Genomic DNA, 144,179 nt, shown 5'->3' with positions numbered 1-144,179 from the left:
GCACAGGCAGCTTTTGCTGATTTAAATGACATGTGGCATGACTATGGTGGTCATTCTGAGTTGATCGCTAGCAGATTTCGGTCGCTCTGCAGCGATGAGGCAAAAATCCAGTACTTCTGCACATGCGTATGCGGCGCACGCGCGTCGTACTATTGCACCGAACGGTGTAGTTTCACACAAGGTCTAGCGAAGCTTTTCAGTTGCACTGCTGACTGTAGAGTGATTGACAGGAAGAGGGCGTTTCTGGGTGTCAACTGACCGTTTTCAGGGAGTGTTCGGAAAAACGCAGGCGTGCCAGGAAAAACGCAGGCGTGGCTGGGTGAACGTAGGGCGTGTTTGTGATGTCAAAACAGGAACTGAACAGTCTGAAGTGATCACAAGCGCTGAGTACGTATTGAGCGCTTCTAAAACTGCACAAAAAAAGTTTGCCGCCGCACTGTGATCCTTTCGTTCGCACTTCTGCTAAGCTAAAATACACTCCCAGTGGGAGGCAGCATAGCATTTGCACGGCTGCTAAAAACTGCTAGCGAGCGAACAACTCGGAATTACCACCTATATTCTGTGTATTATTGCAGCTATATCTGCATATGAAATGCCAGACAAACACTGTAACATTATTTGTGTACACACAGAATATAGCCATGCCACATATTATTTTAATCAGCATTAGCTGCTTGTGCATCCTGGAGGCCTGGGGTTTATATAGGCTGTGGGTTGCTTCCATCATGGGACTTTTGGGTGTCAATGGGTGACTTTCTATCACTATGCAACTGTTCAAATAACAGATGCTTTCTGGTTAGTCGGATAAAATCTGACACTTCCTGGTCTAAAAATCCCATCAGAAGCAGGTCCAGATTTAGGTTTGAGGTCGCCCCTAGGCACAATAGTTACAGCCGTTACTAAAACTCGGGTACCATTACATCCCAGCCTTTGACTCTTAACACATGGGTACATTATTCTTTAAACATGACAACCTACAGTATACAGGGTCCTACCTTCTCCTGTTCTCATGTAAGCTTCCTCAACTCTCTTGGGTTTATTTCATTCTCCTTGTTTTTTCCTTCTCTTACTAATGTAACGTCTGCTAGCTCTTATTTCGGCTACCCTTCGCCTCTGAAATATTATGATATGAATATACTGAAAGAAAGATAAGATATTGTTACTTCTTTATCAAATCTGAAATCTAGATAAATAAAGAATAACTAAAAAACAAGCATAAAAAGTTTGATCTTTTGTATCTGTACAGACATTGCTTTGGGCAAATAGAAGATTCTATACAAAATTTTACCTTTTTACTTCATATTTGAAATCTATGTTTTCTATATAACACTGTATACTTCATGTTTCAATTAGAGATGTGCACTTGAAATTTTTCGGGTTTTGTGTTTTGGTTTTGGGTTCGGTTCCGCGGCCGTGTTTTGGGTTCGACCGCGTTTTGGCAAAACCTCACCGAATTTTTTTTGTCGGATTCGGGTGTGTTTTGGATTCGGGTGTTTTTTTCAAAAAACACTAAAAAACAGCTTAAATCATAGAATTTGGGGGTCATTTTGATCCCAAAGTATTATTAACCTCAAAAACCATAATTTCCACTCATTTTTAGTCTATTCTGAACACCTCACACCTGACAATATTATTTTTAGTCCTAAAATTTGCACCGAGGTCGCTGGATGACTAAGCTAAGCGACCCTAGTGGCCGACACAAACACCTGGCCTATCTAGGAGTGGCACTGCAGTGTCACGCAGGATGGCCCTTCCAAAAAACACTCCCCAAACAGCACATGACACAAAGAAAAAAAGAAAGAGGCGCAATGAGGTAGCTGTGTGAGTAAGCTAAGCGACCCTAGTGGCCGACACAAACACCTGGCCCATCTAGGAGTGGCACTGCAGTGTCACGCAGGATGGCCCTTCCAAAAAACACTCCCCAAACAGCACATGACGCAAAGAAAAAAAGAGGCGCAATGAGGTAGCTGTGTGAGTAAGATAAGCGACCCTAGTGGCCGACACAAACACCTGGCCCATCTAGGAGTGGCACTGCAGTGTCACGCAGGATGGCCCTTCCAAAAAACACTCCCCAAACAGCACATGACGCAAAGAAAAAAAGAGGCGCAATGAGGTAGCTGTGTGAGTAAGATAAGCGACCCTAGTGGCCGACACAAACACCTGGCCCATCTAGGAGTGGCACTGCAGTGTCACGCAGGATGGCCCTTCAAAAAAATACTCCCCAAACAGCACATGACGCAAAGAAAAATGAAAGAAAAAAGAGGTGCAAGATGGAATTGTCCTTGGGCCCTCCCACCCACCCTTATGTTGTATAAACAGGACATGCACACTTTAACCAACCCATCATTTCAGTGACAGGGTCTGCCACACGACTGTGACTGAAATGACGGGTTGGTTTGGACCCCCACCGAAAAAGAAGCAATTAATCTCTCCTTGCACAAACTGGCTCTACAGAGGCAAGATGTCCACCTCATCATCATCCTCCGATATATCACCGTGTACATCCCCCTCCTCACAGATTATCAATTCGTCCCCACTGGAATCCACCATCTCAGCTCCCTGTGTATTTTGTGGAGGCAATTGCTGCTGGTCAATGTCTCCACGGAGGAATTGATTATAATTCATTTTAATGAACATCATCTTCTCCACATTTTCTGGAAGTAACCTCGTACGCCGATTGCTGACAAGGTGAGCGGCGGCACTAAACACTCTTTCGGAGTACACACTTGTGGGAGGGCAACTTAGGTAGAATAAAGCCAGTTTGTGCAAGGGCCTCCAAATTGCCTCTTTTTCCTGCAGTATAAGTACGGACTGTCTGACGTGCCTACTTGGATGCGGTCACTCATATAATCCTCCACCATTCTTTCAATGGGGAGAGAATCATATGCAGTGCCAGTAGACGACATGTCCGTAATCGTTGGCAGGTCCTTCAGTCCGGACCAGATGTCAGTATCAGCAGTCGCTCCAGACTGCCCTGCATCACCGCCAGCGGGTGGGCTCGGAATTCTGAGCCTTTTCCTCGCACCCCCAGTTGCGGGAGAATGTGAAGGAGGAGATGTTGACAGGTCGCGTTCCGCTTGACTTGACAATTTTCTCACCAGCAGGTCTTTGAACCCCAGCAGACTTGTGTCTGCCGGAAAGAGAGATCCAAGGTAGGTTTTAAATCTAGGATCGAGCACGGTGGCCAAAATGTAGTGCTCTGATTTCAACAGATTGACCACCCGTGAATCCTTGTTAAGCGAATTAAGGGCTCCATCCACAAGTCCCACATGCCTAGCGGAATCGCTCTGTGTTAGCTCCTCCTTCAATGTCTCCAGCTTCTTCTGCAAAAGCCTGATGAGGGGAATGACCTGACTCAGGCTGGCAGTGTCTGAACTGACTTCACGTGTGGCAAGTTCAAAGGGCAGCAGAACCTTGCACAACGTTGAAATCATTCTCCACTGCGCTTGAGACAGGTGCATTCCACCTCCTATATCGTGCTCAATTGTATAGGCTTGAATGGCCTTTTGCTGCTCCTCCAACCTCTGAAGCATATATAGGGTTGAATTCCACCTCGTTACCACTTCTTGCTTCAGATGATGGCAGGGCAGGTTCAGGCGTTTTTGGTGGTGCTCCAGTCTTCTGTACGTGGTGCCTGTACGCCGAAAGTGTCCCGCAATTCTTCTGGCCACCGACAGCATCTCTTGCACGCCCCTCTCGTTTTTTAAATAATTCTGCACCACCAAATTCAAGGTATGTGCAAAACATGGGACGTGCTGGAATTTGCCCATATTTAATGCACACACAATATTGCTGGCGTTGTCCGATGCCACAAATCCACAGGAGAGTCCAATTGGGGTAAGCCATTCCGCGATGATCTTCCTCAGTTGCCGTAAGAGGTTTTCAGCTGTGTGCGTATTCTGGAAACCGGTGATACAAAGCGTAGCCTGCCTAGGAAAGAGTTGGCGTTTGCGAGATGCTGCTACTGGTGCCGCCGCTGCTGTTCTTGCGGCGGGAGTCCATACATCTACCCAGTGGGCTGTCACAGTCATATAGTCCTGACCCTGCCCTGCTCCACTTGTCCACATGTCCGTGGTTAAGTGGACATTGGGTACAACTGCATTTTTTAGGACACTGGTGAGTCTTTTTCTGACGTCCGTGTACATTCTCGGTATCGCCTGCCTAGAGAAGTGGAACCTAGATGGTATTTGGTAACGGGGGCACACTACCTCAAGAAATTGTCTAGTTCCCTGTGAACTAACGGCGGATACCGGACGCACGTCTAACACCAACATAGTTGTCAAGGCCTCAGTTATCCGCTTTGCAACAGGATGACTGCTGTGATATTTCATCGTCCTCGCAATGGACTGTTGGACAGTCAATTGCTTGGTGGAAGTAGTAAAAGTGGGCTTACGACTTCCCCTCTGGGATGACCATCGACTCCCAGCAGCAACAACAGCAGCGCCAGCAGCAGTAGGCGTTACACGCAAGGATGCATCAGAGGAATCCCAGGCAGGAGAGGACTCGTCAGAATTGCCAGTGACATGGCCTGCAGGACTATTGGCATTCCTGGGGAAGGAGGAAATTGACACTGAGGGAGTTGGTGGGGTGGTTTGCGTGAGCTTGGTTACAAGAGGAAGGGATTTACTGGTCAGTGGACTGCTTCCGCTGTCGCCCAAAGTTTTTGAACTTGTCAATGACTTATTATGAATGCGCTGCAGGTGACGTATAAGGGAGGATGTTCCGAGGTGGTTAACGTCCTTACCCCTACTTATTACAGCTTGACAAAGGCAACACACGGCTTGACAAATGTTGTCCGCATTTCTGTTGAAATACTTCCACACCGAAGAGCTGATTTTTTTGGTATTTTCACCAGGCATGTCAATGGCCATATTCCTCCCACGGACAACAGGTGTCTCCCCGGGTGCCTGACTTAAACAAACCACCTCACCATCAGAATCCTCCTTGTCAATTTCCTCCCCAGCGCCAGCAACACCCATATCCTCCTCATCCTGGTGTACTTCAACACTGACATCTTCAATCTGACTATCAGGAACTGGACTGCGGGTGCTCCTTCCAGCACTTGCAGGGGGCGTGCAAATGGTGGAAGGCGCATGCTCTTCACGTCCAGTGTTGGGAAGGTCAGGCATCGCAACCGACACAATTGGACTCTCCTTGTGGATTTGGGATTTCGAAGAACGCACAGTTCTTTGCTGTGCTTTTGCCAGCTTGAGTCTTTTCATTTTTCTAGCGAGAGGCTGAGTGCTTCCATCCTCATGTGAAGCTGAACCACTAGCCATGAACATAGGCCAGGGCCTCAGCCGTTCCTTGCCACTCCGTGTGGTAAATGGCATATTGGCAAGTTTACGCTTCTCCTCCGACAATTTTATTTTAGATTTTTGAGTCCTTTTTTTACTGATATTTGGTGTTTTGGATTTTACATGCTCTGTACTATGACATTGGGCATCGGCCTTGGCAGACGACGTTGCTGGCATTTCATCGTCTCGGCCATGACTAGTGGCAGCAGCTTCAGCACGAGGTGGAAGTCGATCTTGATCTTTCCCTATTTTTTTAACCTCCACATTTTTGTTCTCCATATTTTAATAGGCACAACTAAAAGGCACCTCAGGTAAACAATGGAGATGGATGGATACTAGTATACTTATGGATGACGAGCGACTGCCGACACAGAGGTAGCTACAGCCGTGGACTACCGTACTGTGTCTGCTGCTAATATAGACTGGATGATAATGAGATAAAATTAAAATATATATATATATATATCACACTAGTACTGCAGCCGGACAGGTATATATTATGTAATGACGGACCTGCTGGACACTGTCTGTCAGACTCAGCACTGCAGACTCCTAAAGTAAGCTACTAGTATCAAGAAGATAGAAAAAAAAAACCACGGGTAGGTGGTATACAATTATGGATGGACGAGCGACTGCCGACACAGAGGTAGCTACAGCCGTGGACTACCGTACTGTGTCTGCTGCTAATATAGACTGGATGATAATGAGATAAAATTAAAATATATATATATCACACTAGTACTGCAGCCGGACAGGTATATATTATGTAATGACGGACCTGCTGGACACTGTCTGTCAGCACTGCAGACTCCTAAAGTAAGCTACTAGTATCAAGAAGATAGAAAAAAAAAAAACCACGGGTAGGTGGTATACAATTATGGATGGACGAGCGACTGCCGACACAGAGGTAGCTACAGCCGTGGACTACCGTACTGTGTCTGCTGCTAATATAGACTGGATGATAATGAGATAAAATTAAAATATATATATATCACACTAGTACTGCAGCCGGACAGGTATATATTATGTAATGACGGACCTGCTGGACACTGTCTGTCAGCACTGCAGACTCCTAAAGTAAGCTACTAGTATCAAGAAGATAGAAAAAAAAAAAAACACGGGTAGGTGGTATACAATTATGGATGGACGAGCGACTGCCGACACAGAGGTAGCTACAGCTGTGGACTACCGTACTGTGTCTGCTGCTAATATAGACTGGATGATAATGAGATAAAATTAAAATATATATATATCACACTAGTACTGCAGCCGGACAGGTATATATTATGTAATGACGGACCTGCTGGACACTGTCTGTCAGCACTGCAGACTCCTAAAGTAAGCTACTAGTATCAAGAAGATAGAAAAAAAAAAAAACACGGGTAGGTGGTATACAATTATGGATGGACGAGCGACTGCCGACACAGAGGTAGCTACAGCTGTGGACTACCGTACTGTGTCTGCTGCTAATATAGACTGGATGATAATGAGATAAAATTTAAAATATATATATATCACACTAGTACTGCAGCCGGACAGGTATATATTATGTAATGACGGACCTGCTGGACACTGTCTGCAGAATGCGTTTATAAAAACACCACACGACGAGTGTTTAACTTTTTCAGGCAGACAATCACAATATACTGGTGGTCAGCAGACAATCACAATACTGGTGGTCAGTGGTCACTGGTCAGTCACACTGGCAGTGGCACTCTGGCAGCAAAAGTGTGCACTGTACTTAAAATATGTACTCCTGCTATAACTGCTCCCCAGTCTCCCCCACAATTAAGCTGTGTGAGCAGTGAGCACTCAGCACAGTCAGATAATGATATACAGTATTACATATGATGCAGCACACTGGGCTGAGCACAGACATGGTATGTGACTGTGTCACACTGTGTATCGTTTTTTTTCAGGCAGAGAACGGATTAATTAAACTGGTGGTCACTGGTCACACTATCAGCAGCAAGTAGTACTCCTCCTAATAATATGCTCCCCAAAATTTGTGTCTCTCTCTAGTACTCTAGTCTAAACGGAGAGGACGCCAGCCACGTCCTCTCCCTATCAATCTCAATGCACGTGTGAAAATGGCGGCGACGCGCGGCTCCTTATATAGAATCCGAGTCTCGCGATAGAATACGAGCCTCGCGAGAATCCGACAGCGGGATGATGACGTTCGGGCGCGCTCGGGTTAACCGAGCAAGGCGGGAAGATCCGAGTCGCTCGGCCCCGTGTAAAAAAAACCTGAAGTTCGGGCGGGTTCGGATTCCGAGGAACCGAACCCGCTCATCTCTAGTTTCAATTAATCTATTACTTTTGATTCCAATTTTTAATTCTATTTCATTTAGATTCTGCAACCATATGCTTTCTAACAGTTTATGTGACTAGGGGGAGATGTACTAAGCAGTGATTAAAGTGGAGAAGTGAGCCAGTGGAGAAGTTGTCCATGGCAACCAATCAGCATTGGCATAACATTTATAATTTGCATACTATAAAAGTATACAGAGCAGCTGATTGGTTGCCATGGGCAACTTCTCCACTGGCTCACTTCTCAACATTTATCACAGCTTAGTATAGCTCCACCTAAAGCTTTGCCCCTGCAATCAGTGCCTGATTAACCATTAAGCCGATTAGGCAGCAGCCTAGGGTGCTAGGTAGTCCATGGGCCAAAGCCAGATTTTTTACTAATCAGTACCAGTACAGGGGGCAAAACTTTGTTGTATTTCTTTTGTAGAACTATGATAGTAGAGTTGTTTTTTGTATGATAACCTTACCAGAGTCCCAGCCTATAGGTAGTGAAACACAAAAATGTGTGTGTGGGTGTGTGTGTGTGGGGGGGGGAGAATATAAGTCAATGGGGATTTTGCAGATTTCTCTAACGTCCTAGTGGATGCTGGGGACTCCGTAAGGACCATGGGGAATAGACGGGCTCCGCAGGAGACTGGGCACTCTAAGAAAGATTTAGTACTACTGGTGTGCACTGGCTCCTCCCTCTATGCCCCTCCTCCAGACCTCAGTTAGAATCTGTGCCCGGCCAGAGCTGGGTGCTTTTAATGGGCTCTCCTGAGCTTGCTAATAAGAAAGTATTTTAGTTAGGTTTTTTATTTTCAGAGAGCTTCTGCTGGCAACAGACTCTCTGCTACGAGGGACTGAGGGGAGAGAAGCAAACCTACTAACTGCGGCTAGGTTGCGCTTCTTAGGCTACTGGACACCATTAGCTCCAGAGGGTTCGAACACAGGATCTTAACCTTGGTCGTCCGTTCCCGGAGCCGCGCCGCCGTCCCCCTCGCAGAGCCAGAAGACAGAAGCCGGCAGAAGCAAGAAGACATCGAAATCGGCGGCAGAAGACTACTGTCTTCACATGAGGTAGCGCACAGCACTGCAGCTGTGCGCCATTGCTCCCACACTAACCCACACACTCCGGTCACTGTAGGGTGCAGGGCGCAGGGGGGGGGGGGGGCACCCTGGGCAGCAATTAAGTACCTCCTGGCAAAAGCAGCATATATACAGTTGGACACTGTTATATGCATGAGCCCCCGCCATTAATTTTACACAAAATCGCGGGAGAAGCCCGCCGCTGAGGGGGCGGGGCCTTCTTCCTCAGCACTCACCAGCGCCATTTTCTCTCCACAGCTCCGCTGAGAGGAAGCTCCCCAGGCTCTCCCCTGCACGATAGAGAGGGTGAAAAAGAGAGGGGGGGCACATAAATTTGGCGTAAAAACAATATATACAGCAGCTACTGGGTTAACACTAAGTTACTGTGTGATTCCTGGGTCATATAGCGCTGGGGTGTGTGCTGGCATACTCTCTCTCTGTCTCTCCAAAGGGCCTTGTGGGGGAACTGTCTTCAAATAGAGCATCCCCTGTGTGTGTGGTGTGTCGGTACGTGTGTGTCAACATGTCTGAGGTAAAAGGCTCCCCTAAGGAGGAGATAGAGCAAATATGTGTGTGAGAGGGTGTCTCCGTCGACAATGCCGACACCTGTTTGGATATGTGTAAGTGCTGAGGTGAATTTATTGCACAAAAGATTAGAGAACAGACAGGAAATCTACCCATGTCTGTCCCTGTGTCACAGAGACCTTCAGAGTCTCACAATGCTCACTATCCAAAATAATAAACACTGATATCGACACGGAGTTTGACTCCAGTGTCGACTACGATAATGCAAAGTTACAGCCAAGATGGCTGAAAGGTATTCAATATATGATTATTGTAATAAAAGATGATTTGCATATCACTGATGACTCATTTGTCCCTGACACAAGGGTACACATGTTAAGGGGAAGAAAGCTGAGGTAAATTTCCCTCCTCTCATGAGTAAAAAGAGCGGGAATCTCCAGACAAGAGACTGCAGCTTCCCACAAAAAATTCTCAGGCAGTATCCTTTCCCCAGTAGGGCCAGGATGTGTTGGGAATATTCCCCTAGGGTGTCCTGTTTGCACAGAAGGTAGCACTAGCTATTCTCAGGGATCCTGCAGATAGCGTGCACATTCTAGTATACTACTCAGACCGGCGATTGTGTCGGCATGGGTTTATAGCGCTGTGGCAGCGTGGACAGGTACCTTATCAGCAGAGATTGAGACCCTAGTATGCATATAGATATATATATATACATGTATATATAGAGATATATATATATATATATTGAAGATGCTGTCTTAAGTGATAGATATATACAGGTTGAGTATCCCTTATCCAAAATGCTTGGGACCAGAGGAATTTTGGATATCGGATTTTTCCGTATTTTGGAATAATTGCATACCATAATGAGATATCATGGTGATGGGACCTAAATCTAAGCACAGAATGCATTTATGTTACAAATACACCTTAAACACCCAGCCTGATGGTAATTTTAGCCAATATTTTTTATAACTTTGTGCATTAAGCAAAGTGTGTGTATATTCACACAATTCATTTATGTTTCATATACACCTTATGAACACAGCCTGAAGGTCATTTAATACAATATTTTTAATAACTTTGAGTATTAAACAAAGTTTGTGTACATTGAGCCATCAAAAAACAAAGGTTTCACTATATCAGTCTCACTCAAAAAAATCTGTATTTCGGAATATTCCGTATTTCGGAATATTTGGATATGGGATACTCAACCTGTATATATAAAACATGCCCAAAGAGACATGAGTATACTGGGTCCTAGAGTCAAAGCTATGTCGATTTCTGCTTGACGTGTCCTGTAGAATATGCAATGGACAGATGATGCCGACTTAAGAGGCATGTGAAAGGCTGAGGATTGTGTGGAGAAGGGTTCTCGGACCTGGTCTACACAGCTATAGCTGGTAATTCTGATATTTTGCCTTATATTCCTGCACAGCCTAGGAAAGCACGACATTATCAAATGCAGCCTTTCGAATAAAGAAACAAGAAAGTCCGAGGTGCGTCCTTTCTTGCCAGAGGCGGGGGCACAGGAAAGAAACTGCACAACACAGCTAGTTCCCAGGAACAGAAGTCCTCGCTGGCCTCTACAAAAATCCACCGCAAGGCGGAGCTAGGCCCGGTGGGGGCACGCCTTCGTCAGTTCAGCCACAAGTGGGTTCACTCCCTGTTAGATCCCTGGGCAATAGATATTGTGTCTCAGGGATACAAGCTGGACTTTGAGAAGATGCCCCCTCACTGACGGCCCTGCCGGCTTTCCCCCACGAGAGGGAAACAGTGTTAACTGCAATTCATAAATTGTATCTTCAACAGGTGGTGGTCAAGGTTCCCCTCCTTCAACAAGGAGGGGGTTATTATTCGACCATGTTGTAGTCCCGAAACCAGACGGTTCGGTCGGACCAATATTGAATTTAAAATCCCTGAACATATACCTGAAAGGGTTCAAGTTCAAGATGGAATTGCTAAGAGCGGTTATTGTAAGCCTGAAAGGGGGAGATTTTATGGTTACTCGGGACATAAAGGATGCATACCTTCATGTCCCCATTTATCCACCTCATCAGGCGTACCTCAGAATTGCGGTACGGGATGGTCATTACCAATTTCAGACGTTGCCGTTTGGTCTCTCCACGGCCTTGAGAATATTCACCAAGGTAATGGCGGAAATGATGGTGCTCCTGCGGAAGCAAGGTGTCACTATTATCACGTACTTGGACGATCTCCTCATAAAAGCGAGTTCAAGAGAGCAGTTGCTGAACAGCGTATCACTTTCTCTGGAAGTGTAACGGCAACACGGCTGGATTCTATATATTCCAAAGTCGCAGTTGGTTCTTACAGCTCATCTGCCTCTCCTAGGCATGATCTTAGACACAGACCAGAAAAGGGTTTATCTCCCGATAAAGAGAGCTCAGAAGCTCGTGACACTGGTCAGGAATCTATTAAAACCAAAACAGGTGTCAGTGCATCACTGCACTCGAGTCCTGGGAAGGAGGGTGGCATCATTCGAGGCCATTCCCTTCGGCAGGTTCCATAGGAGGACCTTCCAATGGGACTTACTGGACAAGTGGTCCGGATCACATCTTCTGATGCATCGGTTAATCACCCTATCCCCCAGAGCCAGGGTGTCTCTCCTGTGGTGACTGCAGAGTGCTCACCTTCTCGAAGGTCGCAGATTCAGCATTCAGGACTAGGTCCTGGTGACCACGGATGCAAGCCTCCGGGGGTGGGGGGCAGTCACACAGGGAAGAAATTTCCAAGGGCTGTGGTCAAGGCAGGAGACTTGCCTTCACATCAATATCCTGGAACTAAGGGCCATATACAATGCCCTAAGTCAAGCGGAGACCCTGCTTCGCGACCAACCGGTTCTGATCCAGTCAGACCGCAGTGGCTCATGTAAACCGCCAAGGCGGCACAAGGAGCAGGGTGGCGATGGTAGAAGCCACCAGAATTCTTCGCTGGGCGGAGAATCACGTAAGCGCACTGTCAGCAGTGTTCATTCCGGGAGTGGACAACTGGGAAGCAGACTTCCTCAGCAGGCACGACCTCCACCCGGGAGAGTGGGGACTTCATCAGGAAGTCTTAACGCAGATTGCAAATCAATGGGAACTGCCACAGGTGGACATGATGGCGTCCCGCCTCAACAAAAAGCTAAAAAGGTATTGCGCCAGGTCAAGGGACCCTCAGGCGATAGCTGTGGACGCACTAGTAACACCGTGGGTGTTCCAGTCGGTCTATGTGTTTCCTCCTCTTCCTCTCATACCAAAGGTGCTGAGAATTGTATGAAAAAGAGGAGTGAGAACAATACTCATTGTTCCGGATTGGCCAAGAAGGACTTGGTACCCGGAACTGCAAGAAATGCTCACAGAGGACCCATGGCCTCTGCCTCTCAGACAGGACCTGTTGCAACAAGGGCCCTGTCTGTTTCAAGACTTACCGCGGCTGCGTTTGACGGCATGGCGGTTGAACGCCGGATCCTAGCGGAAAAAGGCATTCCGGATGAAGTTATTCCTACGCTGATAAAGGCTAGGAAGGACGTGTCAGCAAAGCATTATCACCGTATATGGCGAAAATATGTTGCTTGGTGTGAGGCCAGGAAGGCCCCTACAGAGGAATTCCAGCTGGGTCGATTCCTGCACTTCCTACAGTCAGGAGTGACTATGGGCCTAAAATTAGGGTCCATAAAGGTCCAGATTTCGGCCCTATCCATTTTCTTTCAAAAAGAACTGGCTTCACTGCCTGAGGTTCAGACGTTTGTTAAGGGAGTGCTGCATATTCAGCCCCCTTTTGTGCCACCGGTGGCACCTTGGGATCTTAACGTGGTGATGGGTTTCCTGAAATCATACTGGTTTGAGCCACTTAAGTCTGTGGAGCTAAAGTATCTCACGTGGAAAGTGGTCATGCTGTTGGCCTTAGCTTCGGCTAGGCGTGTGTCAGAATTGGCTGCTTTGTCATGTAAAAGCCCCTATCTGGTTTTCCATATGGACAGGGCAGAATTGCGGACTCGTCCGCAATTTCTGCCAAAGGTGGTGTCATCTTTTCATTTGAGCCAACCTATTGTGGTGCCTGAGGCTACTTGTGACTTGGAGGATTCCAAGCTGTTTGACGTAGTCCGGGCTTTGAAGATTTAGGTAACCAGAACGGCTGGAGTCAGGAAGACTGACTCGCTGTTTATCCTGTATGCATCCAACAAGCTGGGTGCTCCTGCTTCAAAGCGAACTATTGCTCGCTGGATCTGTAACACGATTCAGCAGGCTCATTCTGCGGCTGGATTGCAAAATTCTACAAGTTTGATACCCTGGCTGAGGAGGACCTTGTGTTTGCCCATTCGGTGCTGCAGAGTCATCCGCACTCTCCCGCCCGTTTGGGAGCTTTGGTATAATCCCCATGGTCCTTACGGAGTCCCCAGCATCCACTAGGACGTTAGAGAAAATAAGATTTTACTCACCGGTAAATCTATTTCTCGTAGTCCGTAGTGGATGCTTGGCGCCCGTCCCAAGTGCGGACTTTCTGCAATACGTGTATATAGTTATTGATTAATAAAGGGTTATGTTATGTTGGCATCCATTGGTTGATGCTCTGTTGTTTGTTCATACTGTTAACTGGGTAAGTTTATCACAAGTTATACGGTGTGATTGGTGTGGCTGGTATGAGTCTTACCCTGGGTTCCAAAATCCTTTCCTTGTAATGTCAGCTCTTCCGGGCACAGTTTCCTGCGGAGCCCGTCTATTCCCCATGGTCCTTACGGAGTCCCCAGCATCCACTACGGACTACGAGAAATAGATTTACCGGTGAGTAAAATCTTATTTTTTGCCCAGTTCTATCTCTGGATCCAGGGGGTCTATAAACTATCGGAGCTATACGTTTTGTAGCCCTGGATCTCTTCTCTGGGCATGCCAATTTGCTTACATGGGTACCCCAAGGAACCGGAGCTACACCGGCTGAAAGCCGGTGCACTAACCGGCAACCACTCCATTATAGTCTATGGGGATTTTGGTGATTTTTGGCCGGTTCTATCTACGGATCCAGGGGTCTATAAAAATTCCGAGATATACATTTTGTTCAGGTGAACATCCTCTTTCAGATGAGCACATTCCCAAAATTTTAGCACCCCTGGGGAGTAAAATATTCTGGGTGACTTTTTTTGAGGGGGGTCAGTTTTGGGGGGCGATTGATCGGTTCAGGGATTTTTCTTAAAAAATCTGAGATATACATTTTGCAGAAAAGACTTTGTTCTACCCTCGATACATAGTGGTAGAGGTCAAAGGTTGTGACCCCTGACCTGTGGAGCTTTCCAAGAACTTTGGTCCATGTTTTGGGGTACCCCAACCCATCCTGGAGCTTAACCCCCAATGTAGCCCAGGTAGCCCCAGTAGATGGATACCGTAAAATCATAACCCCAAGTTTCTGTACCCCAAATTAGGGGCTCTAGGCTCCGGGGGGTAGTGACCCCTACCGTTTCCAGACCATGTACTCCAAAATTTTGAAACTTGGTGGTGTGATAGTGCATAGACTCTTCTATCCACAGGTCAAATATGGGGTCTCTGGCACTCCAGGAACGTAAGATATTGCTCCTGGAATGGACCCCACTTCACTTGAGCGCTTGCGGGAGAGCCCCGGGTAAGTCAATGGGAAAACACAGCTGGCTGGAAGTCATGGATCTCTGGTTCCTGTGGAGCTATTTACATGAAATTTGGCACACTAGTAGGGGCATATCCCCTCTATATTTTGATAGTAGAGGGGTATCCCCTCTATAAGTGGGCCAAATTTGGGGGGATTCGGTCCAGCAGAACCGGAGATACAGACCGGCAAAGTCAGCTACCTCTACCCAGGCACTCCTGGGTAAGTCAATGGCCAAGTACTGCTGGCTGGAAGTCATGGATCTCCGGTTCAGGTGGAGCTATTTACCTGAAATTTGGCACACTAGTAGGGGTGTATCCCCTCTATATTTTGATTCGGTCCAGCAGAACCGAAGATATTGTGCTCCAAAGTGGTCAAATTTTTGGCCCATTCAGGGAAAAAAAGAGTGCCCCTCTAAAGCTCCGACCAGTGCAGGTGATGTTTTTGAATCCTGGGGTATGGATAGGTCCCAGGAGTCCAAACAGACCCCCTGTCCCGGTGGGTGCTATTTTGTTGAATCCCATGCAGGGAACCAGGATATTTGTGCCCACAAGCCGGTGCAAAAAAAGACTTGTACCGAAACAGAACTCTGTGCAATTAATATGGATACAGGCTTCATTGCAAATCATCTCCGATAATGTGGTATTGCAGTTGTTTTGGCATAAGACATTGACACCATTTCAAGCATTTCATCCAAATAGGCTTTGTCATTTTTATGGGTTTCTTCCAACCACGCGAGAAATCCCTTTCATGCAAGCCTCATAATAGCTTCCTACACCAGCTTGTGAAGTCACACCGCACAGTTGTACTTACGACCTTCCATTATATCACAAAGCTGTGGCTATAAGGCGGTTATCATACAGAAATATTATGGCCATATAATTATCTTTAAGAAAAGTGCACTCAAGTTTTACCCCTCTTGGTGGTACCGACATTTGGTCTGGCCCACGGACTAAGGACTTGGTTGAGAAGGCAGTGGCGGATCTAGACTTAACTTTTAGGGGGGGCGGTTTAAGAATTATGACTCCTCCCCCTAATCATAGCCCCTCCCACTTAGTAATGCCCTTCCCGTTCGTTTCTAAAATTTCCTATTGTTGCCATTACTAATAAAATGTTGCCAGTTAGTGGAGAGAACCCTGCGCACTGGTGATACAGACTGGCGAATCAACATTCCTTCCATCAGAGGTGGTAGAGGCTAAGACAGTAGGGCAATTTAAACATGCATGGGATAGACATAAGGATATTCTTACAAAGAAATAAGGATCAGATAAGGTTAGAGATAAAAATAATGTAAAAAAAAAAAAAAAAAAAGGGGCAGACTAGATGGGCCAAGTGGTTCTTATCTGCCGACAAATTCTGTTTCTACAGCACACAGAATGAGCTGAAATTCACATTATAGCACACTGTATGAGCTGAAATTCACAATGTAGCACACAGTATGATCCGAAATTCACATTATAGCACGCAGAATGAGCTGAAATTCACATCATAGCACACTGTATGAGCCGAAATTCACATTATAGCACACTGAATGAGCCGAAATTCACATTATAGCACACTGAATGATCCGAAATGCACATCATAGCACACAGAATGATCCGAAATGCACATCATAGCACACTGAATGATCCGAAATGCACATAGCACGCAGAATGATCCTAAATGCACATCATAGCATGCAGAATGATCCGAAATGCACATCATAGCACGCAGAATGATCCGAAATGCACATTATAGCACGCAGAATGATCCGAAATGCACATCATAGCACGCAGAATGATCCTAAATGCACATCATAGCACGCAGAATGATCCTAAATGCACATTATAGCATGCAGAATGATCCTAAATGCACATTATAGCACGCAGAATGATCCTAAATGCACATTATAGCACACTGAATGATCCTAAATGCACATTATAGCACACTGAATGATCCTAAATGCACATTATAGCACACTGAATGATCCTAAATGCACATTATAGCACGCAGAATGATCCTAAATGCACATTATAGCACGCAGAATGATCCTAAATGCACATTATAGCACACAGAATGATCCTAAATGCACATTATAGCACACTGAATGATCCTAAATGCACATTATAGCACACTGAATGATCCTAAATGCACATTATAGCACGCAGAATGATCTTAAATGCACATTATAGCACACTGAATGATCCTAAATGCACATTATAGCACGCAGAATGATCCTAAATGCACATTATAGCACACTGAATGATCCTAAATGCACATTATAGCACACTGAATGATCCTAAATGCACATTATAGCACACTGAATGATCCTAAATGCACATTATAGCACGCAGAATGATCCTAAATGCACATTATAGCACGCAGAATGATCCTAAATGCACATTATAGCACACTGAATGATCCGAAATGCACATCATAGCACGCAGAATGATCCTAAATGCACATCATAGCACGCAGAATGATCCTAAATGCACATTATAGCACGCAGAATGATCCTACATGCACATTATAGCACGCAGAATGATCCTAAATGCACATTATAGCACACTGAATGATCCTAAATGCACATCATAGCACACTGAATGATCCTAAATGCACATCATAGCACGCAGAATGATCCTAAATGCACATTATAGCACACTGAATGATCCTAAATGCACATTATAGCACACTGAATGATCCTAAATGCACATTATAGCACGCAGAATGATCCTAAATGCACATTATAGCACACTGAATGATCCTAAATGCACATTATAGCACGCAGAATGATCCTAAATGCACATTATAGCACAATGTATGAGGCGAAATTCACACACACACACACCTAACAGACACACACTCACACACACACCTGACAGTGAATGGAGGCCGGGTCCCACCGCGGTATTGGGAACGGGGCGGAGAGCGGTGCAGCGCGGCGGGGGACGAGGAGAGAGAGAGAGCGTCCTGACGCGCGTACAGGGAGGAGGGGGCGTGGTAAAAACAGAGGCCGCTGTACGCGTGTCAGGACGCTCTCTCTCTCTCCCCTTCCCGCGCCGCGCTGCACCGCTATCCACCCCGTTCCCACCACCGCAGCGGGACCCGGCCTCCATCCCGGTGCCGGTACATGTAGGGGGGGCGTTCGCCCTAATCGCCCCCGCTAAATCTGCCACTGTGAGAAGGGCACCAATGCAAGTGGCAGATGCTGGCGGCAGTTGCAAAGCTTAACTAAAGCAGCTTGTCTGTGCATTGTGTTACAGTGCCACGTGTGTCGGTTGGCGGACTGCATAAGTTTATCTTCCTGGCACTCTCCAGAAGCCAAAGACTAGATTCCACAAACATCATTAGATGCCACGAGCAAACATGTCAGTGGACTAACCTTTGTTACTTGCACATGCACAGTATTTTCCTGAGCAGGAATACGCTCTGTGCTCTGTGTTTAGCAGCATTACAGGGGCGCTACATGTGTTTTAGCCTAGGAACCTTATATCAGGTCCTGCCTGCAATGTATTAGAAACGCTCTAATAAATTCTGAATTTCTGGCCAGACAAAAAGCACTTTTTAAGTATGTGTAACAGATTACTTATATTTATAAAATTCAAATATTTATTTTTCATATCAAAATATGTTTTTATTAATGTGTTTCTATGATCTTAGTCTTAGAAAACAAAATAAAAAATAACTTTGGAAAATGATTTTTTTTTCAAGTTACTGTAGTTTGTTCATGATCAGTTGCCAAGGCCTGTCATTTCCAACTCAAGCAGAATTTTTTTTGTCTGTTTAATAATGTTTTGTGTATTCACAAAATGTGATATCACCAGGGAATGTTGTAAAATATCACATAAGTGCAATCATAAAATGAAAACAGGAAATATTTCTGGGTAAACATTGAAATATATCCATGTGATTGATTGTTGACACCTGGGCCAAATAGCGTCAGAAACATAAACTGTATATCCAGTGTTGAACTGGGGCATGAAGGGCCCACCGGGCGAATGCAGTGGTAAGGGCCCATGTTTAGCAGTGTGGCCAGCCACCACAGAGGCTTTTCTATCCTTTAGCACATCGGAATTTGCTGCACTATATAAGAAACTGTTAATAATAAATAATTATAGATTGCATGGCTGTTGGGATCCCGGCGCACAGTGTACCGGCGCCGGAATCCCGACACCTGGCATACCGACACCTTTTCTCCCTCTTGGGGGTCCACGGAGGGAGAAAAGATAGCGTGGTGCGCGTAGCTCACCACCATGCCTGCAAGGGGCTCATTTGCGCTCACCCAGCTGTCGGTATGCTGGCGGTCGGGATATTGGTGCCGGTATGCTGGCCGCCGGGAGCCCGGCCGCCGGCACACCATACTACACCCGATCTGGGCCCCTTGATAAATATAAATAGCAAATACTGCTAATGCATGTTTGATAATATACCAGATTAATAACAGCAATGCACTGTAGAAAATACAATTTAGTCCTGTGCAGTATTATGTAACATTTGCATACTGTATAATTCAAGTGCACAGTCTAGAACCTGAGGGGCAGATGTATTAACCTGGAGAAGGCATAAGGAAGTTATAAACCAGTGATATGTGCAAGGTGATAAAGGCACCAGCCAATCAGCTCCAATATGTAAATTAACAGTTAGGATCTGATTGGCTGGTGCCTTTATCACCTTGCACATATCACTGGTTTATCACTTCCTTATGCCTTCTCCAGTTTAATACATCTGCCCTCTGATTCCTAGAGGAGGTGGAGGGGACCTAGGCAGTGGGGCATACCAGGGGTTTGCCCTATACCCCTGTGGGCCAGTCCAACACTGTGTATATCCAAACAATATAACAGGAAAAAGCCCTATAAATGAGTTTTACTCATAATGGATGTAATTCCTGCTAAAACAAAAAATCCACACATGGCAATAGCATATTTACACCTACTGTATATGTTGAGGCATACTGTATGTGTCACAAGTAGTGATGAGCGGGTTCGGATCCTCGGAATCCGACCCGCGCGAACTTCACCTTTTTTTTACACGGGTCAGAGCGACTCGGATCCTCCCGCCTTGCTCGGTTAACCCGAGCGCGCCCGAACGTCATCATCCCGCTGTCGGATTCTCGCGAGATTCGGATTCTATATAAGGAGCCGCGCGTCGCCGCCATTTTCACACGTGCATTGAGATTGATAGGGAGAGGACGTGGCTGGCGTCCTCTCCGTTATAGTAGAAAAAGACTGAGTATAAAGACTGAGTGACTTACTTATAATTGTGGGGAGGATTGGGGACGGGGAGCAGCTGTTAGGGAGTACAGTGCAGGGTTTTGATTATACCACCAGTGAGTTTAATCCTTTCTTTGTTTCTCTGCCTGAAAAAAAAACGCTCCACCATATCTGTGCTCACTCAGTGTACTGCACTGCTGCATGCAGTAGCGGATCTTGCCACGGGCAAGCAGGACTTTTGCCCGGGGCGCCGCCTTCCGGAGGGCGCCGCACCGTGGCAAGATCCGCCACTGCTGCCCGCTGTGTCCCCCGTCCGCCTCCGCTGCCCGCTGCCCCGCTGCCGTCCCCGTCCGCCTCCTGTGAAGGGAACTAGACGCTATGCGTCTAGTTAGTTTCCCTTCGTGGAGAGTAACTTTGCTGAGCGGTGCGCGATGACATCATCGCGCACCACACAGCAAAGGTCCTCTCCACGAAGGGAACTAGACGCATAGCGTCTAGTTTCCCTTCGTGGAGAGGACCTTTTGCTGTGCGGTGCGCGATGACGTCATCGCGCACCGCTCAGCATTCAAGCGGCGCTAGCAATGTACAGGGGGCGTAACTGACCACGCCCCCTGTATTAGGACACGCCCCTTTTCCTGCCCGGGGCGCAGAGCGCCCTTGAACCGGCCCTGGCTGCATGATATATCTGTGCTGAGTGCACTGCTCTGCTCACACTGCCTAATTGTGGGGACTGGGGAGCAGTTATAGCAGGAGTACAGTGCACAGTTTTGCTGACAGTGACCATCAGTCCAGTATACGTTTGTCTGCCTGAAAAACACTCCTGTGTTTTTTTTTCTTTCTTCATACTAGTTTAGCAGTCTGCTGACAGTGTCCACCAGGTCCGTTATACAGTATATTATATATATAAGCAGCAGTATGGTAGGCCACGGCTGTACCTACCTCTGTGTCGTCAGTGCACTCGTCGTCCATAAGTAATATAATACTATACTATCCATCCATCTACATTGTATACCTGTGGTGTTTTTTTTTCTTCATACTAGTTTAGCAGTCTGCTGACAGTGTCCACCAGGTCCGTTATACAGTATATTATATATATAAGCAGCAGTACGGTAGGCCACGGCTGTACCTACCTCTGTGTCTTCACTCGTCGGCCATAAGTAATATAATACTATACTATCCATCCATCTACATTGTATACCTGTGGTGTTTTTTTTTTTCTTCATCCTAGTTTAGTAGTCTGCTTACAGTGTCCACCAGGTCCGTTATACAGTATATTATATATATATAAGCAGCAGTACGGTAGGCCACGGCTGTACCTACCTCTGTGTCGTCAGTCACTCGTCGTCCATAAGTAATATAATACTATACTATCCATCCATCTACATTGTATACCTGTGGTGTTTTTTTTTTTCTTCATACTAGTTTAGCAGTCTGCTGACAGTGTCCACCAGGTCCGTTATACAGTATATTATATATATAAGCAGCAGTATGGTAGGCCACGGCTGTACCTACCTCTGTGTCGTCAGTGCACTCGTCGTCCATAAGTAATATAATACTATACTATTCATCCATCTACATTGTATACCTGTGGTGTTTTTTTTTCTTCATCCTAGTTTAGCAGTCTGCTGACAGTGTCCACCAGGTCCGTTATACAGTATATTATATATATAAGCAGCAGTACGGAAGGCCAAGGCTGTACCTACCTCTGTGTCATCAGTCACTCGTCGTCCATAAGTAATATAATACTATACTATCCATCCATCTACATTGTATACCTGTGTTGTTGTTTTTTTCTTCATACTAGTTTAGCAGTCTGCTGACAGTGTCCACCAGGTCCGTTATACAGTATATTATATATATAAGCAGCAGTACGGTAGGCCACGGCTGTACCTACCTCTGTGTCGTCACTCGTCGTCCATAAGTAATATAATACTATACTATCCATCCATCTACGAATTCCGAGCCCACCCGCTGGCGGTGATGCAGGGCAGTCTAGAGCGACTGCTGATGCTGACATCTGGTCTGGACTGAAGGACCTGCCAACGATTACTGACAAGTCGTCTACTGTCACTGCATATGATTCTCTCACCATTGAAAGAATGGTGGAGGATTATATGAGTGACCGCATCCAAGTAGGCACCTCAGACAGTCCGTACGTATACTGGCAGGAAAAAGAGGCAATTTGGAGGCCCTTGCAGAAACTGGCTTTATTCTACCTAAGTTGCCCTCCCTCCAGTGTGTACTCCGAAAGAGTGTTTAGTGCCGCCGCTCACCTTGTCAGCAATCGGCGTACGAGGTTACTTCCAGAAAATGTGGAGAAGATGATGTTCATTAAAATGAATTATAATCAATTCCTCCATGGAGACATTCACCAGCAGCAATTGCCTCCAGAAAGTACACGGGGACCTGAGATGGTGGATTCCAGTAGGGACGAATTAATAATCTGTGAGGAGGGGGATGTACACAGTGAAAGGGGTGATGAATCGGACGATGATGATGAGGTGGACATCTTGCCTCCGTAGAGCCAGTTTGTGCAAGGAGAGATTGATTGCTTCTTTTTTGGTGGGGGCCCAAACCAACCAGTCATTTCAGTCACAGTCATGTGGCAGACCCTGTCGCTGAAATGATGGGTTCGTTAAAGTGTGCATGTCCTGTTTTTACAACATAAGGGTGGGTGGGAGGGCCCAAGGACAATTCCATCTTGCACCTCTTTTTTCTTTCATTTTTCTTTGCATCATGTGCTGTTTGTGGAGTTTTTTTTTGAAGGGCCATCCTGCGTGACACTGCAGTGCCACTCCTAGATGGGCCAGGTGTTTGTGTCGGCCACTATGGTCGCTTAGCTTAGTCACACAGCTACCTCATTGCGCCTCTTTTTTTCTTTGCGTCATGTGCTGTTTGGGGAGTATTTTTTTTAAGGGCCATCCTGCGTGACACTGCAGTGCCACTCCTAGATGGGCCAGGTGTTTGTGTCGGCCACTAGGGTCGCTTAGCTTAGCCATCCAGCGCCCTCGGTGCAAATTTTAGGACTAAAAATAATATTGTGAGGTGTGAGGTGTTCAGAATAGACTGAAAATTAGTGGAAATTATGGTTATTGAGGTTAATAATACTATGGGATCAAAATGACCCCCAAATTCTATGATTTAAGCTGTTTTTTAGGGTTTTTTGAAAAAAACACCCGAATCCAAAACACACCTGAATCCGACAAAAAAAATTCGGTGAGGTTTTGCCAAAACGCGTCCGAACCCAAAACACGGCTACGGAACCGAACCCAAAACCAAAACACAAAACCCGAAAAATTTCAGGTGCACATCACTAGTCACAAGTAGTGATGTGCACCGGACATTTTTCGGGTTTTGTGTTTTGGTTTTGGGTTCGGTTCCGCGGCCGTGTTTTGGATTCAGACGCGTTTTGGCAAAACCTCACCGAAAATTTTTTGTCGGATTCGGGTGTGTTTTGGATTCGGGTGTTTTTTTCAAAAAACCCTAAAAAACAGCTTAAATCATAGAATTTGGGGGTCATTTTGATCCCAAAGTATTATTAACCTCAATAACCATAATTTCCACTCACTTTCAGTCTATTCTGAACACCTCACACCTCACAATATTATTTTTAGTCCTAAAATTTGCACCGAGGTAGCTGTGTGACTAAGCTAAGCAACCCAAGTGGCCGACACAAACACCTGGCCCATCTAGGAGTGGCACTGCAGTGTCAGACAGGATGGCACTTGAAAAAAATACTCCCCAAACAGCACATGACGCAAAGAAAAAAAGAGGCGCAATGAGGTAGCTGTGTGACTAAGATAAGCGACCCAAGTGGCCGACACAAACACCTGGCCCATCTAGGAGTGGCACTGCAGTGTCACGCAGGATGGCCCTTCAAAAAAATTATCCCCAAACAGCACATGACACAAAGAAAAAAAGAGGCGCAATGAGGTAGCTGTGTGACTAAGATAAGCGACCCTAGTGGCCGACACAAACACCTGGCCCATCTAGGAGTGGCACTGCAGTGTCACGCAGGATGGCCCTTCAAAAAAATACTCCCCAAACAGCACATGACGCAAAGAAAAATGAAAGAAAAAAGAGGTGCAAGATGGAATTGTCCTTGGGCCCTCCCACCCACCCTTATGTTGTATAAACAGGACATGCACACTTTAACGAACCCATCATTTCAGCGACAGGGTCTGCCACACGACTGTGACTAAAATGACTGGTTGGTTTGGGCCCCCACCAAAAAAGAAGCAATCAATCTCTCCTTGCACAAACTGGCTCTACAGAGGCAAGATGTCCACCTCATCATCATCGTCCGATTCATCACCCCTTTCACTGTGTACATCCCCCTCCTCACAGATTATTAATTCGTCCCCACTGGAATCCACCATCTCAGGTCCCCGTGTACTTTCTGGAGGCAATTGCTGCTGGTGAATGTCTCCACGGAGGAATTGATTATAATTCATTTTAATGAACATCATCTTCTCCACATTTTCTGGAAGTAACCTCGAACGCCGATTGCTGACAAGGTGAGCGGTGGCACTAAACACTCTTTCGGAGTACACACTGGAGGGAGGGCAACTTAGGTAGAATAAAGCCAGTTTCTGCAAGGGCCTCCAAATTGCCTCTTTTTCTTGCCAGTATACGTACGGACTGTCTGACGTGCCTACTTGGATGCGGTCACTCATATAATCCTCCACCATTCTATCAATGGTGAGAGAATCATATGCAGTGACAGTAGACGACATGTCAGTAATCGTTGGCAGGTCCTTCAGTCCGGACCAGATGTCAGCACTCGCTCCAGACTGCCCTGCATCACCGCCAGCGGGTGGGCTCGGAATTCGTAGCCTTTTCCTCGCACCCCCAGTTGCGGGAGAATGTGAAGGAGGAGATGTTGACGGGTCACGTTCCGCTTGACTTGACAATTTTCTCACCAGCAGGTCTTTGAACCTCTGCAGACTTGTGTCTGCCGGAAAGAGAGATACAACGTAGGTTTTAAATCTAGGATCGAGCACGGTGGCCAAAATGTAGTGCTCTGATTTCAACAGATTGACCACCCGTGAATCCTGGTTAAGCGAATGAAGGGCTCCATCCACAAGTCCCACATGCCTAGCGGAATCGCTCTGTTTTAGCTCCTCCTTCAATGTCTCCAGCTTCTTCTGCAAAAGCCTGATGAGGGGAATGACCTGACTCAGGCTGGCAGTGTCTGAACTGACTTCACGTGTGGCAGGTTCAAAAGGTTGCAGAACCTTGCACAACGTTGAAATCATTCTCCACTGCGCTTGAGTCAGGTGCATTCCACCTCCTTTGCCTATATCGTGGCCAGATGTATAGGCTTGAATGGCCTTTTGCTGCTCCTCCATCCTCTGAAGCATATAGAGGGTTGAATTCCACCTCGTTACCACCTCTTGCTTCAGATGATGGCAGGGCAGGTTCAGGTGTTTTTGGTGGTGCTCCAGTCTTCTGTACGCGGTGCCTGTACGCCGAAAGTGGCCCGCAATTCTTCTGGCCACCGACAGCATCTCTTGCACGCCCCTGTCGTTTTTTAAATAATTCTGCACCACCAAATTCAAGGTATGTGCAAAACAAGGGACGTGCTGGAATTTGCCCAGATGTAATGCACGCACAATATTGCTGGCGTTGTCCGATGCCACAAATCCCCAGGAGAGTCCAATTGGGGTAAGCCATTCTGCGATGATCTTCCTCAGTTGCCGTAAGAGGTTTTCAGCTGTGTGCGTATTCTGGAAAGCGGTGATACAAAGCGTAGCCTGCCTAGGAACGAGTTGGCGTTTGCGAGATGCCGCTACTGGTGCCGCCGCTGCTGTTCTTGCAGCGGGAGGCAATACATCTACCCAGTGGTCTGTCACAGTCATGTAGTCCTGAGTCTGCCCTGCTCCACTTGTCCACATGTCCGTGGTTAAGTGGACATTGGGTACAACTGCATTTTTTAGGACACTGGTGACTTTTTCTGAGGTCTGTGTACATTTTAGGTATCGCCTGCCTAGAGAAATGGAACCTAGATGGTATTTGGTACCGGGGACACAGTACCTCAATCAAGTCTATAGTTGGCTCTGAAGTAACGATGGATACCCGAACCACGTTTCTCACTGCCCAGGCTGCCAAGGCCTCAGTTATCCGCTTTGCAGCAGGATCACTGCTGTGATATTTCATTTTCCTCGCAAAGGACTGTTGGACAGTCAGTTGCTTACTGGAAGTAGTACAAGTGGTCTTCCGACTTCCCCTCTGGGATGACGATCGACTCCCAGCAGCAACAACAGCAGCGCCAGCAGCAGTAGGCGTTACACTCAAGGATGCATCGGAGGAATCCCAGGCAGGAGAGGACTCGTCAGACTTGCCAGTGACAAGGCCTGCAGGACTATTGGCATTCCTGGGTAAGGAGGAAATTGACACTGATGGAGTAGGTGGTGTGGTTTGCGGGAGCTTGGTTACAAGAGGAAGGGATTTACTGGTCAGTGGACTGCTTCCACTGTCGCCCAAAGTTTTTGAACTTGTCACTGACTTATGATGAATGCGCTGCAGGTGACTTATAAGGGAGGATGTTCCGAGGTGGTTAACGTCCTTACCCCTACTTATTACAGCTTGACAAAGGCAACACACGGCTTGACACCTGTTGTCCGCATTTGTGTTGAAATAATTCCACACCGAAGAGCTGTTTTTTTTGTATTTTGACCAGGCATGTCAAGGGCCATATTCCTCCCACGGACAACAGGTGTCTCCCTGGGTGCCTGACTTAAACAAACCACCTCACCATCAGAATCCTCCTTGTCAATTTCCTCCCCAGCGCCAGCAACACCTATATCCTCATCCTGGTGTACTTCAACAGTGACATCTTCAATTTGACTATCAGGAACTGGACTGCGGGTGCTCCTTCCAGCACTTGCAGGGGGCGTGCAAATGGTGGAAGGCGCAAGCTCTTCCCGTCCAGTGTTGGGAAGGTCAGGCATCGCAACCGACATAATTGGACTCTCCTTGGGGATTTGTGATTTTGAAGAACGCACAGTTCTTTGCTGTGCTTTTGCCAGCTTAAGTCTTTTCTTTTTTCTAGCGAGAGGATGAGTGCTTCCATCCTCATGTGAAGCTGAACCACTAGCCATGAACATAGGCCAGGGCCTCAGCCGTTCCTTGCCACTCCGTGTCGTAAATGGCATATTGGCAAGTTTACGCTTCTCCTCAGATGCTTTTAATTTTGATTTTTGGGTCATTTTACTGATCTTTTGTGTTTTGGATTTTACATGCTCTGTACTATGACATTGGGCATCGGCCTTGGCAGACGACGTTGATGGCATTTCATCGTCTCGGCCATGACTAGTGGCAGCAGCTTCAGCACGAGGTGGAAGTGGATCTTGATCTTTCCCTATTTTTTTAACCTCCACATTTTTGTTCTCCATATTTTAATGCGCACAACTAAAAGGCACCACAGGTATACAATGTAGATGGATGGATACTATAGTATACTTATGGACGACGAGTGACGACACAGAGGTAGGTACAGCAGTGGCCTACCGTACTGCTATATACAGTATAATGGACCTGGTGGACACTGTCAGCAGACTGCGTTTATAGTATAAAAAAAAGACACCACAGGTATACAATGTAGATGGATGGATACTATAGTATACTTATGGACGACGAGTGACGACACAGAGGTAGGTACAGCAGTGGCCTACCGTACTGCTATATACAGTATAATGGACCTGGTGGACACTGTCAGCAGACTGCGTTTATAGTATAAAAAAAAGACACCAAAGGTATACAATGTAGATGGATGGATACTATAGTATACTTATGGACGACGAGTGACGACACAGAGGTAGGTACAGCAGTGGCCTACCGTACTGCTATATACAGTATAATGGACCTGGTGGACACTGTCAGCAGACTGCGTTTATAGTATAAAAAAAAAAGACACCACAGGTATATAATGTAGATGGATGGATACTATAGTATACTTATGGACGACGAGTGACGACACAGAGATAGGTACAGCAGTGTCCTACCGTACTGCTATATACAGTATAATGGACCTGGTGGACACTGTCAGCAGACTGCGTTTATAGTATAAAAAAAAAGACACCACAGGTATACAATGTAGATGGATGGATACTATAGTATACTTATGGACGACGAGTGACGACACAGAGGTAGGTACAGCAGTGGCCTACCGTACTGCTATATACAGTATAATGGACCTGGTGGACACTGTCAGCAGACTGCGTTTATAGTATAAAAAAAAAAGACACCACAGGTATACAATGTAGATGGATGGATACTATAGTATACTTATGAACGACGAGTGACGACACAGAGGTAGGTACAGCAGTGGCCTATTGTACTGCTATATACAGTATAATGGACCTGGTGGACACTGTCAGCAGACTGCTAAACTAGTATAAAAAAAAGCCACCACAGGAGTGTTTTTAAGGCAGACAAACGTATACTGGTGGTCACTGTCAGCAAAACTGTGCACTGTACTCCTGCTATAACTGCTCCCCAGTCCCCACAATTAGGCAGTGTGAGCACTCAGCACAGATATATATTATGCAGCACACTAAGCACAGCTATGGTATGGAGCGTTTTTTTCAGGCAGAGAACGGATAAAAAACTAGCAAAACTCTGCACTGTACTCCTCCTAGCAGCTGCTCCCCAGTCCCCAATCCTCCCCACAATAAGCTAAGCAATCAGATCAACTGTGTAGTATACTATTAATAATTAACCATATAAACGGAGAGGACGCCAGCTACGTCCTCTCCCTATCAATCTCAATGCACGTGTGAAAATGGCGGCGACGCGCGGCTGCTTATATAGAATCCGAATCTCTCGAGAATCCGACAGCGGGACGATGACGTTCGGGCGCGCTCGGGTTAGCCGAGCAAGGCGGGAGGATCCGAGTCTGCTCGGACCCGTGTAAAAAACTGTAAAGCTCGGGTGGGTTCGGTTTCTCGGAAACCGAACCCGCTCATCACTAGTCACAAGGTCTGCACAAGCAGCAGATGAGTCCAGTGTACATTTCGTATACATCAGATACGTTTACACCCATGTTTTAAACCATTTGCCTTGATAGCAAAATATGAATTTGCTATTATTTCTGAATACAATAGAAAAGTGTTTAACAAAACATCTCCAATTCAGCCAATTAGACGTTATTGCTGCCAACTGTCAGGCACCAACAAATATTATGGCTTTGACGGGCATGTACGTCTCTGTGCAGATCTGCATCCTATATACAGTACAGTAATAAAAGGCTAATGCCTATCTAACAACATCAATCTGCTGACTATAACAGAAACCTGGCTCACACAATCTGACACAGCCTCCCCTGCAGCACTGGCACATGGTGGTCTCCACTTTACACACACCTCCAGACCCGATAACCATAAAGGAGGAGGAGTTGGACTTTTACTTTCACAATCTTTTGCATATACTGTTCTACCACAGGTTCCATCACTCACATTTACATCATTTGAAGTACATTCCATTAGGGTTTACTCTCCTTTCTCTCTGCGTGTTGCAGCTATCTACCGCCCACCTGGGCATCCAAAACAATTTTTGGAAGATTTTTCTGCCTGGCTCCCTCACTTTCTATCCTCTGACATCTCCACCATTATCATGGGTGATTTCAATATTGCTATTGATTGTCCAAAATCTGCTGCGCATGCCTCCAAACTACTCTCTCTAACCTCCTCTCTTGGCCTCTCCCAATGGACTGACTCCTCTACTCATCAGGCGGGCCACTGCCTTGATCTAATATTCACCAGACTATGCTCCATCTCTGAACTCACTAACACTCCTTTCCCCCTATCAGATCACAACCTTATCACCTGCATGCTTTCCTCTGTTAATTCAAACCCTGTGTTGCGGAAGTTCTCCAATCTTCCTCAAACTCGCAGAAATATTAGCACAATTAATCTTCAAGAACTTTCCACTTCACTCCAACAACTGCTTTCACCTATTTCTGCATTCACCTCTCCTGAGATGGCTGTATCACACCTTAATAAGACTCTAGAACTAGCCCTTGATGAAGTGGCTCCAGCTACCCATCACACTCCACGTAGGCCTAGATGTCAACCATGGCACTCCAAATTAACAAGACAACTACAAAAACTCACACGAAAACTTGAACGTCAGTGGCGTAAATCTCGTATTTCAAGTGACTTCCTCACATATAAGACAGTCTACCATTCTTATAAAAATGCCCTGGACATTGCCAAACAAACATATTTCCAAACTCTTATCTCTGCTCAAGCCTCTAACCCCAAACGACTCTTTAATACATTTAAATCACTTCTGAATCCTCCCGCACCTACCCCACCAGCCACTATCAAGGCACAGGATCTTGCTTCCTACTTCAAGGAGAAGATTGATAAGATCCGAGATGAAATGGTATGCTCTTCGGCAGCCAGTGACCTGCTCCGTTCTTTACCTGAACCCTCTGGCACTCTTTCTTCATTTGATCCCACAAATGAAGATGAAGTATCATCACTCTTCTCATCCTGCTTCTCTACTACCTCTCCTCTTGATCCTTTACCCTCACAAATAAGTAAAGCTCTGTCTCTGGTGCTCATCCCTACCTTAACTAACATCTGTAATCTCTCTCTCTCTACTGGTATTTTTCCTTCACTCTTCAAGCATGCAGTTATTACTCCCATTTTAAAAAAACAAAATTCTGACCCTAATGCTCTCTCAAACTACCGCCCTATCTCTCAGCTCCCTTGTCTCTCGAAGCTACTTGAGAGACTTGCCTACACTCGACTCACACACTTTCTTAACTCATACACTCTGTTGGACCCACTTCAGTCAGGCTTCCGTTCCCAACATTCCACAGAGACGGCACTGACTAAAGTGGTTAATGATTTGGTCACTACGAAGTCTAAAGGCCACTACTCACTACTTATTCTTCTAGATCTATCTGCTGCATTTGACACTGTAGACCACTCTCTTCTCATACAGACACTACAATCCCTAGGTCTTAAAGACACAGCCCTTTCTTGGTTCCTCTCGTACCTATCTAATCGCTCCTTCAGTGTTCGCTTCTCTGAATCTACCTCCTCTTCGCTACCTCTTTCAGTTGGAGTACCGCAAGGTTCAGTCTTGGGTCCTCTGCTTTTCTCTATCTATACCTCATCTCTTGGTAAACTAATCAGCTCTTTTGGTTTTCAGTATCATCTGTACGCAGATGATACTCAAATCTACCTATCCTCCCCTGACTTGTCCCTATCTGTACTGGACCGTGTCACTGAATGCCTTTCTGCTATCTCATCCTGGATGACATCTCGCCACCTCAAACTTAATATTTCAAAGACAGAGTTAATTATATTTCCACCGGCCAATAGTAGGCACCAACCTGATATCTCTATCACTGTTGAAAACTCGACTATCTACCCTACCCCACAAGCTCGCTGCCTTGGTGTCATCCTTGACTCTGATCTGTCCTTTGTTCCCCACATTCAATCTGTCTCAAGATCATGTTACATGCATCTAAAAAACATATCCAAAATACGACCATACCTTACACAAGACACTGCTAAAACTCTAATCCACGCTCTCATTATCTCCCGCATTGATTATTGCAATAGTCTCCTAACTGGTCTTCCCAAAACGAGACTCTCACCACTACAATCCATTCTGAATGCAGCGGCGAGGCTTATCTTCCTCGCTAGACGTTCATCGTCTGCAGATCCACTCTGTCAGTCCCTCCATTGGTTACCTGTATTCTACCGCATTCAATATAAAATACTTTTACTCACACACAAGGCCATCAACCAAACTACACCAACGTACATCACTTCGCTTATCACAAAATATCTCCCAACCCGACCTCTGCGCTCTTCACAAGACCTGCGTCTCTCATCCACACTCATTACTCGCTCCCACTCACGACTGCAGGACTTTCATCGGGCTGCACCCACTCTGTGGAATGCCCTACCACACACAATAAGACTCTCCTCTAGTCTCCAAACCTTCAAGCGTTCCCTCAAAACTCACCTCTTTAGGCAAGCGTATCAAATTCCTGAACCGCCCACATAACTTTCATAAACCTTGCTATCAAATTACATCCACTCTGTACAGTCCACACATATCCTCACATGTCTTCTCATTCTATGCAATAGATAGCACCTTTCCTTATGTACATATGCCTATAGATTGTAAGCTTGCGAGCAGGGCCTTCCTACCTCTATGACTGTTATCACCCAGTTTGTAATTGTTATTTCAAATTGTAAAGCGCAACGGAATTTGCTGCGCTATATAAGAAACTGTTAATAAAATAAAAATAAAATAATGCTGCTCCTTACCTCCATGGGGGGAATTCAAGTGCTTTGCACACTATCGGCCACTAGGTGGCGCCCAACAGAACAATTCAAGTATTGCTCCAGTTGGGTACGCACAGCCGCCAGTGCTGACATTACAGTTATGTTGTGCCGTCATTTTGACGGGCAGGTAACTAGTCTGTCCATAAGGCTCCATCTGTACTGCGCATGTGTGCTCATCTGCCTGCATATGCATCATCAGAGTATACCTTTCTGGTAGAATTTGAGAAGACGTGGCTCATCATATCATTCCAAAGCTTAGTAAATCTGGCAGCATAGCAGCCTGCATCATATCCTTTATGGAAGCTGCTTTGTGGTCAGAAATTAAGGGTCCGCGGCAGCAGTGATGTGCGAAGAGCTAAACGGCTGAGGAAGCGCTGGCTAGTATCAGAGCCAGATTTACAAGGGTTCATGTGGGCAGTATACACAGGTGCAGCAGTATATACTGCTGGAAATTTGGTAGTTTTAATCAAAGACAGGGATGTGCGGTGATGAGCGGGTTCGGTTTCTCTGAATCCGAACCCGCCAGAACTTCATGTTTTTTTTCACGGGTCCGAGCGACTCGGATCTTCCCGCCTTGCTCGGTTAACCCGAGCGCGCCCGAACGTCATCATGACGCTGTCGGATTCTCGCGAGGCTCGGATTCTATCGCGAGACTCGGATTCTATATAAGGAGCCGCGCGTCGCCGCCATTTTCACACGTGCATTGAGATTGATAGGGAGAGGACGTGGCTGGCGTCCTCTCCGTTTAGAATTAGAATAGATTAGAGAGACACTTGATTTACTAATTTTGGGGAGCATTAGGAGTACTCAGTAGTGTACAGTGCAGAGTTTTGCTGATAGTGACCAGTGACCACCACTTTTATTTATAATCCGTTCTCTGCCTGAAAAAAGCGATACACAGCACACAGTGACTCAGTCACATACCATATCTGTGTGCACTGCTCAGGCTCAGGCCAGTGTGCTGCATCATCTATATATATTATATATCTGTCTGACTGCTCAGCTCACACAGCTTATAATTGTGGGGGAGACTGGGGAGCACTACTGCAGTGCCAGTTATAGGTTATAGCAGGAGCCAGGAGTACATAATATTATATTAAAATTAAACAGTGCACACTTTTGCTGCAGGAGTGCCACTGCCAGTGTGACTAGTGACCAGTGACCTGACCACCAGTATATAATATTAGTAGTATACTATCTCTTTATCAACCAGTCTATATTAGCAGCAGACACAGTACAGTGCGGTAGTTCACGGCTGTGGCTACCTCTGTGTCGGCACTCGGCAGCCCGTCCATAATTGTATATACCAGTGACCTAACCGTGGTTTTTTTTTCTTTCTTTATACATACATACTAGTTACGAGTATACTATCTCTTTATCAACCAGTCTTTATATTAGCAGCAGACACAGTACAGTGCGGTAGTTCACGGCTGTGGCTACCTCTGTGTCGGCACTCGGCAGCCCGTCCATAATTGTATATACCACCTAACCGTGGTTTTTTTTTTCTTTCTTTATACATACATACTAGTTACGAGTATACTATCTCTTTATCAACCAGTCTATATATTAGCAGCAGACACAGTACAGTGCGGTAGTTCACGGCTGTGGCTACCTCTGTGTCGGCACTCGGCAGCCCGTCCATAATTGTATATACCACCTAACCGTGGTTTTTTTTTCTTTCTTTATACATACATACTAGTTACGAGTATACTATCTCTTTATCAACCAGTCTATATATTAGCAGCAGACACAGTACAGTGCGGTAGTTCACGGCTGTGGCTACCTCTGTGTCGGCACTCGGCAGCCCGTCCATAATTGTATATACCACCTAACCGTGGTTTTTTTTTCTTTCTTTATACATACATACTAGTTATGAGTATACTATCTCTTTATCAACCAGTCTATATATTAGCAGCAGACACAGTACAGTGCGGTAGTTCACGGCTGTGGCTACCTCTGTGTCGGCACTCGGCAGCCCGTCCATAATTGTATATACCACCTAACCGTGGTTTTTTTTTCTTTCTTTATACATACATACTAGTTACGAGTATACTATCTCTTTATCAACCAGTCTATATATTAGCAGCAGACACAGTACAGTGCGGTAGTTCACGGCTGTGGCTACCTCTGTGTCGGCACTCGGCAGCCCGTCCATAATTGTATATACCACCTAACCGTGTTTTTTTTTTCTTTCTTTATACATACATACTAGTTACGAGTATACTATCTCTTTATCAACCAGTCTATATATTAGCAGCAGACACAGTACAGTGCGGTAGTTCACGGCTGTGGCTACCTCTGTGTCGGCACTCGGCAGCCCGTCCATAATTGTATATACCACCTAACCGTGGTTTTTTTTTCTTTCTTTATACATACGTTCTAGTTACGAGTATACTATCTCTTTATCAACCAGTCTATATATTAGCAGCAGACACAGTACAGTGCGGTAGTTCACGGCTGTGGCTACCTCTGTGTCGGCACTCGGCAGCCCGTCCATAATTGTATATACCACCTAACCGTGGTTTTTCTTTCTTTCTTTATACATACATACTAGTTACGAGTATACTATCTCTTTATCAACCAGTCTATATATTAGCAGCAGACACAGTACAGTGCGGTAGTTCACGGCTGTGGCTACCTCTGTGTCGGCACTCGGCAGCCCGTCCATAATTGTATATACCACCTAACCGTGGTTTTTTTTTCTTTCTTTATACATACATACTAGTTACGAGTATACTATCTCTTTATCAACCAGTCTATATATTAGCAGCAGACACAGTACAGTGCGGTAGTTCACGGCTGTGGCTACCTCTGTGTCGGCACTCGGCAGCCCGTCCATAATTGTATATACCACCTAACCGTGGTTTTTTTTTCTTTCTTTATACATACATACTAGTTACGAGTATACTATCTCTTTATCAACCAGTCTATATATTAGCAGCAGACACAGTACAGTGCGGTAGTTCACGGCTGTGGCTACCTCTGTGTCGGCACTCGGCAGCCCGTCCATAATTGTATATACCACCTAACCGTGGTTTTTTTTTTCTTTCTTTATACATACATACTAGTTACGAGTATACTATCTCTTTATCAACCAGTCTATATATTAGCAGCAGACACAGCACAGTGCGGTAGTTCACGGCTGTGGCTACCTCTGTGTCGGCACTCGGCAGCCCGTCCATATTTGTATATACCACCTAACCGTGGTTTTTTTTTCTTTCTTTATACATACATACTAGTTACGAGTATACTATCTCTTTATCAACCAGTCTATATATTAGCAGCAGACACAGTACAGTGCGGTAGTTCACGGCTGTGGCTACCTCTGTGTCGGCACTCGGCAGCCCGTCCATAATTGTATATACCACCTAACCGTGGTTTTTTTTTCTTTCTTTATACATACATACTAGTTACGAGTATACTATCTCTTTATCAACCAGTCTATATATTAGCAGCAGACACAGTACAGTGCGGTAGTTCACGGCTGTGGCTACCTCTGTGTCGGCACTCGGCAGCCCGTCCATAATTGTATACTAGTATCCAATCCATCCATCTCCATTGTTTACCTGAGGTGCCTTTTAGTTGTGCCTATTAAAATATGGAGAACAAAAATGTTGAGGTTCCAAAATTAGGGAAAGATCAAGATCCACTTCCACCTCGTGCTGAAGCTGCTGCCACTAGTCATGGCCGAGACGATGAAATGCCAGCAACGTCGTCTGCCAAGGCCGATGCCCAATGGCATAGTACAGAGCATGTCAAAACCAAAACACCAAATATCAGTAAAAAAAGGACTCCAAAACCTAAAATAAAATTGTCGGAGGAGAAGCGTAAACTTGCCAATATGCCATTTACCACACGGAGTGGCAAGGAACGGCTGAGGCCCTGGCCTATGTTCATGGCTAGTGGTTCAGCTTCACATGAGGATGGAAGCACTCAGCCTCTCGCTAGAAAACTGAAAAGACTCAAGCTGGCAAAAGCACCGCAAAGAACTGTGCGTTCTTTGAAATCCCAAATCCACAAGGAGAGTCCAATTGTGTCGGTTGCGATGCCTGACCTTCCCAACACTGGACGTGAAGAGCATGCGCCTTCCACCATTTGCACGCCCCCTGCAAGTGCTGGAAGGAGCACCCGCAGTCCAGTTCCTGATAGTCAGATTGAAGATGTCAGTGTTGAAGTACACCAGGATGAGGAGGATATGGGTGTTGCTGGCGCTGGGGAGGAAATTGACCAGGAGGATTCTGATGGTGAGGTGGTTTGTTTAAGTCAGGCACCCGGGGAGACACCTGTTGTCCGTGGGAGGAATATGGCCGTTGACATGCCAGGTGAAAATACCAAAAAAATCAGCTCTTCGGTGTGGAGGTATTTCACCAGAAATGCGGACAACAGGTGTCAAGCCGTGTGTTCCCTTTGTCAAGCTGTAATAAGTAGGGGTAAGGACGTTAACCACCTCGGAACATCCTCCCTTATACGTCACCTGCAGCGCATTCATAATAAGTCAGTGACAAGTTCAAAAACTTTGGGTGACAGCGGAAGCAGTCCACTGACCAGTAAATCCCTTCCTCTTGTAACCAAGCTCACGCAAACCACCCCACCAACTCCCTCAGTGTCAATTTCCTCCTTCCCCAGGAATGCCAATAGTCCTGCAGGCCATGTCACTGGCAAGTCTGACGAGTCCTCTCCTGCCTGGGATTCCTCGGATGCATCCTTGCGTGTAACGCCTACTGCTGCTGGCGCTGCTGTTGTTGCCGCTGGGAGTCGATGGTCATCCCAGAGGGGAAGTCGTAAGCCCACTTGTACTACTTCCAGTAAGCAATTGACTGTTCAACAGTCCTTTGCGAGGAAGATGAAATATCACAGCAGTCATCCTACTGCAAAGCGGATAACTGAGTCCTTGACAACTATGTTGGTGTTAGACGTGCGTCCGGTATCCGCCGTTAGTTCACAGGGAACTAGACAATTTATTGAGGCAGTGTGCCCCCGTTACCAAATACCATCTAGGTTCCACTTCTCTAGGCAGGCGATACCGAGAATGTACACGGACGTCAGAAAAAGACTCACCAGTCTCCTAAAAAATGCAGTTGTACCCAATGTCCACTTAACCACGGACATGTGGACAAGTGGAGCAGGGCAGGGTCAGGACTATATGACTGTGACAGCCCACTGGGTAGATGTATGGACTCCCGCCGCAAGAACAGCAGCGGCGGCACCAGTAGCAGCATCTCGCAAACGCCAACTCTTTCCTAGGCAGGCTACGCTTTGTATCACCGCTTTCCAGAATACGCACACAGCTGAAAACCTCTTACGGCAACTGAGGAAGATCATCGCGGAATGGCTTACCCCAATTGGACTCTCCTGTGGATTTGTGGCATCGGACAACGCCAGCAATATTGTGTGTGCATTAAATATGGGCAAATTCCAGCACGTCCCATGTTTTGCACATACCTTGAATTTGGTGGTGCAGAATTTTTTTAAAAACGACAGGGGTGTGCAAGAGATGCTGTTGGTGGCCAGAAAAATTGCGGGACACTTTCGGCGTACAGGCACCACGTACAGAAGACTGGAGCACCACCAAAAACTACTGAACCTGCCCTGCCATCATCTGAAGCAAGAAGTGGTAACGAGGTGGAATTCAACCCTCTATATGCTTCAGAGGTTGGAGGAGCAGCAAAAGGCCATTCAAGCCTATACAATTGAGCACGATATAGGAGATGGAATGCACCTGTCTCAAGTGCAGTGGAGAATGATTTCAACGTTGTGCAAGGTTCTGATGCCCTTTAAACTTGCCACACGTGAAGTCAGTTCAGACACTGCCAGCCTGAGTCAGGTCATTCCCCTCATCAGGCTTTTGCAGAAGAAGCTGGAGGCATTGAAGAAGGAGCTAAAAGGGAGCGATTCCGCTAGGCATGTGGGACTTGTGGATGCAGCCCTTAATTCGCTTAACAAGGATTCACGGGTGGTCAATCTGTTGAAATCAGAGCACTACATTTTGGCCACCGTGCTCGATCCTAGATTTAAAGCCTACCTTGGATCTCTCTTTCCGGCAGACACAGGTCTGCTGGGGTTGAAAGACCTGCTGGTGACAAAATTGTCAAGTCAAGCGGAACGCGACCTGTCAACATCTCCTCCTTCACATTCTCCCGCAACTGGGGGTGCGAGGAAAAGGCTCAGAATTCCGAGCCCACCCGCTGGCGGTGATGCAGGGCAGTCTGGAGCGACTGCTGATGCTGACATCTGGTCCGGACTGAAGGACCTGACAACGATTACGGACATGTCGTCTACTGTCACTGCATATGATTCTCTCAACATTGATAGAATGGTGGAGGATTATATGAGTGACCGCATCCAAGTAGGCACGTCACACAGTCCGTACTTATACTGGCAGGAAAAAGAGGCAATTTGGAGGCCCTTGCACAAACTGGCTTTATTCTACCTAAGTTGCCCTCCCACAAGTGTGTACTCCGAAAGAGTGTTTAGTGCCGCCGCTCACCTTGTCAGCAATCGGCGTACGAGGTTACATCCAGAAAATGTGGAGAAGATGATGTTCATTAAAATGAATTATAATCAATTCCTCCGCGGAGACATTGACCAGCAGCAATTGCCTCCACAAAGTACACAGGGAGCTGAGATGGTGGATTCCAGTGGGGACGAATTGATAATCTGTGAGGAGGGGGATGTACACGGTGATATATCGGAGGGTGAAGATGAGGTGGACATCTTGCCTCTGTAGAGCCAGTTTGTGCAAGGAGAGATTAATTGCTTCTTTTTTGGGGGGGGTCCAAACCAACCCGTCATATCAGTCACAGTCGTGTGGCAGACCCTGTCACTGAAATGATGGGTTGGTTAAAGTGTGCATGTCCTGTTTTGTTTATACAACATAAGGGTGGGTGGGAGGGCCCAAGGACAATTCCATCTTGCACCTCTTTTTTCTTTTCTTTTTCTTTGCATCATGTGCTGTTTGGGGAGGGTTTTTTGGAAGGGCCATCCTGCGTGACACTGCAGTGCCACTCCTAGATGGGCCCGGTGTTTGTGTCGGCCACTAGGGTCGCTAATCTTACTCACACAGCTACCTCATTGCGCCTCTTTTTTTCTTTGCGTCATGTGCTGTTTGGGGAGGGTTTTTTGGAAGGGACATCCTGCGTGACACTGCAGTGCCACTCCTAGATGGGCCCGGTGTTTGTGTCGGCCACTAGGGTCGCTTATCTTACTCACACAGCGACCTCGGTGCAAATTTTAGGACTAAAAATAATATTGTGAGGTGTGAGGTATTCAGAATAGACTGAAAATGAGTGTAAATTATGGTTTTTGAGGTTAATAATACTTTGGGATCAAAATGACCCCCAAATTCTATGATTTAAGCTGTTTTTTAGTGTTTTTGGAAAAAAACACCCGAATCCAAAACACACCCGAATCCGACAAAAAAAATTCGGTGAGGTTTTGCCAAAACGCGTTCGAACCCAAAACACGGCCGCGGAACCGAACCCAAAACCAAAACACAAAACCCGAAAAATTTCAGGCGCTCATCTCTAGTGCGGTGAGGTATATGGCTCAGGAAGCATTGGGTAGTACCAGAGCCAGATTTACACACAATACATGAGCATAGGCACACCCTAATGTCCGTCAGTCCTCACTCACACATGGGGGAAAAGAGGGGGCTAGATAGAATATAAGAGATCTAATAATAAATTATGAATAATTCAGTGAAGGGAGGCTGAAATACACAAAGTGAATGAGGAGTGGGGGGTGGGCAGGCTGAGAGACAGTGATGTGAGGGGAGGCTGAGAGGCACAAAGTGAAGGGGGGGCAGGCTGAGAGGCACAGCGTGAAGGGAGGGCAGTCTGAGACTCACAGCATGAAGTGGGGGCAGGCTGAGATGCACAAAGTGAAGGATGGGTGGCTGAGTGGCAAAGAGTGAAGGGGGGAGGCTGAGAGACAAAGTGAGGGGAACTGCGAGAGATGTAGATGGGAGATGATGGCATGGCTGAGAGATGATGCAGGGAGGAGATGATGGCACGGCTGAGAGACGACGCAATGAAGAGATGATGGTGTGGCTGAGAGACAACACACAGGGCTGGCCTGACTCATACGCGAGGAACAATGCTGCGTAGATCGTCAGAATTGTTAGGGCGCTGCATCCGTGTGGCAAGAGTCGGTATTGGAGCTGTCAGACAGAAAGCACCATACTTAGAGCGGACAGAACTGGGAAAGAGGAGGGGGGAAGAGTGCTGCCTGCTGTGTACTTTGCTAAGTGTGTATCTACAGCTGCACTGAGAAACGCAGACCATGGGTACTGCACCACAAACAGAGAGGGGAACAGGCCATAGGTAACTTCAAAAAGGGACTGGCGTCCACTGTCACCCCTGCCTTAGTCACCCACTATCTCCCTGTCACCCAAACCTCAGTCACCCACTATCTCAGTGTCACCCCTGCCTTAGTCACCCACTATCTCACTGTCACCCCTGCCTCATTAGTCACCCACTGTCTACCTGTCACCCCTGCCTCATCAGTCACCCACTATCTACATGCCACCTCTGGCTCCTCTGTCACCCACTATCTCCCTGTCACCCCTGCCTCAAGCGGTGGGCAAGCCCATATCATTGGTCAATTATATGCTAACAACCTGTTATTATACTGTATATTATATATTGTAATTTACATTAATGATTGTATAGTGCATCTGCACTCATTCCTTCTCCTGTAGTACCATAAAATCTCAGCAGATAGCACCTCTCATTACAACCAGAGCTGGCCCTAACCAATATGATGCCCTAGGCAAGATTTTGGCTGGTGCCCCCTAGCACCACCGCTGGTTTCGCCTCTGACCCTGCATTCCTTTCCCAGCACCATCACCCCCCACCCATAGCAGTCCTTTTTTTTTTCCCCTACCACCTGTAATTTAAATAGAACAGTGGGGTATATTTACTAAAATTCGTATTTTTCAGAATGAGGTAAAAGTTCAAACACGAATGACATCGCAAGTGTAAATTTGCAACTTTTTGAATTTATTACGACTAATTTACTAAGCTGTCGTATTCTGCATTTTCGTGTTTTCCGATGTCGATGTCATTCGTATTTTTTTGGCAGTGTTTTACGGGAGAGAATAGTAAAACACTGCCAACATTAACACAATGAATCTCGGCCGGATCTGTGAGATCCGTGCAGGGCTTCATTGTGCACCTTTCGTATAAAAAGTAACATTGTTACAAATCATTAAAAAAAATGCATGGGGTCCCCCCCCCTAAGCTAAACCAGCCTCGGGCTCTTTGAGCCGGTCCTGGTTGACAAAATATGGGGAAAAAAATGTCAGGGGTTCCCCCATATTTAATCAACCAGCACCGGGCTCTGCGCCTGGTCCTGGTTCCAAAAATACGGGGGACAAAAAGCGTAGGGGGGAGGCTTGCTGGGACTTGTAGTACTGCTACTAAAAACAATATTCACATTTTTTTCAAAAGGCTATCAGCCCCCCATCCGCCGCCCTTGGATGGGGGGGGACAGCCTCGGGCTTCACCCCTGGCCCTTGGGTGGCTGAAGGGGGGGACCCCTTGATTTAAGGGGTTCCCACTCCTCCAGGGTACCCCGGCCAGGGGTGACTAGTTGGGTATGTAATGCCAGGGCCGCAGGGACCTAGATAAAAGTGTCCCCCGGCTGTGGCATTATGTACCTGGCTAGTGGAGCCCGGTGCTGGTTTCAAAAATACGGGGGACCCCTACGCTTTTTGTCCCCCGTATTTTTGGAACCAGGACCAGGCGCAGAGCCCGGTGCTGGTTGATTAAATATGGGGGAACCCCTGACATTTTTTTCCCCATATTTTGTCAACCAACTTCTTTGAAGTCAAAGAAAAAAAATACGAATGCCCTCATCACTGCCGAGATTTGAGTTTAGTAAATTCCCGAGATGACACTTTGAAGAAAAAACACCATCTCGGTCAAAATCGGGACCTTAGTAAATATACCCCAGTGTGCACATTCGGCGCACAGCCCAAAAAGGTATGTGTTTTTGCTGGCAAGGGGCATGGCCACACAATAGTACCCCCAATTCAACTTATGCCTCACAGTAGTGCAACTTTATTCACAATTTATAATGCGATAGTGTCCCTTATTCACATTACATCACACAGTAGTACCACTTTACCTTATATACGTTACTCCTCACAGTAGTGCCCCTTTTTCACATTACATCACACTGAATTGCTCCTTATTCACATTACACCACACCATATTGCTCTTTATTCACATTAGACCACACAGTAGTTCCCTTTCTATACGTTACGCCACACAGTAGAGCACGTTATACACATAATGCCACACATTGGTAATGCATTTATACACATAATACCACACAGTAATGCCCCTTACATATATGACACACATTATTAATGTCCTTATAAACATAATGCGTTACACATTATGCCAACCCTTATTAATGCCTTTATACACATAATTTCCCTTACACATATGCCGCACATTGTTATCGCCCTTATACACATAATTACACACATAATGTCCCTTACACATATGCCGCACATTATTAGTGCCCTTATACACATAATGACACACATAGTGCCCCTTACACATATGTAACATATTATTAATGCCCTTATACACATAATGACACATACAGTTCCTAGCGTGAGTCAACTGGCAGCTCTGCTAATGTCGGATGCCTATTTTTTATGAAAATGCATCTTATTTGCATTGCTATGTGGCTAGGATGCACAAGCAGCTTCTGTTGATTAAAATGATACGCGGCATGCCTATATACTGTGCGCGACTGTGGCTGTATCTGCATATGAAATGCTACACACACAGAATATAGGCATGCCGCATATCATTTTAATCAGCAGAAGCTGCTTGTGCCCCTAGGCATACCAGATGCCCTAGGCAATTGCCTACTTTGCCTATGCCTAGGGCCGGTTCTAATTACAACCACTGTGGTGTGCAGTCTAGACCCATTTCCTCTGTATAGTCTATACTATGTGTATAAATACACACCTGAAGTCTGAGATTACTTCATTCTGACTAGCACACCTCCCCCACCTTCCCAACTTGTTTTAAGCAGGGACCTACATCTGACTGCACATCAATGATTCAAGCATAACACATCAATGATTCAAGCATAACACATAGTAACACATTATTTTCATATAGTGTCAGTTTATTTGGGGGTAAGCATTGGGGCGTGGGGTCCCCTGAACTATTCTGTCTGGGCCACTCCGGGGCATCACACCCTACACTTATATTCACTAGTTTTTCATTAACTCCTATGTGTGTTATTTTATCCTTGTATATTTTATTTACCTACTTTAAATCTAATTATAAAACACTTTCTACACTCAGTAACTATCTCTGCTTATCCTATACTTTATTACACCTCACTATTTTCTACTAGTGTGATGCCTTGGGGGGGTTAGTGGCTGGGCTGACTTGGGGGTGCCCTGTGCCTCGATGTGAACCCAAAAGTGTTAGGGACTTGCTCAATAGAGGTGAATTCGACGTGGTGGGCAAGCCCATATCATTGGTCAATTATATGCTAACAACCTCTTATTATGTATTATATATTGTAATTTACAGTAATGATTGCATAGTGCATCTGCACCCATTCCTTCTCCTGTAGCACCATAAAGCCTCAGCAGATAGCACCTCTCATTACAACCACTGGGGTGTGCAGTCAATACCCATTACCCCTGCCTCATCAGTCACTCACTATCCACATGTCACCCCTGCCTCCCCTGTCACCCACCATCTGTCATCCCTGCCTCCCCAATTACGTACTCTCCCTGTACCATTGGGGGTATAATTGTGTGGCCACACCCCTTTCTTGTGAGAGCACACAAGTGGTGGTGCGTGCCTTCAGTATACGCTGTCTCTTTAAGAGGTTTATCCGATCAAGGGACTACAAAATTTTGATTTGCTTACCAAAAAAATTAAATAAATAACCTCCGGCATAGCTGAGAGACTGTGCAGGGAGAATATTATGGTGTGGCTGAGAGACATTGCAGAGAGGAGATGATAGTGTGGCTGAGAGCCGATCCAGGGGGAGATGATGGTGTGGCTGAGAGACATAGGCCGGAGATGATGGTGTGGCTGAGAGATGCAGGGGATAAGAGAGCAGATGGAAGGAGGTGAAATGGGTCTTGTTGAACCTTGGTTGTATGATGATGACATTGGTTTCATTTCTACACAAACAGGCATCATCCGGACCATGTGATATCCTTCATGAATAGTGAATACTGACTGAAGACGCTGTCTGCCCAGTGAGAATACATTTCTTCAGAGGTTCCCCATTGTGAGAAACCATCATATAGGTAAGGTGCATATGGAATGGGAAGGAATGTCAGTAGGTGATGCTAGACATGCCTGATAGGCGGTGCTAGAGACCCCCAATAGGTGGTGCTAGACATGCCCCAATAGGCGGTGCTAAACACGCCCAGCAGGTGGTGTTAGACATGCCGCTCCGACAGTGCAGCCCCTAATAAAATGTGCTGCGCACACCTATGTATATTAGCTACAGGGTACATATTGGCATTATACAGAAGTGCAGCAGTACACATTGCTGTAATTTGATGAGTTTTGATCAGAAATGTGCAGAAAAGATAGGCATAGGAGGCACCACTTCACCTGCCATGGATTTCTTACTCCAGAGCTTTGACTATAAAAAATGATTAAAATAAAACAATGTACATATTTATAATATATTCTTTGTATTTTTCATATACTTTGCATAGTCACAACTCTGGCATATACTGGCGTATGTTAAAGTTAAATCGTGGATTTAACCATTTTGCCTTAACAATTTTGTCAATTTTCCAGTGTTTTGGAGCAAATGGTTGATTGCCAGTTGCTCCCATCAATTACCAGATTTTCATTTCAACCATCCAGATGATCTGCCAGATAATTGTACAGCCTACTGTATGTCCAGCTTTAGATTTGAGTTTGGACATACCCTTCTCACATCTCTCTGCAAATTTTAAATCTCCACCTATACTGCAACATGGTTTTGCCAAAGGACACAGTTACTTGCTCTATTTTTGCTTTATTCCCTACTCAGAACCAGACCTTTTTTCGATACTAAAGAAATAAAATAGCAGTGCTACTACTAATACATAATAGCCGTGGTCAAAGTGGAAATTTTGAAGTGGGTGTATGAAAATATTAGGGGGCTTTTCTTAGGCAGGCCCAAATCCTAAGCCCCCCGACACCCTTACTTCAAAATAATGACACAATGACCTGGGACTAATGCCCAGGGTCACTTACAGTACCAGGGTCACAGGCTCTCTGCTTACCTAACATGCACCATAGGCCTTAGGCCTGACTGTGCCCACGGGCATAGTGATTGACAACCCTGGTGGTCTAGGGAGGGTTTAATAATTAAAGGTGGCCAAAGCTGCCTAGCATGGTGCTGGGAGAGGCTACGGTGAGGAGCTTCACTTAGCCCATTTCCTTTCAGTAGTTTTCACCTTCTTGCTTTGGCTGCTAGCTGTCCTGGCCAGCAGCACCTCCTCTTTTTTCTTCCGCTGTGGCTTGTTTCGTGGCCAGTGTTTCTTTGGGATGTCTTCTGTCCTCCCTCTCTGTTCCTCTCCCAGCATAGCACCCCACTCAGCAAAGCACCCTTCTCCCCTCACAGCAGCCCTCACCTATCACAGCACCTCCTCCTATCACAGCACACCTCCTATCAAAGCACACTGCTCCTCACCAATTGGCAGTGGTGCAAGCAGAAAACATTTATTAGCGGTACAGTGAGCGCATGCCAAAAATTGGGTGTGGCCAATGAAAATGGGGGCGTGATACACATATGTGGGCAGGGCGGCATGATACACATATGACCCCAATAGTGAAGTGCCAGATACACACATGCCCCTACAGTGCCAGATATGACCCCACAGTGCCAGATACAAATATACCCCCACAGTGCCAGATACACATATGCTCCCATGGTGCCAAACATGCCCCCACAGTGCCAGATACACATATACCCCTACAGTGGCAGATATGCCGCCACTGTGCCAGATACACATTTTCCCCCACAGAGCCAGATCCACTTATGCCCAAGTAGTGTAGTGCCAGATACACATATGGCCCCCAATAGTGCCAGATACACATATGGCCCCCAATAGTGCCAGATACACATATGCCCACACAGTGCCAGATACACATATGCCCCCTATAGTGCCAGATACACATATGCCCCCCAATAGTGCCAGATACACATATGCCCCCAGCAGTGCAACTCACCATTGCTGCTGCCTGGGGCCGGCTCTGTAGTGTCACTGTGTCAGGGAGAGGAGACAACAGCACGTGCCTTTCCTCTCCTGCCCTCATTCCGGTCTCCTGCAGCGATGGCGTCATGTATCTCAAATCAGGTCCTGGTTCATGAGTCAATCAGAGCTCGTGGGCAACCATGTCTGGACTCTGGTCTGCAAACTGTGATTAGCCACTGGTCCAAGAGCCGTGAGTGACTTGCAGCCAGTGCCAAATTTCAACACACATCCTCAGCCACTTTAAGACCAGTGCTTGGACATAGAAAGTCCCAGTGCTGGCCGCAAAAGTGAAGTGCAGGTACAGTATAACATATTATTTCATGCCGGCATAGTTATAATAATAATAATAATAATAATAATAATACAGCTACCTTCAAAAAGAGTATTCCATATTTCTGTTTTATTTCTCTGCAGACGACTGTCACCTTAGTTTGTCTTACTGCATTATGTTTTATGCATTATGTATAATAATTACTACATTAATTATCAGGTAATTCACTTTCCCTATTTTAACAGATGTTGAAAACACTTGGCAAGTTCTAATGATTTTAAACATCCTTTCAATGGTAACATATACTTTGGTGTTTGCTGATTGTGTCTCTGGATGCAGACAGTACACAGCTTCATCATCAGCATTTGCCTTGTTATGTGTGTTTCTGTATTACTTCTGATATGTATGTGTCCATTACTGAGATTTATTAATACATTTGTAAATGTCTACACCATGGAAGCACCCATTTTGCCAAAGTGTATAAATGCGATGAATATTTATGAACAGTAATGTATGTAGCACACACTTATTGCCATACTTACCAACATTCTGAAGTTTGAATCTGTGAAATGGGATGTGTCCTTGCATGATAAGGAGCATGACTTCATGGCAACCTCCCCCTTTTTCCTCTCTGTGGTCGTGCCCAGCACTTCTGGAATTGCTGGGCTGCCCCCAGGCTCTCGCTGCACTGTGAACAGATACCCTACGCACAGCATCTATTCACACAGTGCTCTGCTCCTATACATAACAGCGGTGAGACTATGAGTGCTCACCTCAAGCCAGCCTCCTTCTCACCGAAGAACACTGTGGCCCATGGGTGGGATGGCAAGACAGTCCCCGACAAGCAGGACTGTCCCTCCGAAAGCAGGACAGTTGGGAGGTATGTATTATAGAGCCCTTTGCAGAAAATAGTTTGTCCAATCTGTCCCTTTTCCTGCGGAATTTATTGTCTGCATTCCCTGCTTCATGTACACACATGCACACCATTACCCCACGAATATATATACCATTTCTTCTACATCATTCTCTTTTCATTAAATATTCCAGTAGTGGGAAAATCTGTTGCAAAAGACCTCCAAAGTGGTCCCTCAAACCATGTCTCATCAGCCCCCAAGAAAATCACGGATTTAGCTCTTATACCCAGTACCACCTTATATGTTACGTATTTGGAGAGAATAATAATAATAATAACAACAACAACAACAACAACAACAACAACAACAACAACAACAACATTTATATAGTACTTTTCTCCCAGTAGGACTCAAAGTGCTTTACATTTGTATTTACAGCACAAAGGGGGTTATTCAGAGTTGACAAACCAGAAAAGGTAGCAATTGGGCAAACCATGTTGCACTGCAGGTGGGGCAGATGTAACATGTGCAGAGATAGTTGGGTGGGTTATTTTGTTTCTGTGCAGGGTAAATACTGGCTGCTTTATTTTTACACTGCAATTTAGATTTCAGTTTGAACACATCCCACCCAAATCTAACTCTCTCTGCACATGTTACATCAGTACAACGTGGTTTTGCATATTAGTGTGATTTTTCTTTGGTTTGCTAACAACTCTGAATAACCCCCAAAATACAAAATAAGCATAACAGGAAAGATAACTAAGCATTTGTGTTGCATTTGTTTAGAAACTAAAGTGACATTAGTGAAATGCTTGAGAAAACAGGAAAGTCTTCCAATTTATTCTTTGTGGATTTTACTTCATATTACGTTGGCAAAGCATTCAATTTTGTATGACTGCTGAGAATTTTATTATGGAAATAAATGCTCACTCTAATTTTGTACCTTATAATTGAGTGGATAATGCAATTACATGCAATGGTGAAATTGTCCTGGTTTATAATAATAATAATAATAATAATTTTATTTATATAGCGCTCTTTCTCCAATAGGACTCAAGGCGGTTTCATAGTATAGGCAGTGCTCGCATGGCCAATTACAGCTTATTTGGATTTTCATCATTTACAAATTTGCATAGGCATATTTATAATAGGTGCAGAGGGTCAGACTGGTCATCTGGCATTTCTGGCAAATGAAAACAAATTGCTGGGCATATATATATATAACACACCATCTGCTATGATATAATGAGGATGTTGTTCCTTGCATCTGTCCTCTTTCTCACATCCATTCCCTCTCCCATTCTTATCATTTCTCCGCAATATTTCAGGATCCACTCCTTTCTCTACATGAAGGACAATAAAAAACCTTTATCCGTGCTCTTATCATTTCTTGCCTTGATTACTGTAACTAGGGCAGTAACTAGTGGTTGGCTAAGATGGCACTTGTCAGGGGAGCTGGTCAAAAAGGGTTCCACCTGACTCAGCATAGAAGCCTGACTGCTACACAAAGCGCCGTCACCACAGTGGCGGTGAGTTTCCTCTCTAAGGCTCATATTATGTTGACTGTACCCGGAATAACATTGGGAGAGTACAAAAAGGCTTATCATCATTGGCAAATTTTACCTAGGGGCTGCAGACCCCCACCACCCCAGTAAAATGTGCCACCTGCAGGGATTGCCTAGCATTGGTAGTAACGTCCCATTGGAAACACTCCTTGCTAATAACAGCTGGCCAGACAGTCCCAGGGGAGGTGTTTTCTCATGGTACCTAGTGTAACACCTCACGGTTGGCGGGTATGTCTAAGTGGTTGAGAGAGGTATCACAGGTGTTGGGTGACTATTGTGACAGACCTTACCCCTGAAATGTTTCTCCTCATACCTTGTTCTGTAGTACCTTGCTCAGATAAATAGGATAGACTGATACGAAACATGAGTGAGTCAGCAATTCCAACATAATGACTTTTTTCATTGAGCCACAATGAACTCTAGATTGAGGATAATGATTGCTTAATTGCCACAAAACATTAAATAATCACAAGATGAATCCTATTTTACATAGTAACATAGTGACATAGTTTCTGAGGTTGAAAAAAGACAATTCATCCATCAAGTTCAACCTGTTAGTGATCTCCTACACTGTAATATTTTTAAAACTAATTTTAATTGTGGTGAATGTTTAGCCGTTGTGTTTATTACTATTTTTTTTAGTTCTTTAACTATAGTGTTAGATTTACCCACCATAACCCTGTATATTCTTATCCATTAGGAATTTATGTAGCCCATTGTTAAAAGTAGTGACAGAGTCTACCATTACTACTCTCTCTGGCAGGGAGTTCCAAATACGTATTTTCCTTACTGTAAAGAAACCTTTCCGTCTCTGTGTGCGAAATCTCCTCTCCTCTAACCTAAGCAGGTGTCTGTGTGTTCTTTGTGTTGATCTTACCAAAAACAAATTCCCCGCTAGCTCTGTGTATTGTCCCCTTATGTATTTGTAAATGTTAATCATGTCCCCTCTTAATCTCCTTTTTTTCCAGTGTAAACATGCCTAGCCTAGCAAGTCTTTCCTCGTATTCTAGCATCTCCATCCCCTTAATCAATATGGGCACCCTTCTCTGAACCTTTTCTAGTTCCAGGATATCCCTTTTGTAGTATGGTGCCCATAATTGTGCACAGTATTCAAGATGTGGCCTCACTAGTGATTTATATAATGGGAGTATAACACTCTCATCCCTTGCATCAATTCCCCATTTTATGCATGCTAATACCATGCTTGCCTTATTTGCTGCATTCCTACTTTGGGTAAAAACTGCTAAATTTGTTATCTATGTGAAAACCTAAATCTTTTCAATACAGAATCCCCTAGTTTTCCCCAATTAGTATGTAGTAGTATGTTTTTGTTCTTGCTACCAATGTGCATTCATTACCTTACATTTGTCTATAATGAACCTCATTCTTCATTTTCCAACAAGGTTAACATTTAGGGTGTGGTACTATGTTGTTTGCACCCTTTGTACTGCACAGCGTGTGACAAACTGGGTATTGTCGCTGGGTGTTTGCTTTTCCTGTGGTTCTTGTAACATCAGTCTCAGCGTACTTACTCAGGACTCTGCATTAGAGGTGTTCATGATCTGGATGTGTTTCAGCTGTTTCTCCCTGTCTGCAGCATCCACGCATTTCACTAGGCCTGGCGATGTCCAGTCTCTGGCTGCAACATCTCATTTTTGCTTACCCAGCTCTCTGCTTCTGCTCTGCAGCGTGGTCATAAAAAGAAGATAAAGCAAAGACAATTAGCTACAGCTCACATAACAATGAATCATTCAAAAATGCAAAAGACAATCAATTGAATCACAGATATTGGCATATTATATTCACAATCTATAATGTGGTAATGAGAAGAGTAATGAAAACACACACTTTTTAATAACAATTACAAAATTTCTAGCTTTCCCAAGTCAAGGTATCATGACCTTCACAGACAAATAACATTGGAGCTCTTTTAGGATTGTGTGGTGCCACAGTGTTGCAATGGGGAAATTGGCACACATATCCTGGGTTGTAATAATGTTAATGTATCTCAGTCTTATTTCCAAAGAGGATGTAGCAGGTGACAGGATGGTAGTGTCTCTGACCAAATGTAGCTTACTTGGTAATAAGAGTTTACTTGACAATTAAACTCAGTCTGTCTCCAGATAAAGTAACTCACTTTCACTTGCATAAGTAACTCAGTTTCTTCCTCATAAAGTAACTCACTTTTAATTGCATATATAACTCAGTCTCTTATTTCCCAACAGTGCCTTGAACAACAAGGTTTAACTTTTAGGGTGTGGTGCTATGTTGTCTGCACCCTTTGTACTGCAAAGCATGTGACAAACTGGATATTGTCAGTAAGTGTTTGCTTTGCCTGTGTTTCTTGTCAATATTAGTCTCAATGTACTCTCTCAGGACTCTACATTAGAGGTATTCACGATCTGGACGTGTTTCAGCTGTTCCTCCCTGTACAAAATGTCTGCGGCGTCCGCACCTATCACTAGGCCTGGCGGTGTCCAGTCTCTGGCTGCGACATCTCACTTTTGCTCACCCAGCTCTCTGCTTCTCGGTAGCACCCTGCTGTGTCTGCTCTGCAATGCTGCTCTTACCACCCAGTGTGACCATGCGTTTTGCATCCATTACTCATCTCCTGCTCTGCTCCTCACTCAGTGTGTCCAGCAGTGTCCTTCTCCTTGACTTCTTCCCACAAGGCTATTCTGCTCCCAGAATGCATTGTACAATCCACGAGCATCATCAGGACCATGTGATCGGACTGGGGTCTGTGCTTAACCTCTGCTGTGCCAGTGTTTTACCTGCACTTCTAAAGACACTGTAAACAAACATTAAAGGGGCACACACACCATTTTCCTGGGTGCCACATTAACATCTCTTTAACAGTTGGCCTACTGCACATGCAGTGCGGGATGGGATCCGGGCTCTAGGTCGACAAGACTTAGGTCGACACTGTCTAGGTCGACCACTATTGGTTGACAGTAAGTAGGTTGACACGGTTTCTAGGTTGACAGGGAATCTAGGTTGACATGTACTAGGTCGACATGACAAAAGGTCGACATGAGTTTTTCACTTTTTTATTTTTAAAAACTTTTTCATACTTTACAATCCACGTGGACTACAATTGGGAACGGTAACCTGTGCTGGGCGCAGCGGTAGCAGAATGAGGCACCTTGCCCGAAGCATGGCGAGCTAAGCGAGCCATGTGAGGGGACACGGTGCACTAATTGGGGTTCTCGGTCACTCTACGATGGAAACAACACCAAAAAATTTAAAGAACTCATGTTGACTTTTTTCATGTTGACCTAGAGTCCATGTCGACCTAGAGACCATGTCGACCAATAGTTGTCGACATATACACTGTCGACCTAAGTCTATTCTATCTAACATACCATGCCCATGTGGGGCAGCGTTGCTTGCTTGCCCCACTAATAACATTTGCCAACCATCTCCTGCCCATAAATCCAAAAATCTGGAAGCTTGAATTAATGGGGATGCAAAGTTTATAACATATGTCAATTGATCCTTGTTAAATGGCAGTAAACTCTCTTAAACTGTCTTTTACTAGATAAAAGCTACCAAACATTTTGCTCATGGAATTTTCTCCAACTCCCAATCCTTTCTTTTTAATAGGAACAACCACTGAATACTTTTCAGTTTAGTTTAGATTTTTATTTTAATATGCAGCAAGGCCCTCACACAAGCATTTTAATCTATGGAGTTCTAGATGTTCTAATTAATTGGAATATACAGAAGAACCACTGATTTCAAGAAACTTGGTTAGGCTAACAAAATGGTGTATTCCACAGTAAGTAGGATGCAGGTATACTTTATTAATGAATTACTTAAAATGTCCCTGATATAAACGGTAAAATAGGAATAGAATATGTCATGCTGGGAAGACAAAATTGTGAAAAGCATAAATCAGAATTTGCCTTATACACCTGCATTCATAACAAAAAAAAAAACCCAATAGTAAATAAAAGGGGAGTTCTAGGTAACTTTCCCTCCCCGCAGCCTAACACTAACCCCCCTCCCCCACACTCTATCTCTAACCCTCACCTCCAGCCTAAACCTAACCCCCCCCCCCTCTCCCTTCCTACACACACGCACACACGGCTTACAGTACTTCTGTACAGTGCCGGCATTCCCTCGTTTGGGATCCCGGCGTTGGGGATTCTTTTGCCGGCATTGCGATCCATGTTGGGATCCCGGCATCAGCATTCTGAGCAGTGTTGGGATTGTGGTGTCAAGATTCCGCCTGCCGGGATCCTGACAGGATCCCAGTTTTACAGTCCAGACATGTTTGTTTTGCCCTTGCATATGATGCTGATCTGCTATGTACTGTAGACACATTTGTATACATTCCACAGATCTAAGCTTTTTTGTAGTTGTACCCAATGGAAACAAAAATAAATTTGTATTGACACAATTTTACAATTATACGGTGGAAGTAGGTTCCACTCAAGGGTACTAAGCTCCCATAAAAGGTGATTTTTTTCCTTCTAATTCCTATTTTGACTACATGGGTTGCTCATAATCTTAATGCTTTTGCTTAGTAGTCATGCCTTTCATTGTGCTGCACTGTATGTGGCCTAGTAAAAAAGGACCTGCATGTTACCTCACATGTGAAGTGTGGACCAATGATGCAAATACAGCTGAGTGCTCCAGATCATTTAATCCATCACTGATATCATAGCCCCAATAATTACCATCCCACATAACCGTGTATCACTGCAATGTGTTATGTGTGCTACTTATCAATCTGGCTAAGCAGTGCTTTCCAGTGTCGTAACTAGACATTTTAGCGCTGTGTGCAAGAAACAGCACCAGCGTCCCCCCAATATAGAAAACATAGCCAGTGCACGCCACGGGTGCATGCAAAAAATGTAGGGGCGTGGCTTCATGGGGAAGGGGCGTGGTCACAGAGCTCCCTTTTACACATTACGGCAGACAGAGCTCCCTTTTACACATTAGAGCAGACAGAGCTCCCTTTTACAATTACAGCAAGTAGAGCCCCCTTTTACACATTACGCCAGGTAGAGTCCCCTTTTACATCTTACGGCAGGCAGAGATCCCTTTTACACAGTAAAGCAGGCAGAGCTCCCTTTTACACATTACAGTAGGCAGAGCTCCCTTTTACACATTACAGCAGGTAGAGTCCCCTTTTACACAGTACAGCAGGTAGAGTCCCCTTAGTCACAGAACAGCAGGTAGAGTCCCCCTAGTCACAGTACAGCAGGTAGAGTCCCTCTTTTTACACATTAAGCAGCAGAGTCCCCCTTTTTACACATTAGGCAGCAGAGTCCCCCTTTTTACACATTAGGGAGGCAGAGTCTCCTTTTTACACATTACAGTAGCAGAGTCCCTCTTTTTACACATTAGGCAGGCAAATTCCCCCTTTAAACACATTACGGCAGCAGAAATCTCCTTTTTACACATTACGGCAACAGAGTCCCCCTTTTTTAAGCATTAGGCAGGCAGAGTCCCCCTTTTTACACATTAGGAAGGCAGAGTCCCCCTTTTTACACATTAGGCAGGCAGAGTACCCCTTTTACACATTAAGCAGGCAGAGTCCCCCTTCTTCACACATTAGGCAGGCAGAGTCCCCCTTTTTTACATGGATAGGGATAAAAAGAGAGAGAGTTATATCATCGTCAGCAGGATGAGGTGCCCAGGAGAGCAGTTACCTGGAGATATCCAGGAGGAAGCTGCGTTGTCTCTCTGGCCAGGCAGCGGCTCTGCCCGGCTCCCAGGCCATCACCCACATGTACAGTAGGCAGTGGTTTGTCAAGAAATAGGTGTATGGGTGGGTGGGTTTTTGGGGGGTTGGTAGAAGGAGGGAAGGATAGGCAGTGGCAAGGTGGCTGATTCAGGATGGTGTGATCTTGAAATGGCTCCCCTTCCCCCCTTTCTCCATTGTCACTACAATTCTTCTTAGGGAAGAGTGAAAGAGAGAGACAGAGGTTAACAAGGGAAGAGAGAGAGAGAAGGAGAGAGAGGAGCAAGAAAGAGGGGGGGGGTCAGGGATAGAAAGTGAGGGTTTCATTGAAAAAGAGGTAATTAGAGAAAGAGAGAGATGGTGTCAGGGAGAAATGGATGAGAAGGGAAAGAGAATCAAGAGAGAGTGTCAGAATAGTGAGAGAGGAGCAAGATAGAAAGAGTATTATGGAGAGAAAGGCAAGGTCAGCCAGAGAGAGAGGAAGGGGGGTTGATGGGAGCTCTTCATTGCATTAAGCTCCGCCCCTAAATACCCATGAATCGGGGCACTTGCGGGGGGGGGGTCCAGGATAGAAGTCGGACCCCCACCCCCTTTCCCCGGCTTGCGTGCATAGAGAGGGTAGGGATGGGTCAGCCCACATCTGAACAGCGCTGCACATTTGATAGGGTGGCAACCCTACCAGGAAGCACAGAGAGCCCAATCATACCCAGGGCAGGATGGGGAAGGGGCAAGTTCCTCTCCTCTGGTGGACCGGATGGCCCCCTCACCTCCTCCCTAATTGTGGTGGCCACTGGCCAGTACCGGCTGCCTGCCAGCGTGAGCGTACTTAATGAGTCAGGCCAACTCATTAGTACTTGGTTGCCTTGTATAATGCTGCGGGCACTTAATTGTAGCTTGCTCTGCCTCTACTGTCTCTGCTGCAACGCGATCAGAGCTGAGCTGAGAGCTCCAATCACAGCTGGCAGCCAGAGCGAAGCCGCCGTCTACCCGTCAGCTGCACCACAAACCAACCATCTGTCTGCCCGGCTACAACTTAGTACCATCAGTGAGAGAGGGAGAGAGTCAGCGCTCCTCTCCTTAGGCATCACAATTAGGGAGGAGGTGGCCACCCAGTCCGCCAGAGGAGAGAACCTTTCCCCTTCCCCATCCAGCTACAGTAAATGGCGGTGCTGGTGGGCGGTAGTGTGGCGTGGCCTGGCAGGTGCCTTCTGAGATTTTTCCGCCTCACAGCGCATTGCGCTGTGTGCAGTGCCCCTCTCCTCCATACCTAGTTACGGCCCTGGTGCTTTCCACCTCTTTACCGGTAGCCTATCACTGCTGGTGAGGAATTTCAGCAATATGCACACACATGCAAGTGTATCCTTAACTGAAAAATGTAAAATTAAAATGTAGGATATATGCTACAATAGCTAACATCCAGGGGTGGTTTAAGGGAGATGGGGCAAATGTGCAGACAGTATGCTCTTGGGTGTGGCCTTGTGGAAGCCCCACTTACATCACTCCAAGAGAGTACCCAGCACCTAGAGATTCTGCCTGCACTGCCAGCTCCTCTTCAGTTACTGGATCCGTGTGCTGAACGAGAATGTAACAGTGCAGTACCCGACTCATTTTGGTGGTCTGCATCCCCTTTGTGACACCTCTAGATGATTGCCCTATTTAATATGTGGAGGCTTGTAGCCAGGGTCAAACTGGCCCACAGGGGTACCAGGGAAACCACCGATAGGCCCCACTGCCTGAGGGCCCACTCCTTCCTCTAGGTATCAGGTTCTAGACTGTGCACTTGTATTATACATGGTAGATATGTTGCATTACACCAGGGGTGGCCAATCAGTCAGCGACAAAGAGCCAAGAAAAATCTTTGGGCATGCCAAAGAGCCGACACCATGTGCACGCAGGAAGGCACGAGTGCAAAAATGGGGCGTGGTCTTATGCCCGCTAGGCCACGCCCATTATAAAATACATTGAAAAAGCCAGATTCAAAATAAAATACATAGAAAGGGACAAATCCAAATAAAATACATTTAAAAGCAAGATTAACATAATACACTTCAGTTCCTCCATGTGTCACTCCAGCCCCCCATGCGACTGTAGTAGCCCTTCATGTGTCCAGTAGCCCCTGCTCCAAACCCGAGGTGGTCCATGCTGAGGTAGCTGTAGTCCCCCTTTGCTTGCCAGTGGGTTCTCACCTAGTATCCAGCTCCCTCAGTCCACTTAGTGATGCTGGCATTGCGTGCCTGGCTGGAGCACAGTGGTTTCTGGATCTTTTGCGGTCACCTGATCTCAAGTGTCAGGAGCCGCATCTGAATGAAGAAAGAGCCGCATGCGGCTCAAGAGCCACTGGTTGGCCACCACTGCATTACACTGCACTAAACTATTGCGTATTTCAAGTCTCTGCGGAGGCTGGCCACATCCCCTTTGTAGGCTGGACACACCCCTAAGTATGGACCCCTATCACTGCATTCCCCTGGTGGGCCCTTCATGCCCCAGTCCGACACTGCCTGTAGCTCAATCTGCACCACTGTTAATTTGGCCATGCCTAAGCTATCATCTGCATTATGTTTTAAATGGCACCCAATGCCAAAATCACATGGAAACTGCCATTTTTGTGTTATTATAAGTTTTAAAGGGCTTGTTAAATAGGCTCATTAAAGACATGTTTTGCAGCTATGTAGAAGTGCACCTTTTTTTAGATGAATGGATATATAAATATAATGTGAAAAAGTTACATTCGGAGTTACAATTTCTCTTGACGCTCATATTAACAAATGCCACATTTAATTTATTAAATGGACTAATCTTAATAAATAGCAGATAAAAGGCATCCACACCTTTCCTAGAATGTCTATTCCTGGATGTGGCTTATGTAAATGCTAAGGTACATACTTTATCAATAACAGTTCTATATACAGTATGCACAGATTTATCTGTGATTTCATAGGCTTTCAATCTGTCTTTCTCTCTGTCTGTCTGTCTGTATGTCTGGTTATGTGAACATATGAAATCTGTTACAGATATAAGATGAATCATTTACAACACTTGCATTCAGTGTTTCACATCACTTTTGGAATTACAATGCATGCTGACTTGGCAAGGACTCTTATCATATAAATCATGAAAAGACAAGTAAAAGAATACAGCTCAATAAATAATTGTGTGTCCAGTCAAAACAAATATGTTATGTAGGATACAAACGAAAGTGCAAGATCACAGTTACAGATGGAAAGCATTTCACAAATTATGTGTATACTGTATACTATGCTGATAATTTGTGTTTCTGTAATTGCTTCAGAAAAAGCTGCAATGTATGAGTTATGTACAAAATTATCTCCATCTCTCTTTGCCCCTATCTTTCTCTAACTACTGTACAGATGTGTTCTTATATACTGTGGCTTCAGTCATGGCAAATATCCGCTTTATGCGCACCAGGTACCAGGCATCTCAGACGTACTGAGAGTCTTCTTTGCTCAAAATACGCACCTTATGCACGCGAATAAAACAACGGGGAGTGAGAAAACTATATTGCTAGCTTGCACTGATCAATTTGAAGTGCAACACTTGTACAGTACATCTGTGTGTGACTGATACCCCTTTTCCATCTAATGAGTACGGGTCGCAGCCAGGAGCCTGACACGGGTGCTACCCAGCTGCGGCCCGTACTCAGCCCCTTTCCCACTGCACTGCTAGTGACGCGGCTAATCTCCCAGCGCCGCCCTTCCAAACAGTGTGAACGGGAGCTTCCGTTTGCACTACACAGCTTACCGGGTTAAACACGTGTTCAACCCGGCAAGCTACCCGAGTAGGATTCCCGGATCACTTGATCCGGGAATTTCCAGGCAGGGCCATTTCCACTAGAAAAAAACAAGGGAAAATGCGTGACCCCGCGCATTTACCTGTGTTTTTAGAGCTAGTGGAAAAGGGGTACGAGTCTGAATCGGTGTAAAAAGGGCTCCAATGAGAGCGGCTGCAGCTTCTCCTTCACACCAAGTTCATCTGTGATTCTATAGGTGTGTAAAACCAATTCCCATATGGTTAATGTTGCAGCCCAGTGTCTCTAGTACACTGCAATTGGCTTTCCACTGATCTGCTATGCCTATAAGATGCAACATTTAAAGAAAAGTAGAAAAGTACAGTATGCTACTAGTCTCAGAGCTTTTCATTTGCACCAGGTATCTTGAGCATATCCAGATTAAGAGGGAGTGCAGAGGATACTGTACAGCGCCCCTCCCCCCCTATCAGGGGACCCCCCCCCCCCCGAAGCACACTGTCATTATTAGCTCTCCCACTTGTGCTGCAGCAGAACCAGGTAGCCAGAATGCAAACATGACAGTATGTCGTGCAGGAGTAATGTAGACAGGAGTATCAGGCTTCGGAGAGAGACAGACATACACAGAGAGTCCTCCTGAGTCCTGTCCCAGTGTGTAAATAGTACAGAGGGTGCTGTTATTCTTGCATGTGACAAGATAGATTGTATATTTTATTTTTCTATGAGTATTGTAAGGTTTTTTAAGTTGTCTTTATTCCACTACAAGGAATACACAGTACCCAGTGTCAGGTCTGTAACTATGTCTGTACCCGGAGGGGTCACTAGTGGCGGTGCGTTGGAGGAAACGAGGAGGCTGTAGAAGATTCCTGCGCATGTGTGCAATGATATTTATTTAGCACACAGAGATATAAATAGTCACTGAAGCACAATACAATACTGATGGTTTGAGCATAGAAGCTGACGGAGGTATAACAACAGTCACAGTTGATGATCTGTAAACCAGTGAGATAAATAACAGTGATGACCAGCCTGGAAGCTGAAGGCAACAGTATGAAATATGCAGACAATAGTAATGCAACCAATGACAGTGAACACATGCAATAGTAACTCCTGAGATTGGTCTGGAAACCAACAGTATTCGATTCACACAGTCTGTATATATGCACAAGTCCACAAAGCCAAGCAAGGCCAAAGCAGGAGACAGTTTGTAAATTGCAAGCTGGTTGTTTTAAGTGCCAGATGGAATAGCACAGTGCTGAACGCAGATAAACAACACACAGGTGAGAATGGTAAGTAGCACCTGGATGCAGAGGTGGATTGCTGACTGTGTAAAGAGTTGTAGCAGAGCAGGATGGCTGGAGCCTGTAGTTCCACGGAGACACTGGAGCAAGGAAATCACTGCCGACTGGAGCCAGGAGACGCTGTACACTGGATGTGACGCGTTGTTCAAGGCGATGAGACTGAGCCGATGTTATGGATTTATACCCCCTGGTCAGCATGTGTGCAGACACAGTGCAGGATTGGGTGTTTGCAGGTTAGCTGACCGCAAGTGTCATGGCAGCGCCCATGCTGCACAGATGGTGGTGGGTACACACTAGATGGACTTCAGGGGTACACAATAACAATGGACACCGTGCCCGCGGACAGAGCATTCATACAGCTGCAGACTGGGGCCGTGACCTCCGAAGACCTGCACGCCAGCGCACTGGTAAGTGAGATGCCACTGAACGCCGATTCCTGAAACCCAGGCATTATAAACTATTAGTTTAAATCTAATATAAACCATTGGTTTAAATTTACTATACACAATCCATACCTCCCAACATGACCCATTCCAGGAGAGACAAAATACTCTTTACCTGTACTACAATTTTTGATTGTAATCACTTAAGTTTAAACTACCTTTGGTGATTAATGAAGTAGAAACTCCAGGAGCAGAGCATTTTGTCCCTCATGGAATTGGTCATGTTGGGAGGTGTGCAAGATCTAATATACTGTACACCTCCCCTTCCCCCAGCCCCCCCCCCCCCTCCATCTTAAGTGCATTGGGCCCTGCCAAGGCCTAATGTGGCCCTGGTCTCGGGTTGTATGGCACATAGACAATAGTTGTATAGGGACACATCTGTACCCACCTTTCCATTTCTTTTTTTGCCATCTAAATCTCTCTCTGACTACCCTCCCTTTATGGCCCACATGTAAGTGCCGAGATTTAAGGGTGTAGATACAATATTTAAAGCAGGTATTTTTTAATGGCAAAATCATGCTAGTTTTACCTTAAAATATTGCTGTCATACATCATAGTTGTTTTTTTTTTTAATCTTTTCATATTGTTGCAATTTTAATAATATGGACAGACTGTCCAGACTCTTAACCCTGCCTGCATCTCATATTCTATTACATAAGCCCCCCATGGTGTATGTGTCCTGACTTTATTTAATGCTGTAGGTCCTAGCCCCCCCCCCCCCCATCCTCACATTGGCACCACCCTGCAAACTGTAAATTAGTGCCTTACTTCACATACTTTAGAGAGGGACATTGATCTCACAAAGAAGCAGTGTGGTCACACAAAAGTACCACCAATTCAAATTACACAACACAGTAGCACAATCTTATTCACATTACACCACATGTAGTGCCCCTGATTCATATTACACTACATAGATATGCCCAGTGGTGCAAGTAGAAAAAATGTCTTACGGGTACTGTGTGCGCGCGCCGAAGGCGCGCGCGCAAAAAAATGGGTGTGGCCAAATGCCACATGGGGCGTGGCCAATCGAAATGGGGGCGTGATACACATATGGGGGAGGGGCAGATACACGTATGACCCCAATAGTGCCAGATACACGTTGCCCCACAGTGCCAGATATACATTGCCCCACAGTGCCAGATACACATTGCCCCACAGTGACAGATATACATTGCCCCACAGTGCCAGATACAGAAATGCCCCCAGAGTGCCAGATATACATTGCCTCGCAGTGTCAGATACACATTGCCCCACAGTGCCAGATATACATTGCCCCACAGTGCCAGATATACATTGCCCCACAGTGCCAGATACACATTGCCCCACAGTGCCAGATACAGAAATGCCCCCAGAGTGCCAGATATACATTGCCTCGCAGTGTCAGATACACATTGCCCCACAGTGACAGATATACATTGCCCCACAGTGCCAGATACACATTGACTAACAGTGCCAGATACACATTGCCCCACAGTGCCAGATACAGAAATGCCCCCAGAGTGCCAGATATACGTTGCCTCGCAGTGTCAGATACACGTTGCCCCACAGTGCCAGATATACATTGCCCCACAGTGCCAGATATACATTGCCCCACAGTGCCAGATACAGAAATGCCCCCAGAGTGCCAGATATACATTGCCTCGCAGTGTCAGATACACATTGCCCCACAGTGACAGATATACATTGCCCCACAGTGCCAGATACACATTGACTAACAGTGCCAGATACACATTGCCCCACAGTGCCAGATACAGAAATGCCCCCAGAGTGCCAGATATACGTTGCCTCGCAGTGTCAGATACACGTTGCCCCACAGTGCCAGATATACATTGCCCCACAGTGCCAGATACACATTGCCCCACAGTGCCAGATACACAAATGCCCCCACTGTGTCAGATATACATTGCCCCCCGTGCCAGATACAGAAATGCCCCTACAGTGCCAGATATGCCCCCAGTGCCAGATATCCCCCAGTGCCAGGTATACATGCCCCCCCAGTGCCAGATATCCCCCAGTGCCAGGTATACATGCCCCCCTGTGCCAGATATCCCCCAGTGCCAGGTATACATGCCCCCCTGTGCCAGATATCCCCCAGTGCCAGGTATACATGCCCCCCTGTGCCAGATATCCCCCAGTGCCAGGTATATATGCCCCCCAGTGCCAGATATCCCCCAGTGCCAGGTATATATGCCCCCCAGTGCCAGGTGACAATGCTAAATTCCTATGTCGTATAAACAACCCTTATGAAGCTAAGAACACTGTACGCTGTTTACTTAAGAAATACCGTAATGGTACGCTATCTGCGTAGCGATCGCTCAGCCGTAGGCGAGACGCTCAAGCGTCACGTTCGCTCACGGCCCAGCGATCACAGGACACGTTATTGGTTATGTCTAGGGGAAAGATTCGCTATGGCGTAGCATACGCTCGAGACCACGAGGAGGTCACCAGCGATGCAGACGCTCACAACACTATACCTTGATATTAAACCTTATACCGATGAAACACACAGAATACCTTAATGTGAGTACAGGGTGTAAATGCAACCTTGTGTAACCTGACTACCTACAAAGCTGTTTGAGCGTCACCGACGCTCAAGTGAACACTTAACACTATAGTAAATACACTGATACTGGTTTAGGGTTCCAAAGCCTATTATCTGTATTATATCTAGTATACTTGTAAAAGAGTAACACAGTACAAATGATACACTACAATATAACAAAGACTTCCTAACCAAACACCTAACTAAGGGATAAACTACAATGCTATCCTGGTCTAACACAATACAATACAATACTATAATACTACGAAGTATTTAAGAGAAAAGAGGAGAGAGAGAGAGATAGAGAGAGAGAGAGAAAGAGAAAGATATTGGCTCGCAGAAAGACAATGATTACGGAGAGAACTTACGCACAAAGGGTATGATCGCCTGCGCCTCGATATCCAGCTCCCGATTATCAGCAGATAACCGTTGATGAGAGAGTGAGAGCTGGATGTGGTCGGTCTGCCTATTTATGCCCCACACACAATGCAATCTCCTAGTCCCTACAATCCTACAGTTTATTAGACACAGGAATTCGGCCCTGTACTGTAACCAAAGGTCATAGGTTGATTCATACAGGTGGGCTGTGCTGATTTCCAACAGCTCAGGTGGGTGGGGAACTGGGTTTCCCGCCGCATACCTGAGTATGTGCAAATCATAGAAATGGACATAAACTTCTTATGTCCATAACTATTCGCACGAGCGATTAATACGCTCCAAACCAACACCGGAATATTGCTAATTAAATACTCTTCCGATGGGTATCAAACACTGCTGTATGACTCCTGTTAGACCCTTCGTGCAATACAAAGAGGGATCCCTCCGCTCAGGGACATTCTATCTAAACCAAACTTACAGAAACTATTGAGGGGAACATGATCTATGAAATACATTAATTGTGAATATTTGTAACGAATGAGTCGCACGCTACGATCACATAAACTCTACCGTAAATGCGCATACTGCGCGTGCGAGTGCACGCTATTGCGGGTATGCGCTTCCACGGGAGAGCGTACGCATGCGCAGCACGGACCAGTGTGCGGGGCAAATATGGCAGTGTGCATTAAGACATTTTTCTGACTTCGACACAGGTATATATGCCCCCCAGTGCCAGATATCCCCCAGTGCCAGGCTTTATGCCTCCCAGTGCCAGATATCCCCCAGTGCCAGGTATATATGCCCCCCAGTGCCAGATATCCCCCAGTGCCAGGTATATATGCCCCCCAGTGCCAGATATCCCCCAGTGCCAGGTATATATGCCTCCCAGTGCCAGATATCCCCCAGTGCCAGGTATATATGCCCCCCAGTGCCAGATATCCCCCAGTGCCAGGTATATATGCCCCCCAGTGCCAGATATCCCCCAGTGCCAGGTATATATGCCCCCCAGTGCCAGGTATATATGCCCCCCAGTGCCAGATATCCCCCAGTGCCAGATAGAAATGCCCCCCCAGTGCCAGATATCCCCCAGTGCCAGGTATAACCCCCCCCCCCTTCCCTGCTCACCGCTGCCGCTGGCCGCTGCCGTCCTGTGTGAGGGAAGGAGAGCGCAGCCTGTGCCTCTCCTTCCCCTCAGTCTCCGGCGGGTGTCTCACAGTTTAATTCAGCGCCGATCCGTGAGCCAATCAGAGCTCGCACCGCGAGCTCTGATTGGCTCAAGGATCGGCGCTGAATTAAACTATGACAGCCGCCGGAGACTGAGGGGAAGGAGAGGCACAGGCTGCGCTCTCCTTCCCTCACATCAGCGGCGGTGCGAGGAGCGGCGGCCCGTCGGTGTGGGTACGGCGTACCCACGGCTAAATTCTTACGGGTACGCCGTACCCACCCGTACCCGCCCACTTGCACCACTGGATATGCCCCTTATTATAGTTACATCACTCAGCAGTGCCCTTTATGCACGTTGTGCTACACAATGGTACCCTTTATACACGTCACTTATACATATGGGGGGTCATTCCGAGTTGTTCGCTCGCAAGCTGCTTTTAGCAGCTTTGCACACGCTAAGCCGCCGCCTACTGGGAGTGAATCTTAGCTTATCAAAATTGCGAACGAAAGATTAGCAGAATTGCGAATAGACACTTCTTAGCAGTTTCTGAGTAGCTCCAGACTTACTCGGCATCTGCGATCAGTTCAGTCAGTTTCGTCCCTGGTTTGACGTCACAAACACACCCAGCGTTCGCCCAGACACTCCTCCGTTTCTCCAGCCACTCCCGCCTTTTTCCCAGAAACGGTAGCGTTTTTTCACACACTCCCATAAAACGGCCAGTTTCCGCCCAGAAACACCCACTTCCTGTCAATCACATTACGATCACCAGAACGAAGAAAAAACCTCGTAATGCCGTGCGTAAAATACCTAACTGCATAGCAAATTTACTTGGCGCAGTCGCACTGCGGACATTGCGCATGCGCATTAGCGACTAATCGCTCCGTTGCGAGAAAAAAATAATGAGCGAACAACTCGGAATGACCCCCATAATGCCCACAGTAGTAGTGCTGCTTGTACACAAAATGCCCACAGTAGTAGTGCCATTTATATACAGGATGCCCATAGTAGTAGTGCCACTTACACATAATGCCTACAATAGTAGTACCCCTTACAAATAATGACCGCAGAAGTGCTGCTTATACACTTAATGCCAACAGTAGTGCCCTTTATACACATCTCTGCCTCTGTCACTCCAACAGCTCACTGTCTGATATATCACATGCACCGTGCTGAAAAAGGATGCCACTCCGGCCTGGATGAATGCTGTCCAACAGACACAGCATGTGTGAGTACCAGGAGGGGTGGGCTGTAGATCAGGGAGTACCATGGAACCACCAGGACCTTAGGAAGGAGGAGGTGGCTGCAGTTCATCAGTAACACTAGCACAACCTGCATCATCATTTGACAAAGGTGATGGGGTGGGCTTTTCTGTTGGAATTACTGTGCAGGGCAATGAAGGAGGTGGAAATAGTTCCCCCTACCATTACAGGTGGAGGAGGTGGAACTCGTTTCCCCCAGTTTAACCCCTGGCTGGCACTTGTGGTTGTCCATAAAAATTTGGCATGACAGAATTTTCTGGGAACTGTTGTGGCATTTAGCAATATTTATTACCCAAACATCCACAGCCCAGGGTGTTGGGATGTGGGTATTAGTAAAGCATGTAAACACCCCAGGGAAACAATTTTTTATTCAACCATTTTACATTTAATCCAAAGGAAAATCAATTTTCAAACACGTTTAACATGTTTAAGTATAATGTTGAACTTATATTTTTTGTGCATATTGCGCCACCAATACTCCTCTAAATTTCCAGGCAGCAAATTTAAAGATGTACCTTTAATTTTTCTCATTTTATGATTTTTGTTGTGACCTCATTTGGTTTTGTTCATTTGGGTGTTAGCGCCAGTAATTGTATCAACAAAATTTTCCTGTGTAGTTTAAGCTGGGCCATTTTCCAATATCATGATATGCTGCCCATTCATCGGACATGATGGTGGAACCATGGGCAACTTGACGATGAATGATGGCACGCAAATTGGCTTCAATTCTTCATAGGACATGAAACATGCACAAGTCTTGCTTGCCATTGAGATGTTTCCCATCTAAGACAAACACCCAAGGTACATCCATATGATTTTCATAATTTTTATTTTGATGCAAAGCATGGTTTCTCTTGAGCAATTGCACCCTGTTGTATTGGCAACATCCCTTCAACAAACTCTTGTTGATTTGAATGATTTTCCCTGGACCACCCATTGGTTGGGATTCATTCAGTGCTCGATTGCAAACCTTGCACAATCAGGGCTTGAGCCTGTGCAAGAGAGCAACCCTTTTACCAAAGATAAATGATCGTCAAGTCATCCTTGATTTTAATGTTAGTATGCAATTTTGTGTCTTACTGTAGCACAGAACGGCTGAAGTTCCTTCTCCTTTGTTGCTTCTTTTACTTGGCCATTTATGACTGCATTTTTTGCAGAATAGTAGTGCTTACACAGTAGACAATGGATGACACAGTATGTCATGTCCCTTGCATGGGTATTGACCATGAAATGTAAAGTGTACCTTGAAAACTCACCATTCCCATCACACAATCTCCTTGTCTCCTTGTCACGACATGTTTGTTTTTCCCCATATGTGTTGACATGCTTTACTAATACTTGGGATGTGACTGGGGGTTATCAGCATTTGGCTGGTTTCTCCTAGGGAAGGAGGGGGAAGGGAGTGTCACATTATTTTAGTGGTCCAGGGAATACAGCCCGGTACTGATGGCCTACAGGTGGTTGGTATTACTGTATGGCGAGGAGACTAGGCTGCCCTTAGAAAATCTGATGGTTTGTAATCTTTCATTATAAAAAATAAATGGGGGCCAGCATTTTCCAAATTAACAAAGGTTTAAAGGTGGCAATTTTTTTTTTAATAAACCATCTGGATGCTAATCCATTGAGAAAATTTAGAAATATTGATTTTGCAACCCAGTTTTGCAACGCTTAGTAAATTTACCCCAAGTCTCTTTTCTGCCCCATCTTTACACACTGCTCACTCTCCCCCTCTTATTTACCTTTATTTGATTCACTGTTAAATTGAGCTCAGAAATTATGTTTTCTCAAAGATGTTCTGAAGAATATAGGGCAAATGATTGCATAATATAACTTTTGATAGCTTTGTTGACACTAGTTTGCCTCCATCCTATACAATTAAGTGTTTTGGGGGGAAATGTGTCAAGCATGGGAGAGGGATAAAGTGGAGACATTTCCCAAAGTAGCTAAACAGCTTCTAACTGCCTTTCCATATGCTGTGCAGGATAAATGACAGAAGCTGATAGTTTCATTTGGGCAATTCTCCACTTGTATCTCTCTCCAAGACTTGATACATCCCCCCTTTGCTTTCCTATTTTCCCATGTCTGATTAGACAGAAGGGAAATAGATTCACTGAGCTGCACTTTAATTGCAGGCTGTAAAAGCTGAGTTGCCTTTTTTAAATGAAAGGCAACTCATTAAATTAAATTCACCACCACTACTTTCCTAATGGAACATACACATAGGGGGTCATTCCGAGTTGATCGTAGCAGTGCTAAAATTAGCACAGCTATGATCAGGCACTCAGACATGCGGGGGGACGTCCGGCACAGGGCTAATCCGCCCCGCATGTTAGTGCCCCCCTCCGCAGAAATGCAAAAGCATCGCACAGCGGTGATGCTTTTGCATCTCTGGAGTTACTCCCGGCCAGCGCAGCTACTGCGGCTGGCCGGGAGTACCTCTTCACTGCCCCGGGTCGCAGCGGCTGCGTGTGATGTCACGCAGCCACCGCGACCCGCCCCCCCAATGGTCCGGCCATGCCTGCATTGGCCGGACCGCACCCCCTTAACACCGCTGTCCAGCCCCCTCCTGCCCAGCAACCACCTCTGCCTCAGAGGCGAACGCTAGGCAACGACGGCTGGCATGCGCCGGCGCACTGCTGCGCTGGCGCATGTGCAGTTCTGACACAATCGCTGCGCTGTGTTAAACTGCAGCGAGCGATCGGGTCAGAATGACCCCATATAGATTGCTATATTGCCATGTAGTCTCACTTTAACAGTTTTGCATGAAGCACAATTAATCATCACTCCTTTTTTTCAATGTTAACATCCAGATGCATAAAGCTCCTCAAGGTGTTGGAGAAGGAGACCAGGTAGTCAACACTCCTCTAACACCCAATGTGAACTATCAGACCTTATTCAAAATTGGACAATTTGTGTCTAGGTGGAAAGGTGAAGTGGAGCCAGGAAAAAGTTCACATTTTACAAAGTTGGTTGTAAACACAAGATGCAAACACATTTATAAGTAGTAAGTGTACCTCATTCCACAAAACATTCTCAGTGACACAGTGTATACAGGTACTGTAATTCATACAGATATCAGTTAATGGCAGAAAGTATAGAGAAGAAGTCACCTGGAACCTGTGTGATGCAAACTGAACAAATGTAAATATAGGTAGAGTCTCCTGTATCTGAAAATCCAATATCTAAAATATTCCAAAATCCAAAATGTTTTGAGAACAACTGAAATAGAACAATTGCTTTCTGATGGATCAATGTACCATTCTGTGTTTATACTTAAGTCCCATCCCCACAAAATATCCTTATGGAATGCAAATAATACAAAATATGGAATAATCCAAAATGTAAAAAATAAAATAAAAAATACTTCTGGTCTTAAGCATTTTGGATATTGAAGAATCAACCTGAATAAAATTTTTAATTTTTAAAAGTCTACATTATACACATGAGCAGTATTTCCCTTTGCAAGCAGTGTAGTAATCCTACTATTAGATTGCAGCTTAATATATTTGCATAACTGATTGAGTCTTAGATGGATTCAAGTAAATCAGATGCAGTCTGCAGTCACCACCATCATCAGCTTTCATCTTGCACCAGGATTTGAGTACCCACAAGTCATTTCCCTATAAACACTTTCACCTGCACCTTGGGCCTAATTCAGATCTGATCACTGGGCTGCGTTTTTTGCAGTCCTGCGATTAGATAGTCGCCGCCTACAGGGGGAGTGTATTTTTCGCTGTGCAAGTGTGTGTTCCTGTGTGTTAGCAGAGCTGCTAAAAATCAGTTTGTGCAGTCTCTGTGCAGCCCAGGACATACTCTTCCAGTGCAATGTAATCCTGCTGTTCGGGGCCGGAACTGATGTAAGACACCCTCCCTGAAAACGTTTGAGCCCGCCTGCATATTTCAGGACACTACCTGAAAAAGGTCAGTTACCACCCACAAACAGCCTCTTCCTGTCAATCACCTTGCAAACGCCCATGCGAATGGATCCTTCGCACCATCCCGTCACTGACCGCCGATGCCTGTTGTAGCCGTCCAACACGCCTGCTCATTGTGGCTCAGACGCATGTGCAGTTCGGATCTGATTGCCCGCTATGCGAAAATGCAGAGCAGCGATCAGATCTGAATTAGGACCTTTGTAGCCAGCCATCTTGGCTGCAAATAAAAATTGGCCAAAAAAAAAGCAACTTACTTTTAGGTCCATCTCTGAATGAGGTACTCAGTCTCTGATAGGCACCACATGGTAACATCAACACACTTCTTTAGGGTTGCAGTGAATTCTTATACTGATGTTTTTTTTCTTGTAGTAACAGAAGAACAGTGTTGCAAGGACTTCCATTTCTTAAAGGGAGATAAAGAAAGGTTTGTTTAATTTTTTATTTATTTCTAAATACAAGAGAAAAGATTATTTTTAAGTGCAAAAAAAAAAAAAAAAAAAATAGGGCCTATATACTCTAATTAACTTATTTTTCTCCCTAGGGCATTTCTAAGTAAATAATCACTTCTCTTCAATGAAACTGACTGTAAATCTGTGAAAACCTAAAACATACATAGTGGAAAAAGTTTAACCTGCTACGAGTTTAAGGCTACCCTTTGTATTCATTTCAATTTCTCCACTGTTCTCCTAAAATATTTATTGGTTTAGCTTCATTTGTGTCATAAGATTTAGGGGACATCAGTATTTATCACATACCAGGCTTGGCACTGATCCTCATTCTGATATATAATGTATAGGGGTGGGCGCACCTCGTCAGTCACTTATACGTAAGTTATAATTTGATAAATCCTGACATCACTTGTGCACCAAATGAAAACAGACATACTTATAAACAGCACTCTGAACTCTCTATAACCACTGACATGAAAAACCCAGGTTTTTGCACATGAAATCGCACCTATCTGGGGTTTTTGCCGGTGGAAATGGCTACAAGTCAAAAATCCCGGGTAAAGTGACCTGAGATTTTTACCCTGGTCACAAGCAGGGTTTTTAGCGGGTCTTCCATGGGTGAGCTGCACTGGAAACAGCTCTTACCAGGGATTTGTGACACGGCAATTTTCAAAAGCTGCTTATTGGTCCCTCCTGGGCGCTGGCTGCTGATGTCATTGCCCAGAGACCAGAGGAGAAGCTGGAAGAGGCTTGTTTACATGCTGGTCACTGTTGGGAGAGCTGGTCACAGAGCTGGGCACACACAGGCTGCAAATTGGGCGCTGGGCACAGGTGACCGAGCGCAGAGAGAGAGCACTGGACACACACAGAGAATTGCCTCAATGCTGTGAGCAGTCCCCACCCCTCTCTCTTGTTCCCTTTTGTGTGACAACACAGGTTTTATTGTGCTTTCCCGGGTTGTCCCTTATTCAGTGGAAACGGTGTCAACTCAGGAAATACCTGGGAATACAGTGCAGAAGAAATAGAGACATTGGCTAGAGAGACCCCGCAAAATGCTGGGTAAAAAATCCGGGTCAGACCCTGTTTTTTTGTGGAAAAGCGCTATTAGTGTCACATGTACAGTAGAATCTACGTTTCTTTCTTGTAGAATTCTAAACCACCTATCCCTAGTATATCTGAGGGCCACTCCATGCTCCGAAACCCTAATTTTCTTGATGTCCATGGTGACTACTAGGTTTCGATTAGACTCTGCTTCTCTGTGTTGCCAGACAAATTTATGTTTGGAGACTAGGAACCAATTACCGCTTATACTTTTAAAGTAATCAAACTCCCGGCTCTTAACTGGGTTACTTTAAAAAAAAAATGTATATATACCACTGATGATCCCATACAACTCTTTCCATTCAGGATAAAAGTAATTTAATAATGGAGGGGATAATATTACCTCCTAGCTGTGCACTGACCTACAATTATCAATTTGCAAATGGCCATGAAATGGGGGTGCACTTTGAAATGCACTAAAGGGACAAGCAGGTGCACTATCGCACATAAAGGTGCACAGTGTATATTGTGGTATCCAAATGACCATTTATGTTTATATGTATACCAGTCTATCGCTTTGCATATATACCAGTCTATCGCTATGTATATATTCCAGGCAATCTCTATGTATACATACCAGTCTACCTCTTTTGCCTTCTATTTTTGTACCATAAAACAGATGGCTCTTCCTATACAAAATTTGTATTTCTGTTTCTAATATTAGCGTTGTATGTTCATCCAACCATGCAGTATATAAAAGAGCTGAGAGAGACAAAACCATATGCAAAGACTAACAGTGGAATGTTACTCACAGAATAAAGTAGTTATATTGATAACTTGTCCTAACATTTGCCAGGGAGTTAAAATACAATGTGTGCACATGAGTTATACCATGTATTCCTCAAGATTTGAAGTAAATGTGTTGCCTCTACCAAAAAATGTGTTACACGTTAATAATAAATGAAAGTATCATACAATGCCTGTTGTAAACCACTGTTTCATTAGATAAACTGATAACTCCACACAAAACATAACATTTTCTTTTCCACTAAGTACACAATGGGACTGACTCAGGGTTTTATGCGTGTCCGAAGACGCAACATCGAATCACTTGTGTGAACAATGACCAGCTGAGGATAGCCTGACTGTCCGTGCTTCTGGAGTCAGGACATCTGTAGCAGAAGACGCAGAACCTGGCCTCGGCAATCTTTAAAACAGATAGGTGGCCAGAGCTCACGGGTGCCTGGCCTCAGCGCATACCCCCATCTCTCTTTATGCCGGGCAGCCAAGCAGAGTGCCAGGAAGCACAGCTGCTCGGACAGCCCCTGTCTGTGTGGGCCAGGCAACCAAGCAGAGTGCAGACAATACATATACACAGGGCCGGATTAAGGCTGGTGGGGGCCCGGGGGCAATGAAGTTGTGGGGGCCTCCACTAGTAAAAGTGATGGGACCCTCTTCTTTCGCTCTCGCAAGTAGTTGGATGCTGCAGCATCGGCTGTCCGGGTGCTGCACCACTTGTTGCACCCAGCCGGATCGCGCTCAGTGTCTTGCAGGATTGTACTTCCCTATCCCACTCAAGCACCCAGAGGTGGACTCCTCCACTTCATGCAGGCAATGATTCACCACTGTTCATACCATTCCATCAATATTACATATGTTGCAAAAACAAATTGTTACTGTGGCAATACAGTGCTTTCAAACATCTACCCCTTATAAAATAGCCAATTTTAACAGTAACAACTTATTTTCTGCAACAATATAGAGCCAAACATTAAAATGTTACTTGTGTCCGAATAATAGCAATAAACTTCTATTAACAGACTGTTGTTTATATCCAAATGACTTGGAAAGGGATTGATTTGCTATTTTTCCTCAAGCATACATAGGGACCTGTATTTTCATATTAAAAGGAGGTATAAATCTAACCCATATCTCATGGTAATAAAGTCCATTCTTGGTCACAAGCAGTACTTAGTTACTGCCACTTGAGTATGTAGTTTTAGTTTCAGCAAAAAAGATTAATCGGATTAATGCATAAAATCCAAGCAGCAGCAAATGGTTAGTATATTATCACCCTTTCGTTATTTTACACCCATTCCTGATTTCAGCCTTGAAACAGTATATCCAAATCTGGTTTAGTACTACACATATATTTTAAGGTCATTAGCAGGATTATTAAGCAGCCTCCATTGACTCTGGTTCATATAAGGGAGCTTTCCCATCCATCTTAAATAATACAACAGGGTGTTAGTAGCGCTCAATCTGTTAGATGCTCCAAATCACATGGGATTATTATAAGGTCCAATAATACTCTCACCGACTCACGACTCCTTTGGAGAATTACGTACGGTGATAGACCTGCTCACCCACTAGGCAGCATCCCAGGTGTAAACTACAGGACCATGTGGCACCCTTTGTATTGAATAATACTAAATTAGTAATGAATTAGAGCAATACCTAATAAAACTGTGTGTCTTTGAAAAAAGATGTCTACAATGCCTCGCAAATTTTTATTTATTTATTTATTTATTTATTATGCTTTCTACATTTTTTTTAAACATTTTTTTAAACATTTAAATATTATATTATGCACATCTGCAGAACAAATCTCTTTTTCAAAAGCTGGGGGACACAGTGGGGTGGCGTGGGGTGATCTAAACATGCCAGTTAAATGGTTAAACTTGATAAAAAACAGCTAAAATCATATAATATTTGGACCTGTTGTTGTTCCTACAGTGGTGGTCATTCCGAGTTGTTCGCTCGGTAATTTTCTTCGCATCGCAGCAACTTTCCGCTTATTGCGCATGCGCAATGTTCGCACTGCGACTGCGCCAAGTAAATTTGCTATGCAGTTTGGTATTTTACTCACGGCATTACGAGGTTTTTTCTTCGTTCTGGTGATCGGAGTGTGATTGACAGGAAGTGGGTGTTTCTGGGCGGAAACTGGCCGTTTTATGGGAGTGTTTGAAAAAACGCTACCGTTTCTAGGAAAAACGCGGGAGTGGCTGGAGAAACGGAGGAGTGTCTGGGCGAACGCTGGGTGTGTTTGTGACGTCAAACCAGGAACGACAAGCACTGAACTGATCGCACTGGAAGAGTAAGTCTCGAGCTACTCAGAAACTGCACAGAGAAGTCTTTTCGCAATATTGCGAATCTTTTGTTCTCAATTTTGAGAAGCTAAGATTCACTCCCAGTAGGCGGCGGCTTAGCGTGTGCAATGCTGCTAAAAGCAGCTTGCGAGCGAACAACTCGGAATCACCCCCAGTATTCCTAACATCAATAGCAGTCATTTAAAGTCACTTACATGCCACCAAAAACTAATAAGGTTTGATTTTTTGATCCAAGATCTGATGCCAAAGTGACATGAGTTGGGACTCGGTTTGACTCGAACCCCCAAAGTTTGGGTGCAGGGCTGTAAGGAGGGGGACAGCTGGGGCCATAACAGCTGTACCTGCCCTCTTCTCAAGACCGTGTCCTGTTGCAGCTCACGGCTCCCGCACAAAACTGAACCGCACATCTCTAGTAAAAGAGTGTGAACCACAAATAGGCTATGTAAACTCTAAATCAGGACCTCTGTGTGTACTACTGTGCTATTCCTAGCACAAAAAGGGATTATCCAAAGCCACAATTAGATAATTTCACAGAGCCATAATTGTTAGATGCAAAAACAATAACAAAAAGGAAAATCTAAAATTGTATTCAATATCTACAAAAATACAGTTGCTCTGTAGTCTATATAAACGCCAACTGTAATGAGGACACTGAATCACTGCAGGGAAAACACTTGAACTGTTATTACATGGCTTGTCTTGAGCACTGGTGTTACATTTCTCAGCTGCTGCTCTGACTGTCAGTTTTATTACTATTATATCTGTCTCTTTAACTGTTACTTTCTTTATTCCTTTGTGAATGATTGTGGCTTCATTATAGATAAATATTGCAAATTAACAGTATTTATGTTTTAGTATTCCTGCCAAAAATCCTAGTAGAGGACTAGGCGCCTTCCAGTAACATATGTCAAGTTAGACAACATGCAGGAATGGTCTTAAAACCTTATTCTGACCGTGTTAGTTCCCCTTGGTGTCCATCTGCATAATCTGTTTGTTTATACTGTAAATTGTATTTCCATAAATACAGCTGATCAAAACATAAAACGACAGCTTAAAAGTAACGCTGCCACTATGGACATAGTGATTGATAAAATCAAGAGATACTGTAATAGCATGTCAGCCAGTTGTATTGATTCCTATTGGTCTAATAATTTGGCACTATTGATGTATTTGGCTCTGTGTATATATCTCATTTTTGCTGAAAAGGGTGTGGTATGAAGTATCAACAGCATAATGTCAATAAGATCTGAATGCCATTATTTAAGATGACAACATGTTTAGAATGTCTTCATTTGACATGTTGACATGAAAGATTCCCACACTGCCAATGTGTTGACTTTGCCAATAGGCTGATTGTTGACTATCCTATTATAACCAAACGCTAACCCTAATTGAAGCCTTACTCCGTCTCCAATTGCAGCCTAAGATTAACCCTAATTTCATGTGTCAACATTCAGACTGTCGAAATTCATAATTTAGATATTTATGTTGACATTAGGTCAGTTTAGATATTCTGAACATGTTGACATGCTAAAGGACAACATACTTAAAATGTCAACATCCTGCATGTCAAAATCAGATCATGTTGACATTATGGTGTCAACATTTTGAATATCGACATGCTCACTACATCCCACTGAAAATGGTGCCATTAACTAATGAGTTATAGTACTGCTGAAACTTGGTTTGGCTATCTTGTCATTCTTACTGACCACTGAATGTCAAAAACATGACAGATTACAAAATTTGATAGAGCCAACAAGTAAAAACTCAGGCCAGAGAACTGATAGGCAGAGATTAATTCCTTAGCCTGCCTAGTTATTCAATTGAAATGTAATTTTTTTAATTGATAAATAATACATTTATTTATATATTTATTAAGTATCATGTACATTTCATTAATATATGTTATTTAAGGAGTGCACAACTTACTTTAAGTTTTCAGATTTGCTGACTGTTGAAAACACATGGTCTATGGCTTGATCTTTCTATTCGTAGCAAATGAAAAAAGGGACAATATACAATCAAAAAATATATTTAAAAAAATTGTGTTTGGTAAGGTCGTGAGTGAAGTATCCCACAGTGGGGTAAATTTACTAAGATTCGTATTTTCCCGTTTGAGGTCAAAGTTCAATCACGAATGACATCGAAAGTGTAAATATGCAACTTTTTGAATTGATTACGACTAATTTACTAAGCTGCCGTATTCTGCATTTTCAGGTTTTCCGATGTCGATGTCATTCGTTTTTTTTTGGCAGTGTTTTACGTGAGTGACTTGTAAAACACTGCCGACTTTAATACAATGAATCTCGGCCGGATCTGAGAGATCCGTGCTGGGCTTCATTGTGCACTTTGTTAAAAAAAAAAAAAAAAGTTTAAACTTAAAAAAAAAATTGCGTGGGGTCCCCCCTCCTAAGGCAAACCAGCCTCGGGCTCTTTGAGCCGATCCTGGTTGCAGAAATATGGGGAAAAAATGGACAGGGTTCCCCCATATTTAAACAACCAGCATCGGGCTCTGCGCCTGGTCCTGGTTCCAAAAATACGGGGAACAAAAAGAGTAGGGGTCCCCCGTATTTTTGAAACCAGCACCGGGCTCCACTAGCTGGACAGATAATGCCACAGCCGGGGGTCACTTTTATACAGTGCCTTGCGGCCGTGGCATCAAATATCCAACTAGTCACCCCTGGCCGGGGTACCCTGGGGGAGTGGGGACCCCTTCAATCAAGGGGTCCCCCCCAGCCACCCAAGGGCCAGGGGTGAAGCCCGAGGCTGTCCCCCCCATCCAATGGGCTGCGGATGGGAGGCTGATAGCCTTTGTTCAAAGTGATTGATATTGTTTTTAGTAGCAGTACTACAAGGCCCAGCAAGCCTCCCCCACAAGCTGGTACTTGGAGAACCACAAGTACCAGCATACGACGGAAAAATGGGCCCGCTGGTACCTGTAGAACTACTACTAAAAAAATACCCCAATAAAGACAACACACACACACCTTGAAAGTATAACTTTAATACATACATGCACACCAACATACATACCTACTTACCTATGTTCCCACGCAGGTCGGTCCTCTTCTCCAGTAGAATCCATGGTGTACCTGTAGAAAAAATTATACTCACATAATCCATGGTTGAAGGCTCCTCTGCTTGTAATCCTTTTGTAATCCACGTACTTGAAAAAATAAAAAAACGGACACCCGACCACGAACTGAAAGGGGACCCATGTTTTCACATGGGACCCCTTTCCCCGAATGCCAGAAACCCACTCTGACTGATGTCTAAGTGGGTTTCTTCAGCCAATCAGGGAGCGCCACGTTGTGGCACCCTCCTGATCGGCTGTGTGCTCCTGTACTGTCTGACAGGCGGCACACGGCAGTGTTACAATGTAGCGCCTATGCGCTCCATTGTAACCAATGGTGGGAACTTTCAGGTCAGCGGTTGACCGAAAGTGACCTCACCGCTGACCTGAAAGTTCCCACCATTGGTTACAATGGAGCGCATAGGCGCTACATTGTAACAATGCCGTGTGCCGCCTGTCATACAGTACAGGAGCACACAGCCGATCAGGAGGGTGCCACAACGTGGCACTCCCTGATTGGCTGAAGAAACCCACTTAGACATCAGTCAGAGGGGGTTTTTGGCATTCGGGGAAAGGGGTCCCATGTGAAAACATGGGTCCCCTTTCAGTTCGTGGTCGGGTGTCCGTTTTTTTTTTTTTTCAAGTACGTGGATTACAAAAGGATTACAAGCAGAGGAGCCTTCAACCATGGATTATGTGAGTATAATTTTTTCTACAGGTACACCATGGATTTTACTGGAGAAGAGGACCGACCTGCGTGGGAACATAGGTAAGTATGTATGTATGTTGGTGTGCATGTATGTATTAAAGTTATACTTTCAAGGTGTGTGTGTGTGTTGTCTTTATTGGGGTATTTTTTTAGTAGTAGTACTACAGGTACCAGCGGGCCCATTTTTCTGCCGCATGCTGGTACTTGTGGTTCTCCAAGTACCAGCTTGCGGGGGAGGCTTGCTGGGCCTTGTAGTACTGCTACTAAAAACAATATCAATCACTTTGAACAAAGGCTATCAGCCTCCCATCCACAGCCCATTGGATGGGGGGGGACTGCCTCGGGCTTCACCCCTGGCCCTTCGGTGGCTGGGGGGGGGGACCCCTTGATTGAAGGGGTCCCCACTCCCCCAGGGTACCCCGGCCAGGGGTGACTAGTTGGATATTTGATGCCATGGCCGCAAGGCACTGTATAAAAGTGACCCCCGGCTGTGGCATTATCTGTCCAGCTAGTGGAGCCCGGTGCTGGTTTCAAAAATACGGGGGACCCCTACTCTTTTTGTTCCCCGTATTTTTGGAACCAGGACCAGGCGCAGAGCCCGGTGCTGGTTGCTTAAATATGGGGGAACCCCTGTCAATTTTTTTCCCATATTTTTGCAACCAGGGCCGGCTCAAAGAGCCCGAGGCTGGTTTGGTTTAGGAGGGGGGACCCCACGCATTTTTTTTTTGTAAATTTATAACATTTCCCCCCCCTTCCCACTGAAAAACATGCACGGATCTCATGGATCCGTGCATGCCATTGCCTATACAAACACGGGATAAAAAAGCAGGTCTGTTTTTTTTAGCACTTTTTCACGATTTGTATTTTATCACGGCAGTGTTTGGCTATTGTCGGCAGTGTTTGTGTTTTGCACTTTTTAGTAAATTCCCGATTTCTACCAAATTGCAGGCGTATTTGACCGATGGTGTATTGATTCGTGATTTTTTCCTAGGACTTCCAAAATATTACGAATGCCCTCATCACTGCCGAGATTTTTGCTTAGTAAATTACCGAGATGACACTTTGAAGAAAAAACGGCATCTCGGTCAAAATCGGGACCTTAGTAAATATACCCCAGTGTGTCCATTTTAACTTGTATTTGCATTATTCAGTTTATCCATTGCATTAAAAAAACAAACAAAAAAAAACCCAACAACCAACATTAAGATCAAAAATACATATTAAATCTTTAGGGGGATATTCAATTGTTTGAAAAGTCGTTTGGGTGTCTGTTTTTTCCCCTGTCTATTAGATAGGAAAAATCAGACACCCAACTGACTTTTCAAACAATTGAATTCCCTTCTAATGTATGGACTGCTTAAGTGCTTTACTATTCAAAGTGAACATATATTATTTGAATCACATTACATACGATGCCACGAAACCAGAGGTGTATTTATACTGTAATTAGTGCAGGGTGTTCAGTGCACATGAGTCCATGAGTCAAGGGGACAACTTGCCACCCTGCACCCAACTGTTACAAATCTTGGGGTATGGTGGGGTGGCTTTAATGGGACTCGGGACAGATGTTTGAATACAAAGAATATAATGGAAATATGCCATCTTGCAGAATACAGCAAAGACTTTTGCACAGCCAGTAACAACATATTTCTGAGAGGAGGTGAGCTACACAAGTATAAGAGAGCGGAATAATTATTGTAGCTGCTAATGGCTGTAGTGCAGGTACTGTAACTATTGTAAGTAAGCAGCATTCCAAATAATTCATTATAAAAAAAAGTAATAAGTATTTCATTGTTATTTCTGATATTCTTGATGTTTTGCAGTGAGATGTATTGGCTATGGGACACTCCATCCCCTGCTCTCCTCTTCCTCTTACATGCTACATGCTGTAACTGTACTTCTGCATGGTCTATGGCGCTGCACATCACCTTCCCTCTTCCCTGTCCCAGAGTCAGAGCTGCTGCTACTACTGGAGCCTGTATACTTCCTCACCTTCACGTGTTGCCTGCACTGCACCCGGAACCCAAACACATACAGCAGTAACCCCTCCACTGCCTGCCAGGTTTAATTTATGTAAAAGCAAAAACAACATGCAGTTATGTTACAGCCTGCATCAACCCCATAGGCAAAAAATAGTTTTCTCATACTTTGGGTTGTGGGTTGAATACCTGACATACATATAACAGTCTTGTCACAAACCCTATATAAAACCATTGGCTACATACTGTACAAGAGCAGGATTAAGGGGAGGGCACAGGAGGTAAGTACCCAGGGCCGCTCTCTATCAGGAGGCCCCCATCTATTAAATACAGCTGGACAGGCACTGCGAGCTGGAGAAGAGATAGGACTGTGCCTGCCCTTGCAGTGATGTGGTCAATTCACAAGCCTCTCCCACAGCACTAGCCTCTACCTTGTGGCTTGTCCTACTGGATACTGACAGATGATGTCCCCTGGAGGTGGAGTTTAAGGGTGCGGCATCGCTGGGAGGTAATGCTTAAGGTTGGTGGAGGGGCATAACTACCTATGGGGCTTACACCCAGTGCAGCCAGGTAATATACTTTCCATGCATGTTCTTTTTTTGTATTTTCTGCTCTCTTCCCCCTAATGTCCCCTAATTCTATTTCCCTTCACTTGTGTTCTCTAATCCTTATGTTTCAGCCAGCCAAGGCTGGGACTTGAGGCAGGAAGCAGAGGCAGCTGCCTTGGGCAATATGGGACCTATGAGATCCAGTGCCCCCAGTGCTATGTCCACACTTTCATAGCTTTCTCATGCCCTATTAGAGTCACATTATAGTCCTCAGATCTGGACTGGGTTTGTATGTTTGTTCCTACAGTATTATTAACATCAATAACAAGATTCTGATTTTAAGTTCCAAACCAAAGGTAAGCTCCAAATCAGGATTTGGTTCACTCAGATCCCCTAAAGGGATCCGAGCCGGGATTCTGTTTAACTCAGACCCCAAAAATTGTGTTAGTTTCTAAAAAACTGAACTGGACAGCTCTAATGCATATATATATATATATATATATATATATACACCTGTATGTATGTATATATATATATATATATATATATATACTGTATATACAAGGATGCATTTAGCATACCAGCAGTCGGGATGCCGTCTGTCATGTCACTGACACCGGAATCCCGACGTCACTCAGAATAACAGTGCCACAACAGGGTCACTGTTAGGGATAGGGTCCGGCGGGTTAGGGTTAAGTACTAGAGAGGGGGTTAGCCATAGACACCACCACCCGAGTCTTAGCCCAAGCTGCCATCCTCAGAGTCTTAGCCCTAGCCGCTGCACCAGGCAGGTTGGGTTAGTGTAGAGGTCGGGGAGGGGTAAAAGGATTACCCCATCCCCTGTCGGCATTCTCAATGTTGGGATTCCAGTGTTGGTCATGTGACCACCGGCATCATGACGATGTATATATATACAAACAGAAAATTCAGCACTGTTTCACACATAATATAACTACAAATAAATATGCCTACTTGGTTTAATGTGCACCTGCTAAACACCTTATGGCTTTTAAAGGTACCTCTTATTAACTGTGGCCATAAGCTTTTTCATGCACCCCTATGTAGACTCAATTATCCTTAACCTGTGTCAGCTGTTTCTTTGTAATTTATCAGCCAGTGTCAGGTGACTAGTGTACCTTTAAAACAGTTGCCAGGTTTTAAGACTCTGTGATAGTGTAGGACCTGCAAGAGGGTGGGGTACCTTGGCAATCGGTTTGCATGCTTCTGTGCATTGGCCAATTCACTAACTAAACCCCCATAATTTATTTATTGATGTGGTGAGGATAAGTGAGCTTGCTATGGTGAGTGCTGAACTTTATGTTTGTATTTATTTAAGTATGTGGTTATAGGCTGCGTGCAACCCACCCTATGAGTGGTAAGTGCAGTCATGTACCCTGCTTCTGGGGTGGCGAGAGCTGTGGTTTTATATCTGTATATATATATATATATATATATATATATATATATATATACTGTGTGTGTGTATATATATATATATATATATATATATATGCAGAGAAAGGGGTGGTGTCTAAGGGAGCTGAACCCAATGAAATCTTCCAGAATTTGACCACAAATCACTTTAAAATATTTTTTATATATATTTATATAAAAGTATTCAACAATCACAGTGAATAACAAATGGCTGACATAATCAAAATGCAGACATCAGATATGGACACCATATATTGCGGATAATTGGTAAGTCCAATGTGGTTTTCTTAATTATTACATATCCGATGATCTTATATCCGAACCAGAAACCCGACGCGTTTCGTCCAACTGGACTTCATCAGGGGCTTAATATCAAAAACAAGTCGGAAGAACATAAAGGAATAGATGACCAATTAATGATCGTATTAATCCCACATCAGTAAAACAGGCTTTGCAATAACAGATGTAATAAAGAATGAGCTGATTCCACTGCAAGGTTTGTATTGAATATGCTCAGTAGGAAGAGTGGCTTCTCCTAGTCAGCAGGTTTTTTGGGGTGTCACCAGTAGCTCTGATCCCTAACTTTTCTTTTTTCTGTTCAGATTTATAATCACTTTTCCATTGCAAGATGGGTCTAAAGTTTTCATTCTGTTATCAATATTGGTATTACAAGGCTTTTGGGTACACAAGAGTTTTTGTATTCCTACCTCCATGTCAGTTATTTTAGTTAATTGATTTATGGTTATTTCAGTCAGTTATTTCAGGTCATTGAATAATGGTCATTTCTGTCAGTTATTTTAGTTCATTCAAGTTTTCCTCAAAATTCATCCAGTTATCCAGTTATTACAGTTTATTAAAGTTTTCCTTAAAATCCATCCAGTGGAAGGCCCAGAACAAGCTACCTGGGTCAAAGTTCTACCCATCGTACACAAAAGGGAGGTCTGACCTTGACCCCAACCCCCTAGTATTTCTTCTGGGATCCAATGTTAGTTTTCTTCTAAATCCATCCAGTGGAAGGTCCAGAACAGGCTCCCTTGGTCACAGTTCTTACCGACGCATTTCCTGCCATGTGGTCTGACTGACCCCAACACCCTATTATGTCGCCTGGGATGCAATGTTTCCACTGTAAAGTTTTCTTCTATATCCATCAAGTGAAAGTCCCAGAACAGGCTACCTGGGTCAAAGATTTTCCCGGCACATTCCGCTGTGAGGTCTGACAGACCCAAACCCCCTAGTATGTCTTCTAGGTATCAATGTTATCACTCTGTGAAGTGTACTTCCAAATTCATCCAGTGGAAGGACCAGAACAGGCTCATTGGGTAAAAGTTCTTACCAGTTCATTCCACCCTAATCCCGAAAACCTGGACATGATTCAACTGGACCACCAGGTTGGTTTTATCCCAATCGGTGCAGCTGTGTCCAAATGCATAACCAGACAAACAAGCAGACCAATTAATTTTATATGATATATTAACCAATGGACCTGATGCGGGACAGTATTGAGGGGTGTTCACTTAATTAGTTAGGTGGTGAACACGTTTATGGTGGTGGATATGTTAATTATATACTGTTATAGACGCAATCTGTGGCACCTGGTCCCGGGCATGCACCCTGATTGCTCTGAATGTGGTTGCCTTGCGGGGTTGGTGGCTGCGCCGTCGGTGGAGCGCATGACGCGTTCCACGGGTCCGGACTTCCGGTTGGGTGACGCGTGTGTGTCGCGCACCCGGACTTCCGGCCATGTGGGACATTGGCGTGCGCTCCGGCGGCGGTGGGTCCCGGCCGGGCGGGGTGACAGTTCTGAGCGGCGGGGAGTGATGACGGCGACTTCAGGTGTGACAGGTAAGCGTCATTAGGTGTGCTTAAATAGAGCACACAAGTGAACATGGTTTCGGCACTTTATACAGGCATTTTTTGCACAACGCACTATGGCACTTTTATGACTGTTCCCCTGATGATGGATTAAGTCCGAAAACGGCTGTTTGGGAGGTCTACTGTGTTTCCCTGTGCTTGCCAGACGATGAGTATATGACGAGCCTTGTATCTTTATTCACTTATATGGAGTAAATACGGCATTTTTGACAAAATTACAGTGTGCTGGTCCTGTCTATGTTGCTACGTGGATATGAGATGTTACATTAACTTTATTGACCGGACACCTGGATCTTTCTTCTGAGAGTGTCAGTGCGGCTTCCTGGATTCCTTTTCTGTGATAACTATTTATTAAACATTGGAGCTGCACCACTATTGGATTTTTAAACTTTTTATGATATATTTATATTTGTTTGTTTAGTGTTGGTTTCTTTTGGAGTGCACATGACTAGTTTTTCACTCGGTATATGATGGAGAATGATATTGGTAATCTCACAGGAACCAAGAGATTTCTTGAGAAAGATGTCAGTCGTATTTTATTTAGCACAACTGATCAGCTTGCCTTTGATGTAGATTCACCAGCCGAAGTAAATAGTGATTTGCTTAAATTACGCGAGCGGTTGATTGAATTAGAATTGCATGGTTTAACGCTCTCCCAGTATCATAAGGAGAACCTCATCCCAAGAGGGTTGAGGATTAGGAACCAACCGACTATTGGGCGCAATAGTAAAGAATTTTGCAGGCAGTGGTGCCAGATATTAAATCAGTGCAGCTTTGATTTAATGGTGCTAATAGTACAACAAGTAAATTCTGACATAGACAATGTTAAACGGGAAATAACTTTGTGTGAAGCCCAGGGTCTTGCCATTTTAAAAGCTGACAGCACAGTGGACTGGTTGGCACAACTTGACGAGAGTTTGGTCTCGTTCAAAAATGAATTGTTAGCCTTTAAGAAGACCAAGTATAAGAAGGTTAAGGATGATTATAAGGAACTTAGGGTATATCCCTGGGTTTTTTCACCATTGAATCGTAGACCTTGGAGAATGGGACAGGGATATAGGAGGAGGAATGATGTGCACTTTACTGATTTAGAATCTCAGACCTCGCATAGTGACTCAGACACTTCTGCCCAGGGTAAGAGCTCGACGTCTTTTTTAGGCGAAAGAGCAAATACCAGGAGTTATGTGAGGGGCAGCAGAAATCCAAAAAACCTTGCAGACGGGGAGGGCAGAGGCACAAAAGCCACAGGAAAAGGTCAGAGGGGAGACAGGAGGTAGCAGTGTTGAACTTATCGACCTATTCCCCTACTGATTTAGAGATATCTGTCTTATCCAAGGGTTTAACTCATGTACAGACATATCGTCAAAATAAATTTAATTGTGAAATTGAATTGTACAAATTTCAAAGACAGTTAAGGCTTAAAAACCATTTTTTCAAGAAAGGGGAACAAGAGGGAAAACCCACACTGTTTAGGGGTAAGAGTACCTTCGAGCCACCTGCAACAAATGCCTCTATAGAAACGTTTATGAGGCTTGTACGGAGTGAAACTTTATCCTCCATACAAAATACTAGGCTACGGTTCTCTAATATGTCTAGACAAGAAACGGAGGCTGTTAAGAGCCTACGTGACAATCCAGGAATAGTCAAACGCCCCGCCGACAAGGGCGGGGCTATTGTCTTAATGGATAGACAGGATTATATTGATGAGATATCACGCCAACTCTCTGACGCTACATGCTATAAACTTCTGCCCGGTGATCCGACTGAGCGTTATAAGAGAGAGATTGATTCCATCATTCTCTTGGGTAGGTCTAATAACTGGATTGATGAAATGACGGTTGACTTTTTGACACAAGAATTTCCTATAATCCCGTTAATTTACGTGCTACCTAAAGTGCACAAAACGCTAGTTAAACCTCCGGGTAGGCCCATAATATCCTCGAGGGGATCTTTGGGTCAACCTATATCCCAGTACATTGACCACCATTTGCAACCGGAGGTCCAGAACACACCTTATTACATCAGGGACACTACAGATTTTTTGTGTAAATTAAGAGCCACCGGTCCACTGGTACCTGGATGTTTATTGGTGACACTAGATGTCACCAGCTTATACACGAATATTGGTCATGAGGAAGGCATTGCTGCTGTCAGAAATGTTGTTGGCCACAGTCCACAGTATGAACGTCCACCATTGGAATTCTTAATGTTACTGATTGAAGTGGTTCTTCATAAGAACTACTTCTTATTTAATAATTCATTTTTTTTGCAGCTCAAGGGTACGGCGATGGGGTCTAATATGGCCCCATCCTACGCCAATATTTTTATGTACCAGTATGAGTTATTGCATATCATGGGTGACCCCATATTCTCACGGCATATAAAGTTCTATGTACGTTTTATTGACGACTTATTCATGCTGTGGACTGGTGGACAGAAACTATTAGATGATTTTGTTGATAAACTTAACAAATTACCGGGATCTATCAAATTCACCAGTGCCAGTAGTGATGTTGAGATTAGTTATTTGGATGTTTTGGTGCGTATACAACATGGGACATTGACGACTGGCATGTATAGGAAGCCCACTGACAAAAACTCTCTCTTGCTTGCGTCAAGCTTTCATCCGGTAGCGTTAAAGAAAGGACTACCATACTCACAACTGATTCGGGTCGCAAGAATTGTCTCTGACAGAGCTGCATTACCTGAGGCCCTACAATCTATGGGTGATAAATTTGTTGATAGGGGTTATGACGCAAGGGAAGTGAAAGAGGCGATAACCCGTTGTTTGCAACTATCCCGGGAAGAACTACTGAAACCCCAACAGAGACCAAAGAGTAACAGAATGGTGTACGCTAGCACATATTCGATTTCCTCAAGTAAGGCTCGTCAATCTATCTTGAAACACTGGCATATATTGCAGACCGATCCAGTGATGAAACACTTCTGCGAAGAGACACCATTATTTGGCTACCGTCGTAGCCATAACTTGAAAGAGGAGGTGACCTTTTCCGACATCAGCCCCAGAGTGGGTAGGGGTAACAGATGGCTGCAGTTACAAAAGGGTGCCTTTAAGTGCCATGGCTGTGTGAATTGCAGCTTTATGATGACAGGAAAGACATGCAGTCATCCTACCAAAGGAACAGTGTACCAGTTACGATTCCGGATGTCGTGTGACACTAAATTTGTGACATATATGATCCTTTGTCCCTGTGGGAAAATCTATATAGGGAAAACGATACGGATGTTGAAGGAGAGGATAGCCATGCATAGATCCTCCATAAAAAAGGCATATCAGAAAATGGATGGAAGCACGCCACCGGTGGCTAGACACTTTGTGGCCATGGGACACAAACTAAGCGAATTTAAATTTATGCCTATAGACCATGTACCACCTTTGAGAAGGGGAGGAGATAGGCATAGACTGCTACTACAACAGGAATGCTGGTGGATTTACATGCTGGATGCGATGGCCCCTAATGGATTAAATGAGGAATGCTCATTTGCCTCTTTTTTGTAGGACTGGCGCTGGTGATAGATTGAAGATCCCATTAGCGATATATGGCTATGTATAATGAACAAATGTGTTGATTTTGGGCTTTATTAATAGGTTGTTTCATTATCATTCTCCGTGTTTTAGATAGTACATGATGTTAGCTCTGTTAATACTGTCCTGCATCGTGGTATCTTTTTCTCCCGATATTGAATGGTGACATCTTATTAACCAATGGACCTGATGCGGGACAGTATTGAGTGGTGTTCACTTAATTAGTTAGGTGGTGAACACGTTTATGGTGGTGGATATGTTAATTATATACTGTTATAGACGCAATCTGTGGCACCTGGTCCCGGGCATGCACCCTGATTGCTCTGAATGTGGTTGCCTTGCGGGGTTGGTGGCTGCGCCGTCGGTGGAGCGCATGATGCGTTCCACGGGTCCGGACTTCCGGTTGGGTGACGCGTGCGTGTCGCGCACCCGGACTTCCGGCCATGTGGGACATTGGCGTGCGCTCCGGCGGCGGTGGGTCCCGGCCAGGCGGGGTGACAGTTCTGAGCGGCGGGGAGTGATGACGGCGACTTCAGGTGTGACAGGTAAGCGTCATTAGGTGTGCTTAAATAGAGCACACAAGTGAACATGGTTTCGGCACTTTATACAGGAATTTTTTGCACAACGCACTATGGCACTTTTATGACTGTTCCCCTGATGATGGATTAAGTCCGAAAACGGCTGTTTGGGAGGTCTACTGTGTTTCCCTGTGCTTGCCAGACGATGAGTATATGACGAGCCTTGTATCTTTATTCACTTATATGGAGTAAATACGGCATTTTTGACAAAATTACAGTGTGCTGGTCCTGTCTATGTTGCTACGTGGATATGAGATGTTACATTAACTTTATTGACCGGACACCTGGATCTTTCTTCTGAGAGTGTCAGTGCGGCTTCCCGGATTCCTTTTCTGTGATAACTATATATATATATATATATATATATATATATATATATATATACACACATTTACAATGGTAGCAGCACTCAAGCAGACTGGTGACAAGAAGTTACTGAAGTGTCAGTTTATTGCGCCAACATGTTTTCGGGGACAGCACCCCGTCCTCAGGGCCAGACAAACTGAGTGAGCTACTGTAAAAAAAACAACATTTATACATGACAAGAACAGACATTAGTGCAAACCATACTCACCTGCTCCACGGCGCGACCGTCCGCTAGCGTGTTCATCCACACTTCCGCGTCACCTTACTCTGATGTCACGGCACACTGCGTCGCAGGCGAGTTACCATGGAGATCAGCAAAACAAAACATTGTTGTTCACAGAAACAAAAAAAAAAAAAAAACAAAAAAAAACACATATACACATACAATAACTGAATTATGAGGCTATGTAATGCTGACAGAGGGTACTCGTTAAGAGCAAATAGCTGTAATATCTATAGACTATAATTGAAACTACTGTATCTATAACGTTTACTACACCACAGTCTAATACAAAACCTGCAGATGATTAAATTACTATGGCCACTAAGTGCAGCCAATGTTATATGAATACTATGTTCGGTGGGGCTATAACAAGTCATAAAAAGCACTGAAGCCCCAGGTTCTCATTGAGTCCACTGGGAAACAAAGTGCCCAAAGTGTAAATCCACCTAGACTCCTTCTGCTGTAAACACCTGTCTCTATTACCACCCCTTATTGTAAGGGGAACATGATCTATAAGAATGGCTCTAACACTAGCCACTCCATGGTTAGCAGCCAAACAATGACGTGCAAATGGCTTATCACTGGTGCCCTTTTCATGTGCTTTTTTAATCGCACTATGATGTAAAGCGGAAGCCATCCTTTCACGGAATTGGCGTATGGTCTTGCCAACATAGGCAAGGCAACACTGACACGTAAGCATACAAACCACGTGTGTGGTTGTACACGTCAATTGATGTTTAATTTTTAAATTTTTACCTGTTAAAGGGTGATCAGCGTATTGCAAGTAGCACATCCAAGACATCTAAAGCATCCTGTTGTTTTTTGTCTCAAGAAATGGGACTCCTTGTACTTATTCATATTAGTGACATCCAATTTAATGACATAATCACTTATATTTCTACTTCGTTTGTAGCTAGGTAATAATAAGAATTTACTTACCGATAATTCTATTTCTCATAGTCCGTAGTGGATGCTGGGAACTCCGTAAGGACCATGGGGAATAGCGGCTCCGCAGGAGACTGGGCACAAAAGTAAAAGCTTTAGGACTACCTGGTGTGCACTGGCTCCTCCCCCTATGACCCTCCTCCAAGCCTCAGTTAGGATACTGTGCCCGGACGAGCGTACACAATAAGGAAGGATTTTGAATCCCGGGTAAGACTCATACCAGCCACACCAATCACACCGTACAACCTGTGATCTGAACCCAGTTAACAGCATGATAACAGAGGAGCCTCTGAAAAGATGGCTCACAACAATAATAACCCGATTTTTGTAACAATAACTATGTACAAGTATTGCAGACAATCCGCACTTGGGATGGGCGCCCAGCATCCACTACGGACTATGAGAAATAGAATTATCGGTAAGTAAATTCTTATTTTCTCTGACGTCCTAGTGGATGCTGGGAACTCCGTAAGGACCATGGGGATTATACCAAAGCTCCCAAACGGGCGGGAGAGTGCGGATGACTCTGCAGCACCGAATGAGAGAACTCCAGGTCCTCCTCAGCCAGGGTATCAAATTTGTAGAATTTAGCAAACGTGTTTGCCCCTGACCAAGTAGCTGCTCGGCAAAGTTGTAAAGCCGAGACCACTCGGGCAGCCGCCCAAGATGAGCCCACCTTCCTTGTGGAATGGGCTTTTACAGATTTAGGCTGTGGCAGGCCTGCCACAGAATGTGCAAGCTGAATTGTACTACAAATCCAACGAGCAATAGTCTGCTTTGAAGCAGGAGCACCCAGCTTATTGGGTGCATACAGGATAAACAGCGAGTCAGATTTCCTGACTCCAGCCGTCCTGGAAACATATATTTTCAGGGCCCTGACTACGTCCAGCAACTTGGAGTCCTCCAAGTCCCTAGTAGCCGCAGGCACCACAATAGGCTGGTTCAAGTGAAATGCTGAAACCACCTTAGGGAGAAATTGAGGACGAGTCCTCAATTCTGCCCTGTCCGTATGAAAAATTAGGTAAGGGCTTTTATAGGATAAAGCAGCCAATTCTGAGACACGCCTGGCTGAAGCCAGGGCTAACAACATTACCACTTTCCAAGTGAGATATTTTAAGTCCACAGTGGAGAGTGGTTCAAACCAATGTGATTTTAGGAACCCCAAAATTACATTGAGATCCCAAGGTGCCACTGGAGGCACAAAAGGAGGCTGTATATGCAGTACCCCCTTGACAAACGTCTGAACTTCAGGAACTGAAGCCAGTTCTTTCTGGAAGAAAATCGACAGGGCCAAAATTTGAACCTTAATGGACCCTAATTTTAGGCCCATAGACAGTCCTGTTTGCAGGAAATGTAGGAAACGACCCAGTTGAAATTCCTCTGTAGGGGCCTTCCTGGCCTCGCACCACGCAACATATTTACGCCAAATCCGGTGATAATGTTGCACGGTCACATCCTTCCTGGCTTTGATCAGGGTAGGGATGACTTCATCCGGAATGCCTTTTTCCTTCAGGATCCGGCGTTCAACCGCCATGCCGTCAAACGCAGCCGCGGTAAGTCTTGGAACAGACAGGGTCCCTGCTGAAGCAGGTCCTTTCTTAGAGGTAGAGGCCACGGGTCCTCTGTGAGCATCTCTTGAAGTTCCGGGTACCAAGTCCTTCTTGGCCAATCCGGAGCCACGAGTATAGTCCTTACTCCTCTCCTTCTTATGATCCTCAGTACCTTGGGTATGAGAGGCAGAGGAGGGAACACATACACTGACTGGTACACCCACGGTGTTACCAGAGCGTCCACAGCTATTGCCTGAGGGTCCCTTGACCTGGCGCAATACCTGTCCAGTTTTTTGTTGAGGCGGGACGCCATCATGTCCACCTTTGGTTTTTCCCAACGGTTCACGATCATGTGGAAGACTTCTGGGTGAAGTCCCCACTCCCCCGGATGGAGGTCGTGTCTGCTGAGGAAGTCTGCTTCCCAGTTGTCCACTCCCGGAATGAACACTGCTGACAGTGCTATCACATGATTTTCCGCCCAGCGAAGAATCCTTGCAACTTCTGTCATTGCCCTCCTGCTTCTTGTGCCGCCCTGTCTGTTTACGTGGGCGACTGCCGTGATGTTGTCTGACTGGATCAGCACCGGCTGACCTTGAAGCAGAGGTCTTGCTAGGTTTAGAGCATTGTAGATGGCCCTTAGCTCCAGGATATTTATGTGGAGTGATGTCTCCGGGCTTGACCACAAGCCCTGGAAATTTCGTCCCTGTGTGACTGCTCCCCAGCCTCTCAGGCTGGCATCCGTGGTCACCAGGACCCAGTCCTGAATGCCGAATCTGCGGCCCTCTAGAAGATGAGCACTCTGCAACCACCACAGGAGAGACACCCTTGTCCTTGGTGACAAGATTATCCGCTGATGCATCTGAAGATGCGACCCGGACCATTTGTCTAGCAGATCCCACTGGAAGGTTCTTGCGTGGAATCTGCCGAATGGGATTGCTTCGTAAGAAGCCACCATCTTTCCCAGGACCCTTGTGCATTGATGCACTGAGACTTGGCCTGGTTTTAGGAGATTTCTGACTAGTTCGGATAACTCCCTGGCTTTCTCCTCCGGGAGAAACACCTTTTTCTGGACTGTGTCCAGGATCATCCCTAGGAATAGGAGTCGGGTAGTCGGGATCAGCTGAGATTTTGGAATATTGAGAATCCAACCGTGCTGGCGCAGCACTATCTGAGATAGTGCTACCCCAACTTCCAACTGTTCCCTGGATCTCAGGAGATCGTCCAAGTAAGGGATAACTAAAACTCCCTTTTTTCGAAGGAGTATCATCATTTCGGCCATTACCTTGGTAAAGACCCGGGGTGCCGTGGACAATCAAAACGGCAGCGTCTGAAACTGATAGTGACAGTTCTGTACCACAAACCTAAGGTACCCTTGGTGAGAAGGGCAAATTGGGACATGTAGGTAAGCATCTTTGATGTCCAGAGACACCATATAGTCCCCGTCTTCCAGGTTTGCAATCACTGCTCTGAGTGACTCCATCTTGAATTTGAACCTTTGTATGTAAGTGTTCAAGGATTTTAGGTTTAAAATTGGTCTCACCGAGCCGTCCGGCTTCGGTACCACAAATAGTGTGGAATAGTACCCCTTTCCCTGTTGTAGGAGGGGTACCTTGATTATCACCTGCTGGGAATACAGCTTGTGAATGGCATCCAATACTGCCTCCCTGTCTGAGGGAGACGTCGGTAAAGCAGACTTTAGAAAACGGCGAGGGGGAGACGTCTCGAATTCCAATTTGTACCCCTGAGATACCACTTGAAGGATCCAGGGGTCCACTTGCGAGTGAGCCCACTGCGCACTGAACTTCTTGAGACGGGCCCCCACCGTGTCTGCTTGTAAAGCCCCAGCGTCATGCTGAGGACTTTGCGGAGGCGGGGGAGGGCTTTTGTTCCTGGGAACTGGCTGTTCGTTGCAGCCTTTTTCCTCTCCCTCTGCCACGGGGCATAAATGAGGCGCCTTTTGCCTGCTTGCCCTTATGGGGCCGAAAGGACTGCGCCTGATAATACGGCGTCTTCTTAGGTTGAGAAGCTACCTGGGGTAAAAATGTGGATTTTCCAGCAGTTGCCGTGGCTACCAGGTCTGATAGACCTACCCCAAATAACTCCTCTCCCTTATAAGGCAATACTTCCATGTGCCTTTTAGAATCCGCATCACCTGACCACTGCCGCGTCCATAAACCTCTTCTAGCAGAAATGGACAGCGCGCTAACTCTTGATGCCAGTCGGCAAATATCCCTCTGTGCATCACGCATATATAGAAATGCATCCTTCAAATGCTCTATAGTCAGTAATATACTGTCCCTATCTACGGTATCAATATTTTCAGTCAGGGAATCCGACCACGCCAGGCCCGCACTGCACATCCAGGCTGAGGCGATTGCTGGTCGCAGTATAACACCTGTGTGAGAGTATATACATTTTAGGATATTCTCCAGCTTTCTATCGGCTGGTTCCTTTAGGGCGGCCGTATCAGGAGAGGGTAGTGCTACCTGTTTTGACAAACGTGTGAGCGCTTTATCCACCCTAGGGGGTGTTTCCCAACGTGCCCTATCCTCTGGCGGGAAAGGGTACGATGCCAATAACCTTTTAGGAATTATCAGTTTTTTATCGGGGGAAACCCACGCCTCATCACACACTTCATTTAATTCCTCGGATACAGGAAAAACTACAGGCAGTTTTTTCTCACCAAACATAATACCCTTTTTAGTGGTACTTGTATTATCAGATATATGCAATACATTTTTAATTGCTTCAATCATGTAACGTGTGGCCCTAGTGGAAGTCACGTTTGTCTCATCATCGTCGACACTGGAGTCAGTATCCGTGTCTGTGTCTGCCATTTGAGGTAACGGGCGTTTTAAAGCCCCTGATGGCGTTTGAGACCCCGGCTGTCTCATGTCGTCAACTGTCTGTCGTAACGAGCTGACACTGTCACGCAATTCCTTCCATAAGCTCATCCACTCAGGTGTCGACTCCCCAGGGGGTGACAACTGTATAATAGGCAATTGCTCCGCCTCCATCTCATTTTCCTCCTCAAACATGTTGACACAATCGTACCGACACACCGCACACACACAGGGAATGCTCTGATAGAGGACAGGACCCCACTAGCCCTTTGGGGAGACAGAGGGAGAGTATGCCAGCACACACCAGAGCGCTATATATAAACAGGAATACCACTATAAAATGTGCTTTTCCCTTTATAGCTGCTGTTAGTATCAAAACTGCGCCAAATTAGTGCCCCCCCTCTCTTTTTTACCCTTTTCTGTAGTGCAGGACTGCAGGGGAGAGTCAGGGAGACGTCCTTCCAGCGGAGCTGTGATGGAAAATGGCGCCTGTGTGCTGAGGAGATAGGCTCCGCCCCCTTCTCGGCGGCCTTTTCTCCCGCTTTTTTGTAAGTTCTGGCAGGGGTTAAAATACATCCATATAGCCCTGAGGGTTATATGTGGTGTATTTATGCCAGCCAAGGTGTTTTACATTGCTGATCAGGGCGCCCCCCCCTAGCGCCCTGCACCCTCAGTGACCGGAGTGTGAAGTGTGCCTGAGTAACAATGGCGCACAGCTGCAGTGCTGTGCGCTACCTTGTTGAAGACTGATGTCTTCTGCCGCCGATTTTTCCGGACCTCTTCTTGCTTCTGGCTCTGTAAGGGGGCCGGCGGCGCGGCTCTGGGACCGAGCTCCGAGGCTGGGCCTGTGTTCGGTCCCTCTGGAGCTAATGGTGTCCAGTAGCCTAAGAAGCCCAATCCACTCTGCACTTCAGGTGAGTTCGCTTCTTCTCCCCTTAGTCCCTCGATGCAGTGAGCCTGTTGCCAGCAGGTCTCACTGAAAATAAGAATTTACTTACCGATAATTCTATTTCTCGTAGTCCGTAGTGGATGCTGGGGACTCCGTAAGGACCATGGGGAATAGCGGCTCCGCAGGAGACTGGGCACATCTAAAGAAAGCTTTAGGACTATCTGGTGTGCACTGGCTCCTCCCCCCATGACCCTCCTCCAAGCCTCAGTTAGGATACTGTGCCCGGACGAGCGTACACAATAAGGAAGGATTTTGAATCCCGGGTAAGACTCATACCAGCCACACTAATCACACCGTACAACTTGTGATCTGAACCCAGTTAACAGCATGATAACAGAGGAGCCTCTAGAAAAGATGGCTCACTACAGCAATAACCCGATTTTTTTGGTAACAATAACTATGTACCAGTATTGCAGACAATCCGCACTTGGGATGGGCGCCCAGCATCCACTACGGACTACGAGAAATAGAATTATCGGTAAGTAAATTCTTATTTTCTCTAACGTCCTAAGTGGATGCTGGGGACTCCGTAAGGACCATGGGGATTATACCAAAGCTCCCAAACGGGCGGGAGAGTGCGGATGACTCTGCAGCACCAAATGAGAGAACTCCAGGTCCTCCTCAGCCAGGGTATCAATTTTGTAGAATTTTACAAACGTATTTGCTCCTGACCAAGTAGCTGCTCGGCAAAGTTGTAAAGCCGAGACCCCTCGGGCAGCCGCCCAAGATGAGCCCACCTTCCTTGTGGAGTGGGCATTTACAGATTTTTGGCTGTGGCAGGCCTGCCACAGAATGTGCAAGCTGAATTGTACTACAAATCCAACGAGCAATAGTCTGCTTAGAAGCAGGAGCACCCAGCTTGTTGGGTGCATACAGGATAAACAGCGAGTCAGATTTCCTGACTCCAGCCGTCCTGGAAACATATATTTTCAGGGCCCTGACAACGTCTAGCAACTTGGAGTCCTCCAAGTCCCTAGTAGCCGCAGGCACCACAATAGGTTGGTTCAGGTGAAACGCTGAAACCACCTTAGGGAGAAACTGAGGACGAGTCCTCAATTCCGCCCTGTCCGAATGGAAAATCAGATAAGGGCTTTTACAGGATAAAGCCGCCAATTCTGACACGCGCCTGACCCAGGCCAGGGCCAACAGCATGACCACTTTCCATGTGAGATATTTTAACTCCACAGATTTAAGTGGTTCAAACCAATGTGACTTTTGGAACCCAAAAACTACATTGAGATCCCAAAGTGCCACTGGAGGCACAAAAGGAGGCTGTATATGCAGTACCCCTTTTACAAACGTCTGAACTTTAGGGACTGAAGCTAGTTCTTTTTGGAAGAAAATTGACAGGGCCAAAATTTGAACCTTAATGGACCCCAATTTCAGGCCCATAGACACTCCTGTTTGCAGGAAATGTAGGAATCGACCCAGTTGAATTTCCTCCGTCGGGCCTTACTGGCCTCGCACCATGCAACATATTTTCGCCAAATGCGGTGATAATGTTTTGCGGTTACATCCTTCCTGGCTTTGATCAGGATAGGGATGACTTCATCCGGAATGCCTTTTTTCCTTCAGGATCCGGCGTTCAACCGCCATGCCGTCAAACGCAGCCGCGGTAAGTCTTGGAACAGACAGGGTCCTTGCTGGAGCAGGTCCCTTCTTAGAGGTAGAGGCCACGGATCCTCCGTGAGCATCTCTTGAAGTTCCGGTTACCAAGTCCTTCTTGGCCAATCCGGAGCCACGAATATAGTGCTTACTCCTCTCCATCTTATCAATCTCAGTACCTTGGGTATGAGAGGCAGAGGAGGGAACACATACACTGACTGGTACACCCACGGTGTTACCAGAGCGTCTACAGCTATTGCCTGAGGGTCCTTTGACCTGGCGCAATACCTGTCGAGTTTTTCCCAACGGTTCACAATCATGTGGAAGACTTCTGGGTGAAGTCCCCACTCTCCCGGGTGGAGGTCGTGCTGAGGAAGTCTGCTTCCCAGTTGTCCACTCCCGGAATGAATACTGCTGACAGTGCTATCACATGATTTTCCGCCCAGCGAAGAATCCTTGCAGCTTCTGCCATTGCCCTCCTGCTTCTTGTGCCACCCTGTCTGTTTACGTGGGTGACTGCCGTGATGTTGTCCGACTGGATCAACACCGGCTGACCTTGAAGCAGAGGTCTTGCTAAGCTTAGAGCATTGTAAATGGCCCTTAGCTTCCGGATATTTATGTGAAGTGATGTCTCCAGGCTTGACCATAAGCCCTGGATATTCCTTCCCTGTGTGACTGCTCCCCAACCTCGCAGGCTGGCATCCGTGGTCACCAGGACCCAGTCCTGAATGCCGAATCTGCGGCCCTCTAGAAGATGAGCACTCTGCAACCACCACAGGAGGGACACCCTTGTCCTTGGTGACAGGGTTATCCGCTGATGCATCTGAAGATGCGACCCGGACCATTTGTCCAGCAGGTCCCACTGGAAAGTTCTTGCGTGGAATCTGCCGAATGGGATTGCTTTGTAGGAAGCCACCATTTTACCCAGAACCCTTGTGCATTGATGCACTGAGACTTGGCTCGGTTTTAGGAGGTTCCTGACTAGCTCGGATAACTCCCTGGCTTTCTCCTCCGGGAGAAACACCTTTTTCTGGACTGTGTCCAGGATCATCCCTAGGAACAGAAGACAAGTCGTCGGAACCAGCTGCGATTTTGGAATATTGAGAATCCAATCGTGCTGCCGCAACACTACCTGAGATAGTGCTACACCGACCTCCAACTGTTCCCTGGATCTTACCCTTATCAGGGAATCGTCCAAGTAAGGGATAACTAAAATTCCCTTCCTTCGAAGGAATATCATCATTTCGGCAATTACCTTGGTAAAGACCCGGGGTGCCGTGGACCATCCATACGTCAGCGTCTGAACTGATAGTGACAGTTCTGTACCATAAACCTGAGGTACCCTTGGTGAGAAGGGTAAATTTTGACATGAAGGTAAGCATCCTTGATGTCCCGAGACATCATGTAGTCCCCTTCTTCCAGGTTCGCAATCACTGCTCTGAGTGACTCAATCTTGAATTTGAACCTCTGTATGTAAGTGTTCAAAGATTTTAGATTTTAGATTTAGAATCGGTCTCACCGAGCCGTCCGGCTTCGGTACCACAACAGTGTGGAATAATACCCCGTTCCCTGTTGCAGGAGGGGTACCTTGATTATCACCTGCTGGGAATACAGCTTGTGAATGGCTTCCAAAACTGTCTCCCTGTCAGAAGGAGACATCGGTAAAGCCGACTTTAGGAAACGGCAAGGGGGAGACGTCTCGAATTCTAATTTGTACCCCTGAGATATCACCTGAAGGATCCAGGGGTCTACTTGCGAGTGAGCCCACTGCGCGCTGAAATTCATTGAGACGGGCCCCCCACCGTGCCTGATTCTGCTTGTAAAGCCCCAGCGTCATACTGAGGGCTTGGCAGAGGCGGGAGAGGGTTTCTGTTCCTGGGAACTGGCTGATTTCTGCAGCCTTTTTCCTCTCCCTCTGTCACGGGGCAGAAATGAGGAACCTTTTGCCCGCTTGTCCACGAAAAGACTGCGCCTGATAATACGGCGTCTTCTCATGTTGAGAGGCGACCTGGGGTACAAACGTGGATTTCCCAGCTGTTGCCGTGGCCACCAGGTCTGAAAGACCGACCCCAAATAACTCCTCCCCTTACTAAGGCAATACTTCCAAATGCCGTTTGGAATACGCATCACCTGACCACTGACGTGTCCATAACCCTCTACTGGTAGAAATGGACAACGCACTTAGACTTGATGCCAGTCGGCAAATATTCCGCTGTGCATCACGCATATATAGAAATGCATCTTTTAAATGCTCTATAGGCAAAAATATACTGTCCCTATCTAGGGTATCAATATTTTCAGTCAGGGAATCCGACCACGCCAACCCAGCACTGCACATCCAGGCTGAGGCGATTGCTGGTCGCAGTATAACACCAGTATGTGTGTAAATACATTTTAGGATACCCTCCTGCTTTCTATCAGCAGGATCCTTAAGGGCGGCCATCTCAGGAGAGGGTAGAGCCCTTACAAGCGTGTGAGCGCTTTATCCACCCTAGGGGGTGTTTCCCAACGCACCCTAACCTCTGGCGGGAAAGGATATAATGCCAATAACATTTTAGAAATTATCAGTTGTTATCGGGGGAAAACCACGCATCATCACACACCTCATTTAATTTCTCAGATTCAGGAAAACTACAGGTAGTTTTTTCTCACCGAACATAATACCCCTTTTTGGTGGTACTCGTATTATCAGAAATGTGTAAAACATTTTTCATTGCCTCAATCATGTAACGTGTGGCCCTACTGGAAGTCACATTTGTCTCTTCACCGTCGACACTGGAGTCAGTATCCGTGTCGGCGTCTATATCTGCCATCTGAGGTAACGGGCGCTTTAGAGCCCCTGACGGCCTATGAGACGTCTGGACAGGCACAAGCTAAGTAGCCGGCTGTCTCATGTCAACCACTGTCTTTTATACAGAGCTGACACTGTCACGTAATTCCTTCCAACAGTTCATCCACTCAGGTGTCGACCCCCTAGGGGGTGACATCACTATTACAGGCAATCTGCTCCGTCTCCACATCATTTTTCTCCTCATACATGTCGACACAAACGTACCGACATACAGCACACACACAGGGAATGCTCTGATAGAGGACAGGACCCCACTAGCCCTTTGGGGAGACAGAGGGAGAGTTTGCCAGCACACACCAGAGCGCTATATATATACAGGGATAACCTTATATAAGTGTTTTTCCCCTTATAGCTGCTGTATCTTTAATACTGCGCGTAATTAGTGCCCCCCCTCTCTTTTTTAACCCTTTCTGTAGTGTAGTGACTGCAGGGGAGAGCCAGGGGAGCTTCCCTCCAACGGAAAATGAGGGAAAATGGCGCCAGTGTGCTGAGGAGATAGGCTACGCCCCTTTTTCGCGGACTTTTCTCCTGCTTTTTTATGGATTCTGGCAGGGGTTAAAATTCATCCATATAGCCCTGGGGGCTATATGTGATGTATTTTCGCCAGCCAAGGGGTTTTTATTGCTGCTCAGGGCGCCCCCCCCTAGCGCCCTGCACCCTCAGTGACCGAAGTGTGAAGTGTGCTGAGGAGCAATGGCGCACAGCTGCAGTGCTGTGCGCTACCTTGTTGAAGACAGGACGTCTTCTGCCGCCGATTTTCCGGACCTCTTCTGCCTTCTGGCTCTGTAAGGGGGCCGGCGGCGCGGCTCTGGGACCCATCCATGGCTGGGCCTGTGATCGTCCCTCTGGAGCTAATGTCCAGTAGCCTAAGAAGCCCAATCCACTCTGCACGCAGGTGAGTTCGCTTCTTCTCCCCTTAGTCCCTCGATGCAGTGAGCCTGTTGCCAGCAGGTCTCACTGAAAATAAAAAACCTAAACTAAAACTTTCACTAAGAAGCTCAGGAGAGCCCCTAGTGTGCACCCTTCTCGTTCGGGCACAAAGATCTAACTGAGGCTTGGAGGAGGGTCATGGGGGGAGGAGCCAGTGCACACCAGATAGTCCTAAAGCTTTCTTTAGATGTGCCCAGTCTCCTGCGGAGCCGCTATTCCCCATGGTCCTTACGGAGTCCCCAGCATCCACTTAGGACGTTAGAGAAAATAACAAACCTAAAACTAAAACTTTCACTAAGAAGCTCAGGAGAGCCCCTAGTGTGCACCCTTCTCGGCCGGGCACAAAAATCTAACTGAGGCTTGGAGGAGGGTCATAGGGGGAGGAGCCAGTGCACACCAGGTAGTCCTAAAGCTTTTACTTTTGTGCCCAGTCTCCTGCGGAGCCGCTATTCCCCATGGTCCTTACGGAGTTCCCAGCATCCACTAGGACGTCAGAGAAAGGCTAGTGTCTGCTAAACTTGATAATGCCGTATCTGTTTGTATAATCGACCTTAGCTGCCTGGCTTTCTTGACTGATCTCACAGTAGTGGTGGTATATTTATTAACCCATGGTAACCTCGTGCTGGAAAGCGCAGCATGTCTAATAGTAGGACATAAGGTTTGTTCTCTTGTCAACGCTAAAACCCGTGCCTTGGATGACTCTAATTCCCTGATGGGATAACCCCGTTCTGCAAAATTCTTAAGCATATTTTCCAATGCCACTATCATCTCATCTGGATCAGAGGTAATGCGCCGTACTCGCAAAAAATTGGGGGTACAGTAATCCCTTATGCAATGGCAATGGACGAAAACTCTGGTGATTCAACAGGGTATTCCTATCAGTTGGTTTGACGAATAGCGAGGTCTTAAGTGCATTATCCTTACAGGTAATAGTCACATACAGATAGTTAATCGCTAACTTGTCCACTATATAAGTGAATTTTACCATGTGCTGCGTATCATTGTGGTTATCCCAAAGTGAGACCAGTTGTTCCCTGGGACCCTACCACAAGACCAGCAAGTCATCTATATACCGTTTGTAATAAATCACTTGAGAAGACACCACGGGGTCTAGATAAAACATATTTTTTTCAACCTGGTCCATAAATGCATTAGCGTACGATGGGGCCACTGCTGACTCCATCGCACAGCCTGCTATCTGTAGCAGGAAGCCACCATTGAAATCAAAATAATTTCTCTTGAGGACCTTATCAAGCAACTGCATGAAAAAGCCTATCTCTAGGCCCTGATACACTGCATTATCCTCAATAAGAAGCCTCACAGCCTCCATTCCCACTTCATGCGGGATACAAGTATAGAGGCTTGTAACATCTGCACTGCATTACTGCAAACCTTCAGATAACGGACCCAGATGTTGAAACTGAAGTAACAATGATGTTGTGTCTTTTTTTTTTTCAAATAATGTTTATTGCTTTTATAAATGAGGGAACAAACAGCATATGGACCAAGATGGTCGAGTACAGACATCAGTGATAGGGTCAGATATTAGTATCGGATGAAAAACGATTGAATATACCATTAGGTACCCGGTGATACATAAAGGAATGCAAAAGTCCATACACCGCATAAACACACATTAAAAGTCAGTATAAAAAGAATGCGAGATCAGAAAAAGAAAAAGAGTGGTGAAAAAGGGGAAAAGGGAAGGTGGGGGGAGGGGGGGTAACAAACTACCTGAGTAATCACATGTCATACATAAACCTACATAACTCTAGGACCAACGTGCAATGTTAAGTAAACCTTGGTAAGTAAATCTTATAGTGATAATCCATATATAAGAGGATGGCAGGAATCTCACAGTGTAATACTAGTGAAGAGAAATCATAAGACAATGCAGTAAAATGTCATTTTACAAGTTGAACAGTATTTTCCTGTGTAGATACCAATCCGTGGATTCAAATTGGGCAAAAATCTGATCTTGAGATGTGTGTGGGAGGGTACTAATATAAAGATTCAATTTTTTGTAAAATTTTACTACACCACCCTCCAAGTCACCTAAAGTAGACAAAAGACCTATAAATGGAAACTTAAGGAGTGTGGCATGTACTGCTGATAAGGTTGGAGCATGTTTAGATATCCATTTCTGGAGTATAACCTTTTTTGCAATGGTAACAACTAATAAAGTAAAAAATGGGTAGAAGTGTGAATGGGATATACCCAAGTTCCAAACTATAAAATCTGCCAATAGTAAAACCTGAGGGTGTAATGAAACTCTGATTCCAAGACTAACATTAATATACTGTACTATTTTGTTCCAGAACTTTTTAATACTGCCGTATTCCCAAAAGTTATGATAGAACGTTGCCGAAGAGTGGGAGCATTTCAAGCAGCGTCCGGTCTCATCAGTTACAAAATGTTGTCTCTGTGCCTGTGAGATATATGCCCTGCAATGTCTTATCATAATGATGAAATATAGATTCAGAATTTGTAAGACTTGGAATAAATTTGTTCCATGACTGCACAACTCGGCTTTGGAGTTTATTACACGGTACACTAAGCAAATCATTGTATAAATATCTAGTTTTATATGGACGAGAGCAGGATAAACTCAATAAAGGAAAAAGAGCGTCAGTCAAATAAGAATCATTCATTACTGGTGGTAAGGAAGCTATGTAGTGTCTGATTTGGAAATACGCATAGAGGTGTGAGGTGTGTAAACCAAATTTCTCTTTCAGTGATACAAATGGGAGTAAGATACCACCCGGGTCAAAAACATCTGCAATGTTCTTGTAGGCGATGGAAAACTGCATCATCAAGGCCTGGTGTGAAAAGTGGATTACCCTTAGAGGTAAGAATTGAGAGTATAAGGGATTTCTAGATAGTTTCCTATTGATCACCCACCAGGCCTGATAGATATCCCTGAATAACAGGTGTGTGCGTATATTATCTGGGATTGTAGAGCTGGGTGCATGCAGGAGAGCACCAGGAGAAAAAGGGGCAAACAGAGCACAATCCAGTTCATACATAGTGAATGTGCTGCGTTCATAGAACCAATCCAGTACTTACCTAAAGAGAACTGATTGGGAAAAATGTAAAATGCCAGGGAATCCTATGCCTCCCTTCTCTCAGGGTAGTTTCAAAAATCTGCTAGAGATCCGGGTTTTACCACCTTTCCAAAGGAATTTACTGAACATATTTTCGACCATTTGAATATCTGATTTCGATAATCGCAAGGGGAGCATTTGTATCAGATATGATAATTGGGGGAAAATTACAGATTTAATTAAAGCATTTCTACCTAATACTGACAATGGTAAGGAGGACCAATTATCGAGTTTTTTTAAAATAGATTTGATGATTGGGGTAAAATTTAAACCATAAATGTCTCGTAAGTTCGTCGGGATCTGCACCCCCAAATATTTTATGGCTTTAGTAGCTACTTTGATGTTTTGGTATGGCCCGTGGATATTTAAATAGGTAGGTGGTCTGTTCAATGGAAGCAATTCGGATTTGTGTATATTTATAGTATATCCAGAGAATGACCCAAAATCATCGATTAAGTCGAAAGCTGCTGGTAAAGTCAAATCCGGTCGTGACATAAGTAACAACATGTCGTCGGAAAACAACGAGAGACGGAGGTTAATTCCACCCACTCTAATTCCATGATACTGGGGAAATTGTCTAATTGATATAGCTAATGGTTCCAAAGCCAATGCGAACAGGAGTGGGGAAAGAGGACACCTCTGGTGGGTAACTCATTGGATAAGGAAGGGTGGAGATAAAAAGCCATTACAGAGGATTCTTGAGTCAGGGTTGTTATATAAGATCCGCAGATAATCAATAAAGCGAGGAGGGAAACCAAACCTATATATTGTGTCAAATAAATGATCCCAGTGCACCATATCAAAGGTTTTTTCCGCATCTAAGGATAATATTGCCACTGGAACAGCAGATCTGGCACACTGGGACGTAGTGATTGCTGACAAAACCTTCCTAATATTCACCACTGAGGAACGGCCCATAATAAAGCCCGTTTGATCACAATGAATGATAGAAGGTAATACCAGTTTAAGTCTTTCTGCAGGTATTTTTATTAACATTTTGTAATCCAAATTAAGCAAGGATATAGGGCGATAAGATCCAGGATCAGACAAATCTCTACCAGGTTTGGGCAGAATAGTTAGCGTGGCAGAGTTAAAATAAAGGGGCAGCTCCCCAGTGGCAAGACTATCATTAAAAACTCTGGTCAATAAAGGTGTCAATTTAGGAGCCAATAATTTGTAAAATTCTGATGTAAGGCCATCCGGTCCTGGGGCTTTACCATTTTGTAGACGAGCTATGGTCTGGGAGACCATAATAATATCGGCTGTCAATGTTGCACCAAGGTCAGTCTCCAATTGAGGGATAGGTAAACCTTCCCAGAAGTCATGTGACAGAGGAGGGGGGGGGGGGGGGGCGGAGGGTTTGGAATATAAAGTGGTATAATAGGAGTGCATAATTTGAGCAATCTGGACGTAAGTAAACCATCAGAGGTCCTAAGAGGTGTATTAACATCGGGGGCCATTGGCCTTGTAATAAATGTGAGAGCAATTTACCTGATTTGTTACCAAATCGATGAAGTCTGGCATCTTTTTTTAAATGAATATCGAGATTCCATTTAAATAAGTAACCCATCAAAAGCCTGTTTGGCTGCACAATATAATGCACAATATAATGTTTTATTATTAGGGGTCGGATCAGATTTATAGGACTGAAGATAATCTGTTAACATAGTTTGTGCTTGTACATATTCGGTTTGTAAAGATTTGAATGTTTGAGAAGTGTGAGAAATAATCTCACCCCTAAGGAACCGCTCAGCACACATCTCTCCCACCGCTCAGCACAGCGCGATGTGTGCTGAGCGATGCAGGGGAGGACGGGGCGCTCATTTCACCCAGGCCAATCTAGCACCGGCGATAGCGATGTGCGGGGCCGCGCATCGCTATCGCTGAGGGGGGTACACACGAATGATCTGTGCTTCAAATCTAAGCAATCTAGTCAGATTGCTTAGATTTTAAGCATGGATCTCTCCGTGAGTACCCCCCTTTAGAAGCCTGCCAAAACATCTGGGGCAAGTCAGAGAGAGTCGAGGAATTGGTGTCGCAGTATAACTCCCAAGCGGATACTAGTTTATCCCTAAAATTAAGAGAATGAGATAGAGAGGAAGGAAATCTCCAAGACCGAAAGGTGCTTCTCTCGGTGTGTAATTTTAGATCTATCCATACTACTGCATGATCTGAAAGCACAATAGGTTCTATCTGAACTCTAAGAACATGGGACAGCAGTTTATCAGAAACAAAAATGTAATCTAATTGGGACAAGGTCCCATGGGCCGCGGAGAGGCATGTATAATCTTATTCTATAGGGTTCAAAGTTCTCCAAACATCGAGCATTTGTAAAGATTGTGTAAACCAAGAGATTTCTCGTTTGGGCAGGCAATTACCCCTGGCACATGGTACGTGTTTGTCAAGTTGAAGGGAGGTGACCATATTGAAATCACCACCTAAAATAAGTGGGACATCGCTAATAGGTGCAAGGATACGTAACATTTTTTATTAAAAAAGGGGTATTTTAGTGTTAGGGGCGTACACATTGCATAGTACATAACACCTTACATAGTATAAATCTACCTTCATGGTCAGCAGTCATGGACGTGAGTTCAATGGGAACAGTACTTTTGACTAGTATCGCCACACCTCTGGATTTGGAGGTAAATGGGGAGGAGGCAAGAACTTTCCACTTTAAGGTATTAAGCTTCAACATTTCAGAAGCCACAAGGTGCGTTTCCTGTAAAAATACAATATCAATTTTCAGTCTATTCAGGTATAACAGTATTTTCTTCCTTTTCTGTGGGGAATTAATTCCACCAATGTTCCAAGAACCTAGTTTAATGGTAGACAGTGAGCATGGGATGTATGGTAAGTAGTTGGAACGACCTAAACATTCCATAAAACATTCGTATTGACATGTTGAAAAAGGGACAAACTGGGGAAGAGGGGGGAGGGAAGAAGTAAAGGGAGAGAGTGAAAGAGAGGAACGGGGGGGGGGGGGGGGGTGTACAGTTAGAATTATCTGTACCATACATATAGTGTTGCAATTGAAAGGAAAATAACCCTTCCGACTAGCAGCTGGGTTCTTGAAAGGTATATAACGGACAACATATAACAGAAACTGAACAGAAAGAAGTCATGACGACTTCCGAAGTACATTAATACACAATCAAAGTCCATATTGAGGGCAGAGCGGGGCCTTTGCCGTCCCGCCAGCAACTAAGTGAGAGAAAATATTAACCTAGGGAAAAAAAAAGGAAAAAACAATTAACAAAACCTTTGCCAACTGCAGGATAAACCAGTTGGGGTGGAGTCACCCCATACATGACATGGCAGAAATCCTGAGAAGAAAGCACAGTTATTCATTCTAGAGATGAGCGGGTTCAGTTCGTTGAGATCCGAACCCCCCCGAACTTCACGTGTTTTACACGGGTCCGAGGCAGCCTCGGATCTTCCCGGTTAACCCGAACGAGGCCGAACGTCATCATCCGCTGTCGGATTCTCGCGAGATTCGTATTCCATATAAAGAGCCACGCGTCACCGCCATTTTCACTTGTGCATTGGAGATTGAACGGAGAGGACGTGGCTATGTTCTCTCCCTGAAAAGCTCCATATCTGTGCTCAGTGTGCTGCAAATATCTGCTCAGTGTGCTGCAAATATCTGTGCTCAGTGTGCTGCAAATATCTACGTTCTCTGCCTGAAGAGCTCCATATCTGTGCTCAGTGTGCTGCAAATATCTACGTTCTCTGCCTGAAAAGCTCCATATCTGTGGTCAGTGTGCTGCAAATATCTGTGCTCAGTGTGCTGCATTGTGGGGACCACCAGTATATAATTATAGTAGTACAGTACAGTAGGCCATTGCTGTATCTTGCAGCTCTGAGTCAGACTCAGTTCTAGACAGTATCCTGATCATCAGTGCTCAATATCTGCTGCATTATTGTGTGACCAGTATACACTATATATATATATTATATATAGTAGTACAGTGCAGCATTTTGGTGACCACCAGTATAGTAGTACAGTACAGTAGTCCATTGCTGTATCTTGCAGCTCCGTGTCACTTCAAGTATCCATACCTGTGCTGCATTGTTGTGAGCAGTATATATAGTAGTACAGTGCAGCATTTTGGTGACCAACAGTATATAGTTGTACAGTACAGTAGTCCATTGCTGTATCTTGCAGCTCCATGTCACTGCAAGTATCCATATCTGTGCTGCATTGCTGTGAGCAGTATATTGTAGTACAGTGAAGCATTTTAATAACCAACAGTATATAGTTGTACAGTACAGTAGGCCATTGCTGTATCTTGCAGCTCCGTGTCACTTCAAGTATCCATATCTGTGCTGCATTGTTGTGAGCAGTATATATAGTAGTACAGTGCAGAATTTTGGTGACCACCAGTATATAGTTGTACAGTACAGTAGGCCATTGCTGTATCTTGCAGCTCTGTATCACTTCAAGTATCCATATCTGTGCTGCATTGTTGTGAACAGTATATATATAGTAGTACAGTGCAGCATTTTGGTGACCACCAGTATATAGTTGTACAGTACAGTAGGCCATTGCTGTATCTTGCAGCTGTGTCACTTCAAGTATCCATATCTGTGCTGCATTGTTGTGAGCAGTATATATATAGTAGTACAGTGCAGCATTTTGGTGACCAACAGTATATAGTTGTACAGTACAGTAGGCTATTGCTGTATCTTGCAGCTCTGTGTCACTTCAAGTATCCATATCTGTGCTGCATTTTGTGAGCAGTATAGATATAGTAGTACAGTGCACCATTTTGGTGACCACCAGTATATAGTTGTACAGTACAGTAGGCCATTGCTGTATCTTGCAGCGCCGTGTCACCGCAAGTATCCATATCTGTGCTGCATTGTTGTGAGCAGTATATAGTAGTACAGTGCAGTAGGCAATTGCTATTGATATAAAAATATTACTGCCATATAATTCCACACATTAAAAAATGGAGAATAAAAATGTGGAGGGTAAAATAGTGAAAGATCAAGATCCACTTCCAAATAGTGCTGAAGCTGCTGCCACTAGTCATGGCAGAGATGCTGAAATGCCATCAACGTCGTCTGCCAAGGCCAATGCCCAATGTCATAGTAGAGAGAGTGTAAAATCCAAAAAGCAAAGTTCAGTAAAATGACCCAAAAATCTAAAATAAAGCGTTTGAAGAGAAGCGTAAACTTGCCAATGTGCCATTTATGACACGGAGTGGCAAGGAATGGCTGAGGCCCTGGCATGCGTTCATGGCTAGTGGTTCAGCTTCACATGAGGATGGAAGCACTCATCCTCCCGCTAGAAAAATGAAAAGAGTTAAGCTGGCAAAAGCACAGCAAAGAACTGTGCGTTCTTCTAAATCACAAATCCCCAAGGAGAGTCCAATTGTGTCGGTTGCGATGCCTGACCTTCCCAACACTGGACGGGAAGAGGTGGCTCCTTCCATCATTTACATGCCCCCTGCAAGTGCTGGAAGGAGCACCCGTAGTCCAGTTCCTGATAGTCAAATTGAAGATGTCACTGTTGAAGTACACCAGGATGAGGATATGGGTGTTGCTGGCGCTGAGGAGGAAATTGACAAGGAGGAATCTGATGGTGAGGTGGTTTGTTTAAGTCAGGCACCCGGGGAGACACCTGTTGTCCATGGGATTAATAAGGCAATTGACATGCCTGGTCAAAATACCCAAAAAATCACCTCTTCGGTGTGGAATTATTTCAACAGAAATGCGGACAACTGGTGTCAAGTCGTGTGTTGCCTTTGTCAAGCTGTAGTAAGTAGGGGTAAGGACGTTAACCACCTAGGAACATCCTCCCTTATACGTCACCTGGAGCGCATTCATCAGAAGTCATTGACAAGTTCGAAACCTTTGGGTGACAGCGGAAGCAGTCCACTGACAACTAAATCCATTCCTCTTGTACCCAAGCTCCTGCAAACCACACCACCATCTCACTCAGTGTCAATTTCCTCCTTAGACAGGAATGCCAATAGTCCTGCAGGCCATGTCACTGGCAAGTCTGACGAGTCCTCTCCTGACTGGGATTCCTCCGATGGATCCTTGAGTGTAACGTCTACTGCTGCTGGCGCTGCTGTTGTTGCTGCTGGAAGTCGATCGTCATCCCAGAGGGGAAGTCGGAAGACCACTTGTACTACTTCCAGTAAGCAATTGACTGGCCAACAGTCCTTTGCGAGGAAGATGAAATATCACAGCAGTCATCCTGTTGCAAAGCGGATAACTCAGGCCTTGGCAGCTGTGTTGTTGTTAGACGTGCATCCGGTATCCGGCGTTAGTTCACAGGGACTTAGAGAATTTCTTGAGGTAGTGTGTCCCCGGTACCAAATACCATCTAGGTTGCACTTCTCTAGACAGGCGATACCGTGAATGTACACAGACGTCAGAAAGAGTCACCAGTGTCCAAAAAAATGCAGTTGTACCCAATGTCCACTAAACTATGGACATGTGGACAAGTGGAGCAGGGCAGACTCAGGACTATATGACTGTGACAGCCCACTGGGTAGATGTATTGCCTCCCGCAGCAAGAACAGCAGCGGCGGCACCAGTAGCAGCATCTCGCAAATTCCAACTCATTCCTAGGCAGGCTACGCTTTCCATAAGAGGCACACAGCAGACAACCTCTTACGGAAACTGAGGAACATCATCGCAGATTGGCTTACCCCAATTGGACTCTCCTGGGGATTTGTGACATCGGACAACGCCACCAATATTGTGCGTGCATTACATGTGGGCAAATTCCAGCACGTTTCATGTTTTGCACATACTGTACATTGAATTTGGTGGTGCAGAATTTTTTAGAGATGCTGTCGGTGGCCCGAAGAATTGCGGGCCACTTTCAGCATTCAGCCACCGCGTGCCAAAGACTGGAGCACCAGCAAACACTCCTGAACCTGCCCCACCATCAGCTGAAGCAAGAGGTGGTAACGAGGTGGAATTCAACCCTCTATATGCTTCAGAGGATGGAGGAGCAACAAAAGGCCATTCAAGCCTATACATCTGCCTACGATATAGGCAAAGGAGGGGGAATGTACCTGACTCAAGTGCAGTGGAGAATGATTTCAACGTTGTGCAAGGTTCTGCAACCCTTTGAACTTGCCACACGTGAAATCAGTTCAGACACTGCCAGCCAGAGTCAGGTCATTCCCCTCATCAGGCTTTTGCAGAAGCAGCTGGAGAGATTGAAGGAGGAGCTAAAACGGAGCTATTCCGCTAGGCATGTGGGACTTGTGGATGGAGCCCTTCATTCGATTAACCAGGATTCATGGGTGGTCAATCTGTTGAAATCAGAGCACTACATTTTGGCAACCGTGCTCGGTCCTAGGTTTAAAGCCTACGTTGTATCTCTCGTTCTGCACATGTTCAAAGACCTGCTGGTGAGACTTTTGTCAAGTCAAGCGGAACGTAACCCGCCAACAGCTCCTCCTTCATTTTCTACCGCCACTGGAGCTGCCAGGAAAAGGATCAGATTTCCAAAACCACCCGCTGGCGGTGATGCAGGGCAGTCAGGAGCGAAAACTGACATCTGGTCCGGACTGAAGGACCTGCCAACGATTACTGACATGTCGTCTACTGTAACTGCATATGATTCTGTCACCATTGAAAGAATGGTGGAGGATTATATGAGTGACAGCATCCAAGTAGGCACGTCAGACAGTCCGTACGTATACTGGCAGGAAAAAGAGGCAATTTGGAGGCCCTTGCACAAACTGGATTTATTTTATCTAAGTTGCCCCCCCTCCAGTGTGTACTCCGAAAGAGTGTTTAGTGCAGCCGGTCACCTTGTCAGCGATCGGCATACGAGGTTACTTCCACAAAATATGGAGAAGATGATGTTCATCAAAATGAATTATAATCAATTACTCCGTGGAGACTTTCACCAGCAATTGCCTCCAGAAAGTACACAGGGACCTGAGATGGTGGATTCCAGTGGGGACGAATTAATACTCTTTGGGGAGGAGGATGTACACAGTGAAAGGGGTGAGGAATCGGAGGATGATGATGAGGTGGACATCTTGCCTCTGTAGAGCCAGTTTGAGCAAGGAGAGATTGATTGCTTCTTTTTTTGGTGGGGGCCCAAACCAACCAGTCATTTCAGTCACAGTTGTGTGGCAGACCCTGTCGCTGAAATGATGGGTTTGTTAAAGTGTGCATGTCCTGTTTATACAACATAAGGGTGGGTGGGAGGGCCCAAGGACAATTCCATCTTGCACCTCTTTTATTTATTTATCTTTGCATCATATGCTGTTTGGGGCCAATTTTTATAAGTGCCATCCTGTCTGAAACTGCAGTGCCACTCCTAGATGGGCCAGGTGTTTGTGCCGCCCTCTTGGGTTGCTTAGCTTAGTCATCCAGCGACCTCGGTGCAAATTTTAGGACTAAAAATAATATTGTGAGGTGTTCAGAATAGACTGGAAATTAGTGGAAATTATGGTTATTGAGGTTAATAATACTATAACTATATAATATCAAAATTACCCCCAAATTCTATGATTCAAGCTGTTTTTGAGGGTTTTTTGAAAAAAAAAAACCCCGAATCCAAAACACACCCGAATCCGACAAAAATTTTTAAGGGAAGTTTTGCCAAAACGCGTCCGAATCCAAAACACGGCCGCGGAACCAAATCCAAAACCAAAACACAAAACCCGAAAAATTTCCGGTGCACATCTCTAATTCATTCATAATCAGCAAAGTGTCTGAGGCTCCCGAGGTAGATTATTCGTAACTAGAGATGAGCGGGTTTCGGTTCGTTGAGATCCGAACCCCCCCGAACTTCAAGTGTTTTTCACGGGTCCGAGGCAGCCTCGGATCTTCCCGCCTTGCTCGGTTAACCCGAACGAGGCCGAACGTCAGCATCCCGCTGTCGGATTCTCGCGAGATTCGTATTCCATATAAAGAGCCGCACGTCGCCGCCATTTTCACTCGTGCATTGGAGATTGAGCGGAGAGGACGTGGCTATGTTCTCTGCCTGAAAAGCTCAATATCTGTGCTCAGTGTGCTGCAAACATCTGTGCTCAGTGTGCTGCATTGTGGTGACCACCAGTATATTATAGTATTACAGTACAGTAGGCCATTGCTGTATCTTGCAGCTCCGTGTCAGACTCAGTTCTAGACAGTATCCTGATGATCAGTGCTCAATATCTGCTGCATTGTTGTGTGACCAGTATATATAGTATACTATATAGTAGTACAGTACAGCATTTTGGTGACCACCAGTATATATAGTAGTACAGTACAGTAGGCCATTGCTGTATCTTGCAGCTCCGTGTCACTTCAAGTCTCCATATCTGTGCTGCATTGTTGTGAGCAGTATATAGTAGTACAGTGCAGCATTTTGGTGAACACCAGTATATAGTAGTACAGTACAGTAGGCCATTGCTGTACCTTGCAGCTCTGTGTCACTTCCAGTATCCATATCTGTGCTACATTGTTGTGAGCAGTATATAGTAGTACAGTGCAGCATTTTGGTGACCACCAATATATAGTAGTACAGTACAGTATGCCATTGCTGTACCTTGCAGCTCCGTGTCACTTCAAGTATCCATATCTCTGCTGCATTGTTGTGAGCAGAATAGTAGTACAGTGCAGCATTTTGGTGACCACCAGTATATATAGTAGTACAGTACAGTAGGCCATTGCTGCATCTTGCAGCTCCGTGTCACTTCAACTATCCATATCTGTGCTGCATTGTTGTGAGCAGTATAGTAGTACAGTGCAGCATTTTGGTGACCACCAGTATATAGTTGTACAGTACAGTAGGCCATTGCTGTACCTTGCAGCTCCGTGTCACTTCAAGTATCCATATCTGTGCTGTATTGTTGTGAGCAGTATATAGTAGTACAGTGCAGCATTTTGGTGACCACCAGTATATATAGTAGTACAGTACAGTAGGCCATAGCTATTGATATATTACTGTCATATAATTCCACACATTAAAAAATGGAGAACAAAAATTTGCAGGGTAAAATAGGGAAAGATCAAGATCCACTTCCACCTAGTGCTGAAGCTGCTGCCACTAGTCATGGCAGAGTCGATTCAATGCCATCAACGTCGTCTGCCAAGGCCAATGCCCAATGTCATAGTAGAGAGCATGTAAAATCCAAAAAACAAAAGTTCAGTAAAATGACCTAAAAATCTAAATTAAAAGCATCTGAGGAGAAGCGTAAACTTGCCAATATGCCATTTACGACATGGAGTGGCAAGGAACGGCTGAGGCCCTGGCCTATGTTCATGGCTAGTGGGTCAGCTTCACATGAGGATGGAAGCACTCATCCTCCCCTGTGCCAGATTAAGGTCATTATAGGCCTGGAGCTGATATTTCTGAAGGGCCTATTCTGTGTGCCACAACAGGGGGTGTGACCAGCACTGTGGCATTGTGACTAATGATGTTGAGGGCGTGACCAGTGCTGTGGGGGTGTGGTCTTTACGGGGAGGTAGGTACTATCTATATATCGTATATACCCCCACCCAAACCTGCTGACTACCCCCCGTTAGGGTCGCCCATTAGGGACAGGCCTGAAAGTGGACAGAAAAAGAGGGCTGGGATTAGTGGCACAACAAGGGTCCAGAACTAAGTTCCATGCTCCTACACCAGTCAGGAAAAAAAAAAAAAAAACCTGCTGCCTGCTCTGCAATGGCAAAACCATCAACCATCGGTGGTTAACCATCAATGATTATTAACCATGGTTGGTTAATGGCCTTCCTAGTACATATTTTCTAACACCACTTAGAAACAGTTTATTGCTGTAATCTACCAATGAAAATACGGCATGACGGCTGTGCGACACTTAGCTCCTTGGTGATACTGGCACGAAGTGGTAAGAGTATTCTTACTTCTTTGTTGTCCAGTCCAGGTCCCCTCTAGGTATAGTTGACCTGGGTTTGTTGGATAACGCATGCACACTGTACTGAAAGCCTGGGCTTGAGCTTTCAGTAGCAGATTCACAAAGAAAGAAAAAAAGTTGTTGTTTTTTTACATATAATTCACAAAAGAAAAAGTGTTTTGTTTTTTATAATAAAGCATTTTTTTATCCTGCCCAGTAGCTCTTAGTGGCCATTTCAATTACAATAAGGTGTGTGTGTGTGAGTTAATATAGCAACCACATAGAAACACTTGCAACTGTGACCAAACTCGCCCCTCTCACGGCCTGATCTTGCCCTGGAGTCGCTGAAACAAAAATCAGCGAGTCCAGAGCTACCATAAGTGCGGCATATAGCACTTGCTCGCTAAAATTCACTGGGGCAAGTTCACTGAATCGAACTCTTAGATTAAAAATTTACTTTTCACATGCTTCTGTTGCTCAAGAAAGGCTACAGAAAAAAATAAGATTGTGCTTACCTGCCATCATCAAGTTCAGTTATGTAGTCTTGCACACGATTGTTGTTCCATTCATCCACTTTGCTTGTGATCCGCCACTAGCAAGATTCCCTTTGACTTCAGCGTGAGAGAAAGCCAAAGGTAAGTTAGGAAGAAGGTGCAGGACAAGAGAAAAAGTATGAGGGCACAGAAGAGAAATGTGTGGTGACACAGATGGGAAGTGCAGAGAGGCTGGTACAGATGAAAAGGGCAAAGAGATGCAGATGGGTAGGGCAGAGAGACTGACACCGACAGGAAGGGCAGAGAGACTGGCACAGGTGGGTAGGGCAGAGAGACTGATGCCGATGGGAAGGGCAGAGAGGCTGGCACAGATGGGAAGGGCAGAGAGACTGATGCCGAAGGGAAGGGCAGAGAGACTGGCACAGATGGGAAGAGCAGAAAGACTGGCACAGATGGGAAGGGCAGAGAGACTGGCACAGACGAGAAGGGCAGACAGACTTGCACAGAGAGGGTAAGGGGAGAGCAGCTGAGACAGATGGGAAGGGCAGAGTGGCTGACACAGGTGGGAAAGTCAGAGAGCCTGATGCAGACGGGAAAGTCAGAGAGGCTGGTGCAGATGGGAGAGTAAGAGAGGCTGGCGCATACGGAAAAGTCAGAGAGGCTGGCACAGGCGGGAAAGTCAGAGAGGCTGGCGCAGACGGGAAAGTCAGAGAGGCTGGCGCAGGCAGGAAAGTCAGGGAGGCTGGCGCAGATGGGAGGGGAAGAAAGGCTGATGCAGAAGGGCAGAGAGGCTGACGCAGATGGGAAGGGCAGAGAGTCTGGTGCAGACAAGGAAACTGCAGAAAGGCTGGCACAGATGGGATAGGCAGAGCGGCAGGTACAGATGGGAAAGGCAGAGTGGCAGGTACAGATAGGAGAAGAGCAGAATGGCTGCCACAGACATGTGAAGAGCATACGTAAAGGCTGGCACAATAAAAAAAAAAAAACAGAAAAGCTGGCACAGATACAACAGAAATGCTGGCACAAACAAGGACTGGCAGTGGCTGGCATAGTCAGTAGAAGGGTAGAAAGGTGGGCAGAGATAGTGAGGGGCAGAGAGAGGCTGGTGCAGAAGGGGACCAGCATAGAGGCTAGCAGTGCAGACTGGGTAAATTCATATTGGCTGGTACAGACAGAACAACAGGATGGCACATAAAAGGATGGGTACAGATATGGATGCTATTAGAAGGGCATGGAGTCTGGAACATGCAACAAAGAGGACAGAAAGGCTGGCATATGCACGAAAAGGGCAGAGGGGCTGGCATAGTCAGGTAAAGAACGAGGGGCTAGCATTGGCAGGAGAAGGGCAGAGGGGCTAGCATAGGCAGGACAATGACAGAGAGGCTGACCTAGGCAGGAAAATGGCAGGGGGCTGGCAGCATATTCAGGCAAAATGCAGAGGGTACAGCAGATGCTGGAAAAGGGTAGAGGGGTTGGCACAGAAAGGGGAAAAAATGGAAAACGGGGAGTGAATCTGCTTACCTTTGCTTTGTTCCATATGCAGGGGATAATAGGAGCAGTGTCCTTAGATGTTGCAGGCTAGTGGAGGAGGAGAGGAGATGGGTCATGGAGACCCCTGCAGCAAAGCAGAGCCAGACAACCCCCTCAGCTCAAGGTGCTGGCAGAAATATAGTGGGCGGGTGACAGGCGCCAGCGCGGATCATGGCAAAAGTGTGCCGGCGCTTAGTTTACTTTCATTTTCAACTTATAAAAAAAAGCTCTACATCGCCCCCTGGTGACTGTCGGGTTCATTGCCAATTAATACAGGGCTGCCTGCTCCACACAGCAGTGGTGTATATGTACGGAACGTATTGTAGCTGCAGCTGAGCTGATATATTGGTTAAATGCTGCAAATGAATGAAGCAGCATCCGTCCGCATCAAATACCACTTAACTGGCAGAATACCAATCCAAGCACCCGGCCCAGTCTGCTGCTAGTTCTGGGCATATATTCATGGGAGGGCCTGGAGCTGCAGCTCCACCCGCCCCATTGTTAATCCGGCCCTGATCCTCCCGCTAGAAAAATGAAAAAAGTTAAGCTGGCAAAAGCCCAGCAAAGAACTGTGCGTTCTTCTAAATCACAAATCCCCAAGGAGAGTCCAATTGTGTTGGTTGCGATGCCTGACCTTCCCAAAACTGGACGCCCTACAAGTGCTGGAAGGAGCACCCACAGTCCAGTTCCTGATAGTCAAATTGAAGATGTCACTGTTGAAGTACACCAGGATGAGGATATGGGTGTTGCTGGCGCTGAGGAGGAAATTGACAAGGAGGATTCTGATGGTGAGGTGGTTTGTTTAAGTCAGGCACCCGGGGAGACACCTGTTGTCCATGGAATGAATATGGCCATTGACATGCCTGGTCAAAATACGAAAAAAATCACCTCTTCGGTGTGGAATTATTTTAACAGAAATGCGGACAACAGGTGTCAATCCGTGTATTGCCTTTGTCAAACTGTAATAAGTAGGGGTAAGGACGTTAACCACCTAGGAACATCCTCCCTTATACGTCACCTGGAGCGCATTCATCAGAAGTCATTGACAAGTTCAAAAACTTTGAGTGACAGCGGAAGCAGTCCACTGACAACTAAATCCCTTCTTCCTCTTGTACCCAAGCTCCCAGTGCAAACCACACCACCAACTCCCTCAGTGTCAATTTCCTCCTTATAGGCCCTACACACATGCCGATTTTTTGAAAGATATGAACGATCTCGTTCATAAATGAACGAGAACTCGTTCATATCTTTCAGTGTGGAGGCTCCAGCGATGAACGATGCGCGGCCCCGCGCTCGTTCATCGCTGGTCCCCCGTCGGCTGTGCATGCAGGCCAATATGGACGATCTCGTCCATATTTGCCTGCACGTCTATGGAGCCGGGTGACGGGGGGAGTGAAGAAACTTCACTCCCCCCGTCACTGCCCCCCCGCCGCCGGGTCGCCCGTCGGCCGTATCGGCCGTCGGGCACCTCGGCGGCTCATCACCATATGTGTAGGGCCCATTAGACAGGAAAGCCAATAGTCCTGCAGGCCATGTCACTGGCAAGTCTGACGAGTCCTCTCCTGACTGGGATTCCTCCGATGGATCCTTGAGCGTAACGCCTACTGCTGCTGGCGCTGCTGTTGTTGCTGCTGGGAGTCGATCGTCATCCCACAGGGGAAGTCGGAAGACCACTTGTACTACTTCCAGTAAGCAACTGACTGGCCAACAGTCCTTTGCGAGGAAGATGAAATATCACAGCAGTCATCCTGTTGCAAAGCGGATAACTCAGGCCTTGGCAGCTGTGGTGGTGTTAGACGTGCGTCCGGTATCCGGCGTTAGTTCACAGGGACTTAGAGAATTTCTTGAGGTAGTGTGTCCCTGGTACCAAATGCCATCTAGGTTCCACTTCTCTAGGCAGGCGATACCGAGAATGTACACAGACGTCAGAAAAAGAGTCACCAGTGTCCTAAAAAATGCAGTTGTACCCAATGTCCACTTAACCACGGACATGTGGACAAGTGGAGCAGGGCAGACTCAGGACTAGATGTATTGCCTCCCACAGCAACAACAGCAGTGGCGACACCAGTAGCAGTATCTCACAAACGCCAACTCATTCCTAGGCAGGCTACGCTTTGTATCACCGCTTTCCTTAAGAGGCACACAGCTGACAACCTCTTACGGAAACTGAGGAACATCATCGCAGATTGGCTTACCCCAATTGGACTCTCCTGGGGATTTGTGACATCGGACAACGCCACCAATATTGTGCGTGCATTACATGTGGGCAAATTCCAGCACGTCCCATGTTTTGCACATACAATGATTTTGGTGGTGCAGAATTTTTAAAAAAACGACAGGGGCGTGCAAGAGATGCTGTCGGTGGCCCGAAGAATTGCGGGCCACTTTCGGCATTCAGCCACCGCGTGCCGAAGACTGGAGCACCAGCAAACACTCCTGAACCTGCCCCGCCATCAGCTGAAGCAAGAGGTGGTAACGAGGTGGAATTCAACCCTCTATATGCTTCAGAGGATCGACGAGCAGCAACAGGCCATTCAAGCCTATACATCTGCCTACGATATAGGCAAAGGAGGGGGAATGCACTTGACTCAAGCGCAGTGGAGAATGATTTCAACATTGTGCAAGGTTCTGCAACCCTTTGAACTTGCCACACGTGAAGTCAGTTCAGACACTGCCAGCCAGAGTCAGGTCATTCCCCTCATCAGGCTTTTGCAGAAGCAGCTGAAGAGATTGAAGGAGGAGCTAAAATGGAGCGATTCTGCTAGGCATGTGGGACTTGTGGATGGAGCCCTTAATTCGCTTAACCAGGATTCACGGGTGGTCAATCTGTTGAAATCAGAGCACTACATTTTGGCCACCGTGCTCGATCCTAGGTTTAAAGCCTACGTTGTATCTCTCTTTCCGGCAGACACAAGTCTGCACATGTTCAAAGACCTGCTGGTGAGACACTTGTCAAGTCAAGCGGATCGTGACCCGCCAACAGCTCCTCCTTCATTTTCTACCGCCACTGGAGCTGCCAGGAAAAGGATCAGATTTCCAAAACCACCCGCTGGCGGTGATCCAGGGCAGTCAGGAGCGAAAACTGACATCTGGTCCGGACTGAAGGACCTGCCAATGATTACTGACATGTTGTCTACTGTAACTGCATATGATTCTGTCACCATTGAAAGAATGGTGGAGGATTATATGAGAGACAGCATCCAAGTAGGCACGTCAGACAGTCCATATGCATACTGGCAGGAAAAAGAGGCAATTTGGAGGCCCTTGCACAAGCTGGCTTTATTTTACCTGAGTTGCCCCCCCCCCCTCCAGTGTGTACTCCGAAAGAGTGTTTAGTGCAGCCTGTCACCTTGTCAGCGATCGGCGTACAAGGTTACTTCCAGAAAATGTGGAGAAGATGATGTTCATCAAAATTAATTATAATCAATTCCACCGTGGAGACATTTACCAGCAATTGCCTCCAGAAAGTACACAGGGACCTGTGATGGTGGATTCCAGTGGTGACGAATTAATACTCTGTGGATAGGAGGATGTACACAGTGAAAGGGGTGAGGAATCGGAGGATGATGATGAGGTGGACATCTTGCCTCTGCAGAGCCAGTTTGAGCAAGGAGAGATTGATTGCTTCTTTTTTTGGTGGGGGCCCAAACCAACCAGTCATTTCAGCCACAGTCGTGTGGCAGACCCTGTGGCTGAAATGATGGGTTTGTTAAAGTGTGCATGTCCTGCTTATACAACATAAGGGTGGGTGGGAGGGCCCAAGGACAATTCCATCTAGCACCTCTTTTTTATTTATTTATCTTTGCATCATGTGCTGTTTGGGGCCAATTCTTTTAAGTGCCATCCTGTCTGACACTGCAGTGCCACTCCTAGATGGGCCAGGTGTTTGTGCCGCCCACTTGGGTCGCTTAGCTTAGTCATCCAGCGACCTCGGTGCAAATTTTACGACTAAAAATAATATTGGCCCTCATTCCGAGTTGATCGGTCGCAAGGCGAATTTAGCAGAGTTACACACGCTAAGCCGCCGCCTACTGGGAGTGAATCTTAGCTTCTTAAAATTGCGACCGATGTATTCGCAATATTGCGATTACTAACTACTTAGCAGTTTCAGAGTAGCTCCAGACTTACTCTGCCTGTGCGATCAGTTCAGTGCTTGTCGTTCCTGGTTGACGTCACAAACACACCCAGCGTTCGCCCAGGCACTCCCACCGTTTCCCCGGCCACTCCTGCGTTTTTTCCGGAAACGGTAGCGTTTTCAGCCACACGCCCCTGAAACGCCGTGTTTCCACCCAGTAACACCCATTTCCTGTCAATCACATTACGATCGCCGGAGCGAAGAAAAAGCCGTGAGTAAAAATACTATCTTCATAGTAAAGTTACTTGGCGCAGTCGCAGTGCGAACATTGCGCATGCGTACTAAGCGGATTTTCACTGCGATGCGATGAAAAATACCGAGCGAACAACTCGGAATGAGGGCCATTGTGAGGTGTTCAGAATAGACTGGAAATGAGTGGAAATTATGGTTATTGAGGTTAATAATACTATGGGATCAAAATGACCCCCAAATTCTATGATTTAGGCTGTTTTTGAGGGTTTTTTGTAAAAAAAAAAGCACCCGAATCCGACAAAAAATTTTCAGGGACGTTTTGCCAAAACGTGTCCGAATCCAAAACACGGCCACGGAACCGAATCCAAATCCAAAACACAAAACCCTAAAAATTTCCGGTGCACATCTCTATTCGTAACGAGTGAAACTGAGAGCAAAAACACAGCCCGGCTTAACGTAGCACATAATTCCCGAATATCCAGGTATAGGCAGGGGAAACGTGTATTAAATATAAGAATAAATGTCACGTCATATATCTTCATTGTCATCAGAAACGCAGGCAGCACCATCCTCTTCTTTTAAAAAGGCCTCGACATCAGCAACAGAGAGAAAGTCAGCAAAGGATGTGCCAGTGTAGATTCGATGTCGTGCAGGATATAACAGTGAGAATTTTCTGTTATGTTGTATGAGTGGAGAGCAAAGGTGAGAAAAGGCTCTCCGTGCCTTATAAAGATTTGCTAAATAATCCTGACATATCAGAATCTTGTGGGAGTCCCATGTAATGTTGCGTATTTTACGAGAGGCTCTCCAGATCACCTTCTTATGTAAAAAGTTAAGACATTTAAAAAGCACCACTCTGGGCCATCATGTATTTTCTGAGCTCCTAGCCTGTGTGCCCTCTCGATCACCATATCACTGCAGGCGTCAGATATATCAAGAAGTTCCGGTAAGGTGACACGCAAAAAGGTGTACAATGCGGTGTCTTTGAGGGTTTCTGGGAGGCCAATTACATGGGGATTTGAGCTGCGTGACCAATTTTCAAGGTCATCTAGTTTATTCCAAATCTGGTGATGTGATTTAGTGACATGCTGCACGTCCTGCTTGAGCACAGATACATCATGAAATAATCACCAGTACGTTGTTCTGTTTGTAGAACTCTATGAGAAAGTTGGGCTATTTGTTTACTTATATCTGCCATCTGGGCTTGCAGAAGGGGACCCATAGCAATGCGTATTGCCCCCACCATATCATTATATGTGACAGGTGTCGCTGGGGTAAATAGGATCTGCTCTCCTGGGGGTGCACTGACCTGGGGAGGAGTTGTGGATGTTGCATCTACCAGGTGCTGCAGGGCTGAAGTGAGTGAGGAAGGGAGGGCTTTGAGCGGAGCTCCGGTGTCGGGCACCATTTTGGACTCAGTGCGGCGCTTCTCTTTCTTTTGGCTGTGGTTGTTGGGCATTGCGGGCGTCAGATACCGCTCCATACAGTGGACCAGGCACTTGGCGCTAAGGAGGAGATAGTTGCAGGGGTGGCTGGGGGCTAAACGTCTTGTAAAAGGTACAGTTGCTGGCGGGCAGCATGGAGCTCTCTCCTCACGCTGCCGGTCACATAGCAGCCGGAACCGGAAGTCGATGTTGTGTCTTTAAGATAAGACGGTAGAACCTGTATGCAAGGGTTTAAATAAGCATCTAAATAAACTGATATAGGATGAAAAAGAGACCCTCTGGCCGACACTATTGGTCGGCCAGGAGGGTCCACCAAGGTTTTATGCACCTTGGGTACCGTATAGAACAGTGGTGCTTTAGGAAAATCAACCATAAGGGACTTACTAACTTCTAGAGAAATTATACGCTGATCTCTGGCATCTGTTAATAACAGATTGAACTCCTTTTTATACTCTTTCGTAGGATCTTTACTAAGTTGCTTGTAAACATTGACATCACTTAATTCACGTACACATTCCCCCACATAAGCCTCTAAGTCCTGGATCACTATGGATCACCCCTTGTCTGCTTAGAGGATCACAATGTCCATCCTAAGTGATAATTCTTTAAGGGAAGACATCTCTTGTTTCGTCATATTGAAATGGATTGGGTCTGGCACCCCCTGATTACCCTCCAATTCCACCATGCATGAAAAGGTGCAGATAGACGCAGTTAAACTGGGAGGATCAAACTGTGAGGGGGGGGGGGTGCAATGCGTCTCAATTGTGAGGGGATGGCAGATGAAGAGGACTTCTGAGGTTTATTATTGAAATGTTCCTTCTTTTTTAATGTCCTGTGTAAACAGTAGACATCAACTTTCCATTCAAGTGGATCAGGGTTGCAAGTGGGGTCAAAGGTCAAGCCTTTAGTTAAGGTGCGATATTCCAAATCAGTGACATGGACATATATGATACAAGGAGATAGCAGGATGTGGGCTGAACCGTGCACAGTTCAGCTCTGCTGTGCACAAATAGCTTTTTCACCGGGGGTGGCTTGTCCATTGGGACTTCTCAATTATTCCTACTCCAATGCTGCGGTGATCCAATACTTTTTAAGACCATGTTTTGAGATAGAAGGTCTATCTGGTTTTGTTGTTTGGATATTGCACTATTGAAATGCTCTGAAATTCAGCCTGTCAGCACTTTAGAAAGACATTTCCAGGTTGTTGCTATTGAATGCTTTCAGACTTAGCATGTCAGCCTGATGTATCTTTATGTAATATCAATAGCTGATTATTAGACATGTGACCACTTTCAGCAATTTTGCAATAATTTGTGAGTAACTCGCAAACTGTAATCTAATACTGTGACTTCTTGCTATTCTTGGCCATTTGTCTTCTAAATGCCCTAAACTAGTCTGTCACCATTCTTTCTGTTTGTGCCATTGAACGTTCTTTAAATCAACATGCCAGCATGTTATACCTTTACTCAACGTTAATAGCTAATTATTAGACATGTTACCACCCTCAGCATCTTTGCTTTAATTAATTAGTAACTGTTGATTGTACCTATTACTATACTCTCTTGTACTAAATCTAAAAATCTCAATTCAATAGGTAAGATCAGCCCACCCCTCTCATTTATTGTCCGCTATAATTTTATATGACAGTAAACAGCAGAGGGTGGAGCCCTTATCCTATTCTTCATGCCTCTATCCAAATTCTGTACTCTCTCATCCAGATGCCAGACTATGGGGGTCATTCCGAGTTGATCGTAGCTGTGCTAAATTTAGCACAGTTACGATCATGAACTCTGACATGCGGGGGGACGCCCAGCACAGGGCTAGTCTGCCCCGCATGTCAGTGCGGGCCCCCCCCCTCGCAGGAGTGCAAAGGCATCGCACAGCGGCGATGCCTTTGCACTTCAAGAGTAGCTCCCGGCCAGCGCAGCTTTAGCGTGCTGGCCAGGAGCTACTCTTCGCTCCCCGGCCTGCCTTGGCTGCGTGTGATGTCACGCAGCCACTGCGGGCCACTCCCCGCATGGTCCGGCCACGCCTGCGTTGGCCGGACCGCACCCACAAAATGGCTGCCAAACGCCACCGTTTCACCCCCTCCCACCCATCGACTTCCTCTGCCTGTCAATCAGGGACGGGCGCACTGTGGCGCCGGTGCATGCGCAGTTCTGACCTGATTGCTGCGCTGCGAAAAACTGCAGCGTGAAATCGGGTCAGAATGACCCCCTATATTCTCTGCAATGCCTAAAGTATCAGAGAACCTGTGCTATTAACTGGACAGCAGAAGTACTCTAATTTAGGTACATGTCAATAACCACACTCTCTCATTTGTTCCACATCAGGTAAATTACTGCCATATTTCACCGATTACGCCCGATCTCATCTGATCTTGGAAGCTAAGCAGTGATAAGCCTGATTAGTACCCAGATGGGAGACCTCTAGGGAATATCAGGAGCTGTAAATATAACTCCGTATTCGTTAACAAACAGCAGAAGTGTTGGAGCAACCTTTGACCTCTACCATTTCTTTTCTTTCTTGTAATTTATCTACCTATATGCATTACTATTTAACTTTGACCTTTACCATCTCCTTTCGTTATATTAAAAAAATATATATTTTCTTCCGTCCTTGGATCTACCACGTAGCAAATTAGTCCATACCAGGAGACTTCCTGTAACAGGAGGTACTTAGAATTGATCTACATTATAATTCTACATTATAATTCTAACTATTCCCATTTGTGACAATTTTTTGTGTGGATTCTGTGTATATATTTTTTATGTTACATGAAATTAAAAGTTAAGTATTAATAATTTCTATATTTCAAGTGTGCCCCAACACAGTCTTTCTTTTTTCTCAATACATACTTTCCTGTGAAGTAGTCACAGTAGAAATATATTCAGAGTCACTGGCCGAGGTACTAGTACCCTGTTGTTTTTCTCTACATCGGCACCATTGCTGTTGACGATTATGGGGTTTCTGCTCCTGAATCGTCCGAGTTCTCCCAAGCCAAGGGTAAACTTGTCATTGTTCATAATCCCTCTGTACTTTACTTAATTTGTCCTTTTTAAAGCGCATCAGGTCTTGACGATACTGTTCCATTTGGTCGCTTAATTTACTGATCCAATCAGTTTGGGTGTCAGAGGAAAGGTCCATAGAACATTTGTTAAGGATAGCAACCCACCGACGACAGAATTGAGTATTTTAATGACCTATCGTCGGTGAGTTGCGTATCCTGAAGCCACGGGGTATCAGGTTACTACGGTAGCAGTCCGACAATGATATTCCGTGATACATATAATCACACTCCCTTTGCTTCATCTTGAGCCACATCCTATACAATTCATCATTACAGCTCTTGACCGGTTCATCCTCAAGCATTCTTTCAACCAATATAGCCTTCGCCTCCACGTCAGAAAAGCTGAGACGTTCTCGAGCATCTCTGTGTATTAATTCCAATGCTGCCTCTATTTCAGAATTGATATTCGACATATCCAAAGTGGGTCAGCTGGTATTATCTGTTATGATTCTCCCGAGACCCTCCGTCACACAACCACAACCTCACAAGCTTAAAATACAGCTTTAAAGATGGCTGCAAATAATGTCCTGGTCCCTCTGTCAGCATTACATAGCCTCATAATTCAGTTATTGTATGTGTATATGTGTTTTTTACCTTTTTCAATATGTTTATTTCACAGTCAGCTTCCGTGAACAACAATGTTTTGTTTTGCTGGTCTCCATGGTAACTCGCCTGCGATGCGGCGCGCCATGACGTCACGGTAAGGTAACGCGGAAGTGTGGCTGAACATGCTGGCGGGTGGTCGCGCCATGGAGCAGGTGAGTATGGTTTGCACTAATTTCTGTTCTTGTCATGTATAAATGTGGTTTTTTTTAGCGCACTCAGTTTGTCTAGCCCTGAGGACAGGGTGCTGTCCCCGAAACATGTTGGCGCAATAAACTTCAGTAACTTCTTGTCACCAGTCTGCTTGAGTGCCGCTACCATTGCAATTGCCTCTATTGTGATATCCTTTGATCTCATCTGGATGGCACCTCAGCAAATTATCGTTGGTGTGAGGTGTGACGGGCTCACTGGCATCTTTTTATATATATATATATATATATATATATATATATATAATTAGTTTAAATCCGCCCTGATATCTGTACAAGAAGCTACCAGGCTACCATGAAGTCTCCGGTTGCCAAGGAGACGAAACGCGTTGACGCCCACTTTCTATGTCCAGTTGTTCGGCTATACCTGCTGATTGATCCTGCATACGGCTTCCCACAGCCTTAATCCATCACGGCCTGGTAAACGCCGGGCGCTTCAGCCGGCGGCTCTCAGCTGGAGCACTGACATTGATTTCTGTGTTGTGCTGTAGACATCCGGGACTCCGTTCACCCGCACTGAGTGATTGCTGCTGGCCTCCGCAGTGAGGTCTAACACCCGTGACGAGGAAGCGAGTTCTTTGGAGTCTTATATACAGGCTATCAAGATTCTCCAATTGCCCGGAGTACAGCCGGAGTTATTACACGGCAGTTTCTAAACCAGTTTTAATCAGCTCAACTAAATACATACCCTTATATGTGCACAGATATTCAAACGGACCCTGTTCATTTAAATTCTCAGGAACCAGCACATGGGTAACTATACACCAATTTATACAAAAGCTCACCATTATAAGGCTGTGATTATTCCTTGCGGGACATTTTATTAAACACTGGGACGCCAGTGTATTTCAATTTTATACAGTATTATAACAAAGAAAGTTCACCATATTGTATGCTATATTAATTATTATTAATACTTATTAATTATTTGTTGCTAATATATGCTGCTTGCTTGTTTGAAATGTGTCATTTTTAATGATATTGGATAAAGAATTCATTTATACGTATCTTTTTAGTTCTACTGAGTCAATTATTCTATATGACAGACTGCACACTATAGTTTAACTAAATACAGTGTACATATAGCGCTGAGTATACACTTTTTTTCAGAATATTGTGTGCACTACAATATTGCTGAGAACAGCGGTCACTCTCCCTCTGTCTGTATATCAAATGTACATTCTAGCAAGATGGAGAATTTACAGGCAGAAATACATAGCTTAGCAAAGTGTCTGCGATATGAAGTGTCTGTGTATGGGAAGCAGCACGGCTGGACAGACAAGGTTGACAAGTTTCACTTCTGTAAAAACATGAGGATTGTAAATGAGCTGTAGGTACTAGACAATATTTATTCATTTAAGTCCAGCCTAATTATGTGGATCCAAATTCCAATGTGGATTTTTATTTCTCTGGCGTTGCGGAATTTTAGCTTTAATACAAATGGCTCATCCACAGGGGAAGCAATCTTCAGACAGCAACAGGAGGGTGATGCACTGTAGTTTTCAGACCTTGCAATGCCAGATTTAACTTGGATTCTTCCAGTGTATTTGGGTTTGATCAACTTGCTGCTGGTAGAGTTGTTCGCATTATGGAAAACACAAATGTCCAGATTTCAGAAATATATAACCAACTTTAATGGGTGAAGTTTCTGTTGTTATGATCCCAATCGCTTCCAGTGTTCCATCATGCATGGCACTCTATTGGGCTTCCTCCAGTACTGTTGGCCTGGTTCATAATCTCCTACTCCGATCTCCTACTGTTCAACGTCTCTTCCAGCTTCCATGCACCAAACTTGATTCTGACACTCCTTACAAAGATCTACTGTCTGCATTTGTAGCAAAATACATTCAAAAGAAATAATCAGTGGAAAAAAAAATCCTGCCAGTATTTTAAATTGGATAATGAAGGGTATCCATCAAGCCGTCTAGGAGCCTATGAAGAACAAACATTCATACATACTTTCACTTTTATGCATATAGATAATTGTTTATATATATTTGTGAGTGTTGGTTTGTTCATCTTTTTATCTTTATATGACTGTCTGTGCTCTGCTCATGTGACATGTTTTTGTGGATACTGTCTGCCGTATGTGCATTTTCCTTTTGATTGGCTGCTTTGGGTAACTTCTGTAATGTAACTCCAAGGCTTGATACATATCCCCTTGTAATTTTAAAAGGGAAGTGGATGTGAGTAACAGGGAGAGTAAAGCAATTCAGGTCTAAATTAAGGATGAGCACACAAAGTCAGATTCACTAGGCTTGGAAAAAAGAGCCAGCACTGAAGCAAGGACAGTGCAAGGGATGAACATAATGAACGAAAGCCCTGCTTTCATATTAAGAGTTTGTATGACCTCCTTCCCAGTGTACTCCTATATAATATACCCTTCATTCCCATGATTGACGACTAATACCATGTGTATTCTCCATTGCTTATTATGTACTGCCCATGTGTGTGTATACTATAAGAAGAAACCTTCACTGACTCCGCACAAACCCTACAAAATAGACACAGTATCACTTATATAAGCATTTGACTATGAGACATCAATATTCTTTAACACATGGTTACCAATTCATTTTCATGTACACTTAAAAAGAGTAAAGTAGCATACTGTGTTATACCGAAAAAGTGTCAGAGCACCACATTGCTGTACTGTACCTTACAGCATAGTGCATAGTAGTATAGTATTATTTGGTCCATGGTACATTCCTTTCACTCAAGATAAGTGCTTTATAAACAAGGATCAAAATACAAGCACTTTTAAAACAGCATCAGCAGTGTATAGTACATGAATGTCTCAAGGGTAAAGGAATAACAAAATATAAGCAGAAACATAGAATTCCATGTGATAATTGGCTTTCAGAATTTCAGGTTGGAGATGTTGCCAAAAACAGAAAAGCTTCCTCGTTCTGTGTGAACTGAGCTATAAATCTCCATCCTAATCAGAAACAGAATAGTACATTTCCAAGGTAACAACAAGCATTCACATAGTCAAACAAGTGTTAATCATATCTTGGTTATTTGGGTTCTCCATTTCGAGTACACTGGGGAGCTTTCTGGTGTTTCCAAACTGCAAATCATTTGAGTAAGAAAACAAAGTTTGAATAAGTTTTATAAACTTCTAACAAAGATTTTGTGATACAAAGCATTTCTGGGGGGTCTTAGTGTTTAAAAATGAGACCTAGGATGTCCACAGAAGGCTAGAGGATATATAGTGCTCTTTAGTTCATGAAAATGTATGCAAAAACAAATTGCTCTGTCAGCCTTTGTGACAAATACAATGAGGCTAAATTAATCAATCCTGTGGTGTCAAACTTATGATATCAAACTTTAAGAGCACTTTTTCTGTCTTTAAAGGTTGGAAAGAACTCAGAAGAGTCAGAAGATGGTTTTCCAGGGAGCTCTGAGCCTCATTCTGACCATGAAAGGAATTGCTCTGCATAAGGTACAAAACTCTGTCTAATAACAGCGGGACTCTCAGATGTGGGCACATCATAACCTTTAGAAGCAGGTTTTTTCCATAAATGACTAGGAACATTTGTACATTAGGACATTAACTGACATCCAATGCATACTTTATTTTTTTAGCCCCTTATATTACTTCTGTTATGACTCTAATACCAAGTTTCCAATCAGCAAAGTGGACCAACATTCTTCTCAGTTTTCACCACTACCTGGAGTAATAGAGGCCAAGGATGGCAGGTGCTGTGGCAAAGATGTTCTCAATCAATGGGAAGCTGTCTTCTGTGAAAATAGGGCATTTCAGTGATGAGTAGAGCAAGTACTCTCCTTGAGTACAGTACCTGTTGAATGATGTCAGTTATTCATGTTTTAGCTTCAGAAGATGCAGCAGGATGTAGCCATCATCCCATCTGTTCTCTCACATTTTCCACCCAAAAGTTTTTGCTTGGTGTGTGTGTGTGTGTGTGTGTGTGTGTGTGTGTGTGTGTGTGTGGTAGAATTGTAGGAGTGGTGCTGACCAAGACTGCTTTTGTGGCTGGACTAGTAGCCTTGCCTATGACTGGAGCAGCGGCTCCCAAACTGGTTGCCATGGCACTCTAGGATGCCGCAAGTCACATGTAGGAGTGCCACTGATTGGTGGTGATTTGCAAAATTAAATTATTTATGGTCAGTGCATTAGGCAAAACTGTGCTAGTGGCTGCCATTCATAAAATATGTTGACAAAAAGTGCAGCCCTGGCCAGCACTACCTAACTAAACCTAAGGGTGACAGGTAAGGGTGACAATTTACGTAGTTTAATAGTATTTGTTGAATTTTTCTCAATAAGACATTTTTGACCTAGCAGTGCCATGAAAAAATGCTGAAACTTTAGGGTGCCATGATGCAAGATAGTTTGGGAACCACTGGACTAGAGCATTCTCACTAAACCGGACTGCTGTTGCCATTTTACTTTGTAAACAAATCCATTGTGCCACAGAGGTCTGCTAAGAAACTGCTTTAAAGCTATGGTTACATGTAGTCCCAGCTAGAATTATCTTAGAATTATCAGAAAGAATTATGAGAAAGACATGTAATGAAGGCCCAATACAAATTATTTGCAAATAAAACATCTGCACTGAAGTTCTAACAATTAGACTCCAGAGGGAGTGAGAATCAGTCCATAGTAGCAGCCTTGCTATTAATATAGACCCATGCATCCTCTATCACCACAAATTCATAGACCAGTTACAATATATATCCTCAACATAGAAACATAAGATTTGATGGCAGATAAGAGCATCTTGGTTTATCTAGTCTGCCCTTTGTTTTTAACCTTTGGGTAATCTCAACCCTATTTAATCCTTAGTTTTTTGTAAGGATATTCATATGCCTATCCCAAACATGTTTAAATTGCTCTACTGTCTTAGTCTCTACCACATCTAATGGGAGGCTATTCCACTTATCCACTAACCTTCCCATGAAGTAATTTTTCCTTAAATTTCCCCTGAACCTAACACCCTCCGGTTTCAGAGCATGTCCTTGTGTTCTCTAATACTACTCTTCCTTTAAAGAATGCTTCCCTCCTGTGCCTTTTTAAAAGCCTTGATATGTTTGATAGTTTCTGTTATGTCTCCATTTTCCTTCTCTGCTCCAAAATAGATATGTTAAGAAATTTTTGTCTTTTCGGGTAGTTTTGTGATATAGAGCATGCACCATTTTAGTTGCCCTCCTTTGTATGCTCTCTAAAGTAGTTATATCCTTCTGGAGATATGGTCTCCAGAATAGAGCACAGTATTCCAGATGAGGCCATAACAATGACCTATATACAGTGGCATTATTACTACTTTTTTTCCTGCTACTGATTCCTTTCCCTAGGCAAACAAGCATCTGACTTGACTTTCTCATTGCTGTATTACACTGCTTGCCTACCTTGAAATACTGACTCCTAAATCCCTTTCCTCCACAGTGGTTTCCATTATAGTACCCTTGTAAATTGCTGCATTTAAGATATCCCACAACTCTTTCTTTTAATAGTGTTCCTATTACTTTCCCTATTACTGATGTGAGGCTTATTAGTCTGTAGTTACTTGCCTCTTCCTTGCTTCCACTTTTGTGCAGTTGTGCTACATTTACTCTTCCAGTACCCTGGAATTGCTCCTTGTAGCTAGTGACTGGCTGAATAATTATATTAAAGCTGCTACCAGCACATGTTTAAGCTCTTTTAATATTCTTGGATGTATCCCATCTGGCCAGATAGATTTTTCCACTATCAGTTTTGAGAGTCCTGTTAGGAACCTTCTTTTTTGTAAATTTACTTTAATCTGCCTTACAACTTAACTGTGGCCCCTTCCTTCTGTAGTGCATACTGTGCAAAAATAATCATTTAGATGATCTGCTATTGCAATCAAACTCTCATTCCTCAATTTTACTTTCTGCTTTCACTTAAATATTTATTTATTTTTTTACCCCATTTACCTATCGACTGGGCCATTTTCTTCTCAGCTTTTGCCTTCGCACATCTGATTACCTTCTTTGCCTCCTTCCATCTGGCAAGATACACCTCTTTGTCAGTATTATTTTGAGTCTGCTTATATTTCCTAAAGGCCATCTTTAAAAAAAAAAAAAAAAAAAACACCGACTTTTTTCCAGATATTTCTTAACCCTTTTGATACAAAGGTCTGTTTGTTGCATTTTGAATTGCACTTTTACATTTTTACCACCTCTCCTGCACACCTTTCAAGCTCCTCCAATCTGCCAATGGATCACTAAAGGCCCATACACATTAGACGATGTCGCTCTGTGAGCGACATCGTCTAACGTTTCCCCCTCCCGGGCCGGCCGGTCGGCGGCCGCCTGTACGCACTGAGCGATATGACCGCTCATATCGCTCAGTGACGTCACGCCCCCGCCAGCCCTGCATGAAGGTCGTGGACGACAGTCCACATCCTTCATGCATGCCCTACCGACAGCGACGATCGTTGCCGACCCGCGGGGCCGCGCATCGGTCGTCGCTGGCGGCATACACACTTAACGATAAAATGAGCGACGTCGCTCAAGGAGGGGGAAAATGAGCGACGTCGCTCATTTTATCGTTAAGTGTGTATGGACCTTAACACACTTCCCCATTTTTACAAAGTCAGCCTTTCTAAAATCCATCACCTTGTTTTGGAACTGGCATAGCAGATCAGGAGACAATAAATGTTTAGTGTGGAAGAGTAGCCATGCAGCTGCAATCAAAAGGAATTGTAGTGGTGGCAGACTGTTTTTGGTAAGACCAGTTAGGAGACAAAATTAGTGCATGGATTAGAGTTTTTGTAGTGTCTTGTGTAAGACATGGTCGTATTTTGGAAATGTTTTTTTAGATGTATGTAACATGATTTGGAGACAGAGTGAATGCGAGGTACAAAGGCTATTTCAGAGTCAAAGATGACGCCTAGGCAGCAAGCTTGTAGGGTAGGGATGCTTGTACAGTTATCAACTGTGATAGAGATATCAGGTTGGTACAGTAACCTCTATTGGCTGGTGGAAATATAATTAATTCTGTTTGGAAATATTAAGTTTGACGTGGCGAGATGATATCCAAGATGAAACTGCAGATAGGCATTCAGTGACACAGACCAATACAGATGGTGACAAAAACTATGATTCACTGAACAACACCACCACACAAGTAATACCAATTACAAGCAAGTAATTTCATCACAAACTTTGAAAACATACATGAGTTTGCCTGCGGGAGAAATGTAGGCTAGAATTTGTAGCTTGCTAGATGGAGATGACTTTTCATAGTTTTAAACACAGGTGATATGCATGAGATGGACATGCAGAGTAGAATTTGCAGCATGAGAAATTAATTACATACAGTACTGTACCTGTGGGGATACAAATAGAGGATTCTGAAATAAAGATATGTTGGGGATCAGACAGATAGCACTTGAGTGCTTCTTTGGACAAAAATATTTAATAGACTTAGAATTGTGGTAATTTTAAATCCAGAAGTTGACTGCCACTATTGTTCCCTTGGACTATTACGCAGTTGTGGAATAATACATTGACTGTGCGCTATTATGAAAAAGCTGCAGGAGGCATCTAATAAAAAAACAACCACTGTTGACTTCTATAATCCATTGCTGCATCCAAAGATCACCATTAGGCAGACATTGGCCACCTAGGTACCCATAATGTTACTCAACTCTGCTGCAGAGGCCAGTAAAACTGCATCAGAAGATGGAGACACTGGCCTCGACATGCTTACAAAATGTTTCTGACGCCTTTGTTTTGTCAAACATTCCCCTTCGCTGCCCTTCCCTGCTGCCAAATGGCCGCAGCCTGTCAACCAGGCTGGAGCAACCAGGGCACTGTGACCAGAGCTACAGCACCATTGCTAGACATGTGTACTATGACTCCGGCCCATGCCTAGAAAAAAAAAAGTCTGTAAATTTATATAGCACCCACCTCTGAATCAGCTCCTTGGTGAGTGCTGATGTAGTTAATAAACCATTATATTTAGAGATGTGCACCGGAAATTTTTCGGGTTTTGGATTCGGTTCCGCGGCCGTGTTTTGGATTCGTACGCGTTTTGGCAAAACCTCCCTGAAATTTTTTTGTCGGATTCGGGTGTGTTTTGGATTCGGGTGTTTTTTTTCAAAACCCCCTCAAAAACAGCTTAAATCATAGAATTTGGGGGTAATTTTGATCCTATAGTATTATTAACCTCAATAACCATAATTTCCACTCATTTCCAGTCTATTCTGAACACCTCACACCTCACAATATTATTTTTAATCCTAAAATTTGCACCGAGGTCGCTGGATGACTAAGCTAAGCGACCCAAGAGGGCGGCACAAACACCTGGCCCATCTAGGAGTGGCACTGCAGTGTCAGACAGGATGGCACTTAAAAAAATTGTCCCCAAACAGCACATGATGCAAAGAAAAGAGAAAAAGAGGTGCACTGTGGTCGCTGGACAGCTAAGCTAAGCGACACAAACACCTCAATATCACAGGAATTATTCGTTCTAATCAATGGTATTATTGGTCCAAATCACTGGAAGAAAATGACAAAATCACTGGAATTATTCGTTCTAATCAATGGTATTATTGGTCCAAATCACTGGAAGAAAATGACAAAATCACTGGAATTATATGGCAGTAATGTCGGGAATTATATCAAATGGCAGTACCACTGGACATATACGGAAGTGTCAGACAGCATGGCACTTAAAAAAATAGTCCCCAAACAGCACATGATGCAAAGAAAAGAAAAAAAGAGGTGCACTGTGGTCGCTGGACGGCTAAGCTAAGCGACACAAACACCTCAATATCACAGGAATTATTCGTTCTAATCAATGGTAATATTGGTCCAAATCACTGGAAGAAAATGACAAAATCACTGGAATTATTCGTTCTAATCAATGGTATTATTGGTCCAAATCACTGGAAGAAAATGACAAAATCACTGGAATTATATGGCAGTAATGTCGGGAATTATATCAAATGGCAGTACCACTGGACATATACGGAAGTGTCAGACAGGATGGCACTTAAAAAAATAGTCCCCAAACAGCACATGATGCAAAGAAAAGAAAAAAAGAGGTGCACTGTGGTCGCTGGATGGCTAAGCTAAGCGACACAAACACCTCAATGTCACAGGAATTATTTGTTCTAATCAATGGTAATATTGGTCCAAATCACTGGAAGAAAATTACAAAATCACAGGAATTATTCGTTCTAATCAATGGTATTATTGGTCCAAATCACTGGAAGAAAATGACAAAATCACAGGAATCATTTGGCAAGATCACTGTAATTAATAATTAATTATAAATCACTGATATTAATTGGTGAAATCTCGCTAGCCTGCCTTGTGAAGTGGAATCTAGATGGGATTTTGTACTGGGGACACAATAACTTCATCAATTGTCTAAATCCCAATGCACTAATGGCGGAAAACGGGCGCACGTCTAACAGCGCACTTATTATACTGAGAACTGATTATACTGATCAATCACTGATTATACTGAGCACTGATTTTACTGAGCACTGATGATACTACGGAGAACTGACACGGAGCAGCGAGAACAGCACTGGACTATTGTACTGTAGTATACTTGTCACCACAATGCTGCACTGTACTACTATATACTGCTCACAATAATGCAGCACAGATATGGATACTTGAAGTGACACGGAGCTGCAAGATACAGCAATGGCCTACTGTACTGCACAACTATATACTGTTGGTCACCAAAATGCTGCACTGTACTACTATATATACTGCTCACCAAAATGCAGCAAAGATATGGAATGGATACTTGCAGTGACACAGAGCTGCAAGATACAGCAATGGCCTACTGTACTGTACAACCAGTGGCGTAACTACTGCCCCCGCAGCCCTCGCGGTGGCTTGGGGGCGAGGGGCTGCGGGGGCGCCACTGATTTACAGCAGACTGACATGCGGACGAGCGTCCGCATGTCTGTCTGCGGTCTCCTTCCCTCCGCCGCTTGTTGGAGGGACACGGAGGGCACAGCGCGCCTCCCTGTGTCCCAGTCCTGCATCATCTCCGGCGGCCGCGGGTCTAATAGGGGGAAGTGCCGTCCGTGAGCTCTAATTGGCTCACAAACCGGCACTTCCCCCTATTAGACCCGCGGCCGCCGGAGATGATGCAGCAGGAGGGACACAGGAGAGGCGAGCTGTGCCCTCCGTGTCCCTCCAAAAAGCAGCAGCAGCGGCGCGGGGGGAAGGGGGGGGGGGATATCTGGCACTGGGGCATATATGGCACTGGGGGGGGAATATCTGACACTGGGGGCATATATGGCACTGGGGGGGAATATCTGGCACTGGGGGCATATATGGCACTGGGGGGGAATATCTGGCACTGGGGGAATATATGGCACTGGGGGGGATTATATGGCACTGGGGGCATATGTGGCACTGGGGGGGTATATGTGTACCTTGCACATGGGGGGGGGGGTTATTTGGCACTGGGGCATGTGAGTACCTGGCACCGTGGGGGAATATCTGGCACTGGGGACATATGTGGCACTGGGAGCACAGCCCTAGCAACAAGGACTACCTCCTAGCAACGAGCATGACACCCAGTGCATGAAACACCTGGCAACGAGCATGACACCCAGTGCATGAAACACCTGGCAACGAGCATGACACCCAGTGCATGAAACCCCTGGCAACGAGCATGACACCCTGAGCATGAAAACCCCTGGCACTGTGCATGGAACCAAGAGCATGAAACCCCTGGCAACGAGCATGACACCCAGTGCATGAAACCCCTGACAACGAGCAGGTAATTGAAAAGTAATTAGAAGCCTTACTGTAGGACTTAATGTGTAATGGGCATTACGGTGTGTGGCATAATGTATCACGGACATTGCGGTGTGTGTCATAATGTGTCACAGGCATTACGGTGTATGGTATACTATATCGCGGGCATTGTGATATGTGGTATAATGTCTCAGGGTCATTGCAGTGTGTGGCATAATGTATCACGGACATTGCGGTGTGTGTCATAATGTGTCAGGCATTACGGTGTGTGGTATACTATATCACGGGCATTGTGGTATGTGGTATAATGTCTCAGGGTCATTGCAGTGTGGCATAATACATAACTGGCATTGCGGTGTGTGGCATAGGGTATAACGGGCAGGGCATTGCGGTATGTGTCACAGGCATTACGGTGTATGGTATACTATATCACGGGCATTGTGGTATAATGTCTCAAGGTCATTGCAGTGTGTGGCATAATGTGTCACAGGCATTGTATGTGCTATAATGTATCGGGCATTGCAGTGTCTGGCATAATGTATCACGGACATTGCGGTGTGTGTCATAATGTGTCACAGACATTGTATGTGCTATAATGTATCGGGCATTGCAGTGTGTAGCATAATGTATAATGGGCATTGCGATTCCTGTCATAATGTGTCACAGGCATTACGGTGTGTGGCATAACGTGTCACAGGCATTACGGTGTGTGGCATAATGTGTCGGGGGCATTACAGTGTGTGCATATTGTGTCATGTGCATTATTGTGTGCGGCATAATGTCTAAGGGCCATTGCAGTATGTGGCATAATGTATACTGGGCATTACTATAAGGAGGAAAAATGACAAATAATGTAAGGGGCATGAATCAGGATTATTTTTCTTTCCTGTGGTGGCCAACGTATGGGCGTGCAGGTTGCAAAACTGGGGTATAAGGTAGTCTTTTCCTACAATGCCACGCCCCTTTATGCGAAACCACGCCCATTCCAACGAAATCACGCCCATTTTTTTGCCGCGCGCGCCGAAGGCGCGCGCATATTTATCCCTTTCTTGCTCTCAATTATGGAGCATGAGGGGGGTTGGGGGGGGCCCGAATAATTTTTTGGCTTGGGGGAGAAAAATTTCTAGTTACGTCACTGTGTACAACTATATACTGTTGGTCACCAAAATGCAGCACACTGAGCACAGATATTTGCAGCACACTGAGCACAGATAAGGAGCTTTTCAGGCAGAGAACGTAGATATTTGCAGCACACTGAGCACGGATATTTGCAGCACACTGAGCACAGATATTTGCAGCACACTGAGCACAGATATGGAGCTTTTCAGGCAGAGAACGTAGCCACGTCCTCTCTGTTCAATCTCCAATGCACGAGTGAAAATGGCGACGACGTGCGGCTCTTTATATAGAATACGAATCTCGCGAGAATCCGACAGCGGGATGATGACGTTCTGGTTAACCGAGCAAGGTGGGAAGATCCGAGGCTGCCTCGGAACCGTGTAAAGTAGGTGAAGTTTGGGGGGGTTCAGATCTCGACGAACCAAACCCGCTCATCTCTAATTATATCCTGTTCGATTACTCATGCATCGTTGAAGTATAGTTTTGGATGTACAGTTGGACTAGTCAACAGAATGTCAATACTTACACAGTTTTTTTTATTTTTGCTTTAAGTTTTGCTCTTTCACAGATTTTCATTTCTCAGGTGCTGATCAATCTTATTTATCTAGAAAAATATTCACTACACACAATTCGGCAAGTCTGGTTACTTAGTTAAATTCTATTAATCTTAAAAACCAACATCATTGTTTGAATAGCTTCATTCCATGTAAAACCATTAGCAGTTCACAGTGTGACTAATTAACCCATTGAAAGCTCATTCAGAAGTGTTGTTTTGTTCATGTGCGTAAGTGCTGCACAGATTGTACCCAGTGGGTGTAATATGATAACGTTAGATTAATTTACTCTTGGAATCTGTAGTGCCTCCTCCTAGGTCTGTCTTGGTTTAGCTTTACATACAGTAAGAAGCAAATATGAATTCATCAGTCAGTGGTGGGCCTTGGAAAACCCCTGCAAGGACACAAAGTGAAAATAAAAGTAATGATTCCAAAAAAATACAACCAAGGACAACCAACATGTTGTATTAATTCAAACAAAGTAGATTGGAAAAAATAAATAAAGGCAGGTATATGACAAGTAATAAATGATAATAACAATGCAGTCAGTGCAACATGGTTCCGTATATTTGATCGACATTCATCATGTCACATCCAGTAGGTCAACATGAAACTGTTCATAATGTCGATATTGAATAATTTATAATTTGTCGAGACCAATGAAATTCCAACATGGTCAGAATGTAGATGCTGTGCTTTTCAGGACAGTCTATACCCAACCCCTGATCATAAGCCTAAACCTAACCCTAAACCCCAATCCTAAACCTTACCCTTATGCTAATGTCGACATTTTGGCAATGTTGATTGACATTTTAAACAAATAAACATCATAAATATCGACATTGTGAATTTTGACATTGTTAATGTTGACATACTGACTGCCACTGAGTGCATGCAACCATTGTGGTACACATAAGAAATCTCTCCAAACTACTGCATGCTCTCTTGTCCTTAGACTTTGCAGATATGTGGTCAGAAGAGAAAGCAGGCCTCTCCGCATGAGCTTTTTATCTAATCTCCCATGTACTTCCAGGGCTGATGGGATATGTAGGGGTTTCTCAGCAACTGTTCCAGGAACGTCTTGTCAGATTCCCAGAAGCATGGATCTGCCAATAATACTCTACATCAGTGGTGGAACTACTGGTCGTGCAGTCAGTGCATTGCACCAGGGCTCACGGCATTGAGAGGGCCCACAGCTACGGACATTAACAGTAATAATAATGAGTCTGATTGACTCAGAGTATGGTAACCAGCCAGTCAGTCACTGCAGGCCTGTAATGAAGGTGAAGGCAGTTTAGGCTTGAGGAAAGGAGAGGGGTCCTCCCAGTGTGCTCTGTTAGGGGACAGCTTCTACAGGATCAGGCCTGCCCTTTTCATTCCATCTGCCACAGTACAGCCCACTTTCCACCCTAACCTGAGTGATCCCTCCTATTCCGATGACTAGAGACGCCCCCGTCTTCCCTTCTAACAGCTCCCATCCTTCCCTTAAACCCTGTCACCTGGCAGCAGCTCTGGCCTCCCCCTACCCACATCCTCTGTACCTGTACTCCATGCACCCACGACCCCCTGCCACGTCTGCCTGGGTGTCATATACTTTGATGTAGGGGGAAAGGAACGCTGGATGCGGCCGGCTTGGAGATGGTGTGTCTGCTCTGACTGCAGCTCTGTGTTTTGTGAGTAACATTTCCACTTACAGTATCTATTGAGCAGGCAGGAGCTGGGCACCAGGGGGCTAGAAGATGTGGGCTGTGGGAAGGAGCTGGGCATAAGGGGCCTGCAGACTCTGTCCACTGAGCTGGGGGCAGTGTGGAGACAGCGAAAAGGGATCTGAAAAGATCCATTTCCCGCACAGGCTGCAGTGTAAATAAAGTGTAGTGATGTAGTGCAACATTTAGGGTGATCTAATTTAGTGATATAGTTCAGCGTACAAGGGGATGTAGTGAAAGGATCTATGCAGCATATTAGTAGAGATGAGCGCCTGAAATTTTTCGGGTTTTGTGTTTTGGTTTTGGGTTCGGTTCCGCGGCCATGTTTTGGGTTCGAACGCGTTTTGGCAAAACCTCACCGAATTTTTTTTGTCGGATTCGGGTGTGTTTTGGATTCGGGTGTTTTTTTCAAAAAACACTAAAAAACAGCTTAAATCATAGAATTTGGGGGTCATTTTGATCCCAAAGTATTATTAACCTCAAAAACCATAATTTACACTCATTTTCAGTCTATTCTGAATACCTCACACCTCACAATATTATTTTTAGTCCTAAAATTTGCACCGAGGTCGCTGTGTGAGTAAGATAAGCGACCCTAGTGGCCGACACAAACACCGGGCCCATCTAGGTGTGGCACTGCAGTGTCACGCAGGATGTCCCTTCCAAAAAAACCTCCCCAAACAGCACATGACGCAAAGAAAAAAAGAGGCGCAATGAGGTAGCTGTGTGAGTAAGATTAGCGACCCTAGTGGCCGACACAAACACCGGGCCCATCTAGGAGTGGCACTGCAGTGTCACGCAGGATGGCCCTTCCAAAAAACCCTCCCCAAACAGCACATGACGCAAAGAAAAAAAGAGGCGCAATGAGGTAGCTGTGTGAGTAAGATTAGCGACCCTAGTGGCCGACACAAACACCGGGCCCATCTAGGAGTGGCACTGCAGTGTCACGCAGGATGTCCCTTCCAAAAAACCCTCCCCAAACAGCACATGACGCAAAGAAAAAAAGAGGCGCAATGAGGTAGCTGTGTGAGTAAGATTAGCGACCCTAGTGGCCGACACAAACACCGGGCCCATCTAGGAGTGGCACTGCAGTGTCACGCAGGATGTCCCTTCCAAAAAACCCTCCCCAAACAGCACATGACGCAAAGAAAAAAAGAGGCGCAATGAGGTAGCTGACTGTGTGAGTAAGATTAGCGACCCTAGTGGCCGACACAAACACCGGGCCCATTTAGGAGTGGCACTGCAGTGTCACGCAGGATGTCCCTTCCAAAAAACCCTCCCCAATCAGCACATGATGCAAAGAAAAAGAAAAGAAAAAAGAGGTGCAAGATGGAATTGTCCTTGGGCCCTCCCACCCACCCTTATGTTGTATAAACAAAACAGGACATGCACACTTTAACCAACCCATCATTTCAGTGACAGGGTCTGCCACACGACTGTGACTGATATGACGGGTTGGTTTGGACCCCCCCAAAAAAGAAGCAATTAATCTCTCCTTGCACAAACTGGCTCTACAGAGGCAAGATGTCCACCTCATCATCACCCTCCGATATATCACCGTGTACATCCCCCTCCTCACAGATTATCAATTCGTCCCCACTGGAATCCACCATCTCAGCTCCCTGTGTACTTTGTGGAGGCAATTGCTGCTGGTCAATGTCTCCGCGGAGGAATTGATTATAATTCATTTTAATGAACATCATCTTCTCCACATTTTCTGGATGTAACCTCGTACGCCGATTGCTGACAAGGTGAGCGGCGGCACTAAACACTCTTTCGGAGTACACACTTGTGGGAGGGCAACTTAGGTAGAATAAAGCCAGTTTGTGCAAGGGCCTCCAAATTGCCTCTTTTTCCTGCCAGTATAAGTACGGACTGTGTGACGTGCCTACTTGGATGCGGTCACTCATATAATCCTCCACCATTCTATCAATGTTGAGAGAATCATATGCAGTGACAGTAGACGACATGTCCGTAATCGTTGTCAGGTCCTTCAGTCCGGACCAGATGTCAGCATCAGCAGTCGCTCCAGACTGCCCTGCATCACCGCCAGCGGGTGGGCTCGGAATTCTGAGCCTTTTCCTCGCACCCCCAGTTGCGGGAGAATGTGAAGGAGGAGATGTTGACAGGTCGCGTTCCGCTTGACTTGACAATTTTGTCACCAGCAGGTCTTTCAACCCCAGCAGACTTGTGTCTGCCGGAAAGAGAGATCCAAGGTAGGCTTTAAATCTAGGATCGAGCACGGTGGCCAAAATGTAGTGCTCTGATTTCAACAGATTGACCACCCGTGAATCCTTGTTAAGCGAATTAAGGGCTCCATCCACAAGTCCCACATGCCTAGCGGAATCGCTCCGTGTTAGCTCCTCCTTCAATGTCTCCAGCTTCTTCTGCAAAAGCCTGATGAGGGGAATGACCTGACTCAGGCTGGCAGTGTCTGAACTGACTTCACGTGTGGCAAGTTCAAAGGGCATCAGAACCTTGCACAACGTTGAAATCATTCTCCACTGCGCTTGAGACAGGTGCATTCCACCTACTATATCGTGCTCAATTGTATAGGCTTGAATGGCCTTTTGCTGCTCCTCCAACCTCTGAAGCATATAGAGGGTTGAATTCCACCTCGTTACCACTTCTTGCTTCAGATGATGGCAGGACAGGTTCAGTAGTTTTTGGTGGTGCTCCAGTCTTCTGTACGTGGTGCCTGTACGCCGAAAGTGTCCCGCAATTCTTCTGGCCACCGACAGCATCTCTTGCACGCCCCTGTCGTTTTTAAAAAAATTCTGCACCACCAAATTCAAGGTATGTGCAAAACATGGGACGTGCTGGAATTTGCCCATATTTAATGCACACACAATATTGCTGGCGTTGTCCGATGCCACAAATCCACAGGAGAGTCCAATTGGGGTAAGCCATACCGCGATGATCTTCCTCAGTTGCCGTAAGAGGTTTTCAGCTGTGTGCGTATTCTGGAAACCGGTGATACAAAGCGTAGCCTGCCTAGGAAAGAGTTGGCGTTTGCGAGATGCTGCTACTGGTGCCGCCGCTGCTGTTCTTGCGGCGGGAGTCCATACATCTACCCAGTGGGCTGTCACAGTCATATAGTCCTGACCCTGCCCTGCTCCACTTGTCCACATGTCCGTGGTTAAGTGGACATTGGGTACAGCTGCATTTTTTAGGACACTGGTGACTCTTTTTCTGAGGTCTGTGTACATTTTCGGTATCGCCTGCCTAGAGAAATGGAACCTAGATGGTATTTGGTACCGGGGACACAGTACCTCCAACAAGTCTCTAGTTGGCTCTGCAGTAATGATGGATACCGGAACCACGTTTCTCACCACCCAGGATGCCAAGGCCTCAGTTATCCGCTTTGCAGTAGGATGACTGCTGTGATATTTCATCTTCCTCGCAAAGGACTGTTGAACAGTCAATTGCTTACTGGAAGTAGTACAAGTGGGCTTACGACTTCCCCTCTGGGATGACCATCGACTCCCAGCGGCAACAACAGCAGCGCCAGCAGCAGTAGGCGTTACACGCAAGGATGCATCGGAGGAATCCCAGGCAGGAGAGGACTCGTCAGAATTGCCAGTGACATGGCCTGCAGGACTATTGGCATTCCTGGGGAAGGAGGAAATTGACACTGAGGGAGTTGGTGGGGTGGTTTGCGTGAGCTTGGTTACAAGAGGAAGGGATTTACTGGTCAGTGGACTGCTTCCGCTGTCACCCAAAGTTTTTGAACTTGTCACTGACTTATTATGAATGCGCTGCAGGTGACGTATAAGGGAGGATGTTCCGAGGTGGTTAACGTCCTTACCCCTACTTATTACAGCTTGACAAAGGGAACACACGGCTTGACACCTGTTGTCCGCATTTCTGGTGAAATACCTCCACACCGAAGAGCTGATTTTTTTGGTATTTTCACCTGGCATGTCAACGGCCATATTCCTCCCACGGACAACAGGTGTCTCCCCGGGTGCCTGACTTAAACAAACCACCTCACCATCAGAATCCTCCTGGTCAATTTCCTCCCCAGCGCCAGCAACACCCATATCCTCCTCATCCTGGTGTACTTCAACACTGACATCTTCAATCTGACTATCAGGAACTGGACTGCGGGTGCT

General features: G+C 45.3%; 1 long non-coding RNA gene and 2 pseudogenes across 1 annotated transcript; 2 read left to right on the top strand and 1 right to left on the bottom strand.

Annotated features, from left to right (window-relative positions):
• Positions 1-50,801: 50,801 nt before the first annotated feature.
• On the bottom strand, positions 50,802-116,474 carry LOC134918003 (uncharacterized). Its single transcript, XR_010177436.1, has 6 exons — positions 116,301-116,474; positions 114,801-114,896; positions 106,022-106,178; positions 76,280-76,335; positions 70,002-70,150; positions 50,802-50,945 (listed from the first exon to the last, which is right to left on the bottom strand). It is a non-coding gene; the product is annotated as an uncharacterized LOC134918003 (long non-coding RNA).
• A 7,943-nt stretch (positions 116,475-124,417) lies between these two features.
• Positions 124,418-124,536, top strand: LOC134933709 (5S ribosomal RNA; annotated as a pseudogene).
• Positions 124,537-125,840: 1,304 nt separating this feature from the next.
• On the top strand, positions 125,841-127,823 carry LOC135032456 (cytochrome c oxidase assembly protein COX18, mitochondrial-like; annotated as a pseudogene).
• The last annotated feature ends 16,356 nt before the right edge of the window (positions 127,824-144,179 follow it).

The sequence above is a fragment of the Pseudophryne corroboree genome, chromosome 1 (assembly GCF_028390025.1).
Source record: "Pseudophryne corroboree isolate aPseCor3 chromosome 1, aPseCor3.hap2, whole genome shotgun sequence".
Classification (NCBI taxonomy): domain Eukaryota; kingdom Metazoa; phylum Chordata; class Amphibia; order Anura; family Myobatrachidae; genus Pseudophryne; species Pseudophryne corroboree.
Note: the sequence above shows the minus strand (reverse complement) of the source record. Positions and strands in the feature narration are given on the sequence as shown.